The 144179-nt window shown below is 40.1% G+C and overlaps 1 protein-coding gene across 2 annotated transcripts; it reads left to right on the top strand.

The window, feature by feature from the left end:
• Nucleotides 1-79730: 79730 nt before the first annotated feature.
• On the top strand, nt 79731-143185 carry ICA1 (islet cell autoantigen 1). 2 transcript variants are annotated; one of them, XM_088533480.1, is made up of 15 exons: nt 79731-79844; nt 92313-92351; nt 94896-95064; nt 96744-96816; nt 98398-98521; nt 100674-100872; nt 120591-120716; nt 120910-121008; nt 126426-126520; nt 128256-128305; nt 131560-131622; nt 131726-131767; nt 135720-136001; nt 139778-139873; nt 142265-143185. In XM_088533480.1, the coding sequence occupies exons 2-15, from the start codon at nt 92335-92337 to the stop codon at nt 142384-142386; spliced, it is 1557 nt and encodes a 518-aa protein (XP_088389606.1). In that variant the 5' UTR covers nt 79731-79844; nt 92313-92334; the 3' UTR covers nt 142387-143185. The 2 variants fall into 2 exon arrangements, with proteins under 2 accessions (XP_088389606.1, XP_088389605.1); XM_088533479.1 differs by having other exon boundaries at nt 94893-95064.
• The last annotated feature ends 994 nt before the right edge of the window (nt 143186-144179 follow it).

Genomic DNA, 144179 nt, shown 5'->3' with positions numbered 1-144179 from the left:
TTAGTATCATGTATAGCAACATGGCCATCATGTACACTGTGTACGTGGACGGTTTCTGCAACAAATAAAAAGCTGACACAGGTGACTGGCCCTCATCGGCTGTTCCATCTGGACTTGTTCCAGCTGCTTGCCTGTCTCATTTCTCTGGGAAAAGTCAGAGTGTTTTTGCCAGCTATTATGGCTAAGCATCCATCAGAAGGCTAGAAAGCCAACTCTGGAAGTGGAAGGAGAATGCAAAGAATCCTCCAGTTTTGTCTGTACAGCAGCACTTTGCTCAACTTCTTCATTTCTAAAACAACCTTTTCAGAGATCTTCACATTTTTCAGTCCCAGCTGCACCTAAAGCAAGAGAAAATGGCAGCACGAGCCACAGCATATGTGAGATGGAAGTGTTCTACAAGACAAGAATGGAATTACAAAGTGTACAAACAATGAGTCTGCTATTTTTGCATAAGCTATTAACATAAATCCATCGTAACTGGCCTTTTATAAACATATCTAAGAGAAAACTACTTCAGTATTTCCACAGTCTCTGAGAGCCAGACAAAACATAAGGTCACTGCTGTAGCTACTGAAATTCCTAAAAAACAGGGACTGATCCTCAATAAATCATGCAAGGCAGAGCTTATTCTGAGAGGACTACCTGAAAGTCTTTATCCTAGACTCTATCTAATTTCCTCAGTAACCCACAGAGCTGGAATAAAATTTAAAAAAAAAAAAATCATGCTGGGTTACAGAACCACCACATTCCTATAAATGAACACCTTTTCCTGATGAGCATGTGAGCATGTATGTTTCTCGTTACCTGAAGGGTTTGCTACAAGTCAGGAGGATAAAGAATTTTCATGAGCAATGGAAATAGAGGTGCAAATTTGGGGAATATATGATATGTGAGCAAAAATGTGATGGGACTCTAGTTGTATTTTAACCTGGATCCACAGGCTGGCAAAGTCACAGCTCCACCTGTTGAGCTAAAACAAACCTTCTCCCTATTACAAGCTGTAGCACAGATTTTTTTTTTTCTCCCTGACATAGATCACTAACATGGGACCACTTGAGTAAAGCAAAACATAAAAATGTGGACAAATTATGCAGTCATACTTTAGGATAAGGGAAAACATTGAGATTTTACCAGAAGGACTACAGAACTTAGATGGAAAGAAAGGACCAAAGACTCATTCTTCTTGATGTATTTACTAATGCATATAACAACTATGGGAAAAATATAAGAAATGAGAGAACGGAAACTGTTTAGCTCTTGATAATTTCACAGGAGAGCAAACTGCTCAGGCCTGTGAAATATTTAATATTTTTATAGTCATTCCTTTACATGTATTAGAAATGTTTTCTTCTTTCTTCCTGTGCCAAAAAAGTCACTTCACACTAAGCAACTCAAGCTAAAATTGAATGAAATATCATTTCCCACAATTTTATAAAAATAAAAATATATATCAAGCTAAGCAGATGTTTTGTGACCAGAGAAATCCATGACAAATTCCTCAAGGGTATGGATGCACTTAAATCAACATACAATTTTCTTGTGGAAATATAAGATAGCACTTTTGTCTTATATCATCATCATTCAAGGACATATTTTTTGAAAAAAAAAAAATGCTGTGTTCTGCAAAAACTCAGCATCAATAGCAATTGGACTTCAAATCTAGAACATAGATACAATATTGGATAAGGGCCATGCATGACTTCCTCAGATATTCAATGATTTCTATCTCTGTATTTTTAGAAAGAAAAAAGTGATAGTGCCTGAACACTTCAAGAAGAATTTTAGCAAAATAACCACATAAGTAACCTAGTTGAAATGCACAGTTTATATTTAATTTCAAAGATAAAGATATTTTGCAAAATATTTCTTAGTAGACAAAATAAATCTCAGTTCATGACTTCAAAAACTCATAATTAAGCAAAGAATTAATTATTATGTGTATCTAATGAAAATAATAAGTAAAATATGTTTAGAATACGGGATTGTATGCAGTGTAATCCTTGCTTCCAAATATAAGAACAGCAATAGATCCTAACTACCTTCAGGTACAAATCAGCAACTTCTTGGCAAATATATTACTTTGTAACATATGAATGTTATATGAACACATGAAAATCATAGATTCATGACCTTTTTTGATATGAAAGAAGAAAATATTATATCCTAAAAACAGAAATACAAAACTCATACTGCATTTGCTTTCTGTGTTCCCAGGTCAGTAAAGAACAGAAGTACATGTGAGTAATTCTCCTATCTTCAGTTAAGCTTGTGTATAAATTCAAAAAAATATTTACAATCCATTGGCATCTATTTTGAAGTTTGTGTTTTGATTCTTTGTTGGGTTAGAACCTCTAACACTTACAATTTGTAGTGTGTCACATCCTTTCACACTATTAAAACATTTACACACAGTCAAATATACGCATTTATAGTTGTATAGTTATATGATCCGGCTTTTAGTGGAGGTATAAAACCCAGAAAAAAGTCATGCTATAACCCCATAATTTCAGAATATTCCATAAACTGTGGAAAAGAAAAGCACCTTCCTTTAATCCAGTTAGTCACACATTTCCATATTCGTTTGGATTACATTACAATCAAGGGCTGAAACGTATCATTACAATCTGTAACAGACTTGAACCCAACCAATATCTGTTTCAAGACTCCCACTCTGCTCTAGCTAGTGTTAAAGATACAAACACAGCCTACACTTATGCACACACACATAAATATAGTATATGTATATAATATGCATATATACACATAAACATATATACATTTATGTCCATACATACACATTATATACATTTATAATTCTGTAGAATAATATCTTATTCCATTTACTAGTGTTAGTCGAGTCAGCAGAGAAGTTTACAGAATAAGGAAGCAAATAGCAAGAGCTGAGTACTACTAGCTGATCCCATATAAAGAAGACAAAGATCCAGGAGCTGATTCCAATGCTTTTATCAAGAGTCCGAAAATGTCACCCATAACTCACGCCATGTGGCCAGCTGAAGTGGCCAGCCACCAGGGGCTCCACTGAAGGTAAGAAAGTATTTGGCGCGAGTAAATAGTCAAAATCACTTAGTTCCATAATGTTGGCAGGTGGGTTACTAAAGGGCCATACTCTTATATCTCTGTTGTATCTCTGAATACTACCATCCAGTCCAATGATGCAAATGAGGTTGCTTGCGGAAGCAGAGATCAGAAAGAAGTATGAATATAAGACTGTATGAATGTAAGACTGTATGATTTACAGATAAAGGCAGCAAGATGGAATCCTTATTTTCTAATGGTGAAGACACTGATGTACTATTTATTATGCATACGTTTTATGTCACATATCTGTATTTGCACTCCTTATTCCCCTGCTCTTTAAATATCTGTTCAGTCAGCAACTGAGTCTTTCATAAAGATACAATATTATTGCTATGTTTTACCTAGCAATATTGCTTACACAATTTTCTAAATGTGCAAAGCACTCCCCACGTAAACATTTAGAACTCCGTGTATGAGCAACAGAGTAGCTGCAGTAAGTGACAAGAAAAATCGCTCCCAATTAGAGCCAAATAACAAATGAACACTCTGATTTTAAAAAGCCCGATATTTTACGGTACTGCTATTGACTGTGCAACAACCGTGAAGATACAACTTTACTCTAATTTCCATTTTAAACCCACGCCTTCTTTTGCAAAGATTTCAAATGCTATGGATGAGATTGTAAATATATAAAGCAGTCCATTAATTTTACATAAGCAGTTTTATATACCTGAAGGTCTATGGCAACATTTCTTGACAAAATAGCTTAGCAGAATTGTTTTTCTAAAGTTCAGTCAAGAATGGCTTGTAAAAATGAGTGTGCAGATAAATATTACAGTACTAGTGGTTTGAACTCTCCATAACAGAAATGCCATCAGTTAAAATTTTTGAGGAGCTGCCAATTATACTTTCAATTTAAGCTAGCCCCTGAATAATAAGCAATCCTTGATGATAAAAAAATGATCTAGGCCATCAACAGGAGACTGAATCTGTAGTTTTCACACATGTGTGCTACTGATTTACATAGGAATCCAATCCTGTATAATACTGAAGAATCAGTTAATGGAATTTGCTTTACACTAGTGCTTGTTTTTTAACACCTTTCTGAAAATATTTCTAGTGTACCTGACTTTTTTTTTTAATCCAGACTCTCTATGTATCTTCAAGAAAAAAGCAGGAAATAAATAGACAGATGAAAATTCACTCCCTGATAATTCCTGGCTGACTTGGGAGGTGAGGTTTATTCCCGCAAGATATGATACCAAGTCATTATTTGTAATGTTATTTATGTTACCGCTCCCACAGGTATGCAATATCAGGGAGAATCACCATACTCAGAGAACCAGATCAAAAGCCAGCAGAACTGTCAGAAAACACTACAGACTTCAGTGATTTCTGGGTCAGGGTCACATGTTTTAATTAACAAGATAAATAGCATCTTTTGATTTCCAACCAAGGACATTATCTTGCTTGGATTAAGTGTCTCCTTACTTTTCTTCATAAATGAATACATAAACATAGCTTTAAAAAGACATTCTGTCAATAAATTTTGAATGTATGTATCAGATTTTAATTACAAAATATTAAGGGGCTTTGTCACTCCAAGAACAGAGGCTATTAGATCATTTCTCCACTGGTATTATTTTGGCTGCCCATTCTGAATCTGCTGAGTCCAAGGATACTGTCACAGCAATCATCAAAGTTTAAGAAAATATACAAAGAAATAATGTATTTTGCCTATGAGACTTTCAAAATTTCAGGGAAAAAGAAAAAGGTAGAAAAAAATTACACACATCTACACAAAGAAACGACCAGTCTTACTTCTTTGGACACATTTGCAGCAACCGAGCCTGGATTAGAAAATTATATTTGAGGAAAATAGGGCACTAGTATCATTATCATTTGCTAGACACCCAGAAAGTAGGAAGGCCTCATTGTTCCCCTTTCAGCAATCCACAGACATGGAAAGTGCAGCCTCTCTTTCTATGCAGGGGCCAAATTATCCTTTAAGTGATGGAGCAGATACTGGGAGAAGAGACACCCCAGAGGGCTCCGGAGAAGCTGGACAGTCCAGTGTGTGAACAGACCAGAGAGAGACGACTAGTGGACAAATCATTTCACAGCAGACACAGGGGGCGAGGGAGAAGAGATAACTAAACTACCCCTTAGGGAGGAAAATATAGGGTGCCTGGAGAGATGGATGCAGCGTGCAAAGCAGATGAATGTCCCTGAGACATTCATCACTGGCTGGACTGCGAGAAACTGACATTAATGAGGGTGGCATTTGGAAGATAAAAGCAATGTCTCCAAAGCAGACAATGCAGTTTCCAGGCACTGGGCAAGGGGACATGGTGTAATCAGAAGAGCCTGGAAAAGGTTCACGTCTACTGAACAGCTGGTGCTCATGGGAGAACACGGATCAGAAATAAACTGCTCTATGGTTTTGTCTGGAGGGTAGATAAGGATGCAGGGGCCAGGAGGGGAGGGGGAGAGAGAAGGGAAGGGGAGAAGGTTCCCTCACAGTCTGGTCATTCTCATCAGATTCCTTTATTGAAGGGGTCTCCCTCGGTCCTCCACTTACACCTTCTTTGTAAACTGCTGGTGTTTCACCAGCAAATGCTTTTCAGGCAGCAGAGCTGCCTGTTCTCTGGAGTGCTTGTTCTCTAGAGGAGACGGGGATTCACAGAGGTGAAGGATCTCCACAGTGATTGTCTGCTCTTGAAGCCAGGGATAGGGTTGGGAGATACCCTGAGCCCTGCCTGCCAGAACATGGGCTTGGTGGGGAAACAAACAGATCTGGCTGTTCCTCACAGAGGTCACAGATAGACACTGCATTACCTGGAAAATAACATCAAGCCTTGACTGTGTTTGAGAGCCACTGCTCCCACAACCTAGAGGACTGGAAGACACACCGTTATTTAATCATTCCCTGCTCTTACTCTCATCTCATGTGCTTCAGTGTCAGCTATGAGTCTCTACTCGTTTGGACTATGATTCTCCCAGAGGTATCTGAACTCTCCCACAAAGGGAGAAGATGCTGTGGCCCTGATACAGAAAGAGAGAAGCCTGAGCACCTCAGGACAGTCTGCCAAGCATCTTACAATGATTATTCAAAACTCCTGTCCCTGCTTCCCTCTTTATCTACATATTGTCCCTCTGGGCAGTCTTCCCCCCAGAAAACAGAAGCTATTTCACCATGAAAAGAGCAAGTCAGTAGCAACACTGAATAGAGGGATCCCTTACAAAAACTAATCAAGGCAACCAAACCTCAAACAAAGGCGAGTCTGGGGTCAGGTCTGTGCCACAGCGGCCTGAACTAGGGACTAGGCGGGGATCAGGGTGCCTGAGGAAGAGGAATTTCCGAAGGGCAGCCTCGGGACTCAGAAGGGCGCAGGAAACGGCGCTTCGGACGCGGGGCTGCGCCCGGGGAGGGCAGCGCTTCTGGCGCTGCCCGCGGCGCTGCCCGCGGTGCTGGCGCTGCCCGCGGTGCTGGCGCTGCCCGCGGTGCTGGCGCTGCCCGCGGTGCTGGCGCTGCCCGCGGTGCTGGCGCTGCCCGCGGTGCTGGCGCTGCCCGCGGTGCTGGCGCTGCCCGCGGCGCTGCCCGCGGTGCTGGCGCTGCCCGCGGTTCTGGCGCTGCCCGCGGTTCTGGCGCTGCCCGCGGTGCTGGCGCTGCCCGCGGTGCTGGCGCTGCCCGCGGTGCTGGCGCTGCCCGCGGTGCTGACGGCGCCGCCCCGGGGCTCTCCCCGGTGCTGACGGCGCCCGCCCGCGGCCGCCACATCCCGCAGCCAGGTCCGTCCCGCTCCGCTGCGGCTCTCCCGGCAGCGCTGGCACTGACCTTCCCCGGCCCTAAGCACCCCGCGTCTCCCAGAGAAGGAAATACGCCGCGTTTCTTCTTCTCTTAAACACCACCGAGTGCACTGCAGAAAGTTTTAGTCATGCATCCAGTAATACACAGAGAAAATGGGAACACAGGATAATCCGAACTGGGATAACAACAAGCTCTTTATGCTTTTTTTTCTGTGCGCTGCATGCATGGAATTCTACTCCGCATGTGCAGATGCCCGTACCCCTGTCCTGCAGCAGAGTATGCAGAGCCTCACAGTTTAAAGAGAGGGGGAAAGTGGTAGAAGAAAGCTAACTGAATCCCTCCTTTCATCAAGCCCAGCAAGATGGGTTCTGGGGAAAGAAAATGTATTTTTAAGCGGCGATCAGTGTCATAGTAGTTAAAACAGAGCAGAAAAGCCTCTCACAAAGTCAATTCTTATGTAGACGAGGCGACATAACAGCTTTTCCCTCTCTTCCTGGGCTTAGTGAATTTCTAATTTGTCCAAGGAAACCCTAGAGGGATGAGGAAGAAAGAGCGGGAACATTGGGATTGCTCATCATAACAAATATTGCCGTGCTCTGGATTGTCGCCTAGAAATGCCCTGATAATGAGGGGCTCTGATGACATTGAATAAGCGAAGTCACTTCTCTTGACCTTCGCCTTTGTCCATCCTGGCTGAACAAACTTCCCAAAATGAGCATCGCCCCTGCTCGACATGACTTGCATCGCTCTCATTTACAGAAGGGGAAGGAGTGTGAAAGGTGATTTCCCTTCCAAAGGAAGGGCAGTCGTAGAAATTTAAACAGCCACCAGAAAAACGTAGGGTTAAGTAACAAACTAGGAAATGTGCTGTCCTTTTGAACAGAGAGCAGTTTCCACAGCACTGAGAGCCCGCCAATATATATCATATCAATAAAAAGCAGCTCTTCGAAAGCTTGCATAGTAATTGAGATTGGAGATCTTTTTTGATATGGGTTGGCATTTCCTCATATCAATCTGACAGAGCCAACTCAGGAAATTGCTGGTAATATTCATCTGGGGAGCACTTTCATTAAACGTAATTCATTCGACTTTCACAATAAATTGAGTGACATCCTTACAGCAGAACCTTTTTATCCTTGATGAAGTGCTTGCCAGCCTTTGGTTTTCCACTTTATTGTCACATTCCTTAAAGCAGAATCGTCAACATGTCAATCTACTGCAAAAAAAAATGTTAAAGCTGTATTTACAAAGCACCCAGGAGGTGGTTTAATGCTGACTTACAAGAAGAGCGAGTTGGGAGTTAAACTATCTGATAAATCACAGCACTAACTTCACACAAGTCCAATCGGAAGAACAGAAGCCAATCCCAAGGAGGGAAGTTTGTCTCACAGACTCATTTCTCCAAGTATTGGCTATTCGGAGCAAATGGTGTCTTAACCACCCTCACCGCACTTTCCAGCACAACTGGGAAATTGACTTTTGGTTAATTAAAATGGCGATTTAGAGATGCAGGGAAATACTAAAGAGCTGAAAATGGATACCTCTAGGTACCGACTCGGAAGATTTGGCTAATCAAGCAAAGGAGGGAATATCGGATTACCTAAAAGATTAAACCTGTTCCAGGACGCTTTCTTCAGTGATTTAAAAAATGAAAAGAGTGTATATTAAGCATCAGGAAAAGGAACTTTCCGTTCATGGAAGCCCCTTCTTAAACCCCTGACGGATAGGGAGAAAGGAAGCCCGGGAGGGAATACACCATCCTCCGCTTGACAGAAACCTACAGCGCAGGTAAATTCGTTTCAGCAGCTGCAAGAAACCCGACTCGGATGGCTCTTCTCGCGCCTCACCTTCCAAACAACAATTCCCTCCGCACGCCGCGCGAAACTCCCTCAAACTCCTTCAAAAGGAGAAGGGGAGCGAGACCGTCTCCAGACTGTGTTAACTCAGTCGCATAGAAAGTCCCCCTGTCACCTCTCCCTCTCCCCCGTGCATCTCCCCCTCCCCCCAACCCCCCCGCCCTTCACCGCTTTCGCCGTCAAAGTGAAAATTGCACAAAATAGCTTATTTGGGGGGGGGGGGGGTGAAAAAAAGAGCAATACTCGAATGCTTTCAGCACCAATGCCTCTGCGAAAATACTGTGGGTGGTGATTATGATAGGACAATGCCGGCTTTCTTTTGTTTTTTTTTGTTTTCTTTTATCTTCGCTGCCTATAGAGGATTTTTTTTCCTCCCACGACAAAGTGGGACACAATCAGCACCTGTCTAAAAAGGAAAAAAAAAAAGAAGAAGAAGAAGAAAAAAAGAAAAAAAAAAGAGAGAGGAAAAGGAAAACTATCTCCGCTGGCACGTGATATCTCTTCACATTCTCCTTAGCTTTCATTAACCGGGCAGAAATGACCGCAGTGTGACATGAAGCGAAATTAAATGTACGCAAACTCTGGAGCCACTAACCTCCTGTTTACCCCCTCAGCAAATATCGCACCGAATGTGCCACCGCTGAGGACAATTTGAAAGAGCTGCTGTTCATGGCATCTTTGCAGGAAAAGGAAAGCTCTTTTTGGCTGTCAGGCCTCCAAACTGCAGTGAGGACGCGAAATAGCCCTTAAAAACGTGCGTTATAGAGAGGGGAGGCTTTTTCTCAGGGCCTTTCACAGGCCCTCGCCCTGTGAAAGAAGCCACCCCGAGCCCCGCCGTGCTCTTCCCTGGCAAAGCGCTGCGCTGAGCAGCGCGCCCGGGATATGTCTTTCTCGCAGACCCCTCCGGGAGGTGCAGGGCTCGCTCCTGTGCTACTTTCACACGGACCGGAGGGAAAAAAAAAAACACAGTGCACAGGTGCAAATCCTAATTTACAAACCCACCGGTGGAGCACCTCTTTGCTGGGGGAAGGGAGCAAAGCGCAGAAGAGAGTGGGCAGAGCAATCCTTACCCTAGCAGCCTGTAAAAGTCCGACTGGCTTCAGCTCTGTAGCCGATGCTCCCCAGAGCAAGCACCGGTAGCGAGCTGAAGCCTCTTTAATAAGAGTAAGCGCGGCGAAACCGGGTTATTCCTGTCTTGCAGCGCACGGGAAGTTCCCTCCGGAGCAGGCGGGGGCGGCGGGAGTGGGACAAAGCCCGATGTCTGCACGGGGCGAGCGGCCGCCGTCGGGCGCGGGGAACGGCCGTCGGGAGCCGGGAGCGGCCGCCGGGAGCCGGGAGCGGCCGTCGGGAGCCGGGAGCGGCCGCCGGGAGCCGGGAGCCGGGAGCGGCCGTGTCGGGCGGCGCGGTGAGGGGCTGCCTCGTCCTGCTGGCCCGTCCGCGACCTGAACCGCTGAGAACTGGCTGCGCCTAAAGCGCTCCCCGCTTTACCAGCCACCCGCGTGGTTTGCTCCTATGGCATGTTGCTTCTACCCGGGAAAAATAAAGAACTGAAAAGCAAAGGCCTGACAGTTTATTCTCCTCTGCGTCCGACTCGAGATTCACCGGGAAGCAGTCGGGAATTACAAGAGAATAAGGTTTCGATTAAGAGTGGTGTAAAACCCTAGTGCCCTTATAAACACAGAGAGCTAAAACCTTAAAGAGGCTACAGTCTCCGGGTGTCTTTTTCTTTCCTAATATTTACGTGTTTCCCTACTGAGGATTTTGAATTTGGCACAGCGATATTATGAAAGAAAACATTAACTCTTAAAACAGGACTAAGATGCTTTTGAAAGAAGAGCAGCGAAGTGGAGCCTCATGACTGAGTGCAGCATTTTGAATATTTCTGTGTCTCTCTAAATCTGAAGAAACAAAATAACTGCAAGCCTTTAAAGGTTAACTCCCAGTTATACCAAATAAGCACTAAGTTATTCGTTTAGGCCGAAGGAAGTGCATTTCCTCGGCAAATCAAATATAACGTTTTCAATACACTGCACAGCTAGAAACAAGGAGAAAATGCGTGTCTCTCTCCCAGGCTAACTAATGTTCTTATCAATAAACATAATACAGTGAACCTTCCCTACCCCGGCAAAATTCCCAGTCATTCTGCTCGGCCGTGACCTCTATAAATTTCAAGCAATAAGCTTGAATGGCTCTATTAAAAGAGGGGGAGAAAAGCGGAAGCACTTTTTTCTTCTTCTTCTTTTTCTTTTTCAGGATATCATTAGGAAAAGGAGAAAAAATCACTGGTCTGCTGAGTGAAGAGAAATGACAAGGCAGCCGAATGGCTGCAAATGAGAAACTTAAAGGCGACCTAGCCTTGCTTAGGCTTTCCCCGCCGCTGAATGCTGCCTGATCACACGGAGGGGAATAGAGAGGATAACATATATATTAACGCCTCTCGAAAAGTTAAAAAAAAAAAAAAGTGGAAAGCTGGTTACATTTCTGTTTCATTTACCCTTCCTAATACTTTGGCTACTGAAATTATAGTTCCTAGTTGAAGCTGCCCCATGTCCGCACACAGAGACGCACACTCGGATAGGCGCCACAACCCGCTGCTCGGTATCACGGTTCCAGCTCGGGTCACAACTTCACGCTTCGGCGCTAAACATCAGCCTGTCACCCCGCGGCGGCCTAGCGCGAATTCCAGAGTCTCTCCAGAAATGAGAGAACAGGCAGCGAGTTACTGGCACCAACGGGGAAGTGTCGCCTTGGAGGAGTCGTGGGAGAGAGGGAAATCCTCTGGATTTTCCCCCACCCCCCTTAGTGTCTTGGAAGACGACACAGCCCAGCTGAAGAAGGCGCCCACTCCCCCTAACTTGCCTCTTACTCTAGATTTTTTTTTTTGTATCGTATTTCGCATTGTTTCGAGGGAATTTGAATTTGGAAAACTCTCTCCTTTCCTCTGTAGTGTCAAGCCCTCGGGAAAAAAAAAAAAAAAAAAGAGCATTCAGGTAATGAAGTCTGTAACTAAACGGTAATTGAATCAGCATAATTTGCACACTGAATGGTTTTCAAATGCTCCCAGTTTACAATTAAAGGAGAATTAATGCGCTTGTTGTTCAGACTGCGGCGCATTAGAATAAATCCAGTGCTGTTGTTGTAATGAGTCGAGAGCAGTTTAACTGCCAGCAAACACATTTAAAATTTAACACGACGTATCGATCTCGCCCGGCTTTTCTGACGGATTATTTGCCGCGCACTTTTCTCCCCCCACTTCACACTCCCCCTATTCTCGCCCCCACCCGCGGCTATAAAATAGGTGCGCAGGAGAAACGCCCGCGGTAGACGGGGCTGTGCGAGCGCTCCGCGGCCGCGGGAGCCGCGCGCAACGCCCCCCCCCCCCCCCCCCCCCCCGCCCAACCCGCCGTCGGGATTGGCCGCCCCACGCCGCTCCGCGCCGCTCCGCGCTCCGGCTGCCGCGCAGCGCCCCCAGGCGGCGCTCTGCGCCGGCGCAGCGAGGCGCGCAGCGCAGCGCGGCGCAGGCAGCGGCCCTGCTGCGCGGAGCCTTTCGCGGCGCCCCGCGGCCGGGTTTGGGGCTGAGGTTTCTCCTCCCCGCCCCGACCCCAGGCCGACGGGCGCTGCCGCGGCGCGCTTGCCGTGTAGCGCATCGCGGGCGAGTAGGAAGCAGCAGCCCGCCCGGTTTTGTTCCTAGCGCTTGTAGAAGGAATAAAGTGTGTGTTACCGGAGATAACGGCAGTGTTTACTCGTGCTCCCCAGGTAATCTTAAGGGGATTTGCGGCGGGAGGCAATGACACTTCACACGGAAATCCCGGCTGCGACTGTCACTGCGTGCCCGTCCGCGTGGCTGCAAGGAGCCGGCGCCTCCGGAGCGGCGCATGGAGAGCGATTCCCCGCTGAAGCTCCCGCCCTCCGCCGGGCAGCGCGGACAAGAAGTTGTCTCCAGCGCGGAGCTGGGGCGGGGGAGCAGTCCCGGCTCTGCCCCCCGCCCTGCGGGGAGCCCCCGCGCCCCCGGCCCGGCCCCAGGCGGCCGCCGCCCCCGCGGAGCTGCGGGAGAACGAGGCGCGCGGAGTTATCGTGAGTTTGTCCGTTCTCCTCCCGGCTGGTGTCCCCATCACCTCCCCCGCCTGAGCTCTCCCTGCCCCGGCCACTGCGAGGGCCGGGGGGACTCACCAGGTAGAGGGTGGGCTGCAGCAGAAGGGACCGCGTACCAGTACACAGCCTGCACCTCGCCGCTCAAACTTCCCCCGCGCTGCCTTCGCTGCCTCTTTGTTCCTTCCAGAACATAGATCCACCTGACATCCACTTTACAGAACAAGCAGAGCTCTCACCAGCCTAGACAAAAATGAAATTATAGACCCCATGACCACAAGACAAGGTTAGGCTTGAGACAAGGGGGGATGAGAGGTGTGGAGGGAACGGGAGGGCGGGCGGGGTGGGGGGGGGCGGGAGAGAAGGAGGAGATGGGGTGCGTGGATGGGGGTGGGGGAAACAAAAAAACATAAACGATTAAATCGAGTTAATCCAGCGTCAGAGCAAAGTGATCGCACGGTCGGGCTGGCTGCCGAGCGCCTGTAGGCAGCGCTCCCCAGCGCTCTGTCCTTTCACCGGGCGGGAGAGCCCCGTGGTGCGGGCTGGGGTGGCGCCGGTGCCGGTCCCCCTTCTGGCCCGGCCGGGGTCCCCGCCGCCGCGGAGCGCGCTGGGGAGCGGAGCCAGGGCGGGCAGAGGGGGCGGGAGCGCCGGGGTCAGGGCTCCGGCCGCTCCCGGGAGCTTCACATGAGGGCCCCCGAGGCGGCTTCGCGCACCCCCCACAAGCGCCCCTCGCCCTCGGCCGCCTCCTACCCCGCGCCCCGGGGCGCCCCGACGGCCGCGGACCCCCCTGCCCGGCCCAGCCCTGCTCCGCGCCCGCGGCCGGGGGCGCCGCGCCGGGGATACGTACGGCGTGCGGGGTCCGACGGCGGCCGCGGCTCCGCGGGGCGCTCCATGGGCGAGCCGAGAGGCGCAGCCCGCCGGCCCTACGCGTCTCCTCGGGCCGTCCCGCGGCCGCTCGCATCCGGCGCAAGGCGGCGGGGCGGCGGGCGGGCTCTCCCCTCCCGCGCCTCCCCGTCTCCACACACAGCCACGCTCCGGGGCCGCCGAGAAGGGCACTTACGGGAGGCGGGAGCTGCCCGAGCTGCCGCTCGCCTTCGGCGCGGGGCGCGGGCAGGAGCGGCGGCAGCGGCGCTCCGGAGCGTCCAGGGCGATTTGTCTCTATTAAAAATGACTTATTGGCGAGGGAGCGGCAAGCGCTCGCTATTTAACTTCTGATAAAATCTATCTGCAAAGACCTTGGCCGATCATCCTAAAATAAAGCGCTGAGCCGAGCACTGTCCGAGCCTCACTGCTTGGGGAGAGAGAAAGAGCAGCGGAGGGGGGGGGGAGGAAAGGGGGGGCTTGCCTGGCGGAGGGGGGTGAAGGGAGGAGGCAGAAAGGGGAGTTTAGCGGCGTCCCATCCGTTCCTCTGAACGGGGTGATGAATCAGAGCCCTCCCAAGCGGCGTGAGGCGCCTTGAGCTGCTCCTTCTGCCCGTCCTGCCGCTGCTGCCCATCCTGCTGCTCCTGCTCGTCCTGCTGCCTGTCCTGGCCGTCCTGCCGCCCGCCCTGCCGCTCCTGCCCATCTCCCCGCACGCCTCCCTGCCCCTCTGCCAGCCCGCGGGAGCCGGCTGCCTGCCCAGCCCCTTGAAGAAGCCAGGGAGAGCATCTCTTTCTTGTCTTTTATTTATTCATTCATTCTTATCACCTCTTCAGGGTGTCCCATGCAACGAAGAGCTGCTTAGCCTGTCAGAGTAACGCGCCCGTAAACCGGGCACTGAGCGGACGGGATCTTGGAGCAGAGCTAGGTTACGGGTGAAGGAGCCAAGCTGTGGGATTAAAGGGCTGCTTCTCCCCTGCAAGCAGGACCTGTAGCTGGAGAGCCCCTCAGAGCGAAGCTGGAAAGCTCCTCTCTGCCCCGTGCAGCGGCTAATCCACCAGCTGTCATGCGGAGGGGAAGGTCTCGCTGACCTTGTTTCTGCTGTTCTTTACAAGGACCCCTTGTGAGCTTTTTCCGTGCCATCCTCCATCCCTGAACCATGTCATTGCCAAAGTGACATTGTGGCAGGGTGAAGAGGAGGGTACCAATGGCACAGGCTAACCTTACAACTCCCTACCTCGATGGCAAAGCTCTGATTTATCACCTCTCAAGAGGCAAGCTAGAGTGCTGTACAGAGCAAGAATGAGAGGGCTTCAGTTGTCCTGCCAAATCCCTGCTGCTCTCAGAGCACGTCCTCATAATTAATATTTGCAATCTGAGGTTTCAATACCCCGTAAAATACTGTTTTAATTTGGGGGGCTGAGTTTGGAACGAGCTGTATCAGAGCCTCCCTCATGGCTATTTCTGCTCCAAACACCTGGAAGATGGACACCTCCATATGTCCAGCACCATCCCTCTGCTAGACATGTGGGATACTCACGTCACAGCTTTGAACAGAAGCATTCAGCCTGCAAGGAATCATCTTGTCATCCTGCCCCTCCAGACAGCCTCTGCATCACAGTGCAAGCTAAACCTGACTAGGGGCTTCTTGTTTCAAATGGTTATCTTGTTTCAAATGGTTAACAAACAAAAAAACACCATTGATTTTTTCCTTCTTCCAGTTCCTATCTGTTCCAGCTTCCTATCTATTCCAGCTTCCTATCCATTGCAATATTATACCCCCATAAGTGAAGCACTTTGCCTGCACTTCATAATGTATAAATATCATATATACATATTATATATACATACATTGCTTTCTCAGCACAGAACAAAATTGCTCCAAGTCTACTGCTGATCTGGGCAGTGGGTCCTTGCAGGAAACTGCTATTATGTATTTGGATCTCGAATGGTTACTCTTACCTTAGGCTCATATGGAGCAGGAAAAGCAAATATAAAGTCTACTTGATTTCAGTGGATCGAGGCCCTGAGAAGATACCATTTCTTGAAGAAAGAATGACTCCCTGCTTTATGCATCTCTCAATGTTTATTTTACCCCACAGCTGAGACACAAATTCTTTTGCGAGTTGCAGGATCTGCAATATCCTAAAACATACTGAGCTCCTGAATGAGTATCCTGAGCCTGCCTGTGAGCCTTAATGCTACATCTTTCACTTAACTAAATGATAGAGTGGAGAGGTCAACATTTTTCCTGCTGAGACCCAAAGTAAGGGGCCAGTCAACTTCATGGTCTGTGTCTGTGTGACCTGATCCAGCTTCCCCAAAGCCTGTCTATCAATGTCTTCATTCATGGAGGAAACAAAGCAATGTTCCTCTGAAGTCTTCCATCAGCTAGCTCTTGCCAGTCTTTCTCACCTGGATCCATACATGTAATTTAGAAGAGTACTGAGAAGTAACAGCTGGCTCCATTGGAATCACAAGCACTCTTGACCTCAGCCCAGGCAAAATTTCCTTTCCCGTGCATTCCATAGAGTCTTCTATGAACAGTCCCACCTGTATGCTACCTACCTGACAGCAGGCTCTTATGGGAAAGGTATTAATGTTTTCTATAAGATTGAGGCTGATTCAAGGTTCAGTTGGCTCCACTGAGAGATTCTTTGCTCATAAACTCCTTTCTAAGGCCACTGGGACACAGTATTTAACTGAGCTTTCCTGTGGAAAAGCTGTTTGGACTGTTGTTTCTCACCTTCCCACAGTTGTCTCTCCAGAAAAAAGGAGCATGTGAGAACCTGATTTTTTTTTCTTTTTGGTCAAATAAGCAAGAAAAAAGAAGGAAAGCAAAACAAAAGATTATAATTATTATAATAATACTAATAAAAAGAAGCAAAGGATTCCAGCTGTGGACATGTAATAGGGAGTGCAATGCTTATAAAAATCTGACATTTAGGACTTTGGGATACAGTCGTTTGACTTTTACCTGATTCTGTAACATTAGTACAGCAGCTTAAGTGTAATATTGGATCTTTTTAAAGATAATTTTCAGTTCAACCATTTGGATGCTGTTTCATAAAGTGCATATTAGCAATAAGGTCCTTAGCACTTAGCAAGGTAGTGTCAGTTAGTGAGGCTTTAAAAACACACAATTTTATGTTTTACAAATGGACTTTTTAGAAGTCCAATTACACTTTAAAATGCCATTGGACTTTCTATAAATGTTTGAAATATATTCTAATTTTTAGACATCTTCCCTAACTTATGAAGACAGCTTTCTGGCCTCTGGAACTGAAAGGGTCACATACAGAAAATCCAAAAACTATGTAAGTGGTATATATATACTTGTCATATATCTATGTATGTCATAAACACATATGAAATGCAAACAGCAAAACAGATCTGAATCCTGTGCAGCCTAATTCATTCAAATAAAGTGTTTCCTTTTGGAAATATTGCTTAAAAAAAAAAGCAAGCAAAGAAGTCAAAGGTGGGTCATAATACCGAGGGCTTAGAAGGTGAAAATTTGATCCAGTCTAGCCATAAGATATAGCATGAGTCCATCCAGACATTTTCGTAGTGTTTCAGAGTTTCAGGGTTGCAATCAACGCTTGGGGTGGGAATTTTGGTCCTAATAAAATCAATGGAAGTTTTCTCTCATCTCTTGAATGGATATATTAAAATAGTAACAATGACTCCCTTGGAATAAAAAATCAGCCTGTGCTATGAGCAAATATCATCTCATCTATATGCATGTTGAAGTACTATTGAATTCAACTGCAGTTGCCTGTACACTACAATGACAGATTATGACCTCCACAGCTTTTCTGTATTTCTACTATACTGTGTATAGGCCAACTGCTTCATATCTGTCAAGTAAATAATCTCACTGAAATATTCCTTATAGCACCAACCATCAGGCCCCCTTTTCTCCTTATCTGTTCCTCTCTCCAGATTTTTAATAGATTTTTTTGTTTGTTTCAAGGAAATCTTCATGTTCAAGCAGAGTATTTTTATGGTTAGTATAAATACAACAGAGTCCCTTGTCACATTATATTTCCATTCTTTCAAGGTCAGAATATTACTGTATGTAGTATTCATATTTCTAAATATAAAAAACATCTGGAAGACTTTTCTTTTTATTACTTTGATTTCTGCCTACTTACAGTCAAAGACATACCATTAGGTAACATTAATCTGTATTCCATATTGGAAAATATGGGAATATTTCAACCATCTCAGGAGAAATGCCTTGTATTAAGATGGTCATATTTTTTCTTCTTGCAGCACAATGTTGGAGTGAGATATGACATTCAGGATCAAGAAGGACTAAAGGGTAATGTACATTTAGTAGTATATGGATCATTGAATGCTTCTGTGATATAAGCACAAGCAAGTCTACAGGCTTCACTGGACTTATTTCAGGTGACACTTGTGTGCGTATAGTCAGAATTTTTCCTCAAATCCTTGAGATGAGGTGAGACACAAATTATTGCCCATGAGAGTACAATTTACAGCAAGGCTTATATTCAGCTCACCAATAATGGCATTAAATTCAAGGGAAAAAGAAAAATCTGAAGATTCTAGTTATAATAAGTAATAAGTAATTCTACGTAGTACTACTATATAGTAGAATTCTATTCTATAGAATAAATAATTCTAATTTTATTTACATAGCAATCATTTTTTTTAGTGACATAATGTATATAATAAAGAAAGATTTCTGTTTGCATTACGTATTTTATCCATTAGATCTTGATTTTTTTCTGTAATAGCAATACAGGAAATACAAGAGTTTTAATACTTGTAAGGAAAAAAAAAAAGGAAAAAAAAAAAAAGAAAAATGAACTGAAAGAAAAGTAATGGAAGGAGCCCATACTAGCCAAAGAGTAATGCTGTCCAAAAATACCACAACTTGGGTCATTTTACTAAAGACATAATTAGCTTTCAAAAATAGTGTTGGACTAAGTGAATTTCTTAATTAAAATCCAATTACTGGACTAATTCATGATGGGAACTCTAGGGACTGCTGACAGTAACACTTGTTGAAATCATAAAGCTTGACAATGAAAGTTTTATTGAAGCCTTTGTGCATATACATGTTTTTAACTGCAATGTATGTGAAGTATATAATATATATCAATGTATATAACGTCACCTGGGAAGATTTTTAATACGAGAGCGAAAACACAACAGAGTTAAACTGTCTTAAAGTTCCAAAAGGGAAGGGATAGAGTTTGACAGACTTGTTGCCATTACTTCTTATGTGAAGATGGAGAGGTTTATGGGGAAGTGCCAGGAGGGTCCCCAGAGCACCTGGGCCAGCAAGGATGGCAACGCTGGAGAGAGGATGGAGACAGCTGCTCCAGGCCCCATGGAGCATCACGCATGTGCAATGGGTGGGGAAGGCCACCCCATGGAGGGTCTCTGAGCAGTGGAGAGCGCGGAGCCTGGTTTTGTGGCCTGAATGTCACCGTGTAACTGCATCTTTTGAAGAAGTGGAGCCAAGCACTCTCCATCCACAGCAATGCACATGGGAGCAAACTTCCTCCACAGCTCTACTGCCAGTGGAGGGGAATCTCACCTGTCTTTCTTTCATTCATACTGCATCAGTTGCTTACACCCCAAAACAACACCAAGTTGAACATCCACAGGACAGAATTTGCTTGTTTACTGACAGAGTGGGCTGCATCCCCATCCGGCCTCTCCACTGTGCTTCTGCAGTCAGGCCAAAGGGTCTGGAGTGGCTCATTCCTCCCACCTCCTCTACGCACAGGGTTTGGACTGAGCACATTAGAGCAAGGCCAGCAGCCAACAGGCAGAACGCTTGCTCAATGGGAGCAGGGCTGAGGCCGTGGGTTTCATCCAAGGCAATAAACAGTGTTTTCAGGTAAAACAGCCGATAGCAGACAGGGAAGTGAAGGTGGTAAATGAATAGCATCACTGCTGTCCACAAGAAGCTTGTTCTCCTCTAAGAAGGCATCTAATAAAGAGACAAATTAATCTGGTCAGCCTCTGAACAGAGCTTTTCTGGGCTCTTCGTGACAAACACCAGCGCTAGTGGCTGTAGTTAGGATGAAATAGGCTCCTCTGTGAGCTTTTTGTGGGGTACGTGGGGCTCGCTACCCCTTCTGATTATTTTACTTTATGGTGCATTTGTAAATTGACTCCTATCTACCACACCGATGTGCTAGAAACTCGAGTAGTGGGAGAACCTGTATTTTATCTCTCACAGTGAAAAAAAATGATATAGTTTTTCTTACAAGACAAAATGAGCTATTGAGAAACAACTCAGAAGTTTATCTGTTTTACATTTTGGACCCCTAAATTTAGGCACGAAACATGAAAGTTTTGAGACTTCCTTCAAATGAGGTGGAGTTGAGCCTTACTTTGGATTCTTCCTTGGACACCTGTTATAGTGACAGGAATTCTTACAAGATTGTGTTTGTCTAAGGATCTGATTCCAAATGGCCAGTTCCCAAATCTAGCTAGGAGTCCCAGTCAAGCCTGTCTGTGTTTCAGAATCAGTGTAGTTACACTGTAACTACAGCAATCAAGGTTAAAAAGGCCCCAAAAGAGCATTTGTTGTTGCTATTTTTGAGTACTTGTAAGAGTTTCTTTTAGTTATGTCCAACATGATCCTTCTTTTTTTTTATCCAGTTTATTTTCCTTTGCTGTACGCATAAGTGAAAACAGAATTCCCTCAAATATTTTCATTAACGTTTTCATTAAGTGCAAGGGATTTAATCTTCAGCCAGGCACCACTCCACTCAGGTGGGTGGTGTCTTCTTACTTTACTCAGCTGTGAACTACTTCCAATATTTTTAGCGCTTAGGGGATAAGAAAAATATACATGAGATTAGATTATAGGGGAAGACCATATGCTTTGTAAAATCATATGAAAATTGGCCAGTTTTAACCATTAATAGCACTTCAATAATCAACTGCTTTTGTATACCAAGCCAACATTCAGTATGAAAACAAAGCAAGATGCTTTGGACCAGAACATTGTGAAACATTTTTTAGAAAATGGACAAACCTTGGAAGAACTTTCACCTTTGATGAAAACCTGAAATAGGTTTTCATTTTTTCTTTGCAAGGGGAGAGAAAGCTTCAGGCAACATATCAAAGAAATTACAGAGGAAATGAAATTCCTGCTTTTGCATTTAGTTGCTGCTGAGCTAAAGCTACTTGGCTACAAGAGAGAGGCAGCTGTCAGGATCATCAGTATTAATGAATACATGTTTTAAAAACAAAGGAATGTTGATATGTTGAGCTGCTATGTTGCATGCTGTAATAGCTGCACTGTATACAGATGCGTTTCCGTTTTACTCTTGAGGAAACTTCACTAAAATTGTTGGCTAGTGAAGCTAATAATCAGAAGAGAAATAACCAATTCTCATAGTTTCTATCATTTAATGTAAAAATTCGTAGTTTATTTGACTTTGACAAAGATGGGGGGAGGGGAGGGGAGGGCTTAATTACAGGGGATTATTACAATCTTCCAGTGCCACCTTGTGGCTTAGCATAATACTGCAAAATGCAATAAACTGCACGTTCAAGCATAAACAGCCAGCTATGCATGTAGCAGTCCATAAAGTTAAGCTACCAAGCTAAGAGCCAGAAGATAGTATTTCATTCCATGCACTGAATAACATTCTACCGCTGAACAAAACAGAACTTTTCACCCATATAAAGTTGTATCTGTTGCACTTGGAGCTAATATCTGAGTGTTATCTAAGGGTCGTGCTCTAAAGCACAGTGTGGAGAGTCTCAGTGAGAGTCCAATAGCCTTTGCAACAGGCTACGCTGGGACAACATTACCAATGCTCCGTACACACCATGTAACAAGGATGCACTTTTGGGGTTAAACCATTGTTCTTCCTTCACCAGGTGACAGAATGTGTCACCGTATGGAGAGCCCACGTTTGAACACAAGCCAGCAATGTGCCCTTGCAGCAAAGGCAGCCAACAGCCTCCTGGGCTGCACTAGATAAGAGCGTTGCCAGCAGGTCGAGGGAGGTGGTCCTTCCCCTCTGCTCACCACTGATGAGGACACATCAGCACGGTGCCAGTGCTGGCTCCCCAGAACAAGAGAGACATAGATCTGTTGGGGTAAGTCCAGAAAGAATCCTTAAAATGATGAAGGGACTGGAGCATCTGACATACAAGGAGAAGCTGAGAGAGCTGGGGCTGTTAAGCCTGGAGAAGAGATAGCTTGGGGAGAGGGGAGGAATTTATCATTGTGTATAAATACTCAAGGCAGAAAGTATAGAAGACAGAGCTAGGCTTTTCTCTGGTTCCCAGTGGATACAGTGTGAAATACAGAAAATTCCATTTAAACATAAGCAAAACTTTTTCGTACTGTGAAGGTGATTGAACACAAGGACAGGTTGCCCAGGCAAGCTGTGGATTCTCCATCCTTGAATATATCCAAAACTGATATGACCCTGAGCAACCTACTGTGGTTGACCCAGCTTTGAGTGGGGTGGGTTTGGGCTAGAGAATCTCTGGAGTGGCTTCTGGCTTCAGCCATTCTGTGAATCAACCCCTTAATGTCAGTCTAGTAAGGCTTTATGTAAGATTAGAGTTGGCTTTTCTGATTTTTTTCTGAACATGTACCCCAAAGCCTTTTCACCGTGTCCTACAACACTAACACCTTGTCCATACATCTTGTGGTAGGGAAAATAGAGGGGCAAGCAACACTAATGGCTGTGAAGACGTTCAAAGAGAAATTGTTTCATGTCTTCTTCACTTTTCACCTCTGAACCATACATTGAGGCAGGTGAGCTACAGAAATATTTCAAGTCAGAGACAGAAATGAAATGTAACTGCTGATGTGTCCTTACTGAGTTCTCGAAAATTGCATTTATGAGACATAGGACCCCTTAAAGTAGCCCTTTGAGTAATGAGGCCAGCAGGGGCTTGTCAGAACCCCTGCTAGTCAAAGGCATCATCTTGAATGTCCCTATAGGATGGGTGACAGTTCAGTGCTATTGCTCCTTAGCCACAGGCAAAAGACACGAGCCCAATCAGTTTTTTCAATATATTCTCCAAAGTGCTATCTGTTAGATACACCCCAGGCCATCCTATCAATATCACTAAGGAATTATAGAAGAATTTTGGTCAGGGGGGATCTCTGGAGGTCCTATACTCAACTCTGTTCAAAGCAGGGCTTACTTCCAATCAAGTTGCTCAGCTCCATGCCTAGTTCAATTTGGATTATCTCCAGGGGTTGAGGTTTCTACGATCACTCCAGGCATCCGTCCCAGTGCTTGAGCACACTCACTGTGAGATGTTTTTTTTTTTTCCTTTGCTAACCAGAATTTCCCTTATTGCAATTTGAGATTGCATTATCATGTCGCACTTACAGCAATAGACCTGTGATTCCTGAGCAGAGGTTTTAGACATTGTTACAAGAATAACGCAAGCACACTGTGCATAGTACAATGCAAACATATCTATGTACTATGCATAGTACCTTGGGGATTTCCACCAACAGATAGGTGGGTTTCTTAGAGCTGGCAATGAGGAGACATGCATCATATGGAAAATAAATTGATCTGTTTAATATGCACATGACTGGGAGGACAAATTCTCTTTGAACAGGATAGGCATATCTTTGAGAAGGAAAGATGAACAAGAGAGAGGGTCCATCAGCAGCAACAGCAGTAGCAGCTGTAACAGCTGCAGACCAGCTCATACTCAGATTGACACTGTGAACTGTGTCTCACAAATGGGCAGTACAGGTTTCCCAGGATGGCTCACCGCACATCCTCCTGTGAAACTGCCTTTCTGTGTCATACAAAATTTGCAGGGATGACAATGACATTTGGAGGACATCAAAAATTAAGCCAAGTGGAATCAAGTTGCTTTCTCCATGAGTCTCAAAATTCATGCAACTCGCAAATGACAAGTCCATGAAAATAATCTCCAGGTTGCTAAAGCAGACAACTACTAAGATCAAAACCATTCCTGGATAATTATTTCTCATTCCTGGATAATTATTTCACGCAATGCCAGTCAAGCACATATATCAGGCCTTACGCTGGGATTCTTATTCTGGAGAATCAACCATTTACCCTACTGACAGATCTGTCTTTTACTTTTCAGCCTATACTCCATATAATTGTGTGCTGACAAATCTGTTGTTTCGTGTCATCTGTCGATAGTATATATTATACCTTTTCCAAAGGTGCTGAGCTTATGTAGTGCACCATTCATAAGATAATAGGATCATAAAACATAATTGCTAGGAGCACATTGTTGGAAGATTCATCTTCCTCTTCAGGATATAAGATGTATCCATGGTTCTATACCCACATACAGATTTAAGGAGACTATCAGATGCTGACAGAGCCCTGATTTAAACAGCGGTGTTAGAGAAAGGTGACCATGATTGCTCCAGCTCCGCAGGTAACTGAGGCTTGCATATCTCATTCTGTCTTTACAGATCTGGTAGATCTCTGTACAAATTAATATATTCATCTCAACAAAACATATGCTAACTAATTAGACATACATGTGCACATCATAACTTGGATGTACTCTTTTCTCAAGTTTATATATCTCTACATTCAGACATATAGTATAAAACTACCTTGCAGTGACAACAGACAGTTTAAAATAAAAATTGCATTTCTGAGCAGACTAATTTCAAGCCTTGCAGGAGTAAGTTTGGATTCTAGAGATCAGCTAGTCTTAGGGCATTACATTCAGATTTAAGGTGGGGATAGTTCAATTAGGTTTTAAGTTCAGCTATATTTGAAATACTATCAGGATAGTAGATTGTATATAGCTAAAATGTATTTACAGAGCTCGTTTTAAAATTTATTCAGTTTAAGACCTTGTTGACTATAATTTAGTAAATTCTCGAGCTTGATAGTTTAAATTCCTAGCCTGAATTAACTCCAGAGATTTAACAAGCTGTTTTTAACTGGTTCCAGTATAAATCTGGTCTGAGAAAATGATAAATAGGTAGCTATTTGTTTTCCATTTAAGTGATGGGCACTGCAATAATAGATTAATTACCTTTAATTAACTATCATCTCCTTTATAGATGCTTGGAGCAAACTATCTAATGAGACCAGAAGGAAAGTGGAAGCTACTTGATTCAGTTAATGCACAGGTATCTTCTGCACAATAAATTGCTCTTAGAATAGATGGAGGGTGCTCAAAGCAACCAAACTCTAGTAAATGTGCTGAATTGGAGGAACTTGGGGAGACGGAAGAGCACTACCAAAACTCTCAAGACATCACAGCACAGGCTCAGCTGCTGGCTAACTGTGCATGTGCTATCAAAGAGATAGAAATGTTTGTGGCAGGGCAACATCTGTATGAAGCAGACTTCAGTAAATGGTTTCCCCGCACTATAGGACCTCTTACAGTAAGGGTCTCAGTGTGAGGAAGAGGAGCCTAATTCATACTGAGTGAAAGAAAATACATAACAGGAGGATTCCTGTTGCACAAGCATGCAGATTATCAAGTTTCCAAAGCCGGGAAAAACTGGACAGTGATTTGCAAGTCATATGTAATAGTGTTGGACATCTGAAGGTATCTGGACAGTTTCTCATCAGAGAAGATAGAAAGATGTGGTGGCTGTTGCCTCTGATAACATCAATGTCAAAGGGAGGAGCAGAAAAGACAAAATGTAATCTGTTAAGCAGAGGGCTAAATGCCAAGACCACTACAGCTGCATACTCTGAAGTAGCCCCAGTACCATGCTCATAGCCAGAGGTTCAAAGAGAGGTTCAAAAATATGACTGAGGCATAGGAAAAATAGCATAGGAAAGGGTTTATTTTTGCAGCTCTCTAGAATTGCTGAAATCTGTCTAAGAAGGAAGGCAAAACCAGACTGGAACCAAGCTATTTGTTCACTTAAAAAGTTCACAGCTCTGAATGACAACTCTCTTAATGAGAGCTCACTTTCATTAAGGAAGGACTATATTTATTTCAACCCCCAGAGGTAAATGTGCAGGTTCATGAAGAACTGCCAGAGTGATTCACGTGATGAGGGTACCTGCATATCCCAGTCATTTCACAAATGGTGGATGCCCCTGTCCCCGACTTGAGGCCCAGCTCCAAAGTTGCCAGCTCGGAGCAAATTGCCAATGCCCTGTTTCAAAGTATCCTGGGATAGACTGGAAGCTGATGTGTCCAAAATTTTGGTACATTCTTGCTAAGGAAAAGGCATAAAAGCCCAGTGCTCTTGGGACTAACAGAGAGAGTCTGTTCTTTTCCATGGCCAAGTGGGCTGCGGTGGGGGAAGATGCTTTGTTTGTAAGGATTTGCAAGGAATAAAAGCATACCAGTAGATAACAATTCTGTAATCTTTGGATGCAATGCCCTGGAGGAAAAATTGTATTTCCTCAGACAGCCCCTCCTTTTGCTAAAAGGTACTGATGGATAAATCAAACAGGGCCCTTTTGATAGCAAGATGGAATGAGATCACGTAATGCGTGTGCTGAAGCCAGGTCAGGGACTTGGTAAGTGCTAGAAGAACCTTCTTAGAGGTGCTCAAAGGTCCTGAAGGATTGCTCCTGTGCAGGAGGGTGTCTGAAGTGCCTGCTGTGTTTTATCTTCAGAACTGCCTTGCAAAAAGAAAGAGACACTGGCCACTTATGATTGTGTAGTGTGACTGCTCAGAGAGCCCACAAGAGAAAAAGCCACTGTCGACTCCGCTCCAAGCAGTGGCCTGCTTCAAAGTAGCCTGCAAATGGGTCTAATATATTATTATAATATATGCACAGTAACTATGCTCATAAAAACAAAAAGGTTGAACAAGTTACCCTCAGCGGTATTTAACTTCAAAAAGATAACTGCATAAAAAAGGGAAATCTAGGTAAGAGGAAAATAAAAGCAAGAGGTAAAGGGTAAACATTTTTATATGGTGCAAGATTGCTTTAACATGTCATATTAGAGGCTCTCAGTAAGCGGTAACAGCTACCAGAAAACGTTTAAAAGGAACAAAATCACAAGCCAGTTACAGTAAACAAGAGGGAGCTTTAAAAATACACATTTATAAAGAAGATCATAAAATCTGGCAAGTTAAATGAAAAAAAAAACACAAGGAAGATCAAAATATTTTTAGGAGCAATTTGCTGAAGACATAAAAATGATTCATAAAAAAATCCTTTTAAGCACCTTCGAAGTGGGAAGGCTGCCAGCTAGTTAGTCAGGCAGATATATGATCAAGATGTAAAAGGAGAGCTCATGGAAGATAAGGCTGAAAAAGTTTAATGAATTTTTGCACCAGTGTTCATGGTAGAGGATCTGAGTGAGACTCAAAACCCAGATTATTTTATATGGGGAAAGAATATAATAAACTGCCTCCAACTTAAATGTCAGAAGAAAAGATTTCAGAACAAATTCTAAAATGACTTGTAACAAATCGAGTTCCAGGAATAAATAATGTTCACTCAAGAGTTCTAAAGGCACTTGAGTACAAGTGCTGAACAACTAACTCTGGTAACTAAAACTTGCACAGGTCTCAGAGGCAGAGATGTTAAATATGATGGCATTTTTAAAAAATAAATGTTGACATGAACCTGGAAAATCTGTTTTCTATCAGGGCAAATTGGTAGAAACCATATTAAAGGCAGAATTTATAGATTCAGGAATAAATACATGTTGGAGAAGGGTCAATATGACTTTTATGGAGAGAAGTCATGCCTGAGAAATTACTAGCTTTCTTTGAAGGAGTGAATGAATATGTAAACAAAGATACTGCAGTTTGCAAGGAATACAGGGATTTCCTAAAAGCTTTTGACAAACTCCCCCAGCAAAAGCTTTAAAAACACTATAATTCATTGGAATGAGGGTGAAGATCCTGTTATGAATTAAGAATTTTCACAGTGCAGAGAATTACCCCTGGGGTTCTCAGGGATCTGTGCTGGCATATTTGGAGTTTCACCTACTTGTAAATGATATGGAAGAAGATTACATAATGAGGTGCCAAAATTTGCTGGTGATACAGTTATTCAGGATAGGAAAAAAAATGAAGATGGCTGTGAAGATTTGCAACAGAGTCTTATTTCTAGAGTGGCTTCCAGGTAAAATGGTGATAAAATTCCAAATAAAATTCAATGTCAGTAAATTCAAAGGTAGAGTCTTATTTAAATATATGCTTTAAGTTAGCTATTTCCACTCAAGAAAGAGTTGCATGGAAAGTGCTATGAAGATACCAGCTTAGCAATCAGTGGAATACACATATACAAATAGGTATTAGACATTTTTTAAAGAGCAAAGAAGTCAGAAATTTCATTATATCACGCACAAATGGTCATATGTCCCAACTGCTAACTTTGTGCAGTCTGATCGCAAATGACCTTAACAGAATTATGATGGCTGCAGGGAATGATGATAAGAGAAATCACAGCTACGTTACAGCTTCTGTGTAAGGAAAGACTAAACAAACTAGACTCCTCAGCTTGTAAAACCAATGGCAAAGAAGAAAATGGTTTGGAGAGGGTACACGGGTCATGATTTTGCACTGCTTCTCTCAATTCCAGCTGAAATGCTAGCCCAGTGAACTGAGAAGATAGCATAAATTAAAAAAAGCAAAGATCAAGACGTAAGTGAATTCTGGAACTCATTATTACAGGATGTGCAGGTTGCACACATGGAAGAGTTTAAAAAGAGATAAATCCAGATAGTGGCAATAGCTCAGCTGCCTTCTCTAGGTCAATCAGTGTTTAAATTGCTGGTATTCTGAAACTGGGAAACTTTGTTCTTATACTCAGCATGGAAGTTAGACAAAGTTTTTATCTGTCCAGCCTCCCTTGTACAGTAGGCACACAGGAGCATAGAACATGACTGGAAAAAACATTTGAATTTCTGAGTCTAGTCCCCAGAATCACAGATCTCTAACAGGGACTGTCTAGCCCAGAACGGTCTGCAGAAACATCTGGGGCCACGAGAGCTTCCAATGCTGAAAATCTAAAATAAAAGATGAAAAGACACAGCTGCTATGAATTACCAGAAGAGACAAGAGAGATGAAGGGCACCACCATTCTCCTCTATCCCTTCTTGAGTAAAACAGAACTTCTCTGTGATAGCAGAAAGCAGTCGATAGCTGTGCAAGAGGGCCCAGTGATTTTTGCTGAAATACATCGGCTGAAAAAGTCCCCTTTGAATGCAAATGCATCAACGTGTTTGTTCTTATATTCCTACAAACACAGATGCTTAAGAGCTGTTGTTAAAAAGGTTGATGCTACTTTTTCCACTCTCTATTGCAATGTCTGTTTATGTGCATTTAAAAGACAGTGACTAAGGCTCACAGAAGGCAAGAGAGATGCCAATTTTTGTAAAAGGAAATGGAAGCGCTGTTATTCAGCTCTGCTATACGATCACTAAATCTTAAAGCTTGTCTCATAGTGGAGGAGCACTGAAGCAGGAAATTGCTAATGCAAAGTGTATAAGAGAAGATCCACTACAGCAGGAACCAGGCCTCATCCCAAAAGTCACTGTTGCAAAGAAAAAAAAAAAAAGGAGAAATATGTGGGCAGAGGAGAGCGCTATGAAAATACAACAGCTTTTCCAAAAAAAGCAACTCAACCATTTTACTACTGTATTCTAAGTTTAATTGTGTGTTTCCTGGGTTCTGTAATACTTTTGTGTGCAGTGATTAGCCTTCAGCAGTGCACAGAGCTGACACACAGCACAGCTCTACCAAACCAAAGTTTGGTCATTATACTTATGTAGAAGTGGAAGACCTGGGAAACTAATATAATTTATTTTAAAATGAGTGACTATTCAAGAAGACAGGCTGATAGCAGTACTTTATTTATCAGGTTTTGTGTCTAACAACGCACAGCCCCCATGGGGTTTTGTGTGACTTTGCGGACAATGCTGCTAGTTTGGGGATGTTTCTGTAACCTCATATTGAACATGTCATTCTTCTAACACAACTGTGCATGAAAAGAAAGGTTTCTTACCTCTCCATTTAAGTTAGGTTCTATCAGCATCTACATTAGCTCTGTTTACTTAAGTAGTACAATGCATCAGCAGCACTCATTAAACTATGCACACATTTAATTGTTTTCAGGGTTGCAGACTGTGTTCATGCAGACATGCGCAGAGGAATGTCTGACTGGTATAGGTTTGTACGCATATGATTGATAACTGAAACCCTTTGTCTGCATATGTCTCCACAGTTGAAAACCACAAAACAGTCCGCATGTAAACAAATTACACCGTCTTTTCCTGATGAGCTATAAAATATAATACTCCTAAACAAAATTGTTTTCAGGCTATTTGCTCTATTCAGCTGCTGGAACTTCCTTCTTCAAAGGAAGTGATATTTTTCTCTCTCAATTTTTTTTTTGCTCTCTTTAAGCCCTCAAAGGAATCTCTAATCCACATTCCCTGCAATGTCTTCTTACAAATGGAAGGAATCCTCCTAGAATCTTATTCATTGGCCATGGACTATGAAGAAAATTGTATCTACGCTTTGGATTAAGTATGACATAGTCTGGGGTTTTATTTATGTCCTTATTTACGGAAAACATAGAATCGTGTGTAGAAATAATCATCTGAAAAACTATAGCCTTCAGCATGCAACTGTTGCTATAATTAACAGAATTTTGAGTATATTTATGTTATAATACCTACATGGCAATATTTCAACAGATCTTAGATACAGAATTATATATGCACAGTGCTTCTCTGTCAACTGCGGAAAGTGTTCATGTGTTTTAATGTTCTGTGGGTATGGAGTTTTACAAAGATTAAACTCATTCTCACAAGAATAACTGATGCAGGGATGTTTGCTTTTATTTGAAAATTGTAAAATGGAAAAAGTAAGGGCCTGAATATATTCTAATCTCAATAGAAAAACAAACTCTTGTTATTCGATATAAACACATGACTAGCTCCTGCATCAAGGCTAAACTGTGATTTGTATACATTGTGAGCAAATAAGGTCGTGCATCGCTGTGCCAATAGATGTTCCCACGGATCCAGTGTGAAAACTCCTTCCTGACCCTTTGATATAAACCAAAAATTTTCATATTCCATTTCCCATCTGCTGTTCAACACAAAACAGTAGATGTGACTGAGGACTATATTTGTCTTCCTACAAAGCTTCCTTCATACAGCAAAAAATGATCTAGAAGTCTTGGACTTCTGGATTTCTTTCATGGGTTGTTAACTACTCTCTTAAACCACGATGCCATAGTAGGCTCCCAAATGAATGGGTACCACGATAAAAAGTCTGAATATGATAAAAGCAGTGTAGTAAAGCACAAGGCAAATTTATGCTCAGTTTTTAGCCTCCTCTAGAGAGGATTAATAGATTAACATTCTCTGTGTAGCACCATTGGCAATGTTCTTTCCCAGTTTAGCTGCTGCCAATAAGCAAATCTATAAATAAAAGACCAGTACACCATTTAGCTGAGTTATATGTTGCGCACTTCATTCACCCATTGTCCTCATTAGCAAAGGCCTGAAGAAAAATGTCTCTGCTTATATCTATTTCTTATCCCAATTTCCCACCGGATACCCAGTTTTCAGAATGTCCCTGTGTTTAAAGGCATTCAAGCATTTCTGAATCAAGAGTTGATTTTTCTCCTATGTTAATTACAGTAAAAACATGCTGAGCTGCTCTTCAAACAAAAATCTCCTTTTTGTCACCCGAGAATATGTGACATGCAGCTTACAACTGAAACAAGGACAAGTGAAAAGTCACACCTGCATTTAGCACTTGCACAAGATTAATCTCGTGTGTTTGGGAGGGCATTGCTAAAGATCTTGCAAAGAATCTCAGTGGACTGAACACTGTAAGAATAAACTGCAGTAGTAGCATGGCTTTCTCCTAACTTTGTGCTTTCTTCTTTAGGAAGGAGGAGTGCCAAAATTCTGAAACTCCCTGAGATCTTCCTGTAGGTACCCCTGTGTAAGGGTGAAAGGAAGATAAAAAACAAGATACAAGATCAGTTTTGAATAGAAGGGTGACAACTCAGCAATGAGATGTGACATGACACAGTCCTCGCCAAGGAAGAGATTGGAAATGGAAGAGGCAAGTGAGATGAAAGCAAGAAATGGCCTGTGATTGTAAACAGGCTAATTTTAAAGGGAAGTGAAAAGGTCATTGGACTGGAATCAGTATCTGACAAAGACGTAAAAGAATACTCTGTGATGAAAGGATGAAAGGATTCCTATTATGTACAGCAGCAGGTTCTTGAAAATGGAAGTGCTGTACTACTGTCTATCAGCTGATGCTAGATGAGCTGCTAGCAAAAGACTATATGAAAATGACATTACTCAAGGAGAAGCAGGTGGAAAAAAATGAATGAAAAGACTAAGTCATGTATGGAATTGCTGCCAAAATTGCTCAAAGAAATAGTGAGTGATAGGGAAGTATCCACTGCTGTATGCCCTTATGAAAAAGGAATCTGTTCATTGGAGCACACTGAGAAAGCAGACATAAAGAAAGAGCTGCAAGAAATCAAGGGACAAGAGTTTGTTAACTGTTTCCAAGAAAGCGAGTTATTCAATCAACTGTTACTTGTGGGCACGCTGTGAGAGAGTGTTTGTTGCTTAGCAGAAGATGTGGGTGTGCACAACATCTCCACTGGAAGCTTGTAGTGAGGAGAGCTCAGTGGTGTAGATGTAAGAGGCTCTAGTAGGAGAGATCAACCAGATATCTGGGCTTTAATAGTGGGATGAGTGAGGAAGAGAAAAGGAAGTTCTATTAGGCTAAATGTTGACTGGGGCGAAAGGATATAAAGACCATCTATACATGGCTGCAGAATACCCTCTTCTCTTGCTTCTCTTTCCTCCTACTACAGAGCTGCAGTCTGAAACCACATCCTCACCTTTTTCTTCCCTTTCAAGGCCTTGCCAGGACAGCAGGTGCTTTGGTGTGTGCAGATACTGTCACTTACTCGTTACTTCATGAAACTAAGTTTGCTGAGATGTTCCTATCCACATAAAACGGAGGAGCCAGGCTTCAAGCAGACTTTTGGCTTAACTAATCTAAAAGAATAAGAGATACCAGCTAAAATGATGCCTGAAGATGCAGCAAGACTGAGCCTCAGCTGGATTCTCTGGAAAAGTCCTGCTGCTGTGTAGCTTGGTTCTCAGTAATAATAGAAAGAAAATGCAGAAATGTCACTGGTGTGTGCACCTTATACAGAATGGATTAACAGTGTCAGCTAGTTACTATAGTGCTGTACTGAAAGCATGGGGAGAACTCCTCTGTCCTTCACAAGACCAAAAGTTCTGTGCCTTTCTTTTCATTCCTCACAAATGACATTAGCTTCCTATGGTGTTTCTGAGCTCTGAAATGATGTGAAATCTCCTTTTTTTTTTTTTAACTTTGCATAGATGTACGGTGTTATTTCCTGATTAAATACAATTAATTTCATTAGCAACATCCCAGTATTAGGAACTTCTATACTGAAAAGGGCCTCCTGGATCACTGGCCTTATCTGTGAAAAGCTGAGCTGTTCAAATCACATTTCTTTAAAACAGGAGAACTCTACCTGAATGCAACCTCAGTCCCAAGCCTCTGTGCCCTTGTAGGAGACAATACAGGGCTTTGCTAGGGAGGGCTATTTCTCCAATGATCAGTGCTGGAGCCCATGCACACAGCAGGGAAGTCAGTGAATCCTTGTCTGCACTTTATAGTACAGTATGCATAACAAGTTCTCCTCCACATACCAATCATACAGCTCTGGGGCTACTTCAGTTAATAATATGGACAGGCAGAAAAATGCAAGAGGCAGCTTCTTGCACACTACTGAGGGTGCCTCTGCCAAGGCTTTTCCTCTCAGATATAGGCTGCTGAGTCACAGATTACCTTCTGTACTATACCTTCTGATGATGGCATTTTTTTGGCTTTCCTGAGTAAGCACGGGATTACCTGAAAACAATCAAGTAGTAACAAGTAATCTATGAAACTCCTTAATAACGAAATGTTAAGGCAAAATGCTTTGAAATAACTGTTTTAGAAAGGAAGCCTACTTATCCCAAGTGACACTTTCATGAAATGATGTTTCACATACCCACAAATTTATTTTAGCTTTCTGTATTTTTTATTGATCTTAATCAGAAATTTCATTTGTCTGCACTATACTTCTTTTTGTATTCTTTATAGAACATACCATAAAATGTGCAGCACTCTAAACTCTTAGTTTGCTAAGTATCACGATGATCTCGGGATGATTTGTTCTGACAAATGCAAGATGCTCTATGCTACAACTATCTTGGGAGGGCTGTGAGCATTAAATGGCATTCCCTGAGTGTATTTCTTGTTACTTCCCATCATTTTACTGTATTTCGACAATGATGTCCCTTCTTTTCATTGCAATGTTGCCTTGGGGATAAAGCAATGAGTCCTCAGACCATTTTCATCTCTCTAAAGAGAAGGCAAGCAAAGTACCGGACAGAGTGGGAAATAAAGTAGCTCACGCAGGAGAAAAGAAGAGAAGGAGATGGCATTATATATCAAAGAAACTGTGAGAAGATTTGATTCACGCTAGATCCTGGCATCACTTCACAAATCTGTAACCAGCTTGGTCTTCTTGATTTTCTTCAGAACCCCACTGAAATCATTTTTGGATTCTCATGCAGACTGACTCCTTTCTCATTTTCTGAGCTGAAAATTTCTAGTATCCCCGTCAAGCATTAGATCACAAACTTGAAATAAGAAATCTGTCTGAAGAGTAGCATAAGAGAATGCTACAATAGACTTTGGCATAAAACAAAATGCTTTTCTTCCCCTTTTCCTGGCACACTTAACTTCCTAAGTGTAGACCTTCACTTCTGAATGCTGAAAGATCAGTCGACCTCTGTTTCTCCCAGGTCTCCCTCACTGAAATGAGGTCTCCCTCATCTCTCTCTCTCTCTCTCTTTCTCTCTCTCTCTCTCTCTCTCTCTCTCCCTCTGTTGCTACAGGTATGACGTTGTTAAGAAAGCTGATAGTGTGGCAATATTTGAAATTTCCAGTTATCAGTTCTATTGTCTTCTTTAAACTGCAAAACATTTTCACAGCTCTGTGTCCTAACCTTATGAAACAAGGCCAGATATTCTGTTAAAAAGCATTTTCTCTCTCTGGGAAAGTGGAAAAGTCAAATGTGTGATACTTGTTCTCATAGTGGTCCCCCACAGCCCACCAGACTCCATACTGAAAGAACTTGGTCTTCAAAGATAAAGAAGCCACATGCACATACAGAGGAATAAAAGTATTCAAGTATACAAACAAGAATAAAATATCCCACCTCTTCATTTTTTTTTCTCTTGCAAAAATATATTTTTGAGTGAAATCCTGACTTTCTGAAAACAAAACGCCTATGAATTTAATAGGAGCATGATTTCATTCACTTTTCCTCTGCCCCATCTCATCTCCTTTATGACAGGCGCTCCTTTGTCACACAAGCTTTGCTTTGTGACCAGAGATGTTTTTCTCTTCAGCAGCACTGAGTTAGTTACTACACTGTGGCCTCACTTTCATGCCATAGCAAGACTGTCCCCAACACCATCACCATAACAGGGCCTGCCATTTAGGGATGGAAAGATGAATAAAAGGAGTGGATTTGCTTCCAGGATAACAACTTCCTAAAGAAGACAAAAACATCCTGAGTGCAACAAGTATTTACTTTTACCCTCATCTTCCCTCCTTCCCCTTTTTTCAACTTCAATTACACATGATCAAACCGCATATTTTTGTCCTCATTTGTGCTTACACATTTGGACCTGCTCAGAGATTTAAGGTATAATTTCCCATTCCTTCATCCTCATCTGGTGGCATGAGTGAAAAGGCCCTTTGCCACACTGGGAGAACTCTCTGAGAGATCCTAAGACACCTAATTATTTCTAGTCTCTGTAGAAACATGGATAAACAGGCACATATTGGTTGGGACACTGTAGGGAAGAGGAATAAGCATTTTTGGCAGATAACCTTTCCTCTGGCAAATTTCTGCAGAGGCACTTTTAAACATCTGCTGCATCCCACCACCTTGTATTGTGATACTGTCATAACTCATCAGCGATGTTGGGCACTGTTTGTATAGGAAAACTCTAAGGAATAACTTGATTTCTCAGGAAGGGAAAATGGTGATTCACTAGCTTGCATTTTTGCCTCTAGTCCTAATTCTCGGTCTGAGATCTCAGAGTGATGTGCAGAGTAACAGATTGCAGAGGGTTCTGTCTTCTAGATAAGATGTAAAACTGAGAGCCTTGCTACTTACAGGCACTAAAGATACTACGCCACTTTTCTGCAAGGTCTATTATTTCCTCTTCTTTGGTCAAATTCCATCTGTGAAGCTTGCATTCTGCCTATCTGTTTTCTCCCTCAAATGAAATTGGTTAGGATGGTTTTCATTTCCTGTCCCCACACTTCTTGTGTTGTGTGGCTACAGGCAGTTAAACAACCACAGTGCTTCACCCTTGAGGTGCCTGTATCTCAGTAACAGCTGAAATAATCCTTTTATGAAAAGATTTACCTGCCTCACAGGAATGTTGTGAAGTTTAAGCCTTTATTTGAAAGGCATTGAGATAAAAAGTACCATGGGTATACAGATGAGCTGTGTATTTACAAGAAATTCACATTTTTTCCTATGCAATTAACACACAGCATTATTTTTAGAGATTTCAGTTTCCTTCATCATTTTTGGGAGGAGGAAGCTGTTTCCGATTATGCAAAATAAAAGCTGAAAGCAATCCAGACAGGAAAGAAAAAACAACCAGTGTTTTTCCTTTAAGGAAATAGCTCTCTCCGACAGGCAGAATCTCAAAAGGATGCATAAAAGCTGTTGTTAGGAATAGCCATCATATTAATGCACTTTCAGGTCTTTTCCTGCAGCCACTTTGAAGACAAGTGACTCAGCTGTGTTTCTTTCTATTCAGCAGAACTGGTGCTTGCTTTGAGTACCAAACTTAGAAAACAAACGAAAACAGAGATATCTGTCAGATATCACACAGTTCTGGTGAAAATGCTGTCAGGTTCCTAATTTCATTGATAGCTTGTATTTTCACTCCTATCTCCTTATTTTTTTCAAATCTGGTGACTTGCCATCTGGAAAAAATAACGTCTTGAAAGAAAACAAGGCAATGCGTTTAAAATGAGGTGTTAACGTTGATTAACCTGATAAAGACTGGACGTGGTTAGATGTTATTCCCTGCAGTCCTGGCAGAGGGAGACAGCAGAAACATATTTTGTTGTTATATTAGAGGATCATCTGCTTTGGAAGAATAGTGATTACCATTAGTCATTGTTTCAAAATGATCTAGAGACATTAAAGTAGCAGTAAAAAGCGGTTCCTAGCTTTAGAGTACAAAATTAAATATACAGACAGAGGCAGAGGGAAATAATACAATGTACAGAATGGTCCTTAGGCTGGTTTGAACTAGGCAACGTAAATCAAACCAGGCAGTTTCTCAAGTAATGTTAGGAATTACCCTGAGAATCTTCCAGTCTATTTTAGTCATATAGTGTTCGTAGCAACTGAATGCTTTATGCTTGATGGGTTTTGTCAAGTACTTCCTGTAAAAGTAGGCACACACATGTAGGGATAAAATTAAGCACAGTCTATTCCTTCGTTTTCAGGAGAATTTCCCAACTTGCACTTTAATGAGTTTTCACAGAAAAAGAAAACAAAGTCTTCTGTTTAAACTTTCCTTGCAAAATCTATTTTTTTTTCTTTCAAAAGGAAATACACTGACTATGGGCTGGCTTTGAACCATAATTTACGAATCTTACATATTAACCAGGTGTTGATATTACTTATGTTATCTCACCCTCTTCTTCCTTGTACATTTGAGGATTATTGTATGTTAGGGACAAGATCAAAGAGATCAATTTACAGTTTGTGAGATTTATTAGGGCATTAGTTGATTTTTGAAAACACAATGCAGCTGTCCATGTATGCAAAAATCTTCTCAACTAATGATATATAAAGAAAATACTTCTATGAACTCTTTAGTTTGACAGAATTCACTCCTCCATCTCACACAAAAATCAATTAAGAGGAAAATGCAACTGGACTGTGTATGTGTATTTTTTTTAATCAGTAGAGCCCCATGCCTTCAGATTCTATTGAAGTAGGTTTACAAAGCTCTTTTGTTCTCACCTGTCTCTACAAAAAATCATTCATGGCATCCTGGATCTCAGCTCATAGAGACTGCCTGAATCCAAAAGGTAAAGCACTCCATCCCCAGGGAGGGCGCCAGCTGTCTCATTGATTCAGCACGGCTCTTGGCTGATTTTGAAGTAGCCCTGGCATAATTTGCAGAGAGAGGTGTATAATGAGGTAGCACCGTATTAACCATTACCAGAGAGAAGCAGAACATCTGGTCTGGAACAAAGAGGAGTCCAGACCTAAGATATCAGCATCAAAGAATGAATCTGTGGGGCAGCATATGCCAGGATTCACTGCCTAGAAGCAACAGATTTAGGGATGACGTGAATTGTAAAAGTAAGAGTAAAAACAATAGGGAGAAAACTTTTATTATGTGTTTCTTTATCAAAAGTTACATTTTTGCTAACTTAAAAGGCACCGCCAAACTTCCTGCATTCTGATGAAAGCAAGGATATTCAAAATATTCAGAATAAGACTCACTTTATCTTAACTGTCACTCTGACTTAATCTCACCAAAACCCCAGCTGAGTGCAATATTTTCTACCCTTTTCACGTTCAGATTCTATGGCCAGCATATACAAACCCAAGGAGCACCCATCCTGCACCCAGGCACTTTGTGCACCTCTCCCATAGTTTGCATCACTGAGCGCGTAAAAGATGAAAATTCTTCAGCAACAGTTGGTGGAGATGGCAGGGAGTGTTTCAGAAACAGGGGCAGAGGGAGAGAAAAGGAAGGAAGTCACAGTGGGCAGCCCTTGCTAGCAGGTGCATTCACATCAGGTTCTGGCTCTGTTCTCCACTGACTCAGTGAAATCCCTGTCCATATCAGCAAGATGCTGGCAGTTCTTGTAATGGTATAAAAATGCTGGAATATATTTCTGATTTATATTATTGGGTTGATATTTCTAGGAAATGTTGGGTGTAGATTCGCGAAAGAAAAGGGGAGGAGGAAAAGTGTCTTCCTATCATTTAGAAGATACAAAATAGTCTCTACCTCAGGCTCCAGAGCATGATTTTCTCACTGTCTGCACAATCGGGTAATCGAGTGAGCATATGGTGTCTTCTCAGCTCTGTCATCATCATTCTGGACCCCTTCCCTGTCAGGCTGAGTTGCCTCCTAGAGAACTAACCCTAGGGGATCTGGTCAAGCACCATTGGCACTGTGTCCATGCGGCAGGCAGCTCACGGTGAAGTTCTTCTTTCCCCCTTGCATTCACAGTGGGGGTGACTCTCTGCCCAAGAGTTTCTCTGTTTGTTGGGGAGAAAGGGGAGCGGGTCGGGCCTCCTAGCATAGCTGACTCACAACTACTTTAACTGTCTTTGATTATCAAAACTTATTTGTTGTCATCAAGCCTTTTGTCCTTTTTGCTGCTCATCTCTGAACTGGGATCCTTGAAAGAATTATAAGGCTCATTGCAACTTTCTTGTGCTCAATATGGACCAGGTAAATTTGTCAGGGAGTTTTTATCAATGTCTACTGATATTCCTACTTTTTCCGTTAGGCTGCTCATTTTATGAATTTGGTATGATGTGCTTTAACTGATGAAGCAAAGAAAAAAATTGTTGGTACTCCCATGACTCCTCTCAACCCTAATCAGGACTCCCAGAACTCCCATATTCCACCTTGCAAGGAGTCAGAAACACACAACAGTGTGTTATTACCTCCTAAAGCAGAATGCTAATCCTCACCCTCTTCATCCTTTTCCGGTCACAAATTACTCCAGGCAGTATTCTACTCTGAACCCCCTGCTGCTCTTTCTCTAGTTCCCCATCTGCTTCCTCACAGTATCCTTGCCTCCTCATCTTCTTATGTCATACTTTTGAATCCAAAATATTCTGTGAGGGAAGGAGTGTGTAGGGAGGGAGATATTTCACCTGATCTTATCTCTGCTGGGACCTGGGACATTGCTGGGGTTTGCCTCCATGGCCAGGAGCTGCAAAATATTCCCAAATATGAAGGTATAGATACAGCTATGAAAAAAAATGAAGCTACTGCATCACAGCAGACTGTATGTACTGTATCTTTACAAACTCATTTGTATGAATGTAAGAGGTTCATCCATTTCTCTATAACACTTCTGAAATCAGTCACCTGACAAGTTACTGTGAGGGGAGAAATAACATGCCATCGAAATGAGCTCTTTGAGTATTTCCATTTTAGTACAAAGAACATTTGATAAAAGGAGGCGTTTGTCACCTCTTCCTTAAACATAGTCTTCTGGCTCTTTTATTCAAGTCCCTAAGAGCTAGCTAGAATATGTACAGGGAGTAAATTCTTCACAAGCAGGCATCTGAATCAGTATATTGAAATTGAGTCTATTTTTAGGCAACTGATGCCAGCTTCCCTATGAAACTGCATATTTGTAGTTTGCAGGCTTTCTGAAGTGGATTCTTGCCATAAATTGATTGTAAGTCATTTTGAGTGCATGGGAGAAAGGGCCTGCTCCAGAATCTATTGAAAATATATTAGAATTTTTCTATTGATTTGAAAAGCTGAAGATCAAGCTAGCAAGAATTCATTCTGACCATGTAAAATAAGGGCATTTTTCATTAGAATTGCAATATAAATGTATTTCTTATGCAAAACTCAGATGAACAACACACTTCACTGCCTGTCTAGCAAATAACATAGCTGGAAATACTGTTCTCTCTTTTATATCTTTACACTTTTTATTCAAGTAGTTAACCACATATTTGGGGTTTTCTTGATTGTTTTGTTAAGGGGTAAATTGATGACAGAGTCTGTGATTATTGTGCTACAGCCCTCTTTCTTCACAGGGAATGGACATAAATTCCTGATGCAGCAAGAACAAGAAACAGAATGAAATTTTGTTTTCAGAATCCTAATCTGCCTTTACAACTATCATTCTGCTACTAAAACTATTTCTTTTCCCTTCAGTTTTCATTCAGAGCCATGCCATAGATATTTCTCTGTCTCTTGTTTTTACTGTTCCTTTCACCTTGCTGTTCTCATAACACAGTAGCTATGAGAATATATATTTACAACCCAAAATGGGGAAAATAATTAATTAATTAATAGCTACTATCACTTAATTGCTCTCATTTATGTTAGGAAACAGTGATAGCTGTGCCCAGTAATTTCAGTGAGATCTGTGACTGTCTTCAAATCAAAAAGTTCAGGTCTATGAATGAGTTACAATATATAAAGTGTTACGCTGCACTAGCTGATCCACAGCAAGTGTCCAAATGTTCAAGCTCTTAGACCATATCAAATATATAGGAAATTCATCTATTTATGTCAGAGAAGACATTTACATAAATGAATATATTTACATAGGTAAATGTTCCTGAAAAGTATCATCCAAATCAGATAAATTTCATATCAACTGATTTGATGTTCTCAGTCCATACAGATGGTTACAGATCTGTAGGTTCACACAGGTTCAAATGAGAAGAAGATATAATTTTTAAAATTCCTCAGGAAAGAAAATCAGCTATGAACTAAGTCCCTTCTCATTTTACAAACTTTTATTATTTTGTATGATCATACATTGCAGAAAAACGGATATATATCATCACCTTTTATTAACAGTCACAAATCCATATGACAGGAGAAACTCAGTATAATGCTGTTATATCATTTTTTCTCCATCAACCTCAAATATTTTTATTTCTTAAAGTTTTCGAATATGTGTGAAGTCATCTTATATTCCTAGAAAACATTTTTTAAAAATAGGTGTGGCATATGACCTTGAAGGGAAAATGGGAGTAGAGATTCCTGGGTTTTATTTCAGAGTCATCCACCAACTTACTGAAAGTTTGAAAACTATTTGAGTTCTACCTTTTCGTCATCAATCATGACCTGGAAAATATTATTCAGTAGAATTATGAATTCTCATTAATTTATGAACGCTGTGTCTCACTGCAACTTTCAAAGAAGACTATATTTATGCAAAAGACAGATCCTGTCAGATAAAGAATCTGGTCTTCAGGGCCTTGTGTTATTTCTCTCCAGCAAGGGAAGCCACTACCTGAGCCATTAACTCTTAGCAAATTCAAGTAACAAGTTAAAAAAGAGATAGAGAATGCAAACACTGCAGAGGAAAGGCATGAGGGCAAGAGTTGTTCAAAACTGGGTTTTAGAAGCAACACTAACAGAAGCAGCAAAAAATCCTAATATAGGAAAAAGGTCTTGCAGAGAAAAAAAAAAAGTCCTGAGAAACAAGAAGATTAAGGACCCTTGAGAGGGACCCTTCAGAAGTTCCTAAAAGGTAGAATTTGTGTCAGTTGTTCATCAGTTCTTTTATACATCTACGAATCCTCTTTGTTTTCCATTTATTTCATTATTGGTATGCTTAAGCTTCTTTGCAAAGGCTGAGTGTGTTTAGCTTCAGCTGTCACTGAGCTCTGCAGAGTTAAAGAGGCTGTCAGAGCAACCACAGGAGAGCTGCTCTTCTGGGCCTTGATGAAACTGAAAATATTTCAACAGGAGGTGTGTGAGCACAGCCACATTCAAATGTCTTCTGAATCGTATTGGCACAGAAAGCAACAGTGCTCTACGCAAGTTTTCTGTCTCACTCACACCTCCCCATTTTTTTTAAAAAAAGCTATTTACATCAAAAATAATGAACTGTGACATTGTGGTCATAGGAAAAGCTATTGACATTAATGAAAGCAGACCCACACTGTGTTCAGTTTTCTGCATGAATTTTACTTTTGTTATTTGATGCGTATGTCATACTTTATCAAGATAAACAGTTATAAACATGTACAAAATCTATTTCCTCAGGTCTTCTACTCCCTGATAAAAGGCTTTCACGTTTAAACCACTATGCTCTCCCCATATTTTCTCTGTAGCAAGATACAAGAAATTGATTTAATTACCTGTTCTAGTATGTTGACATGGAAGCGTAAACAACAGGAAGAACTTTCTGAAGGGCTTATTTTTTCCCAGGCATATGGCCATTAAGTTTGTGAACTCCACTCCCAGCACCACATCTGGATCTAAGAGCAAAAAATGTTATGTGAAAAGTTAGGTATAACCAAGGTCATGCAGAAGTCTTGGATATGGCAAGGGACTGACTCCTTTTTTCAAATGGCTCATTCCCTTCTAGCGCACCTGGGAAGGCCCCGAGCTCCCAAACACTAGCTATTGGTATAATGAATAACCCTTCTGCTAAGAATTGCTACAGGCACACGCAGCAGCAGTACCAAGGAGAAGTGGGAGGACTATGGTAGCTGATAACACTTGGTGAACTATTAACCAGCCCACACATTGGCCTGAAAGGTTTGTATGTGTATATTAATCTTTTCTGTACACATACAGAGGACAATTATGAACATGGTAGCTGAAACTGCCAGTGTTAATAGACTGGTGACCCAACAACATTACTACAGCAGAGCTCCCACAGAAATGCGTCCTTTCTGATGAGAAGGACATACTAGTTGGGTCGTCAGATCCTGCAGAAACTGGAAGGAAGAGATGAAAATCAGCTGTGCAGCTGTGCATACTTTAACTGGTGTTTCCTTCCTGCTGAGAAATATCATCTGTATCCAAGAAAAGGGATAATCCAGGGGATTATTGGGGAGACCATGGGCCCTGCCCTGACACAAGACCAGTGACTCCAGCAGGTTGCATGCATGAAGGCTACCATTGGTTGGAGACCATTGCAATAGCAGCTTCTCAATCCTAGTCAGTGGCCCCAGATTAAAAAAGATTTCATCTCCACAAACCATCCATATTCTATCTACCCAAAGCCCAGCTTCACTTTCTATGGGTATTCTGTCTTAAAGGGTTGCATGATATTTCTGGTGGCTGCAAAAAAAGTCTCTGTTCCACCCAAGAAACATACACATTTCAATTCTGAGAAATGCATTCCCCTTTACATCAAAGAGTTTGGCTTCTTTTTGCAATAAAAGGTTCTATATAGGGCAAGATATGATAATCTGAGCAGTAAAACAAGAAATCATAGTCTCTCCATTCTGAGCACAGAGAGAAGTTTATTGAGGTACTGGTTTACTGTAGCACGTTATCAAATTGTGATAAAGCAGATAAAAAGGGAATGGAAATGGCAATGTTATTAAACTAACTGTATCTGCAAGGATATTAATTTAATTTATCTCACTTGATTATTATTGCCATCAAGCTCAAATGCAAATTCTGAAGTGCACGTTAAATAGATGATTGAATTTAGTTTGGGGGAAAATAAAGGATTAAAAATGATAAATGCAGCTTCATTACATGAATTTGAAAAACAAAATCTTTCTCGTAGCTGATCTTCTGATATTCTTCTTATTCTCTAGCCTTCTTCAGATGAATTTTTAAAGCTCCCACTTAGGTATAAAGAGAACTAATGTGCACTATTTTGCTTTACTGGACACGAACATGCTTGCTTGATGTTAAAACTTAATTCTTTGGTGTTTCAGCAGATGCTTAAAAGTATAGTGAAATCTGAAGACATAGTGACCTCAAAGAGAAATGTAAGTGGTTGTTCTTCAGCCTACAAAGACATAATATGCTCTAGCTGGTTTTCTAAATTGTATTATATTACTGTGGAACTTACATACCAGAAAAATTTGAAAATTTGAAAATGCATGGTTGTTGTTCCGTATTTCCATTACAGTGTAAGGGACTCTTTTTTTTAAATATCAACTTTCTTTGGAGAAAAATATAAGACTTGTTAGATCTATTATGATGTACATGTTTAAAAAACCTATATCCAGAAACCAGTACAATAAGCCACATATTCTAATGGGTTAAAAGTTGGTTGCATAGGTTGAAATTTGGTCCTGTTTTAAAGAAATGGCAAAATTCCAGGATGTCACCTAAGGTGTAAGTACTGGAATCAGAGATTGCTACCCTCATCCTGACTGAGGATACATCTACAATACGTACTACTCTTTCAAGACACATGTTCAGGGTAATTTCATCTTAAAAGATCATTTAGTCAGTTAGAATGACTGTGGTGTCCCCCGGTATCCAAGGAAGTTCATTCAGAGAATAGTGCTCTGGAAATGTAGGGACATGCAGTACAGCCTTCAGTCATCTATCTGCTTAATCTCCCCAGACCTCCATTTCCTCACTGACAGAAGCAAGGATAGAAGTGAGAATTGGGCCCTAAAATATAAGACATAATTAACCTTTGTGAGGTATTATGAAATTCTTAAATAAAGAGAACTGACATCCTCACATAGCAAGCACTTTATTCTGTGAATGCACTTTACTAGTTAACATCATCTCTAACAAAGTTGTTCCACAAATTAGAATACCATTAGAATATCAGTCCACTAATATATTTTCTCACATTGTACTAAAATATCCTATTTTTGTTAGGAAACTTGAAATGGAAAACACCTGCCTACACCAATGTCATCCAAATGAAACTGTAGTCATGCTTGGAGCCAACTGCATAAAAGAAGCAAGCAACAGAATGGATGGCTTCCTGTGGATTTGTGTTCCATCACTGGGTTCTCCCATATCTAATCAGGACAAGGCTCACACTGCTGCCTTTATTTGAGGTGAGAAGAGGACACTTCTTTCTGTCTCAGTTGGCAACTGCCCGTTGTATAAAGCGTATGGAACTTTATCTTTAACATTATTGCTTTTATTCTCTGTCTGGTTGGGAATAGGCCACAAAAGTCAGTGTTTATAATGAGAAAAAGGAAGCAATCAATATACACGAATACACACATACGTTAACTCAGTAATGATTTCATTAGGAGACTGAGCGGAAACAGTTTTGAAAAGCTTCAATAATACAAGGAAAAGAGTAACAAACATTCAGAATTGCCAGCATGTTGATTCAATTTTGATAAAATTCAGTCTACAAAGCACTGGGTCAACTCTTAAAACACCCGCCCTGCAAAGCATTTAACATTCATTTTTAAACTAGTATACTAGTGGACTATATGTTTAAGAGATTTGTTAAGCTACAGCCATACTTTGCCACGAGAACTAGGATTCAGATCTTATGAATTTAAGATAATAGATAAGCTGAGAGTAGTCAAGGTTTGTTATTATATCTGTGAGCAGCTATCAAATATATCAAATATCAAAACTGTGGAAATGTCTGCAGCTGTACCCATAACAACCCCCCTGAACTGCTTCCTTCACTATTCTAAGCTGAATTGTTGAACTAAGCGGATTGTTGCCTACCATGCAACATACACAGAAATAACAGAGCACAGAAAGCAAAATACCATTTTTGCTACAATATTCCCAAGTCAAAAATCATTGTAGGAGCACATGTTGTGTTTTCGTATTAAAACGAAGGTTTTCATATTATAGGTTATTATACAGAGACTCAAGTGAACAATGTGGCAGATATAGACAATCAAAGTGTCTATTGAGGCATGGAGCTGCAATACAAAAGCAATCAGTGCAGAAAGCGAGGCAGTGACAATACAATTTGAAATCCATTTGATAGGCAAACTGTATCAGGTGAAACTTCTCAGGGTGAATGAGTACAAAACTCATTATCAGGATTTCAGCATATCCCATGACGCCACTTTATTTATTTAAATCAAGACAGGAGAATGTGAGTAAACACAGCATCCCTGCACTGAAAAATTTCTTTTCAGATAAATCCTTTGCCTGTATTTGTACTTTGTGCACTTTCCATGAGGCTTTCATGTGATGTTCCTGCCCACTGTAGGAAAACGAGCCTTCTATAAAGTACAGAGCATATGCCTGTGAAGCATATTTACCATTTAGGATGGTCACTGAACACATTCATCATAATGATACTGGCAAATGCTAAATCCTTAATCTTGGCTTTTATCATTTAATATTCTTGGTTGAGGGTTTCAGGTGTCTGTGAAGCATCACAGAGTACTCAGTCATGCTTTTAAATGGGGAGAGTTATTTGGCAGAAGACTATTCAGGCACAGTGTGCAGCAAGGTACTTTGCATCATGACACAATTGAATATTTTTTTCAAGTACTTTTCACATTCCCTTTTTCCCCCGGGGTCTATGGTGTTTTCCCTTGCAGTTTTCAGCCCATTTCAAACCATATTTCTGGCCAGCACCTTCGATCCTAATGCAGACAGATCTGCTTTCCTCCCCTCCATTTGAATGCAAAGGAGTCTTATAAATTATAATTCCTGAAACATTTCAGATGCACATGATCAGTCACATGTGTACATTTTTCAAGACTGTAGACATCACAGCGTCAGTGATTACCAGCATTTTGGATGCAGCGCTTAGGTTTTTGATACCAGCTGACACAAAATCCAAGAACTCCTGATCTGACATTGACTGAATCAATTCTTTACCATTGATCCATGATTTCCAGTGAGCTTTGCATCAAATGCGTGTACAGTAATTACTACGGCTTGCTCTGCTTCACAGTGAAGTGCTAGTGAAGGATTGAGAATGTGCCTTTTCTCTGATCCTTGCTATAATCTGTGTAATTGCAATAATAGCAATCTAAGCTATCTTGCCCTTTTCATTGTTGAGTAATTTGATTTGAAAGCAATGCCTATTCTCAGGAACAGTAACCTTAGGGAAGAGGTGAAACAGAGAGCTCATTCAGAATACAGAGACTATCAGAAAGGTTTAAAAAACTGAATCATTAAGATTCTACAACCTCCTCTCCATGACAAAGATGGTAATGAGAAGAGGAAATAGTGTACTATGCAATGTATTCATTGGGAAAATTACTGTAATGAAACTTAAGCACAGGAAATAATACAAATGTAGCCTGTTCTCGTTATATCCTAAAGATTGACGTTTTTGTTTCCTTTTCTTCCTGTCATTGTTACTCTTGTATGAACATCAAACCATGTTTTCATTTTAAAAGACACATTTGCTCAGTATACAATATAAATTTATCTATAGAGAAAATTATAAGAACAAATATGCCACCAAGTGATCAGAGTATTTGTTTCCAAGTTTGTTTAAAGGGTAAATAAATCTTCAAAATAAATGCAGTACTTATCATTCATTAAAGCTACATTCATTAAGGTTTATTAGCTGTAGGTCAGTCTTCGGAAATCCCCAAAATAACTTTGTATGAACAACCTCTTCTTGGACCATTAAGAAAGTCTTTTTCTGTGTTATCAGATATTATTCTTCGAAGACTGTAATAGATTCATCAAGAAAAACATCTTACAGATTAATTTATAATTTCCATACAAGAGAATCAACAAAGAAACCTGTAACAAACTGCCCAGGGAATGAGGCTAGAACTGTCACAGATTTGCCTATTTCAATGGCTAACACTTAAGAGGTAGAGTGCCTGACATTTTCTCTTTACAGAGGAGGAATCGTTCTTGGTTATTGCACTCTACCTTATGTTAAGGAGTAAGAAGTGATTTCTCTTTTCAGATATGCCAAAGATGATTCATGTCCAAAAAGTCAATCAAAATTTAGTCTCCAGAACTTTATCTCAAAAAGTGAAAATTTGAAAATGTTCAGCTTCAAAAAAAAAATAAAGATTTCCGGCCTTTACTAAAGGAAATACACCAACAATCTTAAAGGTAGTTATCAAAAGAAATAAAGTCACATTAATCCAGTTTATTATGTGCGATCACAAAACACTTTAAATACTATATGTAGTGTTCCTCTAAATAATGAAAGTATATTCAAGTATATCCAGTTGCAGGAAAGGTGGAAAATTCAAGAGGAATCTTACTGATAGGTAAATGAATACTTCAGAACATCTAAGATGCTGAGCCTAGTATTGTGATTGCTTTATAACAACAGGAAATAACAAATCCGCAGTTATAAGATTTTTTTTCCAATTTATTCTGATGAACCTCTATAAAATTCAGTCAAACTGGATTTTGAAGCCATGAAATTCAAAAAGGGGATTTGTCTGGGGCAACCTTCTTTTTAATAAGTCTAATTAGAAATGAACAATAAGTAGCACCCAGGTAAGTTGAACTGCCTGAGCTTCTCTGATGATAAGAAACTGGTCCTTTTTATTGACAAAAGTACAAAGATCATTATCATTAATCTATCTTGAACTCCTCTCTGATCCAAACCAAGGCCAGTTAGTACACTACCATGAATCAGCTGCATCCTGTGAAGACACTAATTAAAAACATGAGTTTCCTTCTACACAAATAATGACTACTTCAGCCACTTATAATATTCATGGACTTGTGGTCAGCAATAATAAAAAGTAAAGTGGTACTGGTAATTCCACAGCTCTCCCCTCTTTGGCATTGATTTAAACTCTTTAAACTTAAACTCTTAAACTCTGAATTAAACTAAAGTCTCTTATGATCATGAGATAGAAGAGAGAACAGTGTAAGGGTGCCTCCTTGCCTCATAAAATCTGATGTGAACTCTATGTAGAGAGGCAATCTGCTTGTAACTTTTCTTCTAATCTTCATCTGAAAAGATGCAAAATATATTAAATGAACCACAAGCATATGTCATCAAAGGATTCCTAGCGCGGAGGCACTAATGGATGGGAAGGCTCAGAGATGCCACTTCTTATTCTTTAGACTCACCCATAATGATGTGACACTTGACAGCTGGGGATTTCTTTTCTCTTCCCATCTGGCTTGGTTCCTTTGAGCAGAATTCCAGCACTCAGTGTCTGGTGGCCTCTGCATCAATAAGCATCCTTATGTTTCTAGTGTTACATCCTCACTTGACATAACAACAAATGAAAGTGTTCTTCTGTGTATCCATTTCTGTTTCATGGAGCTTTAGCAACTGCCAGCTGGAATAGGAAAAGACATTCTGATTGCAATAGTTGACAGACTAATGTGCACAGAGAGCCAACTAGTGCCAACAGGAAAGAACCATTACAGAAAACCTGTATGTTAACACCAAAGTCCAAGGCCAACCAGATTACTAAATAAGATTCAAACCTCACCATTTCCCTGGCCCCACTGTCACCAGGCACAATTACTTAGTATGATGCTTTTTATCATTTTAATCAGTGCTTTTGTTTCCTAGATGTGGTTAATATGGTAGTTCTCAAGTAAAAGTCACAATGAAAATACTCCAGAAAGAGGAGAGGGGACAAAGTGAGCAACATCTGGATAATTCAGTACCCACCTACTTTATGGAAAGCAATCTATAGAAAACTTAGGGAACCGCTCCTCCGCAAGCTGGGACACCTAACATACATACCCCAGATCTGAGATGTGGGATCCTTAGTCTCAGCTGTCAGCCAGCTTTGCATATCAGCACTCCCAGACATTGAAATTCTCCAAAGGGCCTCAGGAGAGGGGGCAGAATGATCTGCCTTCATGATGATGATCATGAAGAATGATCTGTCTTCATGGCTTCATGTCCTCCTTTTCTTCTACCCCAGTGATGAGGTCTGTGAAATAAGGAGAAAAGGGAAAGAGCAATGCAAGGAAAACTTTGAGAACTACTAGTATAGTGTATATAAGGCAAGCAGTACAATATTTCCCCCATTTAAAGTCTTGTTTTATATTGGAATAATGCTTCTTTCCAGTTGAATTCATGGTCATGACTATAGACATGCATCTATAGAATGTAGAAGGTGCAGGTGACACCTTATAGGTATAGCTAGTGAGTCTGGGAGTGGAGGGTAGGGAAAGAGAAGTTTTCATGAAAAGTTTTGTACCAATGTCACACATTTTGATTTGAGTGGCAAGACATGTGGAGCTTGCTGTTGATCTCACTTATATTAATTTCTCACTTCTAAAACTTCAATATAGCAAATTTCCGTGAAAGCTGGTCTGGAGAAATATTCTAATGTATACAGAAACTTCTATCCAACACTTCACATGATATTACAAAGCATGTGACAAATCCTGGATGGAGCATTTATGACACCTGACATCTAGAGCATTCACATGCCTTTTCAATGACAGCTGCTGAGAAGAAATAGCATCCTCCAGCTGCACAACTTTATCCTTCTCTCACTTGTGAATTGAGACATTTGGCTTTAAAGTGGCACTCTGTACTGTACTCTTAAAACTGCAATTGTCACTTGATGAAAGGAAGCCAAATGTTCCATCAGTGACATCTGATGGCAAATAAAAACCTACTTCCTAAGGGCAAAATGGGTAGGATGCAGCCATATCATTCTTTCCTCTTATTAAATCAGACTATCAGTGGGATTAGCTATCAGGCAGTAGGCACATGGACTCCATGGAAATATACAGAATAGAGGCACGGTACAAAAGGCATGCTCTTTCTCTCAACTGAGCACCGTGGCATCCATTAATAAATTAATGTGATTAGTCTTCCAAAGAAAGTCTAAGGAAAACAGTTGGCACTAATGCAAGGTCAGGTACCCTATCACCTTAAGCTCAGCCTTCACAGTGGCCTGAAACCACAGGGGAGGGGAAGAAACAGCAGTTCGTTACTTACTGGATTCACCTGCAGGATAAATTTTAAAGAACACAAATGTATGCACAATAATTGCCAGATTACAGTCAAACAAAGATGAAAAGCATGACCAGATGAACAAAAAGTCTGAGTTTGTTCATTCTTTCCTCCCACAGCTGCTGTCTGGCCACCGTCTCCTTCTCTAGTCTAATTAGCAGGCCAAATTAAACCCTCATGTTACTCAGTAGAGTCTGCATGTGGCATACATTTGCACTAATGTGCTACGGTAGAGATTTTCTCAAGTGGCTTTTAGTTGGTATTTAGATATTGAAGGAGTTTTTTTCAGAAAATACCAAGTGCCCCTACATCCAGACAGTTTCTTTAAATAAGAACTGGGATGTCAAATACAATCCAGAGTGAAGGGGAAATTGTGCTTAAGCAACCTGATATGATGAGATGTTGGCTTGGTGGATTAGGGGGAGCAGTGAATTTTGTTTACTTTGGCTTAGGGAGGCTTTAGACACTCTCTCCCTTAATATTCTCGGAGACAAGCTGATGAAGTTAGGGCTAAAGAAGTAGACAGTATGGTGGAGGGTGGAGGGTAGTGATCAATGGCACAAAGACCAGCCAGTTTCTAGTGCGTCCCCCAGAAGTCAACACTGGGGTCAACACTGTTTAACCTCTATTAGCAACCTGGACAATAGGACAAAATGCACCTTCAGCAAGTTTGCAGATGAAAGGGAACTGATATAGCTGATATAACAGATGGTTACATTGCTATTCAGAGGAACTTCACAGGCTGGGGAAATGGGCTGAGAGAAACCTCATTAAATTCAACAGAGTCCTGCACCTAGAGAGGAATAGCCCCATGCACCAGTACAGGCAGGGGGTGACCTTCTGGAAGACAGCTCTGTGGCGGAAACCTAGAAGTGCTGGTAGGCAAGCTGAACATGAGCCAGCAATATGGCCCTGTGGCAAAGGTGGGCGGAGCTATCTTGGGTTGTGTTAAAAGAGCAAGCCCGGAATATTGAGGGAAATGTTTCTGCCCCTATATTTGGCACAAGTGAGACCACATCTGGAGGGTTCTGTTCTGGACGTCCGAGTATAAGTAAGAGTAAGTCCAACAAAGGGCCACAGAGACGATTAAGGGACTGCAGCATGTGTGATACAAGGAAAGGCTGAGAGAGCTGAGGTAATTCAGCCTGGCAAAGAAAAGGCTCAAGGGGCCTTAACAATGTATATAAATATCTGAAGGGAGGGTATAGGGAGGTATAGGCCAATGGATTCTCATCCAGTGACAGGACAAGAGGCAGGGGGCACAACCTAAAACCCAGGAAAATCCACTTACGAACATAGGACAACACTTCTCTGTGAGCTGAACATTGTGGTTCAGTGTGGTCGAACATTGGAACAGGTGGCCCATAGAGATTGTGGAGTCTCCATTCCTGGAGATAATCAAAACCCAACTACACAATGTCCATGGCAACCTGCCATAGCTGAACCTGCTTGAGTAGGGGGATTGGATACCTTACCTTACATACCTTATAGCTTCTCCAATGACACTAGGCACCTATGTTTAGGGCCTTTAATTGTTCACTGTAGGTTAAACTAGGACATTTTTGGGTTTTTTATACTGTTTCTAGAGAGAATAACCTTGAGTTATTTATTTCTTTTAGTTGATCTTAAAACAAAAAATGTCCCTAATAAAAAAATGAAATATTAATAGCAGCTTTTTATCATTCCTTAATCTTCCCTTTATCTTTCTTTGATACTGTTTTCAAAATCTAGATAAATTCCAAAGGGAGTCAAGCAAAAAGATTCCTTTTTGAATGTAAGTGACTGCAAGGTCACAGAAGTTTGGGCTTTCCCAGGCAGCTGTCTCGCAAAGACCTCAAACCAGAAGTGTCTCACATAAAAAGGACCTATGTGGGATCGGAGAAAGGAGAGGTCACACGTGAGAGCAGTACCTCTCACTGCACAGTGAGCCTGGGCTTCCCTGGCGCTCTAGTCAAAAGCACCATGCAATTTACCTTAACTGACCCCAGTTTACTCACAGAGCATTTTATTCTAGAACATACATCCTGTGAATTCCCCTAGCAACTAGCTAACCAGCAAAATATTCTCTGGCAAATGCCCATTAAACTTCACAAAATGTTCCTCTGCCAAAGAGGCTTTATCTCTAGTTTGTAGTCTCATTTTTTTTAAGCATCCTGCAGTACCAGATAAGCTCTACAAAAGCTGTTCATTATTTGATGTTTCCTTTGTTCAGAAAAAAAAATGACAACAAATACATTTTGGGAAAAAATAGGCACCACTTTGATATTTTCAGTGGTGCTATTCACAAGACAAGGAAAGATACATCTTTAACATCCTTGCCCAGAATATTAAAGTTCTGGGATTTGCCAGATTTGGATATAGAGAGCTTCATTATCAAAGGTCTCAGCAGTTCTTCTTGTCTGTACCCTCCTGAATAGCATCCTATATGTCACAATCAGTTTTTGGGAAACCATTTTTTATCGTCCAGATAAAGCTATTAAAAGTAATCTGGATCTTCCTGATATAGCTCTATAACCTGAGAACTTTAAAAAGCCAGTAGCCATTCTTAATTATTTAATGAAGATTTAGCACAGGGTATTAGGTCTTGGGTAGAGCTGTATATCAAGAATATGTGATATAATTTGTTACCAAAGGATGAACACCAGTCTGTTGCCACCTGAGGAGACACGCTCGACCTGGGCAATACTGTGCTAATAGTTTGTGGGGTGGGAGGATTTTGAATTTCCATCATTTTTAATGATTCATTTGTGTTTTAATGGGGATCCAGGCTGCATTTCACATCCTTGGGCCATTGAAGACATTTTACCCCTGTGAGTTAATCCTGTGTTCATTCCCCAAAATGAATATTCATACCATTCAAATGCAATTTTTAATTAACTGCACCAGCAGCATTACCATTATTGCACCTGAAAGATCCAAAGCCAGATCAAAGAAATGTTGCCACAATAGAATTCACTGAATTCTGCTCACATTCCCTTCTAAGGCTGATCACCTTTAAAGTAATGAGAATAAACTGTGGGATAATATAAGACAGATCTAATTAAGATAATGAACTGGAGATTATGAACATTGCTACTCTGTGTCTGAAGAATTTTAATATACTGGTCTATCATAAGGTTAAGGATTTACAAAAGGAAAGATATAGAAATACACAGAGTATTTTGTTGGACAAAGCTTGAGATTCAGCATCTTGAAAATGTATAAATAAAAGGAGGGAAAAAAAGTGAAATAGAGAGGCATATTTTAGGAAACACACATCATCATTTCTTGTAATTAATTTGCCTAAGACTCGCATAGAACACAGGATGAGCAAATTCTCCCTGAAAAGTGAGGAATAAAAGGAAAGCAGGCAGAGAAACGTTATTACAAGCTGAGAGGCACTTACAAGGCTATGCTGCAGAGAGTTTTATCCTAGCTTCCATCTGATATGGCTATTATGGCCTTGGATGAATTTTTCTTGAGGGAGCAGCCTAATTAGTTTACCAGCAGTAGCAAGAAAAGGGGAGGGAGGGAGGCAAAGAGAGAGGAAGGGGGTAAATGAGCTGTTAGGTAAAATAGAGTTGATATCAATAAGACCTACTGTTCAGTTTCTCTGAAGCTTCATCTTCCAAAACAAGGCAGCAGAGACAAATATTTGAAGGTAAAACTAGAACTCAACAATTTTCTGTAATCAAGAGCAGATTGACAGAAGTGGTCCTTTTCACATTTGCAGAGGTACATTCTTCAAAGCAAGGGCCTGGGAACTGCTGCCTTGGAAAGGTACCCCAGCTAATTCACTGTAATTATTCTGTCATGGATGAAGTTTCACTCCAGATAGAGTCATTATTACTCTTCTAGAATAGAAAAGACAGCTTGCCTGCATATTTGTTTTGAAGTAAAACCAGGCCAGGCTGTGCTGGCCTGCATGACCAAGTGCCAGATCCTGCACTTCAGTCACAACAACCCCATGCAGCGCTACAGGCTTGGGGCAGAGTGGCTGGAGAGCTGCGACAAAAGAGGGACCTGGGGGTGTTGGTCAACAGCTGGCTGAATGTGAGCCAGCAGTGTGCTCAGGTGGCCAAGAAGGCCAATGGCATCCTGGCTGATATCAGGAACAGCGTAGCCAGCAGGACTAGGCAAGTGACACTCGCCCTGGTCTCAGCGCTGGTGAGGCCGCATCTCAAATACTATGTTTAGTTTTGGGCCCTTCACTACAAGAAAGACATGGAGATGCTGAAGCATGTCCAGAGAAGGGCAATATGAAGGGGCTGGAGGCTGAGGGAGCTGGGAGAAGGTCTGGAGAAGAGGAGGCTCAGGAGGCTCTTGAAAGGAGGTTGTAGTGAGGCGGCGGTCAATCTCTTCTCCAAAATAAGCAGTGGTATTCATACAAGAGGAAATGGCCTCAAGTTGTGCCAGGGGAGGTTCAGGTTAGATATTTGGAAAAATATCTACATGGAAAGAGTGGTCAAGCAGTGGAACAGGCTGCCCAGGAAATTGGTGGAATTACTGTCCTTGGCAGTGCCCAAGAACAGTGTAGATGAGGCACTTTGGGACATGGTTTAGTAGGTGTGGTGTTGAGGGTTTATGGTAGAATTTAATGATCTTCTCAACCATAGTGATTCTATGATTCTGTGATTGAGTGCACACCAACCAGGTAAAATTCATCACCAAGGCATCACTACTGCTCAAGTAGGCATAATCTGCCTGTATCTGGAAAGGAGAGCAACATGCCTACAGCAACGCAGCTTCTCTCAGCCTGTATTGCCTTACCTCCACCATAGGTACATTCTGAGCTCTGAAGCCACTGCTACCAGAGATGCACCTGCATCCTGTACCTGAGCCAGCTAGTCTCAAACTAAGTCTACAGAGCATCTGTGAACCACGCGATTCGAGAGTGTAAAGACGGACATAGCTCCTGGAGATCATTTGCTCCATGCTGCACACAGTTATTGTAGACAAACAGGTTCTCTGCTGTGCTATAAACTTGTCAGAACATGCATGTGATTATTCTGGCTCATCACAGACTCCTTTGCAGTTAGCTCCTGCGAGCGAACTGGCAATGCTATAGTCATCAGGAGGAACCGGTCCCTGTTTTTGGGGGAGCGTAGACAAGACCACCGTGCCAGGGAGCCTGGTCACACTGGGGGCGAAGGGGGAAGCAGCTGGCGACAGCCAGCCCAATACACCATTTCATGTTGTGTTGCTATAGCGATACAGCATAAGGACAATGGAATCAAATTTTGCCTGATTAAAGACTATGAGGTTTAGCTTAGAAAATATCCTTTGATAGAAAGAGGTATCCAAGAATGAAATGGCAGTAATCTCGTTCTGTTCTATTTCTCCTGCTCTGCACAGGATGCCATGCGCAATACGTAATGGCTCCAAAGTTCATTTCCAAAAGAACAATTCCCGCTGCCACTTCCTGTCCAATTTTCATCTTGTTCCAGACACAGAGATTCTACTATAGATAACTGTAATTGTCATTGGCTTCACTGAAATAGCCATGCTATTTTTCTGTATTTAGGAGCATACTCTTTCTTTGGAAAAATAGCCATTTATGGATCTGGAGACAGAGAATTTTTTTTTTTGGACTTTCCCTTAGATTGTTCTACTAAAAAAAAAACAGAAAATGATCAGCTTTATCTCCCTAGAGCAGCTAAAGGGTGGTATCCATAACACAATCTCTACAAAGAGAAAAGCCTGTCTGTGAAACAGACAGATATTTCCTGGAGGCTTGCTCAATGCTTGGGGTAAGCAAGAAATTAAGGATATAGCCACTCTCACTGCTCATACTCGGAACGCCAAACACATTGCTTCTACCTTCCCTTATTAGCACAGTATTAAAAATAATTCCAAATGAAAACATTCGGCTGCACACACTTGTCCCCCTGAGGAGAGGATGAGAGAACAAACACAACCAGCTGTTCATCATGCAGCTCCGTGCTCTGCTGCATGCCGCTGTCTTGCTTTGGTCATGAGCTCAGAATAAAACCCCCAAAGAATAAACTGAAAACCAAGACTCCTCTAATATCTCCGTGAAAAGCCTGAAAAAAATCAGAACAAGAGCACTGAAGCAATATCTCATAGGTCTGTCAGCTATGTACTACACACTAGCTCACATGGGAGAGGACAAACTAAATACAAAGGAGCCATTTTTACTCATTAAATTTTAAAATAGAGTGTTAAGGCTTGACTTGAAAAAAATAGTAGGCTTCAGCAGTGGATATGCCTGATCTTACAGGAAAATCCCTTTTTTTTCTGAATGACTTGTAGAGATCAAATTGGAATGTATTGCAATTAATTGTTAATATGGGTATTATCCTGATTCTTACACATTTGATGGAGGGATTAAGCATCAGATGCTTCCAGCTGCAGTTGGAAGCAACAGAGTTTGCAGTTGAAACAATATGGTGTTTGAGCAATGGGCAAGGTGGAGAACCAGTGAGAGGAAAGGACATCTCTTGGCAAATGCTTGGGTGACGGGAGATTCACTAGCCCTAGGGGAGCCACCTCAGCTTGCCAGTGAGCCCACCTGACTGTCCTCCCAGAACAGGAGCGATAAACCATTCTGGCTGCATAAAAAGTTAATATTCTTTATCAGAAAAAGGCACCTGGAAATGTCTAAGCATGTCTAAACAGATGTTGGCTGGAGGCAGTTGAAAAAAAGGTAGATCTGCTTGTCTTTATAAAAAAGAAGACACTATTTCAAGGGTATATTAAGATTGTTGTTTTAAAATCGTATTTTTTTCTAAGTGCTGTATTCTTACTGCTGCTGCAGATTAGGAGCTGTCTAACCACTAAACTCAGTTTGGGCTGCTTACGGCAGAACAGGACTTAGTCAAAGTGCGGGGGGGTCACTTGATTTCATCCCAAGAAGAGTCAGAGGCACAAAAGTTAGAACATGAGGTCTGAAAAAGAGAGAGTGAACACAAATAAAGCTGGCTTTCCAAATTGCTACAGTGAAAAATCTTTGCTAGTGAAAAATCTTTGCAAGGAATAATGCAAGAGAATCTTATTCACCTGTATACTAATTCTGACATTTTTTAAGACAGGTAATATAATTATAGTTTGATCTTTTTGTTCAGTGCAGCTCATAATAATGGAAAGATGGGACAGCACTTGTTATCTCTGATTTACAGAGAAGTATTTACCAGGTTTTGAAAATCTGATTAATTTTGCAGGCTTCTGCAGATTTCAGAAGAAAAGAACTAAAAAAAATACAAACAGGTTTATGTTCAATATAGATACTAACTTATTTCTTGAATTTTACCTCCAATATTAGGGAAGAGAGAAAATTTCATAGATGGAAGACAAAGACCTTGCAATCTCTTGTGATTAAGCTGGAAACAAATGAAATTAATATCTCTAAGACCACAATCTTACCTTAAAAATGACTGCTTGTGTCACCAAATATTTCTCTTCTGCTGTCACTGTTTATTTTCATTTCAACATCGTTAGATTTCAAGGACACCTTCATTTACAAATATTTTCATTCTCCAATATTTAAATAAATAGTTTCAAATAATCATTTACATTATCTTTCCAACTTTGTGGCCTCAAGACCATATTTTTATTCCATGCATATGCATAGAGATAAAAAGAATCAAGAAATACGAGCTCATTCAAATCTCATCATCTGTCTTATATCCAGCGTACCATACATTAATGGAGCATTAAAGTTTTTCAGTTAAATCAAAGTAAAAAAAAATCAGTTATGATGATAAAGACTGCTATAATCCAGCAATCACAGCTTCAACTGCTGCCTGAATACAAGAGCAGGACATGTGATTCGAATAACAATGGGAATATTGACAAATACAGAATAACCATATGAAAGTGTAACATTTAACTTGGCATCTGTATTATTGTTAAAGAGTAAAGGGAAACATGCCACCGGACCACAAGCAAATCCTGATTTTTGCTCTTTTTATATACTGATCTTCAATTAATTCTTATTCAAGCAGTTTGAGGTGGGCTACCTTGCAAACAGTTGAAAGGCTTTTGTTGTTGTTTTGTTTTGTTTAATATAAACTTTCTTAAGGAATAGTTATTTGGCAAAAGGACCAAAAAATATCCTGACTAGAGAACGATTTAAAGACTATATAACTCTCTTAACATCCTGTTAATTCGGCAACTGTCAAGATGACCTGCATCAAATTTACCAGGACAATGAGATGAAATTGCAGCTTGACATGAGGTGCATGGGGAGGAAATCATTATCACTTCAGCACGGCAGCCCCTGAAGAGAGAGCTCCTAAAGAAACGTTTCTGAGTTTCGATTTATGTTGCTACTCTGGTGGCACTCGTGGATGCTACCCTCACAGCCAGAAGGCACTGTGGGGAAAATGAGTGATTTTCTGCCGCATTCCTCCTCCTCTCCCACCCCTGCCAAAGCTAAAATGAACTAATACAAAGTCAGGTGTTGCAGATATGAATCAACTGTCCTAATTATTTCCTTTCCAACACTGTTAGGAATCCCCAGAGAAAACTGTAATAAAACAGTCCTCAATCAAAAAAACTTACAATGTAGAGACAAGAAAAAATAAATGCATTTTAGACCTGAAATCGATAAATATTAGGAAGAAAAGTTTCATCCTCACTTTTATTCATGCAAAAAGAATTCAGTGGCAGCAGGGGTACCTAAAAATCTCTCACACGAAGAAAAGTTTCTTTAGTAGAGGCATTATGAAAGGAACCATAAGCCTTGTTCCTAATATCCTTTCTCAAGGTCTAGTGTAAGGAGCATGCTAGAGTTTGGAGTGGGAACAAGAAGAAAAACACCACAACTATTTCAGCCATGACATTTCTATTTCATGCTATCCTATTTCACGTCCCCTTAGGACAGCGCAGAGGAGCCATGATTTGAGCTGAATAGATTACACTTGAGCTTCCACCGGGCCCCAGGGTAATCAAAGGTTAAAGGAGCACAAAAGTGTCTTGAAGTTACTTTAATCTATCTTCCTTCTGGGTCAAGACTTCCAAGCTTCTACTCTAGAGACACAGCGTAGTATTTCACTGATTTGCTCAAGGTTGTCAGTTTCAGCACTGGTTTGAGTTATCCAGAGTTCCCAGTCAGGAAGAGCTGGCACTGTTTAATTTGAAGAAGAGACTGGCTGGAGAAGGAGGGAATGGAAGGTATCTTATTAGGGTGTATAAATGGGAGGGGAAGTGGAAAGAAGTAAAGAAAATGGAGCCCGACCATTTTAATGGTGCCCAGTGAAAAGACAAGACGCAATGGTCACTAATTGAAACATGGGAAAATTGCTTTTAAACATAAGAAAACACTTTTTTTATGGTGAGAATGGTCAACCACTTGAACAAACTATCCGTAGAGGCTACAGAGTCTCCACCTTTAAAAACCTGACTGCACAGTGTCCTCAGCATCCCACTGTAAATGATCCTGCTTTGAGCAGGAGGTTGGACGAGACAATCTCCAGAGGTCCTCCAACCTCAGCTGTGATTCTGCGAATTCACCAACCCTGCAGACTATAACTTTATTGTGACTATATAGGGAGTAACTGACAGATATTAGCATCTGGACTGTTTGCTTCAAAATGTATGCTTCTCTGACAGAACACATGCTAACAGGAGGGTGAAAACTGAAAAATGCAAATATGAATTACAGAAGTAATTAAAAAATATTGATAATGAAGAGTTCAGTGATGGCTAAATTTCCTCAAAGTTACTATTTGCTCTAGGTTAATTCTCAAGGGTCCTGAGTGGCTGCTAAACCTTGGAATTAGAGAACTCTCATAAACTTCAGCGTGTCTTTAATGAACCTTCAGATTTATGCTTAGTTGCGTGCAAGCTTTTTTTCAGGAAATTACTCTCAAAAGACATTCTTCTTATGGACACTCCTATGCCAGAAGCAGGGAGGATGGGGGTCTACGGCAGTTGAGGGATTTAGAAGACCAGTTTTCACTAGAAGTGGAGTTGGGATATCCTAGTCCTTAGCTGGTGGTAAAAATGCAGCCTACTATATGTATTCCTTGCTGTATATAACTCCTTGCAACCAGAACTACAGTTTCAGCGACTTCAGACCATGTCAACCCATTACATTCTCATGTATCCACACTCCTGCAACAAAAATAACTTACTGTAGTCCACTTTATCCCAGGTGCTCCACTATAGGAGCCATGAACACCCAGGTTAGCAGAATGTGAGATGAAGAACAGAAAATCTTTTTCTGGAAGATTATAAACATTACAATGAGGCTGTCAAATGTCCTAAATCTGTTCAGTTCTGCAAGTGATGAGCAGAAATGTGGAAGATGGCACGAGAAGTACATGCGCTTTGTCTAGGTAAGTACAGACTATGAGATAAGAGGAGAAGGAATTTTTTCAGGGCCATCTCCCACTTATCAGGAAAGTGAAGAGAGGTGAGGGAGGAGAGGTGTTACTTTATTCTCTCCACTAGCACCACGTAATGAGACCTGCAGTCATATACAAATGATGGACTGTTTTTTCCCATTCACATCAGAGTTGCTTCTGCCCCTGGCTCACCCTACGGAAAATGCTGAAAAGGCTTTAAGAAGTATGATCTGTTCTTTGAATGCTTCTGCAGCAGCCTTCATGAAAAGACTTCCCCTTGCCTTTCCCCCTTTTGCTTTTTACACAGCATCAGCAAGATCGACTTTTTTCTTACTTTCTTTTTCCACAGGCTCGATAGCTTTTATACCACTATACCACTACTGCTCCCTCACCTCAGAAAGCTGACACAGAAAAAATGCACATTAGAAACTCTATGCAGGTCACACACTCTATATGTAGAAATAGGCCCAAATCTTTGCAGTAGCTAGTCTCCATGCTAACAAAGTATGCTAACCTTTTGTTTTCATCTAAGAGTCATTTTTCCATGGTAGCAAAATGTGAAATATATCTAATACCCACATCATGAACTCCCATGTCCTGGAAGAGCAGGATCAATGAGACCATTTACTTAGGCCTACCTTATCTTCACACTGGAATCTGTAGACTTCCAATTGAAGACAAGGCAGAAGTAAAAACAGAAAACAAAATGTTTTCTGTCTGGTCTGACTGTCAGAGATAGGAGTTTCACTGACACCACACCACAGGAGAGCTAACGAACAGAAAAGACATTCATGATCCTCATGTACTTTTCAGGGCGCCCCCACCCTCCTATCTTCAAGAAAGCTGAAGTTATTTGGTCTTTACTGTGCACATAGCTTTAACGATGCTTCATTACTTCCATTTTGATATTAGGTAGGCTTGTAATAATCATTTAAATAAACAACACATGCTAAACACATGCTAAAAAAAGAGCATGATGTTAGCTCAAAGAGCAGGAGGCAAAGCTCTACAAAGAAGCACAAAAACTGCCAAAATACTCCAGTGTCTATCACATGGGCAGGTGAAAATGTACTTGAGGACAGAGTAATAACAAAGCCATATTCACATGCAAGCTCATCCAAGCCTATGTAGCTCATAATAATTCCTGTTTAAGCAAGTGAGCACAGTGCCTCTGCAGAAAATGCTGTGAAGGGATTAAGCCAGAAGAGTCATGTGACTCAATAAGGGAGAGAAAGAACAGCCGTTTAGACCCCACTTTTCCCCAAAACCTTAGATTCAGCTGCTCAGGCTTCATTTACATGAGCACATCTTGTGCTGCAGCTCTTAACAGCGCACTGCATTGTGAGGGGCCTTTTGTGGGGACACAAAAAGAACGAGTGGTCACAAGGAAACCTTTGTGTCTCTTCCCTGGCCGCGCAGAAGACGCAGTCCTTGCAGGCCACAGCTGTACAGGGAGCTGCAGAGTTAATAATGCCAGGAGCCCAGCGCTTTTCTAAGGAAAGTGGAGCAGGAGGGAGGGCAGCTAAAGCTCCGCTCTTTCTCTCACATTAGCTACCAAACTAAACAGAGGGAGTTTATGCTATGCCCCCACAAAGGAAACGGGCAAACTCCTTGTCATTGGAGAAGTCCTTTCCATGACACTGAGGCTCTCCATCTGTCCTTGGAGCTGACAGGCACAACGCTCCCAGGAATTAGCAGTGCTGCAGCGCACCTGCAGCTCCCGCCGGTTTTGCTGTGTCCTTGCGAGTGCCTGGAGAATAGATATCCTGCAGGATTTATGCGTGTCCCATCGCTGCATTTCATGGCAGTTTTAAGCACTGGCCATTTGCATGGTGCTTAATAAGACATAAGCTTCAGCTAGGCTCTGCCTGGTGGAGGTTATTTGTTACATATTCACCCATTTTCCGTCTCAAAAATTTGCAAAGGGTATTTAAAAAGGAATCAAAAAGCCTTGTCCTCCCCCAGGTCAGTCCATCATCACACCTATCCAGCCCATTTGTGCTACCGAATCTTTCTTAAAGCTTAAATGCCACGAAGAAGCAATCTGGGAAGTTAGTACCGAAAGCCCAAATTCTGAGTATGTTTTTTTCCTGAGGATATGCTTACGTCACCTTACAAGAGCCATGAGCCCTACACAACTGTTCCAAGTATACAGGGGAAAATAAGAAATAAAGGATATTATTTTAGAAAACTAAAACTGTCCTGATGGAGAGGGAATTAAAAGGATTATTTTAAATAAAGCAGCCTGTGTATAGAAAATGCACCTGTGTGGGACAGCAAGAGCCGCCAGAGGTCAGTCTTGCTTTGCACAGTGGCAGGTCCCCGCGCCGGAGTGAATCCTGGCAAATTGCTTGGATTTGATTATGAATATTGACAAGAATTTCCTTGCAAGGAGTAACAGTTACACTAGTTAGCTGGGTTATCAAAGAAGTTTATACCCAGCGATATTTCGATAGGTTTTAATGTGGAAAAAGCTGTTCCCATGGCAACTGCAACATCCGATGGATTGTAACTAGGTGATTGAGGAGATCGGGATAACTTCCTGATGAGAAATTCAATTAATATGGCAGTGTTTGTAGGCAGAGGCTAAACAGCAATCCCTCTGTGTCTGCAGTCACATTTTACATGCAATATTTTCCTCCAAAAGGGAAATGCTTCCCGTATTACTTTTATGCTTCCTTCATGTTTATATAATAATAAATTTCTGTTTTCAAGGTATTCACTTGAGAACCCCATTTATTCTGCTCATATTAAATTCTCAACAGTGAAGTGGTGTGTGGGCTTTCGTTCAGCATATCTATATCATAAATGAAGTGTTTTCTGCTGCAGGATATGCATCCTTCTGCTCTATCACAATACACAAGCCATTTTTTTCCAAAGTTGTGCTTTCTCTGTTAAAAATGCACAAAACATACCTTTCTTTTCTTAAATACATCTTCAACAAGGCAATGTGCTGTAACCCACTTGGTATGCCAAAGGTAGAAAATGCCCTGTCCTTCTGCAATTTTCTGCAATTTGTATTCGGAAAGGCTCCTTATTCCCCGTTGCTGTATAATCCACACAGCACTCTGAATTCTCAGGGCTGCTGTTACTTACTCCGACGGGTGCAGCACCCAACCCTGCTTATTTCTGACATGATCTTTAAGTTCCCCTTGTACAGTTTATCCCACAGTGATTACCTGATCATAAATTGATCATAAATGCCATAAATTGATGTTTGGTTTCCTAGTCTTTCCTTCCAAGATTCCCAAATCTTTTATGGCCTTTCCTCATATGAAAGTGCCTTTTTTGGTCCCATACTTGAAAACCCTTTAATCCTCTTCAAAATGTTAGCTAATATCCAAGCCAGTTGGCTTCCATTTGAAAGACAAATGTAATGCATGACTCAGGTTATTTCTATGCCATCATCCTGTCCATTCGAAAGACGCAAGAAGAACAAAGTTCTCAGAAGCCAGTAGGAAAGGCATTGGAAAATTTCCTGCTTCTAAGCTTCCAAATTTGGTGCTCCAGCAAATTCTCTGCTCAAAATAAGTTTCTCATTATTAGGTCTTTCTCTCTCCGAGGATTCCATTTGCACTGTTTCCCTTGCTCTCTGGCCACTCTTCCTTCCCATTTCTACCCATCTTCATGTAGATAACTGCACCAGATAGATGCATCAATCTCTGCATTTGCAGTCAATTTTGAGGCAAGGCACTTTGGCTGTCCAGGTAAAAATCTACTTGGACCTTGTACAGCCAAATACTTGCTTCTATTGCTTTATTTATCACTACAAAAGTGACATTCAGTGGTTTCCTAATGTAGTGTAAAGCAGAAGTAACTGTAGTAATACAGAACCAACGGCATCTTTGAGGTCAGCCAGCAACCACCAACATCAGGCAGAACATCACCTGCCTGCGGCACACAGGACACGGTCTAAGTAGATGTTCTTAGTGAGCGTAAACTTAACTTGAAGTTTGACAGTATCACAAGCAAATCTGTCAGCACATACTTATGTGATCTGTAAAAAAAATGTTTTTTTTGAGACTCTGTATTAGTGTTTCCTTATTACTGAAGTTCTGTGAATTTGGAAGGTTTTCTGTGCAACCATAAAGAATAAAAATAACCTCTAAAACTGATCTCCTACATTTGGTTTGGTGCAGATTGCTTCCAGATTAATAGTTGTTAGGGCAGGACCAAGAAGTAAGTCTAAAATGCATCTCAGGCAGAATGGTCTAATGAATAGCCACTGACTTGAGACTCATTTTGTACAAGACTTGAGAGATTTGCCTTCTTTTTTCAGCTTTCCCCCTTATGTATGATGGGACCACAGATAAGCCACCTCCTTGCTCTATAATTCTGTTTAAGTTGCTATCTATTGTCTATCTTGCCTGTTCAGATTATTTAGAGACAGATTTTCAGGGACCTTTTTTTATATCAACACCTGTTTACGCAGTGGAGACCACATATAGTCAGGATCTCTTGGTGCTTAAGCAATGCAGTCATTTCACTAACCATCACAACAACATTATTAATAAATCATAGATACAATGGCAAATGTCAAGTCTGGATAAAAATAGCTGTAGAGTTTTAGTCATAAAAGCAAGGCCATTCAACTCCTGCTTTATTGATTTTTAACTTTTTTATAACATTGCATTAAACATTTCCAGAAATAACACAATTTTATCCATGTTTCCTTTTCACTTCCATTAATATAACACAAGAAACTACACAAGAATATGTTTAATTATTAAAGAACTCATTTCAAAATTTATCCATATTTTTAAGGAGAGATTTCATGCAGGGAATTGCTGTTTGCATATACAACGCAATAAAACAGTTAATTAACTCTGTTACATGTCAATGCAATTTCACTCCATCTAAATTTACAGGTTCCAGAAGTGAAAGGAAGTTGATTTTGATGGCACTAAAACATATGCGAGTTTCATATTATGCAAGTTATTATGAACACATGCAATTTGATACGGATTTGAACGTGATATGAGACCAGAAAAAAAAAAAAAAAGACTCAATGCAAATGAAGGATTTTTGGTAATAATATCTACATATATTTGTCATGCAGAAAATCATACTAATAGAGGATAAGTGTATAAATCCTAACTACTCTTTCAGCATATTCACATTACGCGGTGGGAAAACTGAGAACGGGGAGGGGAGTAGCAGAGCTAAGGTGCACTGCAAGCAAAGTAGTACCGTGATGCTATTGCAGGGCTGCCTGTCTGCTAATTGGTTTTATTCTATTAGCTTGGAAGCAAGGCTACGTCTATGTGATTATATCGCAGCTGGACATCAACCAACAGCTCTCAGTGTTTTGCACTGTACTGAGTTGCACACGAGCACAGGCCAGCCCAAGATGGAGCATCTCTAAAAAGCTCCATTAAGACAGAGCCAGAGAAACCAGCTTTGCTAGCCTGATGCTATGGAGTACAAGCTAAATAAATACAAACATACAATTACTAGCAATTTGTCATATTTATAAAAAGAAAAATCAAAGTTGCTGTCTTTCACTAGCTGGTTCTCTTCAGCTGCAAGTGCTCTGCGTACAATGACACAGAAGGTCTGTAGAAATTCAGGCGCTTGCTTGTTAATATGTTTCTTTAACCAGCTCGTGAGAAACGTTTACTACATCATTTAAAGCCAAAAATCTTTTATAATCTGCTGTCATTTCCTGTGCTGTAATTACGAATCTTACTTCTTGACAAAATCTACTTTTGCAGCTCCCTCCCCTCTCTATTTTTTATTAGATGTTTTTCAAAATTTAGGCTTCAGAAATATGCCACTATCTGTGGACGTTATTTTTCAGCCTATGTAAAGTGATGCAACTCTACTACAAAAAGAAATTTTCAATGGCACAAGCAGCAGTGAGGCTTAGATTTGCCCAGGGAGTTGGTTCCCTAACTGTCCTTTGTGCCTTTGAGAATATCCCATGGGGCCCCATATTTACTTTTCTAATTATTTAAAACAGATTGGGACTGAGCCAAAAGGGTTCTTTAAGAGGCACTCAACCAGTTTGCTCATGCAAATTTCAAATGTCTTTATAAACTTGGTGATAGCAAAAGCAAAAAAAATGTTAGGAAAACAGGTCTCCACTGGACCAGTGACAGTTCTTTTGGAATTAAAAAATTCCAACCAGAAACACTACACAACAGTATTAACACTGCTATAACACTATAATTTTGCGTTTTTTCTATATTCTGCCTTGTATATGATAATGCAATTCTCTACTAAAGACCAATATTATGACTCAGTGATCAATCTAAAAATGATATGGGTTTTACCTTTGGGAAACAGACTTTAAATTAATTAGGTCCAGAATATATGATGAGAAAGGTTGAGGAATTCTGATAAAAGTAGATGAATAGCTACTGCAATAGTACACTATTAAGAAAGTTAATAAAGGCAAAAACGAGTTTTATGGTAAAAGGAAAAAAAAAGCTAGGCTTTGTTTCATGTGCATTTCTTTACACAAAACTAAGCAAGCTGGTAGGCAGCACAAGAAAGGGCTAGAGAGAGTCACCAAGTGCCTTAGAAGGGTGTTTTGTGAAGCCACAGGAAAGGTCCTCCTCCTGCATGGGGCATGCGTCTGAGCACATCATCTCAAGATGACTCCTGCAGCATTACAAGGGGCTCGCAGAAGAGTGATAGAAATAAAGTGTTCTTACAAAGGGAGTCTGAAAATACTGTTTTTTTTTTTTTAAGAATGGAAATGAGTAGAAGATTTACAATAAAAGGAGTTTCCATTCTTCCTGCTTCTAATCCTAAACCTGTCTACATAAGAGTGATAGAAGGGAGGTAAGATCAATGCTAATAACAAGTATGTAGAAATAAGAAAGCTTTATGGATGTGGTCTTAGGTTGAAGGAGCAGGAATTAGGTTGAAATCTAATAGGTGCAACTAGCATCTTTCTTTCATCTTCTTCTAGTATTGACTATGGTTAGATACAGGATAGCCTACAGGTCCAGTACACTCCCTTAGCTATTGCACAAATTCTCTAAAAAATGTAAAAAAAAAAGAGCAATATTCCCAGACCCCTGAGCTAGAGTCATTAAAATGAGGAAATTGCACTTACAACACTACTGAAGTCTGACTTTCATTCTTGAAAACTGAACTTAGAGGTCTCTTATAATGCATTCTGCTTCCATGTGCAGTCATTCATTCTTGCTCTTTATTTCCACGATGCCTGGGATAAAACTTGCAGGTACTAAAAATAACAGCATTAGCTCATCAACACACTCTGGTCAATGAGTTGAGTAATGCAGACCTTATGAGAATGCACATTTACAGCTCTTTCAGATGAGCTGAATAACACAATCCATTAAACATAACTGTATGGATCTAATTTCATTATTTTCAGCAGACTGGAATTTTGAAATTATGAGCTCCACTAATGAATACCAACCACAGGAAAACATGGCTATAATTTATTAAATTTCAATTGAAAACAGCTATGATGTTTGCCATTACAGATAAAGGTTTACTATAATGTAAGCCTATGCTAAAGCAAAATACTCATAGCCCACATTTTTCAAAAAGTCAATATCCAGAAAATTGGATAACTCTTTTACATTGATATACTATTTATTTCTAATGATAGATTTAGAAAGTGATATCTTCCTGGAAATATATACAAGGTAACATCACAGTGATGAGAATACCATGTCACACCCATATGCTGAAATAGAAAGGAGGGCATTTATATGTTGCAATTAAATAAGCCATTTTTCAGATGAGATGGATAGTACTGTCCATACATAGTAATCATTTCCTTACCACGAAACAGCATTATTTCTTGGCAAAGAGGGCCTGATGGAGTTCAGTCATAGGAGTTGATGTGCATTACATAAAAATGCCTGCAATGCCACAGCAGACCACACCACCTTATCTTTGATAGAATCATAGAATGCTTAGGGTTGGAAAGGACCTCTAGAGGTCATCTAGTCCAACCCCCCTGAACACACAGGGTCACCTAGAGCACGTGGCACAGGACTGCGTCCAAGTGGGCTTTGCAGATCTCCAGAGAAGGAGACTCCACAACTTCTTTGGGCAGCCTGTTCCAGGGCTCTGTCACCCTCACCATTAAAAAATCTTTCCTTAAGTTCCTGTGGAACTTTTGATGCTTCAGTTTGTGGCCATTACCTCTAGTTCTGTCAGTGGCCACCACTGAAAAGAGACCATCACCGTCCTCTGCACTCCCTCCCTTGAGGTACTTATAGACACTGATTAGATCCCCTCTCAGCCTTCTCTTCTCCAGGCTGAACAGGCCCAGCTCCCTCAGCCTCTCCTCATAGGGCAGATGTTCCAGGCCCCTGATCATCCTTGTAGCCCTGCGCTGGACTCTCTCCAGCAGCTCCACATCCCTCTTGTACTGTGGGGCCCAGAACTGGACACAATACTCCAGGTGAGGCCTCATCAGGGCTGAGTAGAGGGGCAGGATCACATTTCCTCACATCCCAGGAAAATTTCACAACTTCGTTCAGTGAATTCCCACTGAACTCGAGTAAAAGTTTTATAAAATTAAACCTACCGTCCCCCTAATCATCTTCAAAGGACAGTCATACTTGCATGACATGTTAAAGGTCTCTGAATGCCTTTTGATTATTTTAGCTTTAGTCAAATTCTGGCTTCAGTTGGACAACATATACTAAAAACTCTATTCATTCCATGTTTAAAGCACTGAAACAGAGTGGTTCGGCTTGATGAATGAGAGAGAAAACAGCAGTGTTTATGCATTTCTACAGCACTGAAGTGTATATATATATATATATACTTCACTGAATATATATATATATATAACATTATAAAATTTTTGTCTCTGTGTTGTGCTTTTGAGCAACCTAATATGAGGTGATTTCATGCTATTTTCTCCTAAGGTTGTACCAAGTTGTCATGATGTACCACTAAGAGTAAAATCCTGGAGTCACTGGAAATACATTTACATCAGTGCTCTTTGGAAACCTGTTAATCAAACCTGACTCTATCTGGATGCAGCACGGCCATTTTAGGGTACATTATATGGTAGGTGTTCTGCTTCATATCTTGAGTGCCAGGCAGGGCATACCAGTGTCCAGAGATTTGAACCATGTCACTGATTAACAGTTCTTTTGAACAGGATTGCTGTTCCTACACTTAAAGCACTTATCATAATTAAATCACATTGCAGAAGAGATAATAGACATTTCCTATATAAGATCTGTTCTGAGTTAGTCTTTATCTACATGAGTCCACTAGTTAAGATACCTCCATAGTAAGCAGGAAATCAGCCCTAAACTCCATGGCAAGGTTTGGCAGTGAATATTGCAAATTTACTTCATATTTTGAACTGAGGAGAGACTAATTTGCCGCAGCCCTTTTCTTCCAAAGAAGAAGCTAGGACAATTCCGGCATGTTAGAACCATTTCTAAAGTGCGCCCTAGTGCATCCTAGTGCATTCCTCTGTAGCTCTCAAAGTATTACAAATGTAGATATAAAATGATTATACTTTTTAATTGGCTGTATTTCATAGTTTATGTTTGGTATGGCTAAATATTTCAGCCTTACTCAAATATTTGATTCTATGTATTTTTTATTGCTTCAAAACAGAAACATTAATCTGAGAGAGCAGCTGAGAAGCATCTCTTGGTTTAGTTTGAGTTAGAGCACTATTTTTAGGCCTGTTTAGAATACTATTCCTTACAGTTTTAAGTTGCTCATGAAAAAAAAAAAATCTAAATGCCTGAACTGACCCAATATGCCTGAAATTCTGAAATTACATAGACACTAGGACTACAGGAACCAGACTCAGCAGCCACTGAAGTCATTGAAACTTTGGATTGGGCCTGGAGTTCCTGAAAGCAACATTTGCTCTAAAGTGGCTCCAACTTTAGATTTTGACTTAACCACAGTGAACCCTTTTAGGAATTTTTGCAACATGAAGCATACCATCAATTGTCCATCCTTGTAGCATATTGTCCAATGCATATATATTATTACAAATACATTACATATATAGCTGAAAAAATGCTAGTTGCTTTTTCAAAAAAGGGTGATAGCTTTGGGGTTACTTTTCTCTATCAGCAATGAGTTGTGTAAAAGATTTGCTTTCGTACCAATGAGTAAGATGCGTACATCTTGCATCAAAGCAGACAGTAGTAGTAAATGTGATACTTACTCTTTCACTGCTCAGATTGATTAGGAAAGAGGATAGAACTCTCAGATCTTTACACTTCACAGGAACTAGTTATAGGGAAGGTTAAAATGAACTGTTGATATAGGGCAGAGGCAGGTGAGAAGGTAATGCACCGTGGAGAGTGTCTCAAAGGCAGAACGGCTTCTGAGTTGAGCAGATTACGCCTCGTTTATGGATCATCCCGTGCTGAAAACAATAGTCTAGCCCTGAATATTTTATTTTCCAGAATTTGGTCTAATTAATTATTTTTCTGTAGATGCAAAAGATTAGCAATAGAGCTGTGAGAATATGACATTTTGCATTTCTAAATGCAAAACAATATAATTCTACCAATAATATACATAACTAGCCAAGTTTTATCCTGGTGGGGACTGAATAACTTAGGAGTCTCTCCAAAAAGGACATGATAATGGAAAAGCTGACAGACCTTTCACTGCAGCAGCTCATCAAACTAAACTACTGTGGTACGTATCACTGAGCCGATCATGAGAAAACAGCAAATTCTAGCATGATACATCTCTAAAAGCATAAGATGATCCATGTGATTGGTAACTCAAAATAATAATCAATATAGTGTGCTTTCACGATAAATAAAATAGTGTGATTTCAACAAAATTCTATGAACACTTTAAATCTTCCTATTGGCCGTATTTGAAAAGTATAAGAATCATTTTCAAAGCCTGCATTATGGAAGAAGCTGAATCTTAAGGTAAAATTTCTATGTATATTCCAAGTAAATGTTGATCTCTCAAAAAGAAATGAGCTGAGCTACAGCACATCAACTGAGTGAGCAAAACTGGTTATTTGACCATGACATTTTCATCTTTGTAAAACGTTAAGAGGATACTGAAACTCTTCTCATAAAAGCAAACTGAATATATATTTTTAAGATCAACATGTAGGAAATCCTCTTATATTCAGTTATGGGGAATACAGATATACATGGTTGAAAAGAAAACAAAACATAAAAACAGCACAAACAGAAAATAATGAAACACAGAGAGAATGCGGTTTTTCTCCTGGGGCAAATGATCCACTTTGTTCCCAAAAGAGGAGGTAAAAAAAAATCATTGCTGAATGAGAGCTACAGCAGTATTTTGCAGAACAAGTACCCTATCTGCTTAAATGAACACTCAGCCTTTTCTTCTCAGTGCAACTCAATAATATTCCCATGGTGAGGTGAAGTGCTTTTCAAAAGCATAGTATGAAATAAGCTGGAAAATAGAATTTTCAATGATAATTGATATTTCTTATCACTTCACAAATATATCTGACTCGCGCTTCGGAAAATTAACTGCTTGATTTTCAAATGCAAAGACATATAGGAGTTGACCTAAGCAGTATTTTTAGAAGAGCAACCTCCATGACTCCAGTCAGGTAAGGAAAAGAAAAAAAAAAAAAAAGTATTTTCGTCAGGCAGGAGATCTCAGGACATTTGGCGATGACACTGCTGGGGTGCACTGATCTCCAGCGTGTTCAGAATTTCAGCTTCAGTCATCTCGGGGATCTCCAACGTAAGGCTTTAATTCTAAAAAACACTATATTTCTGGAATTATCAGGAGTCTCTGTAAGTTATTACATGCTCCAGATATTGTGAACAGAAGTCACAAACATTTATTCTGACTTGAGAGGTACAGTAGCATGTGGGAAGATGCAGCATAGGCCTATTCAACAGGCAGCCACCTCAAGGACACTGTAACTACAGCTGGCACTAACTTAAAATATATCATGCTTCGTGCTTATTAGGTCAGTTTCTTTAAAATAAGCTGTTTTGTCTTGTTCTGATAAAAAAAATAAGTTGTCTGGGGCAATGTAATTTAAAGAACATGCTTGTGGTTACCAAAAATAAAATAAATATACAAAAAAAACCCCAGATTTTGTTCATCATCTTGATGAATAAGATCAAACTAATGTGAGGATTTGCTTCAAGGATCATCCAAACGTGTACAGCAAGTGGAGGTGACATGAAAACAGTACCTTTTCATTAAGTTTATAGAGCACTGTGACAAAGCCAAGGTCATAAGTAAAAGGGAGATTATACATGTTAAATACAGGAATCACTTCAGCAATACATGAGTTAAGTGATCTAGATTTGTCAATCTGTATTTTTAATACAATTTACTACCTAGCATATAATAACATACAGGATAAGAGCACACATAGGCCCAGAACATGATGTCCAGATGTGCAGATCAGCTCAGCTCAACAAGCAGATGCCACTGCCACCATGGTGCAGCCCAGGTGCCGTCCACAGGACCCAATCTAGAGACTTCCAAGAAAACTATTACAGAGCTGAAACCGCAGCTCTGAAGGACCACTTCAGCCATGTTTCTCAATTTCAAGCAAAGGCACTTTTTTTTTTCCCTATTAGACTGTAAAAATAACATAGCATTGCTATATCATCTATCTTAAAGGACCCCAGAAATATCTTCTGTCTCAATGTGGTTATCTCTGGATAGCCAGAGATCAGTTTGCCTTGGAGGGCAAAGAGATTATAGTGCTGGAGGATCTGATTCAAGCTGTCAAAATCTCCCAGATAAATCCAAACATTATGGTTTATGTAACTTCAACTATATCACTAAGAATTCTTTGTCACATGAGGCAACGTTTTATCAACCACAATCACAACACATTTTAATTTACTTTCAAGCATATATTACAATACTTTACAAAATACAACATGTTTTGGGAAAAACAAAATGTTTTAAAAGATCTGCAGTTGTGATTGCTGAGGGTGCTCCTTAGATACCTTAGATATCAAGACAGAACATTAATTGTGTATTTTATTATAGAAGTGCTTATATGATTGATGAGTAATTGAAAATAAATCAGTCTTGGCTTCTGCTTGCAATAGTACTTGTGCTTTGGGATTTATTTTTAACATGCTAAAATTATTCTCATACTTCTGAGAATATGCAGTATCTACTGTTCACAGCGTAACAGCTGCTAGAATTTTTAACAGACTTTCATCTTCCTAACATAGAAAACATATCCAGGAGATCTTCAAAATGAGGTGACTCATATTCTTAATGGATAAAATATTTCAATAGTTAATACTATTGTTCCAAGAGCTTTAAACTGAACAATTCTCATCAATGCATCAAAGAACACAGCACCATTCAGTTCTTTATTGTAGCACTGCCTACTAAAAATCATTTTTAATAGAATATTTTTAATGTAGTTTGTATTATCACCATACAAATGTACTGGATGTTTTGTTGTTACAAGGTCCCAAGAATTGTTAATTACTAAATATATTCTGCTCCTTTCTCAACCCCTGTCTAGCAGGGAAGTTTTCAAGAAGACCTTATGCATTTCTAGCCTGTGGTAACATTTGAAATATGATTGGATGGTTAAAGGCAATACAAAACTAATGTGAGAATCTCTTGACAACTCTGCCATAGACTTTGATGAATCATTATATCCACTTTTGTCTTACAGTTCCCTCTGCGATATCCTCACTGTCTCTTTTCCATCTTCTTTTTCAGACTATTAATCTCACTAGGAAAGAAGTTATTATTTGCAACATGTATACACAGTGGCTAAAACTATAGGGCTTTAATCTTTACTGCAATTACTAAATAACGCTACATAATAGACTATAATTTAAAAAACTCACAACATACAGCAGGGACTGGATTGCTTACCCAAGTCCATAGTAGATGAAGATAACTTTAGCTCAAGTATATGTTGTCTGGTTGTGTCAGGTTGTGTTTGTATTTAAATTAGTATTTTCAAGTAAATGTTTACAAAGGAGATGTTACTGTTCACAGAGGGAAATCAGTGCAAATCCACCCCCACACCAGCTCCCTTCTTCCTACTGCGTACTTGTTTTTTATTAAGGATAAGCCTGGCTCTTCAATGCCTCGCTGACTCTCTAGAGAATTTCCACAAACACTAACTCCATCTAAACAATGAATTAATTAACACAGTTCCTTTCATTCAAAATGTCAAATATGACAAGTGAATGGTCACCCCATATGCTCCACCTATGTTATTCAAATGAAAGATATTTGATAGAAAATAATCATTTTTTACTCTTTGCATGGTTAAAGTATCCAAGGAGTTTGAAAATGATGACAATTAGGGAGAGAATCGGTGTTGCACAGTGGAAGAAATTACAATAACAACAACAACGTACAGTGTTGTTCCATGCAAAAGTAAACAGGAGCGTTGCACACCTCACTGGTAATGAATTGTGCAAAAACCTAAACAAACAAAAATATTAAACACCACTTGGAAAGCAACATTAAAAATTAAGGTTTTTTTCATTTACAGCATAACATGGTATATACAGTGAAACTAATCCTCCATTCAGGCAAGTCCTTATACTTGCATATGTTTAAATGGGCCAAACATCATTAAAAACACTGCTCTGCTATTGGAAAGTTCCTTGATGGTTAGAGCAGCTAGAATCACTCCAACCCACAGCCTTCTAATTCTAAAGCTAGATGTCATTCTGGAAACACTATCCTCGTATATATTTTCCACTATTCCTTGTATGTATTTTCACAGAAATAATGCAAAATGGCAGAAGGAGAATTGAAGAATTAAAAAGCATTAAACTAGATAGACACATTTTACCAAAAAAAAAGAAAGCAGATAAAAGATCAACAAGTCATTTACAGACAGCAATAGAGGCAGATACTGGGAGCAGTGCAGGAAGAAAAATAAAAGACCAACAGGCAGATCAAAGAGAATATGAAAGCGCAAAAATATTCACATAAAGGACAGAAGGGAGTTTAAGGTTAACAGTTTAAGGACTTTGGAAAGTCCTTTCCCTACTTTCCAAATTTTAAGCAGAAAACTGATACAGGCAGTGAACACATCCATAGACCACACCATGAAATGTTCGTATTTCCTTATGTGGATGAGAAGCAGAAAGAGAGAGAAGAGTTCTGGAAAGATTAAAAACATTATTAATGTGTGTGGAAGTTCAGCCATGAACAAATAATAATGTTATAGTCCAAAGAAGATGAGAAAAACCTGAGTGTCATTTCTGGGATAACTGAGGGTACATACATCTCAAAAGTAATCAATTTACAAATACATCTGAAAAGGAGAATAGAATTAGATTATACACAAAATTAAAAAGGAAAAATCTTAAGAAAACAATATGTAGAGGGGAAGTTTTTCATCTGCATTGCTGTACTGACAAGCAGCGCGCTGCCACTGAACTCCTGAAATATTTGAATTTCTAATACACTCCTCCTCCTGAAGATTTCCATTTCCTTATTTGAAGTTCTGTCTTATTACCTACAGAAATGCAATATCCTGCATTTGCAGAAAAAAAAAGACACATTCATTGAAATTATATTACATAGAAAGCACAGAATGAGGGAGAATGTATCAAATTAAGTGACAAGGAGAGCATAACCCACAGTGTGTTTCTTTAGCAGTGCAATATAGTAAACATGACTGGAAGCTCAGTCCCATAGAAGGAACATGTGATTTCAATCTTCCTCTTTTTACAGATTAAATGCAGCTGAGGCAAAGTGTAGCATAAGGTTCGGGTGCAGAAAAGATCTTAAAAGAAGATCTTAATTGCTGGCTCACTTTTTCTGAAACTTTATGTTTGCAGAATTAAGGGTTTGGAAAGTCCATTCTCTCCTGATAACATGTGTTACAATTTCTAACCGTGGCCAGTTTACTAGTTATACCTCAGGGGACTGCATTCTTTGTGTGAATCTTATGGCAATTTTGATGAGGTCATTCAGGGAATCTCAGTTTGGGATGGGAAATGGTGTTTACAGACTGGTGAGTCTAGGCTTCTTGAAGTCAGTGGACCAACTGATTGGATGTGAATAGTACTCTGATGCCCAAATGGGGAAAAAATATTAGAGTCAGAATTGATTCAGCCCAATACTCCACAGTGTTTTGTGCATCCAGTGAGCTCTGCCACAGAATTTGGACTGCAAAAAACTATTAAGTATTGCTTATTTCATGCATCATTTGTGGTACTGTTTTCTATGGTTACAGTTCTGTGTTTCTACTGCACTAAAAATATCCCATGGGAGATAGAAGAGGTGCTAGAACAACCAGATGGCACTTGCCTGTATTTATAACATTCTTGTCTGGTGATTCAATTACATGAAACATGATAAAAGATTAAGAAATGCTTGCAGTGTAGTAAGAAATAAAGGTTTGGTTTGTTTTTTTTAAGGTCATATAGTAACCTTAGCCAAAAGCTTAACTGATACTTCAACTAAGACATTAAGCTGGTCAGTACTAGATGCTGTTGCCTGCAGTTTGCTGAAGGTCATCTTGGTAAAAATGAGAAATGAGCTCGACTAAGATCCTGATTCTAGGTCAGTTCACCCCCATGCATAGCTCCTAGTATATACAGATTCCTTAATTAAAAAAGTATAATAGTTTTCAGAATCAAGGTTTACTCAGGACTATTTTCTCTACTACTTTACCCTGGCACAACTAAGAAAAACAATGCATTTAAATTTAACATACAAAATTTATTCCGTATCTCGTTTCTGCTTCTGCAATGATTAAAGTAGATACGACAAACTCTTTGAGACTTCTTCTTTCTATAATCTAGGAGATTTGCGCACATACGTCTCATTAAAAGCCACAATCTGCTCTTCCGTTTCACTTACGAATAAAAACTAATACCAATGCCAGGGCTGGCTGAAGGGATTCCAGATCCTGGTGTAGTGCGGGTAGACCTTCTGTTCCCAATTAGCATCACTTGCCTTTGGGGCAGAAAGAAGCAGCTTCAGGAAAAGTTTTCTCTCAAAACTGTAACGATACCTAGGATTTATTTGAGGGAATGGGTAACACCTGTAATGTAGGTATTTACATTCAAACTGGTTACGCTTTCAGAGTCGAGGCGGCTATAGTCAGAAGTCCAGGGAATGATTCAAATCATTCAAAGCAAAAACAACCATACCCTAAAAGTGTCGTCTTCTATTTGCTCTAAAAAGAGCTCTCAAGTATCTAAAATATTTTTAGGTGAACAATATGTCAAAAATCAAGTTTCCTATGCAATGTGCTAAATCTCTAGCTGCTGAAATACATTGTGCCTTTTCCCCCATCAAGAAATCTGCTTCCCAAGAAAACATTAGTTTATTGTTGCTGCATTTAAACAAAGCACACTAGGCTATTTAGATCGCCGCAATTCCTGACAGCAACCCCATTTTTCCTACCATAAATCCTCTCCTGTTGGGCAACAGACTGTCTGCATCATATGCATCACACCTGGGTAAAACCTTCTATCAGGGGCCAGTGCAGCGTCAAACAGGGCAATTATGCAACCTGCTGGCTCCTACCTGAATTCCTCAGGTTATACATTTATTAACCAGGTTTTCCCTTTTGGTCTTTTCACCAACCTGGGAATGCAGGCTCTTAATGCAGAACTTAATCTGTATCCCCAAGCTGGGTCTCACAGTAGAGTCTCCACTCACGTAAACACATCCTGCATTTTTGTGTTGCATGTGTATATGTACACATATGTATAATAGCTTTCAATGAAGTTGTTCTGCTGTGCCTTACAGAAGCACCACAAGACGGTGACAGCCATGCTTCAGACCACTCCAATGCTCAGCAAAAACTGTACCACTACCCTCCTCATCTCCGCATGCTTTGCTGTCCTTTCCACCTCCTGTAACCTTCTCCAACCCAGGACATGGGCACTTTCCACCTGCTCCTTCTCTCCAACCCTTTCCTTAGCCCCTACCCACCCTGCCTCACCTCCCGTGCTCCTACTTTCCACCCAACCTGTTGCTGTTCTCCTGTACAACACAGGAAACCTGGATGCCCCCCATTTGAAGCTATCGGCCTCAATTCCGCATTGGGTTAGTCCCCCACTTCCTTCTTCATCTCCAGGTACCACCTGCGACCTCCCTGCCCTCAATCCCAGGGCTCAGTTTGAACCCAGCTCTGCGAGAGCTCCAAACAGCAGCTCTCACCAAACCCCCCATGACCTGCACCTGCCCAACACTCTCATGATCCTGTTTTTTTATTATTTTCGCTTTGCTTCCTTGTCTGGCTACCAAGTGGTGGGCAACCACGAGGACGCATGTGCCTGGTTTATGGTGCCACGTACGTCCCCGCGGCTGCCCGCCACTCCTCACACCTGCCGCTCCCTCCACCCCAACGTGGAGGCATTACCCAAACGCGGCCGAGCCCCGAAGAAACACCCGGCGCCGCCGCCACGGCGGCAGCAGCAACCGCCGCTGCTCGGGGGCGCGGGGCGGCGGCAGGAGGCGGCCGCGGAGCCGCGCGGGGCGGCGGCAGGAGGCGGCAGGAGGCGGCGGCGGCGGCTCCGCCCCGCGCGGCGCTGCGGGGCCGGCGGAGGCGGCTCCGTTGGCCGCTGTGACGCCGGCGGCGCTGGAACACCTGGCGGGGCGGCGGCGCGGCCTCCTCGGGCGCGGGCAAGGTGAGTGCGGGCAGCGGGCGCCGCCGCCGGGCGGCCGGGGCCGGGAGGGCGCCGCTTCCCCCCGCTCCGAGCGGGCAGGGAGGGAGGGAGGAGGCGGCCGGGCCTGCGGCGCCGGTGCCCGCGGGGGCCGCGCGGCGGGGAGGCGGGCCGCGCTCCCGCCGAGGCACAAGATGGCACCTGTCCCCGCGTCGCTGCCGGCCTTCCTGCCGCCGCCGGGCGGTCACCTCGCCATGATGACCGCACGCAGCCGCCCTGGCCCGCGGGAAGCGGCCGCTTCTCCCGGCGCTTCCTGCCCGGATGCTGGTGGCGAGAAAATGCGGGTCGAGGAGCTGGCAGCCCCAGCCGGGATTCAAAAATCTTCCTTCTAAAGCTTGTATTTTCTGCAAGGATGATCTCTATAATCAGATTTCACTTGCATCTGAATTTTTTTTTGATGTATGGATTTAAATAAAAGAAAAAAAATATTAATTTCATGGCCAAGCTATTTTTTCAGTAAGTGTGAAGAACACTGTGCAGTTTAGTTAGGGCCAATAGCCCTGAGCTTCCGTGGGGAACCTCTTCCAGGGTAGTGCACTCACTCTTGCCTTAGTGGATCTAGTTCTAACCTATGAATGTGAAAATCAGGTAATCTCTGGGGTCTGTGGACAAACTTGAGTCTTGTCAAGATTTTGGGTGCTTGATACCAGAGTACTTCTTACTATTGGGTTGCTCATCGTACCTCCTCTTCCTGCAAGCCTTGTTTTCAGCCAGGCTGACAGTTCATTACAAAAGAGCACTTGCTGTTCACCCCTTGTTTCCCTCCTCTTCTTCCCCTTTCCTTCAATTTCTGGACAGGGAAAGGATTTTATTGAATTTAGGTCTCAGAAGGCCACGCTGGTTCTTGTTCCGAGTTCGTTTCTTGGAAGTAGACCCTTTTTTTTTTTTTTTTTTTTTTTTTTGGCTTTTGCCTGGCAGGGCTGAGACTGTCAGGAAAAAGACTTTCCTGTGTTTGTTTGGTCGCTTTTCCAACACGCTGCGTTGGTAGGTTGGGTTTGGGAGTCGATAGTGCGGCCTGTGCTTTGCTGTGGCCTTTCTTTCGATTTCTCTGTTAATTTACTCTTTCTCAACTTTGCCAATCCAAGGAGTGGAAGGATCGCTCCACGGTGGGGCTGCCTCTCAGTGATCTAGGACTTGCAATTCTTAGCGTTATTTAGCATGAAGCCCATGTCTCATGTAGACATTAGCATTTTTATACTGCCGTTTGAGTGAGGTAGCCTTTAACAGAGTTACGGGGACTGCCCCTTCGTGTGATGTAAGTAACTTGGAAAGCTTTCCCTTAAGGCAAATGAGTTTAACTTAAGGCCACAGAAATCGCTTGTATAGTAAACTGCTATAACTGGTACGACCAGTCAGGTTTTTCCCATGACAAGCGCTTTGAAAGATGATGTGGCAGTTAAAACCTGCCAGACCTTGGTCAAAATGAGTGTCCAATTTTTCCTTTTTTTTTTTTTTCCTCAGACTGTTCAAGCTTTATGGGTGAAATACTGCTATTTCCAGAAGTGTTAAAACAATGATATTGCCATGAGTCAGGTGCTGGTCATTGGAATTCATCTGCTCCTTAATGGAGAAATAAATAATTTAGTGCTTTTCAGGTACAGGTAATTCACCGTTGTCATCTTGAGAGATGAGGTTCATGCACTGAAATTGTGCAGGTTTAAGAAGATCAATTTTGACTATATGGAAGGGAAGGTTTCTTGAATATCTTTCCTTTACAATTCCCAAGTAAACTTTTTGGGAAGAGATAATAATAGCCTCTTTTCACTCTGAAACTGGTATTGGAAGCTGCTAATACAAGTTGACAGAAAAACATACACTGGTATGTTTTTCACACTGGTATCTTAGATAAAACTAAAAGTTAGGAAATAGACTCAAAGACTCTTTCTTCATGTATCTTCTGTAACAGGGTTGCTCTGAAGTGGTTGGTTGTATTTTGCATAATTCTCAACCTTAAAGTCCTGTCACGGTTAAAATGATGCCACGTGTTGCAGAAGCAGTATAAATACAGCAGCCTGGCGAGTGAAGAATGCCAAAGACCCAGGCCGCCAAGAACAGCAGAAACATTTGACCTTTTGCATGCTGCTAATAAGAATAGCCTCCCGGTAGTTTTTCCCGTGGCTGTTGTTAGCCGTGGCAGAACGAGGGGCATTTTGACCCGTTATGTAACCACTTATGTCAACCTTGGGAACTGTCTGTTCAGAGTCGTTCAAACGGCGCCCAGATCCATCTTGCAGGTAGTTTCCTAGGGGCCACTGCAGCTGTGGGACCAGTGGGCCGGTGAGCGGGGGTCTGAGAGCAGTAATTCAGAGGCTGAGCAGAAGATGCACCTATGCAGAACGTACAGCCTGAGGACACGTGTCCTCAAAGAGCGACACGTGAAAGAAGATCATCCTGAAGTGTTGCCAGGCGTGCCAAAACTGTGGTGTTAATCACATCTCTTATTTATGAGTGTAAAATGATCTCCTGAGGGGCTTCAGAGAAAGTTGTTTTCCCTTGTCCCCTCCCCCTGCATTATTGCCCCGCAGGTGACTAGTGTTGCTGCTTGGCATCTGCGAGGATGGGTAGGGGAGGAGGGACACGGAATACTGGGAGTGTTGGCTGTGCTGGCAAATAGGGTATCGGACAAGGCAGCCATGAGTTTGAATTCATATAACTATACTTACCCATATTTATAACTCTAGAAATGTGAAAAGGGGGATTCCATATTTTTGTACATCGCCTTCTTTTCTCATAGGTTCTACAAAACTGGAGACTTCCTAAGATTAAGGCTCTAGAGTTATGGGTAGCATGTGTCACAAAATCTTCTTACTATCTTTTATAATTTGTGCACAGCAGGTATTCCATATGGCATTTTCTTTAATAGTGTTTGACTAGTAAGATTAAAAATAGAAGTTTAAATTATAACAAATGTGTATTACAAAGCAACGATAGTCATTTCAGAGAAATGAAGTAGTTCTGCATGTATAATGATGCTCATTTGAAGAGTGGGGTTAGACCTGCCACTTGAATTATCTCCAGACTTTTTAAAAACACTTAAAATATTTATCCTATCAATGGACATTAGCTTAGTGTTCATCACAAATATAAATGGAAAACTATTAGTCAAGTGAAGGCTTTTAGATGAAGACAGGCTCATACCATGTGCTGCTGTTACGTTATTTCACAATAAGCAGAAGCTGAAGTCAGTGTAACCTGAAAAAGCAATTTTAAACTAATTTTATATGTGCTAATATATGTGTCTTTCTGTATATATGGTGAGGTTCTCCATGCAAAGTAACTTAGCTAGAAAGGACTATTGTTTGCTGGTTAAATTGGCAACTATGAATCCACCAGCATTTATTTGACATATTTTGTTCTGAGACTACATGTACTATACTGTGACTGCATGTACCATTCTTATCAATGCTTTTGACATAAACTGCTATTTGTAGAAATTTGACATTCTGCTATTTAAAATGACTAAAACACAGCTCCCCTTTTCATCTCGGTACATGCTGTGTCCTGGAAACAAACAAATCGGCTAAGCCTAGGAGTTGATACTCTTCCTCAGTCTTGTAATGAAAAACTTAGAGCCTTTTTGTGTGCGTGTGTAGGGGAATACTACAAGTATACTATGTGAGGAATAGGGGAGTACTATGGGTTTTTGTGCTTGTATAGGAGAAGAAATAGACTTTCAAATGTTGATATAGTACCAAAATTCCACTTTAAAAGTTTCAGATATAAGAAAGAAATAACCTTATGATGTGCAAACTTGCCCTGTGCTATCTGCAGCTGCTTAACTTGTACCTGTTGGAACTGGGAGTAAAAAAATGGAAGATACTGAATGGCAGCATAAGAAACAGGGCCCTAGATATCCCCGGTTTAGCCGACAGGAGGAATTAACCAGGATAAGTTTCTGATGTTAGTTGTGTATTCTAAAATAATTATTTCACATAAAAGGTATAGCAATTATTTTTGGAATAAAATAACTCTTTGCAGTAGCTACTGATCATCTTTCACAAGTTGACTATATTAACTTTGAGTTTAAAACTTAATGAAACGCTGGTTCTTGTGTCCTGAATGCCACCAGTACTGCCCTTTTTGCTGAGTGTATGGTTTGCAGAAGGGTGCTCAGCTAATGCTGCAAAATGACAGAAAGAAGCCCCAAAGCATCCATGCCCTGTGCATGATTTCTCTTGCTGCAAGTTCTTAATCATACAGTCCCAGTCGTTTAATGCATCCACTTGTATTCCTTGTGTGGTTTGTTCTCCACACAATTTACTAGCCTGAAAAAAGAAGGCAAAGGGAGTGTTATATTGGCTCAAACTACTTCCCTGTAAACAGACTCCAGTTTCACTCAGAATCTTCTGTTGTTTTGAATTATTCATGCTTACACTTTTTTTGTACATCTAATTTTGATATTAATACTTTTCTTTTGATCTTTAAAGAACACGAACAAATTGTCTAGAATAAATGAAATTTTGCCAGTAGATCTCATAAATCTTGATAAAGAAAAGGAAAAAATGAAGGAAATCATATGTAAAAAGATGTTTGTTCTAGAAGTACTTAACAGCAAAAGAGACATTTGGTTCCAGTGGCCTTCATGGGATACATGATGTGCCAAGTGTAATGTTTCTCAACATACTGTGGATTATTTTTTTTTCCCTAATGATTTGACAGATGACCATGGTATTTCTGATCTGAGAGAACTGCTGTAGGAAAGTGGTCATACCACCTGATATAACCGTAAAGGGCTTGATTCAGAAACTTGGATTTCTGGGCACGCAAAGAAAAGTGGTATGGTTTTAATTTAAGTGCTCTTAGTTGCTCCTCTGAGGCACTCTTGACTATCCATATAGGTGTAATGCAAGGTTCCTGCTGTAACTTAGGCACCACAATTAGCTGGTCTGAGTCAAAGAGCCTGAGTTTCTTCCCTCCCCTGCTGAATGGATATAGCAGGAGGAGTTGTGCTATATAGTGGATGTTGTTTCTCCTGTGCTGCTTATGAGTCTGTGTGAAACTTCTTTCTAGTTGTCAGCTTCCGAAGTCAGTTGAAAGAGCAATTCTGTAAAACGGTCTCCCTTACAGGATTGCAACATTTCCTAAAAAGCTGTGGCTAAGCTCTTAGATAAATGTTTCTTGGGGATAGGGCGGGGGAGAAAGCAGAGTGAAGGAACCGTCTGTGGTTAAGGAAGAGACAAGAAGTTGTAGTGGCTGGAACTAACTGTGCTAATGTAACTTGCACACCAGCTCTGCAGCCTTCTTGAACGATAAACAAGTGCATCGGTAAGTAGTCCAGCAGAATGAAATACTCGCGGATTTAAAGCTGAGCATGGATGAGTCTGCAGGATTAGAACATCAGTGATGCCTTTTAAGAGCTTTAGTGGGAAGATTAAATCTCGTCCTTTGTCACAGTGATATAACTTTAGATACGCGTTAGCTGATTTGCAGTGGTAGCTATCCATGCAGTTAGTCTAGGCATCTTGCATACTCAAGTGCTTATACGGGCCCAGAGGTCAGTTTTCACTCTTCTTGTGCTCGTAATATAATTTGGACCATAAATTTAGATCAATAGGCTGCTCTATTCCCCTTTGCTCACAAACGACAAAATGAAGTATAACTCACTGGCTCTGCACATCTGTGGGCAGATCAGAGAAAAAAACACTCTGCTGTGGCTGGCCTTGGCCTTGAAGGGAGACTGCATCTTGCTCCATCAGTACATTTACATGATCCAGTTGGATCACAACTTTGAGGGAATAGAAGGGGGTGGTAGGTTGCTAGCAAAGAGCTGTTACAGAGGCACAGATGGCACCGGTTCCCTAAACCAAGCAGATGTGCTTTTCTTCATAGTACTTTATGTAAATGTAGCTATGACTCTTACAGATAGAACTCTTTGAAGTTCTCCCTATGTTTTATTACCTGGAACCAATCTATTATTCCTGTTAGAAGTTTCTTGTAAGGCTGTTGGCTTTAATAAAGCCAGTATAAATTGAAGCAACTGCAGTGCAAGATTCTGTCACATTTTAGCTCTAAGTTGTTCTTTTTTAAGGTGCAGAGAACTTGATGGGATTTGAGGATCCTCAGAACATAACAGCTGCCTTGAAAGGATAGGTAACTGAGAGATGATCAGTGAAAGTACAAACTCATCTCCTGTCCCTGTTTTCATGAACACATTAACTTAGTCTTGTTGGATTACGCTCTTGTTTTCACTGTTCCGTTGTTTCTGGATGCTTCCCACAAGAATGTGTTGTTTCCTCTACAGCCTTCCTGTGTAACTATGGTAGGTCATTGGATGTTAAACTTGGTCAGTTGATCACACGCTTGCTCTGTAGATAAGCTTGGAGGGGGTTTCAGCTCATCTCTTGGTTCTAGGGAGTTGTAGCTGTGTCAATAGTTTGTTTTAGAGATGGTTGCAGAACTGTCTGTTTGCAGTCTGTGGTTGCTTCCTATTTTCTTCTACAGGATCTGTTGTCTGAGCAGTTAGACTAAGTGCTATATAATCCATACTCAACCAAGGACAGATAACCTGAATGAGAGGAAAAGAGTTTTGTTTTGTTTTTGATTTATATCCCTGTAGCCTTAAGATTAAGATCTGATTTTGCCTTACCATATCTGTCATATATGCCAGAAAATAAAAAATAATCTGAATTATGCTAATACACAGCATTATTTGTTATCAAGTTGGCTATTGTAAACAAAGCAATCATGTTGACATTTTCCTATGAATAATCTCCAGATGCTAACTGGATTAGGTTGTTCAGCTGTTGGGGAACCAGACAGGTTGTGCTGCAACAAACTATAATATAATAAGGCTAAATAAAGGTAAACAAGCAAGTACAAATGGAAGGTAAGCACAGGGAATGCTAGACTCCAAGTCTCTCAAATCACCAAGATAGCATTTGTGGTAATTTTTTTGCAGAGAACAACCGTGATGTACTCATCATCATTCATATGTTCTCGGATGGTGTAAAGAATCAGAGGTTTTTACACAGTCATGTGATATAGACATGCCATTCCCCTAAGAAGGGAAATGCGAATTCATCGCATTTTCTTCCAGCAGCATGGTTACTATATGTTCAACTGGACTTGCAATGTGGTAAAGTATTATGAAGTTCTGTGTGCACTGCAGATATTTTGGCTATCCATGGAAATAACTTGTTGGATAAATAGTCTACACCTCAGCTAAATTGGAAGCGATGCACAGGCGCCATAGCTGCCTACTTGCAGATCCATCTTGGTTCGAGCACGTCGTGTTGGGATGGGTCCTGTTAGCTCTGGCACAGTCCTGCCTGAATTCAGCTGTGCTGTTTTTAACGGGGCGAACCTCTCCAGCAAGGCTCAGATTCACTGCTTGGTTTGCAGCAATCAACATGGATCTGCATACAGCTAACAAGTTTAGTACTGTTTTTCCCTACTTGCTTCGTAGCACCTATTAACTCCTGTCTCCCTTATCCAGAGTATCCCTACTTTTTGTTAGCCAAGTAAAGGTGGCCTGACACAGAGAGGGGTTGTGATTTTCAGAGCAAGTGAACTGTAGTTAGCATCATGTGCCTGCATTGTAGTCAGGCTTGGCAAAGGAAAACTGTGGTTATTTCTGTTCAGTATATTCATCCTCATTCTTCGAAAGCGTAACGAAGTCCGATAGCTAAAATGGTCAAAACTTATATACTCACTCTTTGCCTTCTTTCTGCAGCCTCAAGACCTGCATTTACTTACTGTAGGGATTTTTTTTTTTATGTTGTATGGTTTTGAAGCCTTGCTTATAATTCCTTGTTACTTGCCTGGACTGTTTCCAATCCCTATTTATTAGCGCATCTCATATGTAACTTGAATTCTGTGACTCTGGCATTTCTTGAAAATACTTGGTGCTTTCAGCTATCCCAGCTGTTTTTAATAATTTCCTTTTTCACAGCTGTACCAATATCTTTATGCTCTCTGGTTTCTGGACTTGGACTAGACAGTAATAATACATGAAATTAGGAGTCACCAAAAACGTAGATGAATTCCAGCCCCACCAAAAGTTTAAGATGACTGCAGAAACAATTTTCCATAGTGATGCTTGTAGCAGCACCTGAAGAACAAAAGCTCTCTTAAGGTTGAAAGGTGTTTTCAGATACAAATGAAAATGAACAACATGACTAAAAGCTGGAAAAAAATTAAATAACATTTGGAAAGAAAACACTGTATTCTTCTGTGTAATGACCGTGATTATGGTGCTGTATGTCACATTGCTGTCCGTTTATACCATTGTTGCGGGAAGTTTTCTGCAGCAGAGCAATGGTGTCAGCAAACTCGCATCTTTCCAGTATCATCATCCCTTAACGTGTGCAACCTTTCATAATCATGTAGGTTGGAGGGGACCCATGGAGGTCACTTATCTGACCTCCTGCTCAGAGCAGGCCCAGTTCGAGCAAGCTGCTCAAGGTTGTATCCAGCCGAATCCTGAGTATCTCCAAGGACAGAGATTCCACAGTTTTGCTGGGCAGTTTGTTCCAGTGTTTGACCACCTTCATGGTGAAACTTTTTCCTTATTTTAAGTTAGAATTCGGTGTGTTCTGTCTTGTGTCTGTGGCCTCTCGCCCCTTCCTATGTGTGCCTTTGAAGGTAGTTTGACTCTGTCTTCTCTACATCCTTGCATTAGATAGTTGTAAACAGCCAAAAGATGGGGCTTATTAAGCTGGTTTTCTCACAAACCCAGTTCACTCAGGCTCTCTTTCTATGTTACAGTCTCCACATGCTGACTGCTGATCCCACCCCAGCGTGCCAGTGTTTTCGTTGTACAAGGAGCCTAAAACTGGACACCATTCCAGCCATGGTCCTAGAGGGGCTTGAAAAGATACACTGGGAAACTCCGACTCCTTGCTAAAGTCAAGGCACGTGACATCCACCACTCTCCCCTCCTCCACCAGAGCCAGTCATCTCATTGTAGAGGTTAACCAGGTTAGGCAGGCATGACAATGCATGGTAAATCCCTTGGTAAATCCATGCTGCCTGTTCCCGTTCAACATCTTGTCTTTCATGGCATCTAGGAGGACTTTCTCTGTGATCCATCCAGGTACTGAGGCAAGGCCAGTAAGTCCTCAGCCCTTTTTCTTGCCATTTTGAAAATGGATATGATGTTCAATTTGCTTTCCAGGCATCTCCCCAAATTGCCATGACAATCAGAAGTATGCCCAGATGGTTTAAATACTTCCCAATTTAATCATTCTTTACTGTAAGTAGTACTATATACCCCCAGACGACCGGTGGTGCTTAAGCTTCTGCACATTGAAATGGGCTATTCATGTGTTTCAAAGAGGTACATGTCCTTAAGATCAGTCAGCTATTCTGAACATCTTCTGAAAATTGTGTTAGGAATATGACACGTGCAGTGAAATAATATGTTCTTTAGAAAGAAAATCTTAACATTAAATCCTAAAAATGGATACATTTGCAGTTGAACTCAAGTACAGGCATTAGAATTCTTGTAGCACACATCAGCTACATCCAGTTCAAATAAATATTCCTACAGTAGATTTTCTTCTACCGGTTTCTTACTTTAATATCTACATGGTATTACATCATTTCCATTTCAGTAGACTTTAACTGTAATTCTTAAACATGAAATATAAATTAGTATGTAGTACTGCAAGCATTGCACAAGAGTATCTACCTTGAAGCAAGTACTATGTGAATGGATTTGACATCGGGTACCAGTGAGACCTGAGTCTGAACATACATTTGTGGCTTAATTTATCACCAAAAAAAAAAAAAAAAAGAATGATTTTAATGGAAATTTGGACTTTTCAGAGTGTTCTCAGCCACTGAAAAATATGAAACTCAGTCACAGACTTTTCTGGCACAATTGGTTTCTTTATGAAACTTCCAGTTCCTTAAGCAGCAACTGAAGTGAACGGCATCCAGGGAATTGTTTGAATGGAAATTAGAGAGGAAATGCCACAAGACCTGTCAGTCACCAGCCCCTCTGATTCTTTTTGAGCAGCCACTGTTCTGTTTACTCACTCCCAGTCCTTACCAAGCTGAGAGTCTTTGTAGACACTCAGTTCTCACTAGGAACCAAAATCTAGGTTGTATTGCTAAGTAAAAGTGGGCCAGGGCTGAGTTTGAGAACTGGACTGCTTTTGTTCATGCACTTCAATTGCTCTAAACTCTCTGGCATGTTTTTTGTGTATAACACCAGGAGTTCTCTGGGACCAGCCTCTCTTCTGGTCTGTTTTGGGTGATACCAAATGCCAGGAACTGCTTGCAGTAGATGGTGTAGGCAATCTTGGTCCTCCTTATTTTGGAGGTACCTGTCTCCTGAGTGGAGTTTAAAGCCACCAGCCACATACTGAAGCAAGAGGCCAAAAGAGCTGCTTACGGCCTCTGTCCCTTCTGTGCCTGACACGGGGTGCTGCAACATACAGCACCTTGGTTTCCTCCCAACCTCTTCAGCCTTCGTGTCCCACAGCAAGGCAGGGAAAGGAAACCTTCATTTTCATACTGTGAAAATACTGCTCTAGTAGCTGTGGTATTATCCTCACAGGCAGTTAGGACTGGGAAAAAAAAAGCAAGCACAAACAACACAAAGAACATCTTATGGACACAGAGATACTATGGAGAACATAGAGCTGGGTATAGCCAAGGGGATCCTACAGCCAAATATAAATTTTGTTGTCTGGGAAGAAAGATTGTGAGCTATATTTGCAAAATGAGAATGCCTCTTCACCGTGACTCTGACTTTTTTTTTTTTTAATGTATTTTATTTTAGGAGACACTAGTTTGCAGGAGAGTCTGGGGAACATGTACTGTAAGGTCAGTGCCTTAGGTACCTGTCTCCTGAGTTGGTGATTACACTTTGTCCATGTAAATAGGCCTGTTGTTTCATATAGATAGGCTGTTATTTGCTTCTTGTCAAACCACTGAATAATTGAGTCATAGATGTGTATACAGGCCAAATCCTGTGTTCTTATCTCTTTCACACACACCCACAACTGAATTAAGGAGGACCAGTGTTAAAACAGTGAAGTCAAGCATAGAAGCATAGAAAATTCTGGAGCGAAGGCTGCCTGAGCCTTATGGCTCTGGAAACTACAGCAAAGCAATGACCGGTGCTGTATGTTGCAGCACCCCGTGTCAGGCGCAGAAGGGACAGAGGCCGTAAGCAGCTCTTTTGGCCTCTTGCTTCAGTATGTGGCTGGTGGCTTTAAACTCCACTCAGGAGACAGGTACCAGTTTCCTCTTGGTCTCTCCTGCAGAGCTTATCAGAGCAGAAAATTTTTGTGAATGAGCTGTTTTGTGGAGTGCTCTGCTCATCTTCCAGCACAGAGTTACGTTCTCTTGCAACTTGGCCAGGAAATTTCACAGGTGCTTGATAGCGAAGAGGTTAGAATCAGAAATCTGGGCCCCAGCCTCCAAGTGTGTGTTTTGTGGTTGGGATTCTCCGTAGAAGTGCTTGGGTTTGATTCCCTTGTCCCAATTTCTCCAGTCTGTCCCGGTCCCTTTACCACTCTGGTCCCCTGTCTCAAAGCGGCTCCTCGGACATGTTCCCAGAGTTGTCTCCCCACTGCAGCCCCTCTCCCTCTGCCCCAGGCTAGTGCCAAAATTCACTTCTGGCACCAGTAGCTTCCTAGCTGCTCATTCAATCCGTGTTTCCTCAGTCAGCTTTCTGCGTTGCTTCTGCTCCTGGTCTTACCCAAGGCCGTTTCCAGGAGCATGACCTGAACAGCTCCTTTTTTTTGTCTTCTGTGGTTGTGTTGGAGCCCCTCTGTCTGTACGCTGGAGAAGAGGCCTCTCTGAAAGCAGCAAAAGAGAAGCCACTTGCTCTTTTTTTCATAAGGCGAGTCTGGCTTCGTTTGTAAACTTGGCCTGGGAAGGAACGTGCTCAGTTGCCTGTGGAAAAGTGGCGTGCCTGCCATCTGGTCAGCAGTGACTGTAGAGACTTAGCCATCCAACTTAGAGGGAGATACGGCCTTAAAAACTTAAAGTTCAAAGGCTTATAAGCCTTAATCTATCCTTGTAGACTCAAATATTCCTCTTAGAAAAATCCCCTGGTGGTTAAATTTCCTATCTGGGCATTTCACTTTCTTTGTGATTGAGCTATGCTGTGGCTGAAGTTTTGGGAAAAGATCTGCTGAGGAAGACATGTATCACTGAAATTTTTGCCTTTCCTAATCAAAAGTTACTGAGAAGTTACTGAAAAAATGTTACTGAAAAATGTATTTTTTAGTTTAAAAAGCTTGAGCAGATACAATGATAGGAAACACTGGAATGTGTTTGCCATGGGTTTAAATGAGAATTCTGTGTTACGTGACGAAAGGTCTTCAGGTTGGTAAACTTTGCCATAATGTGGTATGGAAGATGTTACAATATAGTAATTTTATGTGTGACAAGAGAGGGGTATTCTAGTATCTAACTGCAGATTTGTATTTTAAAGATGCTTGTTTTAACTGATTTTTTTTAATTTTATTTAAGTGCCTGAAGAAAATAAAAAAGCATGGATGGTCATAAGTAGTAAGTATCTTGATCATTTCTCATTCTAAAGACCGAACAGTGTTAGGTGTTTTGATTTATACAAATCCCATAGCCTGGGTCTATCGTACATTATGTCCTGGCATCAGATATTTTTATGAAGTCACTGGTAGCCATGCTGTTTAGAAAGTATAAAAAAAAAAAAGTGTAAACCTGCCAAGTTATCATCGAAGAATGGAAAAACAAGTGAATTCACTAGATGGGAAAATAGCATATGTTATCAGTTTCCTGTTTAATAAAAAGAACTGGGTGGACAATGCCTTATTTAAAAGTATATATATATGGTCTTCAACATTAGAGTAAAGCAAATTCTTCTTTTAGTTATGCTTTATTATATTTTTGATTGTTTAACAACACTTACATGTATCCATGGCTGCTTGACCAAATACCCATTTTAAAAGCTATTGACTAGTGTCTAGCAGTAAAAATTGTTCCCTGCACATTTTAACAACATGACGATTAAATTATTCATCATCTTGCTCATAAACAGGAACCAGGAATTTCCCCAAATTAGAAGCTGAATTTGTCTACTGTGATAAAGGATTATATTCCTCTTATACTTCCAATTGGTTTATTAGTCTCCAATTCAAGAATCTATATTAATCCAAGGACAGTTTTGTAACATCATATTAATAACTCTTTTTTTTTATTATTTACTTTCACCAAGCGCTCAGAATTTTTAGTGACCTCTACTGAGGTAGATTTTAAGGATGGTTGACAGCAAATGAATTAAGGTGTTTTCTTCATTTGACCACTGAACTGCGATACCGGTTATTTGCACAGCTGTATCACAAGCTGGAAAGCACACAGCTAGCTAATAAGCTACAGTCTTGACTCCACCTTGTGCTGCTTCATTCTGACTTTTTTTAGAGTAATGCTGGTCTTATTGGAGTTAAACACTGATATGTTCTGTTTTCTCATAACACCAGGGGGATCTGACAGGGATGTAAATCTTATAATAAGAAGTGGTAGATTCTGTTTTACAGAGGCAACAGTGTATGTTCAGTTCAGTATGTGCCTCACCTGACTTGAGCAGCCATCCATTGCCAGAGGATGTGTAATGGTTTGTGCAGAATGGCACGTTAAATGGGATGCGTTCTGCATGTTACGCATTTTGTGTTGTAGTATAAACAACCCCCCTCTATTTCAATGTTGATGAAGTTTGTAAAATTAAAACTTTAATAATGATTTGTAACATAAATTTAAATGGGTGCATATCTTGGCTTTTGAAGCTTGAGGAGAAGCCAAGAAGTGCTTTAGATGATGCGTAAGTTCTAGATCATTTGTCCTTGCTGATGTCCATTTCAATATCTTATCTCTGTGGGGATTCAGCCACTGTCTCTAATTTAAAAATAACAAACACAAATAACAGATCACTGTCCAACACATTTCCCGTGAGGTTAAACCCTGTCACAACTAAGTCTGTAGAGCAGAGGTGCCACCTCACCAATGGCTTCTTTCAGAAGGGGCACAGCCTTTCATGGCTTCACATGAGGACTTCACGGAGGAAGCCTCTCCTTTATCACTCTGCTTTATGAACAGGGCATCTAGGCACTGAGGCACCCTAGTTTGTTACCCCACAGATAGGTTTTATTTTTTCTTACATAAAATTTTAAAAGATTGAGTTTATTTATTACAGTAGGTTTCAGGAAGCTTTTGCTTTAAACACCTGTAGAATCACTGCAGCTTTTAAAGTGTGTATATACAGGAAAGGTCATCGTCTTTAACAGAAATTGGTAATGGAATAAATAATTCTTCCTAGAAGAATTTTACGTATTTACCTTGTAGAACTGTATTTCCTATGTTTCATATGGTTTAAATATTGTGGAATATGTAGATTGTGTTTAGATTACACTGTGTATTAATTTTATTAGAGGGATGCTTGTCATCTCTCTTAATAGAAAGTAATTGCTGAAGAAAATGCTTTTTATGCACGCATGATCATTTACTCTTGCACATTTACACAGCGGAAAGAGAAAGTGAGCTATTAATCTATCTTGTACATTGCATGCTCAAAAGAGAGGGCTATTCCTTGCTTTTATCCAATTGTAAAAAAGAAAGGGTAAGTAGTAGTTCATTAAATGAACTTTGAAATCCTGACACTGCTGACATTGCATGGAAATTCAGCTGAGTGTTTGAAGAAGTCTGTTAGTCCCTGTTAGTCTCTCATTCTATTAGTTAGATCTATTTGTTCTTAATATTTTTTAATGTATTTTAATTGCATGAGCTATAAATTATTCTATCATGTATTGGGAAGAATTACTTATAGTTGATTATTTGGCAGTACTACACAGCAATAGCTGTAAAAGAAGTTTATTTAATTCCCAAAGTGAGGTAGGGAATGCTCATTAGATATCACTAATTTTAATAGTTTTATTATTAATATATTAAGAGAAAAACATGTTAGAATACATGGGTCTATACAAATGTTATATTCTTGAGGGAAGCGTATTAATGTAGCTTGTTAGACTTTTCTTTCAAGCATCCTGTTGAAGTATTGTAATTTTTCTCTTAATGTTTTAGCAGTTATTCAAGGGAATTTTATGATCAATATGCTCAAAGCCAAGAAAAATCTGTGGTCAATAAAATGCAACAGAAATATTGGAAAACAAAACAAACGCTTATAAAAGTCACAGGAAAAAAGGAAGATGAACATGTTGTGGCTTCAGATGCAGACCTAGATGCAAAACTTGAGGTTTGTAATGTCTATGTAATCCGTGTTCTGCAACTGCTAATCTTATCAGTGTTTTCATTTCTGTCAAGCATCAATGATTTGTGTATATATATATATATATACACACATATATATATATACACATACATATATATATATACACACACATATGTATATGTTATTTAGTAATTCTGACTTACCATCTTTTGAGCATCTATCAGTTTAAAAACATTATTTTATTAAAAATAAACTCGAAATCTATGTTATATACAGATGAGATTCTTTTATAAAATACCACTATGCAAAGCTTTTCGAAGCCTGTGTGCAGATCCGTTTTCAACATGTTGTCCAAAGGCAGCTTCTGAAAACATATAAAAGGGTAACCCATAGAAGAATCTTACTGTGTGATTAATCCAGTTCTACTGTCAATCGCCAACCTCACTGTAAAAATAGTGTCAAGTTTTATCAGTACATGAAGATATATATTTTAAATTACTGTATATTTTTGCAGTCATGGATGGTTGTTGACTTACTTTTCTCAAATTTATACATGTTTTAGCTGATATCCAAGTAGCTGTTAAACCACAAGATTTTTTTTTTCTTTAATCTCTGATAGTGATTAATTGCAACAGGATGGTTCCAGCTTTGTGGTCTTTATGATTAGGTATGTCATGTGTGTTGATGTAAAACAAGTTGGAGGAACAGAAACAGTACTTTAAAAGCATATCCTTGAGTTCCTTCCATGCTGTTTGTATTGCAGATTCATCAGTAAGGATGCTTTGTTAGCTCAGGTGGGATTGAAAAGGGAAATGTGTTTACCAGCTAGAAAAGGACAAATGGTTTCACTTGGACAACTTCATCACTGCAAGTCATGCTCTCAATTTAAAAGACAAGGCCCATGTAAATGTGAAGGAGGTCAAGCAGATGCAAAGGATGACAGGTTCTGTGCCAGCAGCCCATTTTTGCTTATATTCGTGTAGTTCTTGAAGTAGCGGAGTTCAGGTTTAAGTTACAGATAGGAGATTTTAGAGGAATTTCTCTGAGTCTCTGACTCTCTGACTATCTCTGGAAAAAATCTCCAAAGATAGTCAAGACTGTTTTTTTGTTTTTTTTTGACTTTGAAAACAACTACTTTATAAATTTGATCACAGAACATCAGGGTAGAATTGTGCCAGTAAAAAGTCCGGTTAAAATCAATTAACTTTCTCTGTTGACATACCCATCTGTAAAGCTATTACACACTACTTCGTGGACTTAAAAATCTAGTATGCGTAATGCCGTTTAACACGTTTCAGTGAAATTCTTCATAGACATTTTGAAAGCTTTTTTTCTGGTGGATGTTGCTTTGAAACAGTTTTGTAAATATATACATATATATATTCCGAAGATATCAGTAAAAATAGGAAAAAAATACTATCTGATCAACTGTCTGCTGTTTGGAATAAATATTTCTGTCTTTACCTTTTGTAGATTTTAGTTGTTCTGTCTGTAGTCTTGATAGAGAAGCACAATTGATAAGGAAAAAAAGCCTTTTTTTTTCCCAAGCTGGAAAGAATGTTCATTGTTCGAGAAAGAAATAGAGCTCTCTAGTCATTTTTTCCAAAAAACTTAAGCTCTTTCTTGTATTTTAGTATTCAGTGTTTCTTGCCTACACTTACAGGATCTTTTTTTTTTGTGCCTATATTGTGTTTCACTTTTAGCTGTTCCACTCAATTCAGAGAACGTGTATGGAGTTGCTGAAAGCAATTGAACTCTATCAAAAGAGGATTTGTTGTAAGTATAATCAACTGTAGTACCTACGAGGAGGTCTATAGTATGGAATCATTTAGTTGGTAAAAAAATAAAAGGAATAATGGGGCACTGCTGCTGCTTCATCCTAGTTAAACTTAATGATAACCTTCATTGCAAACAGTTTTAGAGACAAACCTGCTTATGTGATTCAAGGCCTCCTAGTTCTTCAAAGTTATGTTTGATATTGCACAGTGATAGACAGATAGAATAATGGAGGAAAAAAAAGTTTGCTAAGCATTGCTAAGGTTTGTTTGTTTGGCTGGTTGTTTTTCTCTTTTTGTGTCTGTGGTTTTGTGGGGATTTTTGTTTGTTTGTTTGTTTGTTTTTTCTTTTTCCCCTCATTACTTGTTTAGCCTGTCTAAATTCGCAAGTGCTTTGGCTTAGAAATTCTACTGTTGTTTTTCATCAGGTTTGACTGAAGAATACAGGGCTTGTTACTGGTTTGACAATTAAGTAATCCACACTATTGCAATGAATTTGATGAATGGCTGTAACAAATGGACAGTCATTAGTGAGAAACAGAAATCTAATTTAGGAAATTTCCAACAGGAGGCTGTATTAAATGAACTCCAGAGGTCGTTTCCAGTCAGTATTTTTGAATTCTCTGTTGCTGTGCTCTGAGGCCAGGAAAAGAAGATCAACTTTGCTGGAGACATCTTATTCATTTTATTTTCTCTTGTTTAATGTTATACCTGTTTTCTCTATTCTTCTTGTCCAAAGAAGCAAATCAGAGATAATGTTTCTGTAAGAGACAGACAATTTGGAAGACTAATATATGAGGTCAAAATGAGGATTTATGTGAGGATGCAAGGTCTTGATGAGCCAGGGTTCCCATTTGGAAGTATCCAACATCTCATCCAACATGTCATCCTTTTCTTGTTTAGAAAACCCTTGGTTATAAGTAGGAATATTTCAAATATTTCAAGTAAAAATTAGAAAATGTTTTTTGAAATGTGTAAATATTATGATTATGTAATGATCCTGCAAGCTAATTTAAAATAAATGTTTTAATAATAAATGTTAAAAATAAATGTATTTAACATGAAGAATTAGATTCTTCGTATTAAAAATCACTTTTGTAGTTGAGCATGAAAAAAAAGGAGAGCAAGAGATAAGCAAGTGAATGAGTTTTATGTAGCTTAACTCAAAATTGGCTTCCGTGGAAGTGTGCTGAGTTAGGTCAGTTGAGGCAGTCCAGGTGCTACACAAAGAATAAAAATAAATAAATAAATAAATAAGAATATTCTAATCAGGCCACTCTTTCGCCGCTCTTTACATAATCAAACCAAGCTTATTCTTTTCTTCAGCTAAGAAATAGCATGTTTCTCTAGTTACCTTTCAGCCCTGACGTAACTGTGGTTCTTGTTACAGTATAGCAAATCTATCCACAGATGTCTCAAGTGAATCTGATCCTGTCTCATAAATGCAGGAATTCATTGAAATTACTTAATTTTTGCTGTGCTACTTGGATTTGGAGTTGCTTATCATATTTGATGTTAGGCTAGTGTTAAAGTGTTTGAGGCCTGTTAAATCACATGTTGACCACTCATTTATTTTTATTAGTCCTGTCTCAGGAAGAAAATGAATTGGGAAAATTTCTTCGATCACAGGGTTCTCAGGATAAAACAAGAGCAGGAAAAATGATGCAAGCCACTGGGAAGGCCCTCTGCTTTTCTTCTCAGCAAAGGTACATATGTCCCATTCACAAACTACGGGGGATAACGGTGGTTGATTCTCTGTCACCATGTTTCATATTGCCATTCTAAGTGTATGAAGAACCAAATGATACAAAAATTGTCATTGACCAAAACTGCTGTCGTGCTGGCAAGGCTGCTGGCTTGCTCTTTGCCTTTCGGCACACAGCCCTGCTATGCTGTGCCCAGCAGGTCCCCCCCGCACGCTTCTGCAGCTCTGAAATTGCAGAGCTGCACATGTGTCATCTGCATGGCTGCTCTAGCAGTGAGATTGTAAAGAAGCCGATATCAACTCCCTATTTTCTGCTTGGTGACCTTCTCACTCTGCAGAGAAATACTAGAACAGGCCTTCTGTGGAGGTGTCTGTGCCCTGGGAGGCCAGGGAGGTGGGTAAAAGAAAGCTGCCTTCGCTGTAATGTCATATCCCAAAGGGACAGTGGCCATTTTTTGCTTTACCTTACTCCATGAAGTCCCCCAGAAAAATAGCCTAGATTCCCACTTTGCTCGGGTATATTGGGTAGTAGCAGCTCAGTAAAAGGTAAGAGGTAAGGGATGGAGGGAGGCAGGCATGTACATAAACATTGCTTTTGCCCAGAACCATTGAGATCTCACTGAACCTCTGTTTGAGGCGTTCGAAAGAATGGTACTTGGAGGTATTGTCAAATGTTGTTATGCTGCCCCACCCCCCACCTCTTGGTACTTTGAAAGTCTGAAATTCTTTATCATTCACAAGGCAAAATACTGTTCCATCACATGAGAAATTGTGGATAAAATTCTGTGCTCTTGCTGGATTTTTTGGTGCTTTTAATTATTGCAGTGAAATGTTCCAGCTTTAGCTTAACAGTGCAGCTGTTTGGCTCAAAATAAAACATCACACACTGAGCACTGTGCCTTTCATATGTTTATTTTGGGCTAGAGTTTGGTCATTAGCACACCCTGTAAGAGCCCTGAGTGGGATCTTTGAAACACACATAAGGCACCTTGGAGCAAAAGCCTTAACGATTTGCCTCTTAAAAAGCTTAACTGTTTATAGAAATCCCACTATAAGACATGTCCACATAAACTTAAATTTCCTTTGAATGACTGACTAGCCGCTTGTAGAATGCAGGGGAAAAAAATGTGTACTGCACCCCAGAAAGCCACAATAAAAACTGCATGTTTAAATATTACTTGATGCATGTTTTTTTTTCCAGGCATCTTTTGAAGTAGACTTCCATCTCTTTGAGCCATCCTCATCTTACATTCAAGACTGTTCTTATTTGTGGTGTTTGCCAGTAGGTTGCTTAGTAGCTGGAGGTCAAAAAGACTTAATTTGCTGGCTATTTGGAGCTGAAATTAGAAATTCTGTTATGCTTCAGAAGTCCTGAATTAGCAAATTAAACTAGCTTTACACCAGTGTTGAGCTAACTGAAACCATCCCAGTGCCGACAGGGAAGCAAAAGCGGCCTGAGGAAACAGCGAAAGTTGAAGTAATCCTGTCTCATTCGGATGTCGGGAAGACAACAGTGTCCCCTACTGCTTCTCCAAAGTGCACTGCCTGGAGCAAGCACACAAGAAAAAGGCTAAAACCTTCCAAAAGATAAATGGCTTTCTAAAAAATTGTTAGGATTCCTTTAAAATATATATATACATATATATCTGCTTGACAGATGACTTGAAAATTTATATGTACATTTGAAGATTAAAAGGCTAATGGAAGTGCATTTTTGGAGGCTTAGCATGGCAATCCTGATGCATATGTGCTATGTATCCAGTAATAAGTTCTTAGGTACATTTTTAGAGTTAAATGAAACTTGCAAAAAGAGCTTTTAATAGCATGTGTATAAGCACTTTAGCTAACTACAATATGCATGCATATATTTTTCACTCAAATATGTGAAAGGAATAGTGAAAAATCACTGCTAAAATATGCAGGTTGTGTACACAATATGCATGCAAAAATTAACATGTTCTTAGGTGCCTCCAGTGAAGTTGTAGGATTGTGTAGAAAATATAGTAGTAATGGAAGTAATTCTTTTGAGTATGTGCTGCTGCTGATTCTGCTTGCTAGCAGAGTGGCGGTAATTGTGTTATTTGTCTGCCTTTGTGGATTATATTTTTAACTCGTTCTTCTCCTTCCTTTCATTCCCTCATGCCTTCCCCTAGATTAGCACTGCGTACTCCTTTGAGTAGATTGTATCAGGAAGTGGAGACTTTCAGATATAGGGCCATCTCGGACACGTGGCTGACTGTAAACCGAATGGAACAGTATCGGACTGAGTACAGAGGAGCACTGCTTTGGATGAAGGATGTGTCTCAGGAGCTGGATCCCGATCTCTTTAAGCAGATGGAAAAGTTCAGGAAGGTATGAAGTATCCATAGTTTGCTAGAAAGGATGCCTGATGAATGTCAGTGGAGCATGATTTTGATTCTTCTGAGCAAGACATAATTCAGCAGCACTAATGATGCTATTTATCATAAATAATCTTTTCCATGTGACAAAACTCCAGTTAATCTGATATTGAATACAATGTTCTTCACAGAAGAGGGGTCTGTAAGGATGTGGTAGGAAGAAATAGCATTTTTCAGTAGTTGATTCAGCTTCAATTTACATTTTGATAATTCAAATAATACATATTTTTAAAGAAGGTTATCAAATTCTAAATACTTGTCTGTGGTGACTGAATGACTAATGGAGGAAGGTATATCCACTCCCAGCAGGGGAAGAGAAAATGGATTTTTAACTAAAGTAAATCCACACAGACTAACAGAAGTCTCCTGCTAAATCTCTGGTTGGACTACTGCTTCTTTAAACTGACTGCTGTAGGTTTTGGCGGGGGGGAGTTGTAGAGTTAGAATTTGCTTTAACATCCTTGTGCTTTTCAGCATGACTCTTGTGCGACTAGCAACAGCAAAACTGTTAAGCATGCACTCTCCATAAATCACATTCATTTAGTGGAACTCAAGTTTGCTACACTCCTCCCCTCCCCACGGGCTTGCAAAAAATCCCGTGCTGTAGTAGTGTGCAGGTTTGCTACCAGGTGTGAGCACAGGGGTTGGCTGGCTGCCCCTGTCCTGGTTCGGGAATGCTGAGGAGGCTGTCGCGGTTGTTAGTGCAGCTCCATAGCTGATTTTGTCAAACACTGAAATGGTCATAGTTTGCTGTTTATACATCTAGGCTGCCGTGAGTTAGAATTGTAGGCATAACATGGTGGCTTGTGCTTGGAGTAAATGCAGTAAGAGCTTTTACAGAAGCTATGTGATAACCTGAAGATAACCAGAAGGTGTGTTAGGGAGTGTGCACACACATTCCTGCGTATATGCATGGCCTTAATATGGGGGCAGTGCAAAACAGAATCCTCTTCACTGGTGGCCTAAGCACTTTTCTTTTCTGTGACTAAAAGTATTTGGAGATGAGAGATACTTAAACTGTGATTTTAAAAACTTGAATAAACCATCCTGGTCAGGAGGAGCTGGCATGTATCTACACTATGTTATTATTTGTAAACTGAAACTGGGACAATAGCAATTAAGAAAGGGGTGGGACAGATAAAAACTCAAGCTAGTCATCTAATCTTTATTTAATGCTTGCTTCACTACAGGATATTCGTATACATCTTGTGGCACCAGACTTGTATTTTATTGTGCCTTGTGGGAAATGTTTATAGTGGCAAGTTCTTGCAGGTAAAATAATTGGTATGGCCTTGGCCTCAGCCAGTTGCTAATGTGAAATGTTTGATTTATTAGAAAAACACTTAAAATGGAATGTTTGAACGAATAAAGCAGTACTGGTAATGGTTTTGAAAAACTGATTTATAGCTTTCTTGCAAAACAAATGCTATGGAAGATATAAATTGTCTAAATGGCAAAGTAATTAAAGTAATGTATGTTTTGTGTGGTGAGCTGCTGTAGTTAAGAAGTTACTTGTGAAATTTCAGCCATCTTAGGCTGCTGTACTTCAAGGTCTGCAAAAGGAAGACTTTTCAAAAGCTCTCAGAACACTTTTAGCAGTATTTAAGAGAATTTTCCCTTTTTTATCATGTAAGCATTTTGAAATACTTCTAATATAAAGTGAGCTAAGTTCTGAGGTAAAGAAACAATGAGTGTGTTAGATGCAAGGGGATTGTGAAATTGTGTAGCATTGCCTCAAGTAGCTTTAGAAAAAGCCATACAGGGGGAAGGTCTTTGAACCTTTTCTTTCCTTTGACTAGTTGTCAACCAAAAACCTTTTAGATCCATTGTAATGCAAAAAGCAAATGCAAAATGCAAAAAGCTCTAGATATTGCAGCCAACAAAGTAAAGAAATGGTTTGGGGATCAACTGTCCTACACATCCCTGCTGTGCAACAGGTATGTCAAACTAGTGTGAAGGTGTTAACAGTAGCAGAAAACAAATTAATTCTTTTTTCATTTTAGAAAAAAACCTTGCAAAAATAAAATCCTAAAGCATAAGGTATTTGGATAGATGCTATGAACCAAAACATAGTAGCTAGTTTGTAGTCCTTTGTGAATGTAGTAGACAAACATGACTAGTGGTGGATACTTCATTTCCAAATAATTAAGGGAGATGAGTTATTTGTGTTGTCTTTTTGTTCTACTCTTGCTTGCAGATCTTAATTCTGCCATAGTGTGGCAGTGTTATGCTGGGCTTTCAAGGCTAATTTTGTATCTATAACACAGTCATGTTAGTTTTGTTTTGAGAAAGATACAATTACAGATGTTGAGTTTTTCTTTCTAAAACACTCCATCACCAAAAAAAGAGTGTGTTTGAGCTATGCATCTAGCCATACACCAGCAAGCATTTAATGCAGCTAAGAGAAAGCCTGACAGCACTTGGGGGGAAAATTGCTCTCTTCAGACTTCTAATTGTAAAAATCTGAAGTATTTACCTTACTTTACTAGACATCTTTTTACTTCTCAAGTAAACAGTTCTGTTTTACTGATCTTTAATGCAACTTATGCATTAGCAGTATTTATTTCACGTGGTTATAGGAATGTTTTTCAAGTGTGTAGCCTTTTATAATCCTAAGTATATCATTATGTATACAGATACAGAACTTGCTTTTGGAGACCAAAGTTAAATCAATCCAGATGGCTTTTTCATGCCTTCCCTCGAAGTAGCTCAGGGTAAAAGATCAATAGTTGGGTCTGTATTTCCAGAGCTGATAAAATCTGAGTTAAAACATAGGCATTTTTGTAGTTCTGTTTCAAAACAATGAGGTACTTGAGACAAGTTTCTACTGCTGCTTTCAAAGCATCAGTGAAAATATGCTAGATCTAACAGTATTGACACTTCCAAAGTGTTACAGTGCTTTTTAGCAATAATTGCAGAACAACTTTTTTTCTTGTGTTTTCAAGATATGCATAGGATTGTAATTACTTGAGTCAAACCAAGCAAGGTTTGATTCTTCACTACTGATCATGTTTTTAAGGCTCTTAAATCCAGGCTATTTTATCTTCTGGTGACTGTATACTATAGCACAAGCTCTGCTGTGGTGTAATAAAAATTCAGACCAAATGGCACAATTTCTGATGGCCCCTGCCATGTCCTTCCCACAGTTTTGAAGAAAAGAGGTAAGTTTTTCCATATGTTTTCTGGTAAGGGACATGCCAGTGTGTTATGCCACCAAGGCAACAGCCTCCCTTGAGCACCAACAGCAACACAAAAGAGCTCTACTCTTCAATTTTACATAATTAAGATGTCTCTAATTCGAATACAGTGAATTTAGACATTCTCATTGAACTTGGATGTTACAGTTTCTCCCATAATTTGAGTTTTTTAGCTAATTTTTTGCCTGTTATGCTGACCTTTAGGCAAACAGTAAGAAAAATTATATCTGTTGCAGGATCATACTACACATATAGAGCAAATTAATCCTTTCTGTATTTGTTTTTTGCCTCCCTTTTCCTTTTGCTCCTCTGCTTCCCCTTCATTTGAGAAACTTAGAGGCTTGACAATGAGTTGTCTGGGAGCAGTTTATCTCGGTTTTTCCTACGTGTAGTACTCTTTGTACTGGAATGCACTCACAGGACATTTTAAAGGTAAGTCTGGGACGAGAAAGGAAAAAGCAGGGAAAAAAATCAACAGGAAATTCATAACAAGAGCTAAAGCTTGTTTTTGTAAATATACTAGTGTAGGGAGTAGCTGATCCATGCAAGTTCTCTGTTAAATGTCTTTTAAGAAAAAGTTAAGAGCTTGTGTGTACTGTTGGGGAATAATGAGGTGCTAAATACATCAGTTGATTAAAAGGTCAGCAGAGGAACCTTGAAGTAAAGATATTTAGTATGAAGAACTTGGCAAGCAGGGATAAGTTACATCTGCCACAGGTTTTCAGAGAAGGCTGAGGAGGCTGCGGTCCCCCCTGTCTCATGGGATGGTGGAGAGGCTGCACCGCGTTATCCGTCGCCTGCTACTCTCCTCCCACCCACAACTCCGTGGTGGCCACCGCAACAGCCCCACAGAGCTGAAGGTGCTGTTCAAACACGCTGGTGGGTTTCTTCGTTAAGTCTGAAAACTCATGGATCCGAGGAAATGCAAAAACACTAAAGAGAGAGAAGAAACAAAGACAATACTGATCTCTGTAGTCAGAACAGGCATGGCAGTTACTCTTCAACCTAATTTCAGTTCCTGGTAAAATAGTGAAGAAATCTATTTGAAAGAGAGAAAAATTTGAAGAGAATACTCTTCAAAATGTAGAGTAGTAGATAGCATAGGTTTATAAATAACAATATAGAATAGCATTGCTTTTTAAAATTTATTAAATTAGTAGGAAAAATGCACAAAACACAGTAAATCTGGATTGTACAGAAGTGTTTGTTGCAGTTCCTAATGAAAGATTACTGGAAAAACAATTTTATATTGGCTAGAATAATAAGTGCTCTCAGGAATTTAGAGAACTGGCTGTGGAACTCTAAACAAAGTTTCAGAGAATCATAGAAAATAAGGATGGAAAATACCTTCAAGATCAACTAAACTGTTTTTGTGCCAGGACAAAAATGTGCATTTTTAATATCTTTTCCAAGTGTTTTGGTGCATCAAATAAATGGAATTCTATTGAGAATGACACTTGTGGAAGTTTTGTGAAGTTTGGTGTTGTCCTAGTTTTATTAAAAAGCTTAACCAAAAAAAAGATACTGATGCTAATTACATCTGCAGATGGTATAGAGCAGGGAAGTTTGGGGTTTTTCTTTTTTGGTTTTCCAACATCTTAAAGAAAAATGTCTGTGGCCTTTGCAGTCACAGTGGTGTAATCAATATGCTTCTAGCTGCCATAGTTACAAATAGCCTTGTATGTGATTCATGTGTACAGCCAGCTGTGTTATTCACCGATTACCAGCTTTGGTTTAAAAAAAAAAATGTGGACATCAGTCATCTCCATTTCTCTTTAGGTAGTACTTTCACATTAACTTTCAAGGTTTCATCTGGAAAATTTAAAGCTCCTTTGCCTTTAGGTGACAAATATGTAAGCCTTGGTATGTGTGAGAGCCGCCTAACACCAGAAGATAGTTGTTGCTCTCTGGGGACATCAGGAAGACCTATGAGCAGCATTAGTAGACCACACATTAGATATGAGCTTTTGGGGGCACTATAGTGTGAAAAATAATGCTGGCTTTCATAATACCTATCAGGTGTGTGAGATGGCAAAATATATCACTTTACAGTCTGTCACAATCTATCATTCTTGGTTCAAAATCTTCCCTTGAAACAAAAAGAACATCAACAAAACGAGAACCCAATCTGTTTGCTGAATTGCACTGCTGCTTCTCATTACATTAATAGCTAAGATTGCAGGGTGCAGGGAACACAATAATATTTGCTGCAAGTAGCTGTGTACTTTAAAATTAGTAAGACAGTGCCTCTCTGTGCTCAGAGGTCCACATCCTCATGTAGCAATGTGACAGTAGAGATAACAGGAAGCTGCTATAATGTGATGATAAGCAATATTTACATCTATCACTTGTGACAGGCCTGTGCTGCCAAGAGTATGTTGGGTTTCATCCTGATAGGGAACATCACTTAGTTCTCAGATGTTTCTTTTTAAAACATCATTATCTTTTAATCTGAAAATGTATGATTCTGAAGGTGTTAAATCTGTGAGTCTATATATAAGAATGATGTACTTGGAAACCATGGTATTGAAAAACAAAATACGTGCTCTTTGTAAGAAGTCATAGTTTTTTGCTTTGTTATTACTGTGTCTCCGTGTAAAGGCAGATGAAGTCCCGGTGCAGAGAATATTGCCTCTGTGCAGTTCTCTCCAGATTCTCCAGAGTCAAATTCAGTAACATTAAGTGGAAAAACCAAACAGTTCAAGACAGTTGGCATACAAAATACTCAAGCATTTTAAGATAAAATTATAAAAGGTAGGCCTTTTTTGACAGGACCTCAAGCAAAAATGTTTTCCACAATGTAAGTATTTTATAGTTGTACAACCTTAAATTGCCATTTTAAGTTCTATTTGTAAGAATCAATGTAGACAGTAACATAAAATCAATAGTTTTCTGAAGCCGTTTTATGTGTATTAAGTACCACTGGTTGTTACTGGATTAAAAGCAAAGAAACAATGTGTGATAGAGATGCCCTTTTAAAAGCATAATAAAAGGATGCTACTTAAAAATAGAATCGAGCTTCATGGAACAGATTACATCATCGTAGGATGTACTGCCTGTAGATTATACTTGCTTCCAGAGATTGTTGCTTGCCCTTGAGAGGTTCCTCATCATCTGTTCAATTCTTTTTAAGGTAGAAGACTCTGAAATGATATCCAGAAAAAGATGGCTGTAAAATAGAATAAAACTAAGTGCTAGGCTACAGATACATTATAGTTTTGAATGACCTTCTTTCTCATAACCTAGCTGGGAGAAAGCAAAAAAAAAAAAAAGGACTAGGTTGAATTGTTTTGTAATTTCAGACCTAGGTTTATCTCAAGAAGAGGCAAATACATAATTAATAGGACTTTTCCTGTTTCAGCAGGATACAGCACACAATCTAAAAGTACGTAAGAAATTGAATAGTAGTGCTGATAATTATTGCATCAGATTTGGACTTGATAGCCCTAGTATTAAAAAGACTCTCTCATATATTTTGCGACAGACTTTAGGTTCCAGCAATTTTTGAGGTCTAGTTAGAGAAACCATTAAATGTAATCTTTCCATTTAAAAATGATTCAGCTAAACATTGTTTTCCCTTGATTATTCTGTTGTATTCAGATCTTAAAATCAGAAAGAAACGATGATTGCCTGATCAGTCTCCAGTGCTCACATGGAGACTCGGGTTCTGCAAACAGGTCTGTGAGGGCAAGGCCGCTAGCCCACGTGTATCGTTTTGTCAATTCGGAGCCTAAATGAAGTGTAAAAACGTAAACATAATAAGTTACAAAAGGACAGATGAGATTTGGAAAATTTTCTCAGCCTTAACAATCTGTAAAGGCTAGGAGGATAGCTAAAGAAATATTCTTAAAAAATAAATGAAATACAGATGTGACCAAACCAAGAGAATTCTGCAGGAGAGAAGAATAAACAGGAAGGGGAATACAGCTGTTGGGGAAAACATTGTTTACACAAGAGAACCAAATTTTTCTATGGTCGCCACTGCCCGGGAATTCTTTCTTAGGCTTTCCTAAAATGCCTGGGCACAGTCATAATGCAGTCCATCTGCTTTTGCTTCACAAGGCCTTTGCTGTTCAGTTGTATGCTATACAGGATTGGAATAATTATGAGGGTTCTATATTTGTTGTTTCTCTTTCACCTAGTAAAATCAAATTAAATATACATTAAAAAAGTACCATTCCGACAAGAAAAAATATGTGAGGTAACATGCCCTTTCATCTCTGTTTTAGGGATATTTTGTCAGAACCCTGTTCAGATTTCAAATGTCTTCTTGTTATTTATTCTATGATAGCACAATGTGAAGTCTGAAGAATGCTACAGAAAGATTTTTTTTTGTTTATGTAATATGTAAATATTACATATGTATCTTCCTCACTTTTTTCTAGAAAAAATATATATATAAATTATTTTGAGGGAAATAGTAAAGATTGGTGTTCTGGTGTGTGGCACCTTTCTCTACATGGTCCCTGTGTTGTGCTGTGAGGGCTTTACTGCCTAACTGCTTTCTCCTTGCCAGCAATCCCCTCATGTGCCCACCACGCAAATTGTCTGCTCTCAAATTGTCTGACATGATTAACACACTAAAAAACTCTGATAAACTCAGAGCAATTCTCAGCTAGCTCACTTAACATTACGTACAGTCTAGAGCCCCAGAAAATCACCCATACCGGAAAGCTTATTTCTTTGCTTTTCCATCTATTTTGGTTGTCCTTGCTTAAATTTTGGTACATACATGAACATTTGCAGCTGTTTTTGGCATCTCCTAGACTTCATCCTATTAATAAAATGTGGCTCTTGATTTCAGACAGTATCGAATTATGAGCATCTGTGAAAATAATTGTTGGATTTTATCAACTTGCTTATAGGCATTTGAGGTGATGTTCTGAGTTATCAGTTATCTTACCTAAGAGTATATATGTTCATGTACAATAATGAGCCCCTGTTTGCAGTTTAGAAGGGTAAGGGTCAAAGCAAGCTGTCGTGGTAATCGCTCCCAAAAGCAGTGGGGCAAACGTGTGCTCACCATTAGAGCCTCATTCAGGGCTCTTAATAAAAATCTGTCCCCAAACTTTGAAACAATATTATATATGAATGTTGTCTTACTATTTGCAATTTAGCAGTCTCCTCCTGGACAAAAGGACAGAAGAATCATCAGTTCTTTTGTTTGGATGCCATTGCTTCAAGGTTTGTCTTAGTGTCAATTTTTTTCTTTCTAATTAGTACAGCTCATATCCTGAATTGGAGTAAACCTTTTGCAAACAGAAATTTGAGACATATATCAAGGCTTCATAAGGCAGAAAGAGCTGAGCTTCTGTTAACAGAGTTTGAAGCTATCTAAATGTTGCCTTCCCTTTGTTTAAATTTTTGTTTCATGATTGTTCTCTTTTAAAAATTATTTGCATATTGATCAGAGCTGTAAAAATAAATACATTCACTGTGAGAAACCTTTCCTTGTATTTGGTTGAGGAAGTTATGTTCTGTATTGGAAATTATGTTCTGTATTAGCTGATGATCAAAGACTATTCAGAAGATAAAAGCTTTGAGGGGTAAAGCTGATTTTATATACAGTCCATTCCTGTAATGACTTGTCTTCCTCTGGAAATTATTCCTGTCACAGGTTTGATGGGGACTTGGCCTGGTAAAGTGAGACAGTTGAGTGAGGTCACTTTTGCCAAATGAATTAAAACCCAAGTCCATCTTCCCTATGCAGCAAACAAAAGACTTGACGGAAGGACGTGGGTGTACAAAATTGTAGAGCAGGCCAAGAATTACAATAATGCAAAAGCTAAAGGCCCTCTACCAGTCATGTCAAAATGGGAATGTTCTGCCCAGTTTAGGCTTGCAAGTAGGTTTGGCTGCCTTGTGTAGTTACCCTGGATGTCTGCCTCTCTCTTAGCCTATGCACAGTGCTGCTTTTCTGTTTTCTTTTCTGTTCTGAAGCCTTTTTGTGCCACAAATACCAGATCGCCAGGGCGAGTTGCGTTCACCCGCTGTGAAGGAGCTTCGGGGAGACCCTGCTCGTGTTCTAGCTCTCCGCTTCGGCCTGTGTGACTTTTGATCCAGTTCAAAGCCAGGAGAAACTGTAACCCATTTCCCTGGAGTCACATATGTCTGTGTGGATATGTTACTCTTCTGAAAGGTGGGGCCTATAGATAGTTTAATTGGTGCGAAGTTCTCTGTTAACATTTGCCATGCTTTGCAAATAGCATGTATGGGTTGAGCTTAAAAATGTATTTTTCCCAGCTTAAATTCAAGTAAACAACTCTTAATTTGAAATAAATCATGTGTAAACAAGCTTAGCATCTGTTTAGCTCACAATCATTTTTGGAACAGTTTAGTTGAGCTGTAGAAAGCTAACATACCTCCTCCTTTCCCATAACAGAGGCCTGAAGGCTTTTGAATCTTTTAAGGTGGGGTGACTCAGTAACCTTTATTATTTTGCCTGGTTTCTAGTGTGTGACTATGCTATGATCTTATTTTTAATGAGTATGCTATGATTTTAATTTCAATAATGACCTGCAGCTTCTCATTAACAAACTGAAGAATGATACTGTTGTTCCTTCCAGCTTCTTAAAGACAACAAAATGTCCCTTATTTTATAGTAAAAAGAGATTAGAGCTATAGAAGGGAGCAACATCTCAGAATTGAGTTTTGTTTGCATCCTGTATTTGATGTAATTCCATTTTTTCCTTTTAAGAAAAAAATGTTCTCTGTGCAAAAATATTCTGTGCATTTTCCTGTTCATGTTTCATTACAGCTAGCTTGTCTGCAAATAGAGCAATAGAATTCATTTTTCAGAATTGCACTATGCTGCTCTGTTTGTGAAAGCTGTTGTGAGGCTTAAGGCTCGCAGATTTTGTCTGTTCTTTGGCTGGTTGAACTTGCTGGATTGTGCTCAGAAACGTAACTTTGATTGGGGCTGCATCCAGCTGCTGCATAAATGGAAAGGATTCTGCAGAGTCTGCGCTCTCACCAAAAGACGTGCTGTGTCTGCCTGCGCTGGGCCACGCTGGAGGGGAGAAGGAATGTGTCCTCTTAATTCCCCAAAATTCCTTAAATCCAAAGAATTTGAGACCTTTTCATCTTTTTATTTCTTCCTGTGAAGGAATTAGATTATTTTTTAATAATGGAGGAGAAAGTATACTCATATTGCTGCAGAGCAATTGTTCAGAAAGCTGGAAGTTAGCACAGGGACAGACAGATTAAATGTCTCCGAGAAATTTGGTTTGGCTAGAACAAAATTTTGCTGCTGTGTCATTTTCACAATACACTTGAATCCAGATCTCAGTACTACTGCAGTGGTAGGGAGGAAAAGCTGTCAAATTCAAGTTGAGGTATTAAATGGCAAAGAGACAGAGATGCTTTCAGCTAGAAGGCCATGTTGACTGAATAGCAGGAAGACTTTTGCCATCTGAATTATTGTAGAGTACCTGTATTTGATGGACATGGTAATCCATAGCCCCATAGCAGAGCTATTCTAGCAATATTTATTTTTAGCAGACTACTATTTCCACCCCTCTTCTTTATTTAGCTGTAATTTAGTTGTGTGCGTTTTTCCCAGAGGATTCATGTAGACAATAACATGGTTCAGTGTACCACTCCCCTCTTAAATACCACAAGTAGAAATTTCCCTCAGCAGATAACCCTCGAGGACTTGAAGAGGATGTGAGGAGAGCTGCCTGCATGCTTGGGCAGTGCATGCTGGAAGCTAAACTAGGCTTGTTCAGGTAAATTCAGTAGATCTGGCAATTGATTTTCAAACTTCAAACCACAATCTTAGTACATAAATAGGCCTGTGAGGGTTCAGGATGTTGTGAAATACCAAGGTGTGGGATTCTGTGCACTACAGTTACAGTTTGTAGGAGTGTTGTAGCATCTGAAAATTGTACATACACGCCTTCCTATGAACAAATTGTGTGAATGCAAAACTTGCATGCTCTCATACTGTTAAGGTATATGGAGGCATTTCTACAGGCCTTCTATTATTTAGGCATGTTTGGACATAGGCAGTGCTTGAATACATCCTGATAATTGAAAATAAATCCTCTTAAAAGTTCTAAAATTCTATAATTCAACTTGGATTTTTTTTTTAATTTTGATAATGGAAAGTCTGCTATTACACAAATAGTATAGCAGTAAAAGAGAATGTGTTAGCTTTTTGAAAAAGCTTATTTATTGAGTCTGTGCTGCCTTACATCACAGAACAGCTTTCAGCTGCACCATGAGAAGACACAGAGCCAGCCTGTGTCCAGCACTGCACCTTGCGCCCAAAACCTCCTGCACCTGTGAACGTACCATAGGGTTACCCTATCCTTAACAGTGAATATGGTAGGTCAAATAAAAGTCTGTCAAATAAAGTCCACCTCTCCTTGCTGGTGACGAGTGGTAGATAGCCAGGGAGTTGCATGGGGCAAATACAGGGTGAGATTTTCTTGCAATATTCTGAGCAGTGGAGGCATCGTAACCCGTGGGGTATTTTTCTTTTCCATAAAATTGTCCAGTTGTTTCTTGAACCAGTGTAAATTCTGGCCCTTACAACAGATCACTGTGTGATCAGAGAGCATCCCTGCTAACACAGGTGTTCTGTGAGGATCCACTGTCTTATTACATTGAGTTCAAACTCTTAGGGCTGTATGATGCCCTTTAGTTCTTGTTTTGGATGAGATCTGGTCCTTTCCTACTTTGGAAATGCTGTGATCTGATAGACTTCTATTGTGCTCCTCAGTCTTTCTTTCTACTTTCTTTCTACTCTGAGCAATCCTATCCCATTCTTTTTATAAAAGCTATTTTACATCTGTTATCATATAATTTGTGCTCTCCTGCCTATTTTTTTTCTTCCAGAGTAATACAGCTTTTCCCCCCCGGTGCTAAGCCTGAGCTGATAGGCTCTTGAAATCCAAGCTGGCTATGGCTAGAGGAAACATACATACATATGTGTGTATATATATATATATAAAATCTTCAAGCCGCTGTATAGTATTCATGGCATCGCCAGGCATGCGAGGAGGTTGTAGTTTTTCCCTCGTCTCAAAGCAGACACAAGAGAGTTGGAATAGGGTACAGAGTGAAACAGCAGGAGTCAACACAGGGCCAGGAAGGAAGTTAGGAGGTGGAAAAAGGAACAGAGAAACACAAGCAGGATAGATGGGTATGTGCTTGCAGAATGGAGGGAGGGAGAGCTACTTGGCCGGATTCTGTTTCTGTGATAGCCATCATTGATGGTATCAAGAACATGGTACAAGCTCCTTTGCTTTTGAAGAAAAGGAAGAATATTTAAACCAGCCATAATCTCACATCCTCACAGAGGTCAGAAAATTGCTCATGTCTGCTGACTGTCAGTGGTTATGAAGTAAGCAGTAATGACCATGGCTTAGTCATTACTGCCAGGCCGAAGTTACATGGCGTGTGAGCCAACAGACTCAAGGCAATAAAAATTTTACAAGCTGAATACTGAAAAACTTAAGAGGGAAGTTTGACACAAATGTAACACAAAGAGCAAATTTCGTATCCCACTGAATAAAATCTACAAAGAAGGGATGGCACATAACTATCTGAGAATGTACTTAGTAATATCTTCTGTTATCTTGAACTTTTATGTTACTGTTTGAGGAAAAATATAATAAAGCAATCCTCACTGAGCATTTTGTTTTTTAATATAACTTTGTTTTTGCTCCGGGTGGCCTACCACAAAAGAAAATAGTGACAGCTGACCAGGTGGCATGGATTTAAAAATAGGAAGGAAAAGGGTTGTATCTGACCAAGAATACTGACTGGTTAAGGACGGGGATATCAACTGGGACAAAGTTATATAGGCAGGAAAAAAGAAAAGTTCTTCAGTTCAAAAAATGGAACAGAGAATGGAAGCAATCTGAGGTATGTTTGTATCCCCATCACAAGGGCATTATGTGCAGTGATCTTAATCACGACATCATGCTGGAGTTTTGCATTTGGGAGAAATTCCTCTCTCCTATGTATTCAGTTCTCTTTTCCTCTCAGTTGGCAAATTGCTAATTGCAGCTCTGCTCTGCTGCTCTACATGCAAGATTTTTTGCAATAGTTTTTGTCAGGGCTTTCTGCAAAGAGGTATCTTCACTGTCAGTTTGCTGTCACTTCTCCAGGAAATTGATACAGGCTGCCTATCAGTATAGATAGCGATCCGCATCTCCGGTTTGAAAACTGGGGAGTGTAGAGGAGGACAAGAAGTAATTTGAGGGCAATGAGAAATTACATGAGCTGTTTCTAGGCTGATCTACCTTATTTATCAAAGAGAAGATGGAGAGTTGACTTGACCACAGTATGTGAGTTGCTGCAGAGAGAGAAAACGCCAGATACTGAAAGGTGCTGTGGCCTAGTCATAAGAAGTTCATGAAGTTGTTGCTCGGAAGCTCTTTTTAGATGAATTCAAATGAAAAAAAAAGTGCATATTTCTATAGTTGAGGTTATTTTTAGCAATGAATAAAGTTGGTTGTTTTATGGACATCACACTGCTCAGGATTCATCACACCTAACTTCAGGCATCAGTGGTTGTAGATGCCTGCACTGAATCTCATCAGCAAAGGTTCTCTATATAGTCAGCAGAGAGAAACAGGCAGTTTTATGGTGAGATGAATCAAACTATAAAGTTGATTGTTTATGTTTGTCAGTTCTGTATCAATTAAAAGTGATCTCGGGGTAAGAATGTAGATGTCAACATCCGAGCTAGGCAGATGGATCCTACCTGTGAGGTCTTTCTGGAAGTCATTATGGGAGTCATATTTTACGATGCAAATTCAGTGATCCGTTCTGAACTTAAACTGTCTGTCCAAGTACATGGCCTCTACCTAGGAAGACTTTTCTAGAAAACCTACAGAGGTCTCCAAAGCTGGATCATGTATGAATGACCAAAGGGATAGGAATTCTGTAGTGTATAAGGAAAACATTCTGACAAAAATTGAGCCAAAATAGAGACTGCAATTTTAAAGGCAACTTTGAGCCCTGCAATTTAGCAGGACTTCTTACGAAAATCTCAGAATCACAGAAAATAATTGCTCTTTTTTGGTGGTTGCTGGATTTTTAGAGTTTATTACCCATAAATATCTGTATGCTTTAAATGAAGTGCTTTTAACATACCAAAAAAAAGATAAATGAAGTATAAATATGTTTTGCTTGAAATAGTATCATAAAATTGCAATATTCCTTAAAAGTATTGAGTTTAGAAGTAATGTCAAATCTAATGTATATCAAAAGTGTGAAAACTTATTCCAACACAAATATGTTAAGCTTTTCTTATTATATCATTACTTTGTTTTCCAGATGTAGAGGTTATTTAAAGTTGTGATTACTAATGGATTTATCATCAACCTTAAGAGCTGTTCAGGTTGTTCTTTTCCATTCTGGGAGATGACACACTAATGAAAAAAAAAATAAACACTGTTTTTGTATAGTTTAGGTTCTGAGTGATGTAATTTTGCAAAGAGAAGTTCCTTATATATAGCTTCCCCAAAAGCTCCTGAAAATTATTTTCAAATTAAAATTTACTCAATGCCACAAGGCTGTGTGGTATGTTACAAGGAGAGGTGAGAGCTACCACAACATGATCAGTTCCTTGATTAAAATAATAATAATAATTTAAAAACAGTTATTCTATAACATAGTGTGAGCTGTGGAGACACAGAGGGACCAGAACACAAAAAGGCTTTTATTTCTATTCATTTCATGGACCTTACAAACTCTATTGCAATATTAGCTGCATGCTGCATGCTATTTCAGAGCTATTTGTTGCATCAAGACTATCATGCGTCGGTATAAAATGTCCATATGAAACTTAGTTCTGTCATATAATCCTTGCATGGTACACAAATATTCTTATGTTTATAGCATCTTTATTATTGCTTGCTGAGAAGGACAAGAGGATGGAGGAGGGAGTTTGAAGTTTCATGGCCTTGCCCATTAGCCCTGATGTACAGTGTGCAAGAGCACCCTCAAAATGTGGAATTTAAGTAGAAGAATTCAGTCTTCACACCAGCCTGTACACTAGGTGTGTTTATATTTTTATCATAAATTAACATAACCAGAAAAATGAAACCTTCAAACTTCTCACATCCTAATGTTCCTATTAGGAGCCCCATTGTAGACTGAAGCTCACGTGACCACGCTGCATCGACACCGAGTGGCAACTCTGGTTCTGGAAAAGTTTGCAGCAGACTTGGTGCGCGCTGCCCTTGTGTGCAGCGCGCGGGGGCTCTCGGAACAATGCTCTGCAAGTCGGGCACAGCGGTGCTGGACCCGAGCTCACATGGGTGCCACCCACCCTTGTGCTTGAGGAAAAAACGCCAAGGTCTCCACTTTACATATTCCGTAACTACAGGACGTGTCGGTGATTTATTTGGTGCTTTTGACTGCCTAGTAGAATGGGACCCAGTATCACTGAAGCCTTGGGTAACTGCCTCAATGCAAATGTTAAATAGTAATAATGAGCAGTACCATTGAAATCAATGGGGATATTCACGTATTCAGATGAAAATATGAATTATCATCAGAGGCTATTGTTCACATTATGCAGGAATTAAAATTATTACAGCTGTTATGTTTCACATTTTGATGAGTGGTGGGTAAAAATCCTGGTTTTGAATAAATAATCTCATTTTGTGAGAAGGAGGACCAAGTGTAAGAACCTTCTATCTCATATGGTTGAAATACGGTATTTGGGGGAGTAGCATTGCAGTTACAGTGTGATGTTTCACCAATTTGTTTATCTGTAGCCAGTTTTGTCATAGTATGAGCATAGTAAAACACATGTTAAAATCATGAGGAAATCACTGTTCCAATTAGAAAAAAATATTATGAACTAAAGGAAAGCTAACACTTTTACCAGCGTATAATGAAGACTTTGTGCTCATTTGTAGAAAGTTAATGTTTAAGATATAGTAATATATATATATATATATAGTATAGTTTGCCATAGAAACATGATTTTTCCAATGTCTAATCTGACCCAGCAAATACGGTGAAATTCTGCTACTGTTACACTAATCTTTATTAAGCTGCATTTTTCATGATATTATAGAATGTCAAAGTGCAGCTTTTTTTCTTTTTCTTTTTTTTTTCCACCCTGCCGTAGTGACTGGGATTTTCATTCGCGGGTAACAATCCCACAAGTTCTGCGTAGGAATAGGAGGAAGGCGGCTGTCCATACAGCAAACATATCTGGAGCTTTTCTTCTTCAAACAGCAAAACATTGATTTCAGATTTGTCGTCTCTGATGCCTTTGTGTCAAAAAGACAGAACTTACTTTTGTTGCTTTCAAGAGTAAGAAAGGCAGACATGAAATGTTAATTAAGTCTTTAGCATGAATTGCAGCACGAGTGCAAATTTGCCTAATCAATTTTGATAGGATAAGGTGCAAGGGGATGCATGCGCAAGCACAGACGGTCTTAATGGTGACTTGAGAAAATGTATCATTGGCCCTTGCTAAGCACTCCCTTCTGGGTCATTTAAATTCATGTTGTCCCATTCAAGAATAGAGTTTCATTTCTTGAACAAATCTGATCTTCTATTTTGAAGCTGCCGATGTTTGAAGCTGAACTGAGAAATTTTATTTGGAAATATTGTACTATTCAAATAGCTTTCCTTTTTATCTAGATGTTTCTCACATTATAAATTTTTCCTCCTAAAATGAGTTTTTATCAATATTTCTTAACAGATCATAGTAAAATATTTTAATAACAAGGCCTAATGTATGCAAACAAAAGTGTCTGACCTCTTCCTTAATCATTGTTCTTATATATTATTCCTACAGCTTCGTGGAGCAGAGCTTCATAGATAAAATAAATCCTATTTCAAGTGAAGGGAACGGTTGAGTTGAAGTGTAGCTGGCAAAATGCAGAATATACCAAACCGTGCAGGAATCAAGATTAGTAGTGTGCAGGACTCTGGGAGACCTTACATTGCACAGGGAACAATTTAATTTCAGGCATTGTTTTGTATAAAACCCACTGCCTTTTCTGTTCTTAGATTAGCAGGCTTCGATCTCAAATTTAAAAAAAAGGAAACAGTGTATGAATAGTTGTGTATGTCAGTGTAAAAGTGTAGTGGGTGCTCCTTGTTATAACTCCGTAGGCTAAACACTTGGTCCTTCAAGTTCAAACTATTCAGTAGGCATCTAAGTTTCATGTGGTCTTTCCAGTGATCTTCCTGGCCAGCAGAGTACTATATTTATTTAATGCAGAGATTTGCGCTGTTTTCTTCTGCTGGTAGAGTTTACCCAGAGCCCCCACGAGGAAGGTTTGCTATATTCCAGGCATTTTTCCCCTCATGATTTACTTACCCGCCTCTGCACACACTGTGCATGCTTTTGGGATCGAGTAAGTGAGAAGCTGGGTGACAGTCTAAAGGGGAAGCATCTGTTTCTGCTTCTGGGTTGGAAATGCTGAGACAGAGATGTACTGTCTGTAAAATGAGTTGGTGCCATTGATCCCGTCTAAGTTCATTTTGGAGGTGATGCTTCGCTAGCTGAATCGTCCCTGGAGTTGAGCTACTACTGAAAATATGCATTTTATTTTACTGCTAAAAAGCAGTAATAACACAGAAATATTAGGACATAAAAGTTCCTTGAAAATACATAATGCATCTGTATTTTAGTTTACTAAGATTTAGTTGCTAAATGCACTGAACAGCTTTTTTAATGGAATCTGGACTCCACTTTTTTGATGCTAGCACCCTTGAAGAATGGGACTTTGCTATTTGCATGTGGTTTGAGGAATCTGTGTTTGCAAATACTGGCCTTTTCAATCAAGCATACCAGAGTTTGTCTTTCAAGCCCACAAGACTTAGGATATTTGCATTATTTTTTCTCTTTTAAAGCAATTTCAGTTTTATCTGGGCTTTGTCCATTTTTTCGAGCTATTGGTTTGATAAGATAATGCTTTCCAAATTTCTTTTTTTACCCTGGGCTCTGTTTAAAGAGTTCTGTCCCTTAAATATAGTATTTTGATATTTGCATTTGAGGAATTAAAAGTAGATTCTCCAGGTAGCCCTAGGAGAAAGGAAAGGACTGAGAGCAGTAGCCTCGTGGTTGAGTTTTTTTTTTTTTTTTTTTTTTTGGTCAGCGGTACCATAATGAAATTTTCTTGTCAGCATAGAATTCAAAGCTGTGGAGCACAACAAGCAACGGCGTTGCCCAGATGTTTAGGAGCTGCTGCTTTCACTGTCAAATGCTCGCGTCACGTTTGGGTTGGGGCAGTTCCCTAACAGCCCATTAGAAATCTCAGTGCTCTTTTCAGAGCAGGACTTTGATCAAGTGTTGTGTTTTCAGCTTTAATGAAGTTAAATATATGCATAAGAATTTGCAGGACTGAAGCCACAATGAGGTCCTTTTGTCTGTGATGTCCTAAAAAGCAATGGCAGAGAAAATAAAAGATTAGTATGTATTGCATCAGCTTTCCCTTGAGGAGAAAACCAAAGGTTCAGCCTGATAACTTGTGTGTTATTAAGTAGATTATGATTTGTAAGCATAACGGGTTTTGACTTAATTCCTGAAGCTACAAGTAATCTTAAAAAGAGGTTTAATAATAATTTGGATTGAAAATGCATTTATACGCCCACGTAAACGGCAAGAGATCATGCTGATGTATTGCAGTGTTCTTTCTTGGCTGTCCTGCCCTGCTGCTGTGAGATAGCACATGTTCAGTATAGCAAAATGTGGAATAGCATCATTAATTTAATAGTTCTCATACTATTGCTTCTTCCACAGTTGGTGAGAAAACTGTGAAGCATTTAGTAACACAGCACTGCATTAAGTATTTTAATCATGTGTACTGATGTATCAGACATAAGCTTGTATTCCGCATTGGGTCGAGTGGATCACTCTGTTTCTCTTCATAAATGTTCTAATTTTTAAAAGACACTACTTTGCTAAGATAAATGATATATTGTTTTTTCATGCTCAATCTGCCTAAAGGCTGTTGTGTTAAATCTTTCTTTAGCAGTTTAAAGTTACTGCAGTTACTGCAAACAGGAGCTGCTGATCAATAACGTAGGTTATCAGTGTTATTTCTTTCTTACTATAGGTGCATGCAGATGTCTCCGTGTGCATGTATATTATGTAGTAAGCACATAGTTCCAAATTTGTTGATCAGGCTTTAAATTGATATTTCCATAAAAAGACACCAGGATTGTCTAATTATTATCTTCTCAGTATATATTTAATACTTTCTCCATCTTACATATGGGGATAGAAAACAAGCTCATTCACTGAATATATTATAATAGTTATGTAGAATGTAGACAATATGAAGAATTAGTATATTCTAGCCTGCCACTTCTTGAGGTGGATACTCAGTACTCAGTAAGTAATAAACTTTTGTATAATTTTAAAGTGAGTCCGTTCAGTTCCTAATTTTCTCAAAAGTTGCATTAGTTTTCCTTTTTGATTAAGTTGTGATAAAAAAAATGAAAAAAAGTCTTACTACATGAACAATTGTCCCTTTGTTTGAAGGTTCAAGCTCAAGTGCGACATGCAAAACTCAACTTTGACAAGCTGAAGACTGATGTCTGCCAAAAAGTGGATCTTTTGGGAGCAAGCAGATGCAACCTCCTTTCTCATGTGTTAACAACATATCAGGTATCCAAAGAAAATACTGACCTTCAAAACAAAGATTTCCTGTTAATATACATTCTCAGAAGACGTTACTATGACAGTATGCAGATATGGCACAACTATTAATATAACTATTAATGAAGGAGTGGCACAAAGTTTGCAAAAGCAGGTTGGTATTTAAGCTAATATTGTATTGAAATTTTACCTTCCATTACAGACAACACTTCTTCATTTTTGGGAAAAAACATCACACACCATGGCAGCTATCCACGAAAGTTTTAAAGGTTATCAGCCATATGAATTCACCATGTTAAAGGTAAGGAATATTTAGTTATGTTTATTTCTTCGGTGATAAAAATAAGCGACCATACAACTAACTGTGTAGAAAGTAAACATTCATATTTTGCATGCTTGTCCAACAGTTGCTATTTTATCTCTGTTGTTTTTTTTTTTGCCTTGAAAAGAAAAGATTGATAGGTTGTCTGTCAAATGCACTTTCATCCTTTGGGATTAAAGGGTGCATGTAGAGTGCAATGATTAAGGGCCTATTTCAGAAGAAATCATTATTCCTTTAAGTATATGTTTTCAGTGCTCACTAGAATTTTGCTTGATTTGTCCTAAAGAATTGTAAAATCCAGCAGAATTTGGGATGTCTATTGCCCTCCAAGACCCCACAAACAAACTCATAATATTTTGATTTTGCATCTCTTTCTAAAATCTGCCACTCTTTAAGAAGACTTTATCAGATTGAATACGGATAAATAAATGCTCAGAGGTACCACAGTTGTACTCAGTACTTTTTACCCCTTAACTGCTCTAGAAAACATTGTTTTGCTTGACTAGTAATATTTGGTGAATCTTTTATAAACTTTGAATATGGAATAATGCAATATCTGACGGCAATCTATGAATTCAGAGCTTAGCCAAGTATCTGAAAATACGTACTCAGCACTGTGCCTGCATAAGAATTTCCTTTCTACTTGGAGATTCATTAAAGAAATGGGAAAACAGTGGAAAAGTTCATTAACTTTCTAGTTACTTCTTGTTGTATTTGTCCTGTAGTGATTCTGATTCTATTTATTTGCATGGAAGGAAAATAGCATCTGGAGAAGGTCTTAGGGCAGGATTACCACCAGAAGAGAAGTGAGGAATGAACAGCTTGCAGCAAAGTGCAGCTTGCTCTGAGAGAGACAATCCAGTTTTAAAATAATTATAAGTCATGGCCTCAGTCCGTGAGAGGTTTGCGTGTATTATATGCAGAAGTTGGGTTGCTCTGTGTTGTGTAGCCTGTGGCTGTGCCTTAGCTCCTGGAAAATAAGCACCTGAAGATATAGAATTAAATTCGCTCCAGACTACCAGACCTGTCTGAACATGACTATGCTATATTTAAAGTTGTTTTCTAGAGTGTGGATGGAAAGGGAGCGGTTGCTGAGCTTTGTAGTGCACAAAAGCTTGCAGGGACTGTTATTCCTGCAGCTTGAAGCATCAAAACAAAAAAACAAAGAAATGTCAAGCTTCAATCTCTCCTGACCAGAGGAAAAAATAGCAGCTCGGCTCTGGGCAGCATTAAAGCCTCATGAACTCTCCCAGCTTAACCCTGAAGAGTTTTGTCTTGCTGAAAAAGTCCTCATTAGGGTGAAGTTAATGTAGTCCTTCCCTTCTAGTCCATATCACAGACAGGGGTCCAGGGGTACTCTGGAGAGTGTAGCTCCAGATTTCTGCAGCATTCGAGTTTGGGCATATTCCATTATCCTGATGTCACCAGTAGTTGCTTACAGACTCCCCAGTTAATCTCCAAACCAGAAAGGCAAGTTTATTTCTCCACCATCACCTCCCATCACAACCATGTTTAGGTCATGGTCCATGTTTAGAATAGCCAGAGTTCTCTCCAGGAGGATGGCACCACACAACTCGCTGTTCTGCTCAGAACTTCTTAATGTGTCACATCTCAAAGTCCTTTTTCTCTGTGCTTTGAGAGAACCAATTTCAGTCTAATTTGTGAGGACATATTTTTTGCTGGCTATATATTCTTCAATTTCTTGTATACCCAACAGGTTATTTATTTGCGTAAGACAAATGATCTTTCAAAATGTATTGCAAGATTTAGACTCTTGGAGGAAAAAATCTGAGGCAAATGCATCCGTTCTGGAGCATAAAGCACCCAATTTTACCCCCAAAAGATGAGATATCTGCTGGTCATTTTATATATTAAGAATGTGCAATCAGAATATAAAATTGCTTAAAACATGCATGAAATCCTTCAATGTGCCTATTTCTACCTGTTTAATCATGTGTCATCTATTCTAAAATTTCCCTTGCTTTATATCTTAAAAGGGATCTTTTCTAAAAGAAAAGAGGCACAGGTAATTTTCTGTAGCTTTGACTGTGGTGCCTGCTAATCATCCTTGTCTTTGTTACGATTCCAGCTGTGATATTAAGGCTTACCTTCACTCACACAAATGATCCTTCCAACTTAAACTGTGTAACATCAGACTTCTTTAAAACAAGAATTTAAGGGAACAGTGTTAATATTTCACTTAGATGTTGATTGTCATACTGGAAAATTAGAAGGTGTTATGCACTGGAAAATTACTGTTTGTGTTTTGAAGCTAGAATGTGTTCATGTTTACCTCAGAAAAGAGACTCTGAAATGCCTCTCATGATTGCTTCTGAAGAGAAAACATTGTCTTTGGAGATGTTTGCCTAGCTCCCTTAATGAAAAGCAGCCCTTTTTTTTTTTTTTTTTTGCTTCAGGGTATATGCTGAAAGTAGTGTAATTGTGCTATTGCAGCTGTATTTCCTAACTGCTAGTTTTATGCTTGATGAAAGATGGTTATTAATGAGCTAACAACTCCATGTATTGTGATGCAGAAGTGTCCTTTGCTATAATATTAAAGATGATGGGTTACTGTTCTGGTAAAACTCATAAGGTTTAATTTTCTTGAAATTGTGGTATACTGAATGTATTCAAATTTATTTCAAGAGCTACTTTCCAAGAATGATGCCTCTTTCTAATTTCTGTAACTATTTATTTGCCATTGTTACTTAATAATTTTTTAGTTACATTTTCTGTACATTCTCTATTTCATTACTGTAATACCAGACTTACTGAATAGTTCATATGGGCTTAGAAACAACAATAGTTCTGGGTTAGGAAGTCAGGAGGCTGCACAGGATCTCTGTGCATCCACGGATCTGCCTGCAAAATGGGACACTGTTGCTTAAACAGTTCTGAGAACCGTGTTTGAATAGGTCCCACAATATTAGTGTGTTCTGCTGACCTGGTACCCGTTCTCACTCCTGACTTTATTGACTTTATTCACCATGCAAGATTGCATAGAATTTTGTATCTCTGGGTTCCCTTCTTCTCCATAAATCTCCATGATGAAATTCCAAGGCTACCTGCTTTTCCTCTTCTCTTTCAGACTCCCCTATACCCCAAACTAAAGTGTTCTTGCTTGTGTCAGAATTCAGTCTATGTGTTTATAGCATTTTTTAAAAAAAATTATTTACATTCTCTAGATAATGAGAGCTCTTCCCTTCTTCTGGGATATAGCTGGAAACGATTGCAGCGTGTCAGTGGGTTGAATTTTTATGCAGATTGTCAATAGTGATCACGTTGCTATGTGTTCATGTTGAGAAAAAGAGTTGGTGGTTATTTCCTAACATTCAGTTTTATTTCATACCATTCTTTAGCCTTCGTATCTTTTAAAAATGACCTATCAGTTTGTAGTGCACGTGGGGATGTGGGAGGGAGGAAGGGAGAGGGGCAGGAGTTAGGAAAATGATTTCATTATTTGCTAGCTGAATTTGAGGGTACAAATGTCAAAATAATTAAACAATTATTGCATTAAAATATGACTCCAATTTTTAACCATTTTCATCATAATCTGTGCCTCTCTCTGCTATCTTTTAGGTGTGTATTTATTTTTCTATTACAGGAAATACTGACTCCTATTATTATCATGCTGTTTCCTTCCAGAAAACACTTGTGAACTCCATTTCTGTATGCTGTTTCCATGATTTGATCCAAGTCCTTTAAAAGTGTATTTCCTGAAATACTCTGAACAATAAAGGAAGCATCATAATATAGGAGGAGGTTGATTTCTTTTTTTCTTTTTTTTTTTTTTTGCTTGTGAAGATGCTGGAGATTTTTGCTTTTGATTATTTTCTTATGCTTTTATAATGAGGCAGGTGGTTAAAGTAGCTCTGTTCTGTTTTGTAGTTCTGTTATTCAGAACCATTATAAGCATTTTCTTGGAGTGGGCTCTGGGACCATGAATTATCCATTTCCACAATTCAAGAAGTTCACTAAAAGCAGTTCTGCTCGTGCTGGGACAGTGTTTTGTTTTGTTTTGTTTTGAGAAAGAAATGCCAATGACACAGTAAGAAAATTTTCCTTGAGGCCTCGGTTTATTTTTGCTGCTTAAGCCACGCTGCATCCGTTGAGGCTTGGTGTCTGCAATGCTTCAGGTGCTTGTGACAAATTAATTTGTGGAATAGAACAAAGAAATAACTTACTGAGAGGGAAAAATCCATCTCTAGCACATGAGAAATCCGTTGCCTTGATTTCTAATATATTGACGTTTACATTCGCTCATAGAGACAAATACTAGCTTGAGCAGAAATTGGAATGTCCCTTCCTGTGCTGATGTCCTGCTCAAAGTGCAAATTTGCACTGCTAGATGAGTGGGAATATTTTTGCCATAACAGATGGTTGGAGGGCTCTAACCTTTATTCAACAGATTAGACAGACATAGTGGTGATTTTTTTTTATTGTTGTTTTGCTATTCTGATGGCAGATACTGGCATTTCATTAAAACTCCAGGCACATTTTTTTTCAATTCTATGTGTTTTGCATAGAAGATGGTTTATATCATCCGTAACTACTTCTTTTTTGGGGAGGGAGAAATGAGACCGTAAGACTTATAAGTCATAAATAAAAGTGATTACAACTGCTTGGGACTACTCAAATGGAACATGTTTCATTTTTCAGAAAGCTGAATCAGACCTTGAAAAGGGGAAAAAAAATTATCTGTGTAGAAAAACCCTTGGATAGACCCAAATGTTCATACGTAATTAATTTCTGCAATTATTTAATTCTAGCTTCTAACTAAATAAAAGTTATTTAGCTTTTCATGTAGAAATGCTAATTAATGCATAGAGACATAACGCAGGGACAACCAGTGGTGCATTTATCTGTTATGTATTCCCAAAGAGTCAACATGTAATAAGCGTGCCTTATGGCACACTTGCTAGGGTGTCAAATGCAGGATATGGGTAGCAAAATCCCATCACGCTTCAAGCTACCAGTTTGGTAAGTAGTGTCAGAAAAAAATAAAGATGCGGAGTAAGAAAAGTATAGATTTTAAAAACAACTCTTTCTCATCTTAAGGAGAAGCCCCAAAAGTGGCAAAGTGCCTGTGTTGCACATGGTTTAGATGTTTTTTCTTAAAAACATGGGGAACAGAGCGTGTGTTTAGATTAGCGAAGATTGGTGTTCTTATATAAAGCCTGTGAGCTTTGTGACTCAGCTGGAATGAGTGTCTTCTCGTGTCTCCTCACATTTCTTGTTATTTTGTTTGTTTGATACACACGTGGCTTTGACACGGCTCAGAAACATATTCTTGCTTTATTTACATAGGCTCTGTAGAGTTTCACCTTATATGACCCAATTCTGCTTCCCTGATTGTGTTGGCTTGTTTTCTTGTTTTTGTATTGACTGTGATCTAGAGCTTACAAGATCCTGTGAATAAACTAACAGCAAGAGCGGAAAAGGAGGACCTGCAGATTGCAAGCACTAAATCAGTACAAGATCAGCAGAGCCAGTAAGTCACATGTCCTGCGTCTCCAAATATATGTGTATTTTCATCTGCAGTCTGCCTTCTGGTAGCTAGGATTATTGAGCATTTGTGACCAGAAATATAGGCCCAGCAGGTCTGAGCTCCGTAGCAAATAGTAAGATTATATGAAAATTCCTAAAAATGCTGTAATGTGTATGCGAGAACTACCAACCTTTTTGGTGAAATTGAGTTTGAAACGGTGCCATTAAACCCTCATTTTAACTCTTTTCATCTTTCCTAGCCTTCTCTTTATTTTGAAGCTTTTTTTTTTTTTTTTTTTTTGCGTTAGTAAAAGAAGTGGTGAACAGCTTCACAAGGGAGCAGATATGGGAGCATTGTATTTCTCCCTTCTGCAGCGTCCCCTTACACCTGGGAATCGGATATGGATTCCTGATTGCTTTGGGCAGCGATTAGTTTTTGTAATGTATACAGCCTTGGTTGGTAACCCAATGAAGCGGCCGCTACTTAGGAAAAAGCACATCTGAGCGCGCTGATGCTATCGAGGGTTGAGTTACCTGCAGCTCCGAGGTGAGGGACTCTCATGAATGGGCTGCTGGAGGGAGAGGCGAAGCGGAGCCCGAGATGTGATCCTTCCCCTTCGGGAGCGCCGGGATTCGGTTGCGAGGAGATGCGACGTGGATATAATCCTGCTGCCACCTGTTGTTTTGACTGTCCGTGGTTAAGTGCAGCACCCAGCTAAGGATCGGTTGTCTAAAAGCAGGGAAGAGCGAACAGCTTGGCTGATAATTAGTGAATTTTGCTTGGCTATTATTTATAATAGTGTTTTTAGGAGTGCTGTTTGCAGTTCTTCTCTTTCTTTTTAGGTGCACATCCACTGACCAAAAACAGGTTATAAACTGGGCATGTTTTGGTGCTAAGCAGATTAGAAAAGTACTCAGCCAAGTACCATTTGGCAGGTGGTTGCCTTCACAGCAGCTGCGTGAATCTGCTGCTCCTCATGTGATGATAATAGAGAATTTCATGAATAATTTTTTTTTCTCCAGCGTTGAAAAATAAAATTCTAGAATAGGTGCATGATTTGTGCAATATGTGTGTGCTGGCAACTACCAACAAATTCTGGGGTCACTATGACAGAATTGTGCTTGTTTTTTTTTTTTTTTTTTAACAGATTAACGTTTTCTTTTTTTTGTGTGTGTGACATTTCCTTATCCTATTTCTTCCTAAAACAAGCTAAATTTAAAATTCCAGAAGAATTACAGAAAGTAAAATAAAGCTTTTAAAGCCTTCATGTATTTTGCAGCAGCTCTAGACATTGCACTAGAACGTGGCCTCAGTCTAATGATGTGGGACAAAATTCACCTAGCTGATTTTCAGTTACTTGCTATTACTGAGGTAAAAAAAAATGAGTAGAACCTTTTCTTGTCTTTAACAGTTATTTATACTGTTCATGATATTTATACAAAGAAAATCTAGAAAAATCTGCACTTTTTATTACAGATATTTAGTCAGATTAAAAAATGGGAGGTTGGTAGATTTTGACAGTTGGTCTTCAATCTAAATCATCTTTAACAGATTTTGCCAATGAAAGAATAAACATTATCAAGTAACCAGCATATGTGACAAGGTCATAAATCCGTATGAATTACTGTTTGTTTGTTATTCATACATTTTTCTATGATGTGATTTAGCAAAAAATATATATTATACCATAGCATTAAATTGCATTCTCTCTTTTTTTTCCTCACGCTATCAAATTAAGATTGATTTCCTTAGATGAGGAGAGCCATGCCAAGGAGTCGAACTATTCAGGTATTAGTTTATGTTATCATAACTTCATAAATCTTATCATATCTGTTTTTTCAATTTTTGATTATTTAATGTATGTTTGGTTTCTACAAACAAAGCCCAAATAAATGTGTAAAACCTAAGGGCAGAAAAGTCATCATCCACTCTGATCTCTTATATGTTATATCTCACATTTCATCCAGTTACCCTCAGGTGAATCACATGTCTTGTCTGTCCAAGGTGTAATTCTTAAGTTGAGCACATCTTCAAGAAAGGTCTTGTGATTATAGGTAGCAGGACATGGAAAGTTTGCAGCTGAGCTTGCTAGTTTATTCCAGTGATTAAACCTGTATTCTGGTAAAGCCTGACGGATTCAGTGAAAGTTCTGACTAAAAGCTAGGCAAGTTCATATTCAGCTGCCTTCAACTGCCTCAACGGGTAGTTATGACACAGTGACAGAGACAGGCTCTACTTGCAGGTAAAAGAAAAGGAGCAATGGATACAAGTTGCAGGAAGGGAAGTTCTGCTGAGATATTGGGGAAAAAAGAATGCTCATGGTGAAGGTGAGAAAGCAGTGGAACAAGTGCTCCAAAAGTCTGTGGAATCTCCTTTCCTAAAGATTTTGAAGAGCCTCTGGTGCCATGGCCAGGCATGTCCCTGAGCAGCCTGACCTGCTTTCATAGCTGGCTCTACTTTGAGAAGGGGCTCGGGCCACATGACCTGCAGAGGTCCTTCCAACCTAAACCGTGACGTGCTTCTGTAGGGTGTATTTCTGTACCAAGTAAATGGAGAATACATTTATCCCCCATGGAAGTACTTGCAGTTTAAAGTTAAGATTCCTCAGAGTCTTCATTACAATAGACTAAGTACATGGATGGTTAGTCTGCAGAGCATCTTCTCTAGTCCTTCACTTTTAAATATTTTCTTCCTTTTTCCAACATTCCTTTTAAAATATGAAAAATGAATGTAACTACATGAAACATTTTGGATGTTGGTCTCACCGGTAGTGTTACTAGAAGGTAAAACCACATTCCTGTTTCTGCTTATCATCTACCCATTTATGTATCCAAGAATGACATCTCATCTTAGAGCAGCATCAGGTTAGAAGCTCCTTTTTGAACTTGTTGTTTACAAATACTCAGGTTCTTTTGGTTACTGCTTTCCAGAACTCATTCATCCATTCCAGGGCAGGGCCTCTCTTTGTTCCTGAAGATATAACTTAGGACTTGTAGGATGGAAATTCTTCCATCTGTGACTATAAAACCTGAACGACCAGCCTGCACGACCACCTCTGACAGTCTGTCAGTTGTTTGCACGTTCTTTCAGCAGGGATTCTGTTTGCTTCCAGGTGACTGCTAAAACCATTGAGTAGTGACAACTATAACACTGAACCTTGTAGGTCTGAACTAAACACTTCCACTCTGCAGCTATTTCTGCTAACAACTATTTTTTTTGACATCTGTTAGTTGTCATGTTCCTAATCTATTCAGCATGTTCATTATAAATATTATGCATGCTAACTTTTTAGTTGGAACACCATGCAATGTGAAGTCAGTTATTTCTAAATGGATATATTTATCAATAAAGCTCATAGTTTATCAAAGGGTGAAATTAGTTTTTTTAGCTAGGCTTACTTCCATAAAAAACATTTTATTATAGGAGCATCTGTTATGCTTCTATTTTTCACCAAATCCCAATATGGGATTCAGTTAATGTTTAGCTGGGGGTAATGGTCAGCTGCCAGCCTGTAGTTATCTGTAATTACTTGTGTCATTCTGTTAATTGTTGTTTTTTGAGTCTTTTTCCTTTTTTGTAAGGAAACATTAAGACTTTCCTGATGTTTTGAAGTTTCATTCTTTTGGAAAATTAATATCAGATCAGATGTCCATTTGACCAGATCTCTTAGTAGATCTTGATAGAAAATTAGACATATAAATACTTTCTTAGCAGATATTTTCTAGAATCTTTCTCAGATACTTACAGACTGTAAAATATTTCAGCATGGTCCATAATAAAAAAAACACATTCTGTCTTTCTCCTTCACTTCTGAAAAGAATTGGAGTATTTTGGAATACTTCTGCCTGCCTTGCTAAATGTTTCCATCTCCATATATTAGTGGGTCTGTGCCATTGCTAAAATATTTTATTTTCTTAAAGTGTTTGGTGCCATAGTGCTGGTAGTGATGTAATTGTGTTCCTTCTTAGTTTTCCTCGCAAACTGCTGTTTCATAACTTTCAGTTGTATCATTTTCTCAGTATTCTCCTCTGATATATATGTGTTTTTAATTGGCTTCATTATGTTTACCACTGAACTGAGGAAGATTTTCAGCAAAAGTTGTGGCGCATATCGATTGACATCAACTTTTTGTTCTATTTTTTTTTCTTGCCAGACCATTTAGGTTTCCCTCTCTGCCTTTCACACTGTCCTTTTGGAGAAGCATCTTCATATGTGTCCATCTGTGTATATATGTCTCTCTTATGTGTATAGGCTGTAATCAGAGTGTGATCATGGGTCCTTAAAAGAGCAGCTGAGTCCAGTGCTGACTGTGCCATCATCCTAATCAAAAGTCTGGTTAAAATAATAGGATTCAAACAGCAGACTGTTCTGTTTCACTTAGTTCTGAACACAGATTGAAGTTTTGCCTTAAACAATTTGACTTTCATTTTTTTTATTTCTCTCCGGGAATTTTTTTTCCCCTTTCCAACCTCAAGCTTCAGACTTGTACTAAATCTGCATTCTGGCAATACTGTGAAAGCCTCCTCTTTAGTGCTTAGAGCTCCTGGTTGGGTTGGGGAGAAGCTATGTTCCCTCAATATTCAATAGGGATAGAAGGGCATGTTCAGCAACCAACTCATCCCTCGTGTTTTACTGCATATCTTAAAAGGGATTAATCAAGTGTAGGAGGTGTCTCTCTGTCTGCAGAGGGAATCTAGAGGTTTATTTGGATTACATGTCCAACTTAAGAATCTTCCTGAGCACTTGAACTAGTTACATTTGAGAGGATGTATTTTTACTTCTCGAAGCTTAGATCTGGAGCTGCTTCAGCCTGGAGATGAGCTAGTGTGTCAGGCCGTGATTGAGAGGACGATACCCCTGGTTATTTTACAGAAATTTGACTCACTTAGAAACACTGGTATCTTGGGACTTTCATGCGTTGTGACGAGGTGCACTTTAAACTTGAATGCCAAAAACTATTGCATGTTGAGCTCACAGTGACATTGCTTGAACGTGTTTCTTTGCTGAGTGCCATATGACGTGTGTGTGCATCTTCCTTACAGCTGATGACAGCAAGGATGTCTTAGCCACGTTGCAAGGACATTTTAACCACAAGCAGAACTCAGGTGAAGAGACTTAAAGAAACTACCTTTAAATGTGTACGTGCTGGTTATCTAAAAAAGTGGTATGCTACTAATCTTCCTTTGGTGCTTTTCTTTTTGCCATTAGGTGCTGTAGATGACTTACTAGACCTGCAACCTGAAGAAAATGGTATGAGGCATTTGTGCATATTTATTTCAGCCTCTTTTTCAGTTACAGGCACCAAATATAATTTTAATCTTTGGTGTTAATTATCTTCCTAATCTGAAAAGTTTTTGTGTTTCTGAGGTTATTTAGTTGCTGTACACAACCAGTGTTCAAGGAAACTCAGCTTCATATACATACACAGGCACTATACCTAGTCTGGGAATACGAAGTAAATCTTACTGGAGATAAAACATCTCACAACAGGTGATTCAAGATATTTGCTCCACTGAAGTGTGCACCGTAACCATTGTAAAGATTTCACAGTGTTTTTGTTGTTGTTGTTCTTTTCATGTTGTATCAAAATCCTTCACTTGGCTACATGCCAGTGACCACAAGATTCTGTATCAGTAACATAAATATCAGAAACAAATTTAGTCCTCTTAAAAACCTATATGAACGGGTGACTTCTTTCAGCCACATAGTTAATTAAATGTACTATGCTGTTTTTCAATTACACCTTAGAAAGCAATATTTAATTCCAGACTCTTCTCCTATCCTTTAGCTTTTTCTAGAAAAGCTGCAGATCAAGGGATTTGCTGTTCTTTTCCAAAGTACTCCTTTACAATGTAACATCTACCATTCACTGCACCTGCTTCTGAAGGGTCCAGCCGAAAATTTATAGTGATGTCTTATATGGAGTAAGAATATTGCCTATAGTTTTTTCATTTGCTCTTCACTCATTTAACTCAGAAGATTGGGTGTTTCTTTTCTTTTTTTTTTTTCCCTGAGGCAACTCATAAAGCAAGCAAAAAACCATCAAAAAAATCCCTTTATGCAGTTTACTCAGTCAGACTGGGAGTATTAGTTGGGGGTAATGAAGGCACTGCCTTCATGGTAGATAAGGAACAGAGTGTTTGCAAACACCTTGACTTTGGATAGGCCGGGGGCAGTCTCTTGCGCTCTGCGAAAATTAGAACTTCACTCATGAAGGCAGAAAGAGGGAAGGTTCCTCAGCTACATATGCAGAAGACAGCCCTAGTCTGCAAATATATAATGTAAGGATGAATTTATTTTTCCTGTGGTACAATAGAAGAGGTTAATTTGAGTCTGATAGAAGCCCTTTTTTCCTGTTTTTCCCCTCATTCAGATGCATTCTTTGACCTTTTTATTGCAGATCATGCATAACATTTTTAGACTTAACTTAGCCATTTCAAGTCTAATTTTTATTTATTTAGTGAAACAGTTAAAGCAGCAGAAACTGCATCAGATAAAGATTCTTATGTTGATGTTCCATCAACCCTTTACCCTAATTTTACACTAGCTTTAGGCTAATAAAGATAGTCTGATTTTAGCTGTACCTGCATAGTTAGAGGTATGCTTTCATGTGTATTTCAGAAGGTAGTTCTTCTCCTGTGTTTCTGATCCTGTATTATTGTAAATGTTTTTAATTTGTTTATTTTTAATAAATAAACTTGTTTATTTTTTAATACCAGCAAAACAAAGCGTGGTTGCAAAGAAATATAATAAGCACTGTTAGAGGCCTGTTCAAGCAAATACAAAAGAGGTTATGGTGGCATGAATTCTTTTCAGTGCTATTTCGGGAGGTTGTTTTTTTGTGGATATTTATATAGCTAGTGGCAGAATGTGCAGGCAAATAAAAGTTTTTTTACTGTGAAAATGGGCAGTCAAAAAAAAAGAAAAACAGGAAAAGAACTGAGAGAGCATTTTTTGGTGAGATACAAAAGTCTACATCATTCTACTAATCTATCATAGATATCATGTGAGATGAGTAATACCCTGAAGAGCAGGACTGGTTTCAAGATAACTTTATTACAAACCAGAACTTACCAAAAAGGGGTAGAACTTGCTGCTGTTTGTGTGAGGTGCCACCTCCCACATGGGCAGTGTCTCTACAGGAAAACTAGAAAGGCTGTTCAGGCGAGGAGGGTGTCGCTCCCTTCTTTCTGATGATGATGCACGGCAGAGCAAGAGCTAAGGAACTAACTTAGGATAGAAATTTACAGGTTTTGTATTCTCTTTCAGTACAATTGAGACCACTGAAATGAGATACTCAGACAAAGCAGAGCTTTGCTCTGAACTCTGCTGCTTCAAAAACTGTTCCTCTATTATAGTAAATGTGGTTTATGGTTAGGTGTCGTATTTTAGTAGTGCGTTTTAACTGATCTGTTTCTAATGATGCCCCTTTTAATTCTCCCCTGCAATCCTTCTGATTTCATGAAGGGCCCTACTGAAAACAGTTTTGAGATGCTGTCACCCAGAGAGAATAGTTCAGTGCCTTTGAAATAGCAGATGTCCTTTCCTTACAGAACTATTTAGCCCTCTTCCCCACAGCTGGTGAGCAGTTACAGAGCAGGAAGAACTTGCAGATACTTGGAGAGTGTTAACAGTCTTTGCTGTTTGTCCAAAGTCAGGAAAGTGGACCGCAAATTCATGACAACAAACTGTTTTCTGTGGCATTTTGGTTACAGTCTGGTGGGAGTATCAGGAGAGTAGACTTGTGCGTAATGTTTCTATTTTTCAGCCCTCGCAGGGAATGCAGAGGTATATGGAAATATAAATTAGAAAGAAACTGAATCTCTGAGCTGACTTCAATAGTGAATAAAAATCCTTATTTTATGTGTCTTGGTTTTTCTCTTAGTACGTGGGTGTGTATGTTGACTCATCATCCTATTTTAAAACACAGTTTTACACTTTTTCCCCTTGACTCACTTTCAGAGGTTTTGTTATAAATTATTACAGCTAATAAGAGAACTTACCTGAGAAGGCAGTTGCATTTAAATAATATGACCAACTGCTGTGGTAGCAACCACTTTGCTACTATCCATCCTTTGTCCCTTCTAAAGAACTTTTCATGCCCAAAAGCATTAAAAGGATCACTGCAAGCTGTACTCAACCTGGAGAGCACAAGTGATCTATCAAAGGTTTGGAAAATAACGTTGCCTCTGTGCCTTGCCACATGAGTGATATTGAAAAATACTGCTCTGGGTTTCAGTAAGGTGACATTATCGACCGTGTTAACCACCATTTTGGTCACTGTATACTCCCACAGCAGAGCTCAAAATGTTTTACGTAAAGTAATACTGGAAACTTGGGTTTCCATGATATTTCATCTGAAAAATAGCTTATAAGCTAAATAAAAGGAGTATGATCTTGGTCTCAAGTTTCTTGTATTTTCTACAAATACTTAATTTTTCAAAAAAAAAAGGCAAATGCTTTGAGGAGCATTTCACCTGTTCAGGTGGTCTGGCTGTCCAGTGCTAGATGGGAAGCAGTGTATGACAGTCAAAAGGAAAGTGGTCCTCCCAGTATTGCTTCTCAGTAGCCTTCTAGTGCTCTGCTAAAGTTAATGGAAATTTTATACTGATTTAACTGAAAGAAAAGTTACTTCAGCATTGAACAATAGTCTCGCTTTGGGTAGCGTACTTATTCTTATGGGGAAATACCTGGGTAATTCAAGCCCTGAGCACAAAGTCATAAAGGTTGTCTTAATGGTGTTCTCAGGAAATTCTAGAGTCACCCCTGGCTCCCATTTATTTTCAAGTTTACCAATCTGATCTCTTTTTGAGAGGAAGTTTATACAGTCTTGAAAAAAAAAACACGACATAAAAGCAGTCCTCTGCCATGTTTTAAATGTTGTAATGTTTCTGTGTAATGTTACTGTGCGGTATTTAATAGATCTTCAAGTGTCCTTGCAGGGTTTTTTTTAGGGGAAAAATGAGTCTTGACAGAAGTAAGGTTATTTGAAGATAATTAGGGAATAACTTGTTGCATAAGTTACAGGCCCAGATGTCCAAGGGAACTGGATCTAAAATAGCAAACAAATATTCAGGCCAGTATATTTCAGTTGGTATTAACATACAAAAAATAGATTGGGTATTTAAAAATAGGAGTTTTATTCCTAGTTTGTTCGTTTTGAATGTTGCTTTATCTTTACTCTGCTTTTTTTCTGAGACAGCTTCAAAGGATCCGTTTGTGAGGTCCTCGGAGTGTGAACCCAGCGATAAGGACGACCTGGTCCTGCTGAACGAGATCCTCAACGCCTCCTCCTTGGACGAGGGGGAGTTCAGCAAGGAGTGGACGGCCGTGTTCGGGCACGGCGCGCTGGCCGACGCCGCCGGCAGCTCCGCGCCCGCCGAGGGGGACAGCGGCCCCGCGTCCGCGGCGGCGGCGCCGTCCGGCTACCTGCCCTCGCAGCTCCTGGACCAAAACATGAACGACTTGCAGTCATCCCTGCATGGTGAGAGCTCCCTTGCGCTGTCAGCAGGAGGCCAAGCGTGCGGCCTTGTTTCTGTTGTGTGCTTTGGAGGGTGGTTTTCTGCGACCTGGAAGTGTGCTGATGGCTTGTTAGGTGCCATAGCTGTGAAATCCCTCAAACACTTTATTGGCCAAGCAAGATGTGGCCTGGAGAAATATGTATAAAGTTGCATTTTTTTTTCTAGCCCTGATCTTTCAGCATTTGTGAATGGAGTGCCCTAAAACCTGAAGTCAAAATTATCTTGCATGTTTTTTTTCTTATCGTGCCTATTTCCACTGAGTCTGCTGAAATGTTCTGTAGGCCCTTGAGGCCCCTTTCTGCAACAGGAAATAGGTCTGACTGGGCTTTACTCCTGAAATCACAACTGCCGTGTCTTTTAAGGGAGCAAAGAACCACTCAACAGTTTTCATCACCCTCCTCTGCCCAAATGTATCTATCTGCTGTATTTTCTCTGGGAAGACAGTCGGAAGAAGCTGGAAGTTGAAGCAGCCGGAAGAAAATCAGTTGTGTTATTCATTGAGTGTTTCTTTTTGGAGGAGGTGACCTCCTGCTGCCTGCAGGCACACGGGAGGAGGACAGCGGGGGTCTCTCCTAGCAGCCCCGCAGCTGGGCTGGCCTTGTGAGCGGGTCACGTTCCACTGCAGGTGACAAGGGTTACCCTCCCTCCGGCACGGTTCATTTCCTCGGTCTTTCCAAGCTGCTGTGGGGAGGCAAAAGGCAAGACGGGGAGCGAGAGCAGAGCTTCCCTGCTGCTGCTTTCCCTGTGCTGAGCGAGGATGGGAGCCTGGCTTACATAAGGAATATGTAAGAAACTGGTCAACAGCGGCCACCTCCATCCTCCCACTGCCCCGCAGCAGCCAGGTGGGTATTTCCATAGGCACTGCAAGCTGGAGGAGGAGTTCACCTGCTGGGGACTTGCTGCCCCAGGCCTTTTCCTGCCATCTGAGGAAGGGTGGTGTGGGAGAGATGAGCAGAGCGGTTTCATCCCAACAACCACTGCTCGGATCCCATAGAGCTCCTGTAAACATGTGTGATGTGAAATGAGCTGTGCCTGTCTGGCAGGAGTAAGAAAAGGTAGTGTTACCTTGTGATTAATTCAGTCACCAGCCTCAGATATTCGGGTTCACTGGCATGAGCACTTAGCCGAAAGCCACGGAAGTGATGTTTGCCATTGCAGTCTATGCAATTTTAGAGATACTATTTGTGATGGTGTGCATGCATGTATAGATGTGATTGATAAAATGAAGAGAGACTGAAAAAGCACAGGATTTGACACACAGAATATGAACTAAAAATAAGATTTAGTCATTGCATTGTCAAATTAAAACAGTATATAACCAGAAACTGTGATAGTATCTTTTGAAATTAAGAAAGGTGGTTTTCGTTGTTTTTTTTTCCATCACACAGAGGCTTTAATAGATTTTAAGCAAAATACTAAATGTGGCAGAATAAATAGTGTGATGTTGACTTTTTGAGAGTTTTTACTTGTTTTTGAGTGTAAACATCTTTTTGAAAGAAAAATGTTTTTAAGATGCAAATGGCGTAGCCTCTCTGAGAATGTGATTATCCCTTTAATTTGCAGGAGATACTGGTACTAGTATCTCAAAGTAAAAACTCAAATACGTTGCATCAAAGGAGCACTAAAAATGAGAAAAACAGTTCTAGTCAGCAGGATATCCCAATTTCTTTTTGAATAAAATAGATAGTTCTGAAAGAGAAAAATGTGTTGAGGTTTTCAAAGAGGCTTGCAAAGCTCTGGTGAAAGATCATGATAAATTGATCTACTGACATCTGTAAAGTAACAGCTAATCAGCTGAGTGTATCTGATAATCAGCATGTGTCCCACTGACTCCAGCCCATTTAAGATAGCCTTCAAAAATATGCTGCTTTTTTAATTATTTGTTTCTTATTTAAGAATAGAAGGTAAAATTCTGTCCATCTTCAATCTTGTGAAATCTCAGTGTTAATCTTAGGCTGCATTGCATTTCGTAGGAAAGTTTTTATAATTTGAGCTTTGTCAATATATTCGGAAACAGAGATTGCTTTCTTGACAAAATACCCACTGCAAAATAAACATATCCACACATAAAAGCTGAAAATAATAGAAAATAATATGTGATTTATGGATGTTTTACTGAGGACTTGCAATGCATATTCTGCAGTAGACTGTATTTTTTTCCTAATTGCTGGAGTTGTTTTATAATTCCACAGAGTGAGGTGCTGTTCTGGAGCCTAGATGTTGCATGCCTCCTGTGCGAATTCAACCCTAAGACCATAAAGATTCTTAAAACTCACATGCTTAACTTTAAGCATATTAACTTTTCTATTAACTTCAGTGGGATTACTTACTTATTTTACATTAAGCACACTCATAAATCTTTGGGGCTTTGTTTTCTCTGTGCCTCAGATCTTAATCTGTAAAACAGGCGCAGTGCTGTGCAGGTTATAAACTGTTACAGTCAGGAATTCTCCACTCACAGTTTTCTCTGGCTATATTTATAGACAGGATCTAGCACAATAGCCTTTGAATTGCTGTGGGACTGCCAGGTGTTGTTTTAAAATGTATGTAGATGTATGTGTGCATGTATGTGTGCTTATATATATACTTGTATAAATATATACGTACACACACACACACCACACAAACATATGCATTAGAAGCAAAGCATGGTCTCAACAAATTCTGTATAATCAATTGCACTTACAGCCTTGCAGTTTGGTTGCTTTTCTTCGTTCTCAAGGAGAGCATTAGCTTTCTTTTTGTGATGTTTATGGCCCCATTTACATGTCCATACCGCAAAGGGCTCCTCTTTTATTTTATCTACACAACGGGTTATTTTAGTTGGTAAGAAAATGTGCAGCTTACTGATTCCATTTCTAAATGTACTTGTGGTGAGCGTGTGAAGATGTCAGCTGGAACGCGAGCTGCTTGGTTTCTCGCTGTCTCGCTGACGAGCCTTGGGCTAGTTGTGTAATGACCAGGCCAACCAGAGCAGGCAGCGAGTCCTTTCAGACTGAGAAGCTGCACCTTGTTTTTCAGTGAGTTGTCTGTAACTTGCTGCGAGAGGGCACCAAAAATGAGATACGCAAAACTATTTCATAAAAAAATCCATGGCAAACTTTGCTAAAGCCTTGCTAGAACCACGAGCACCACGAACACCAGCCTGTGTTTTGTGGAACTCTCTTTGGTTAGGTTCTTCTTTGCTTTTAAGTGGCACTTGAGCTGCCTGTGTTTTAATGAAGAGAGAACAAAGCAGAGCATCTCTCATGGAGATGCAGCTTATCAAATTTTAGCCTAGGGACTCAGAAGTTCCAAAAACAAAGAGTTAACGTCTCTGCAGGGTTTAGCTTTGTGGTCTGCCAGTCACATCAGTGTCAACTAACATCAGTGAATTCCCTAGGAGCCAATTCCTGATCTCACTGAAGTCAGTGGAAAGTTTCCGGGCAGCACTCCCGTTCGTTCCTAAGAAAGGAGGATTTGGCCTTGCTCACGTAGCCCACTCAGTTTATTCGTTGCCATCGGCTGACATACGTGGTCTTTTCTTTCAGTAGGCCTCCACACAAACGATGTTGCTTGTCTGTCTCCAGGATTCTCCTGCTCTTTCCTTGTATGAGAGGAAGGATGCAGGTGGCTGCGAGCGCCACGCAGGGCCTTGGGCGCCCCCCGCTGCGGGGAGCGTCGTCGCGGGGTGACGGGGTGTCGGGCTCGCCGAGTTACGGCCCCCTCGCACTAACGCTCCTCTGCTGCTGCATTTCAGGGTGGGCAGCCAACAGCGCGAGTCCTCCGCCTCCACCACAGCCTGCGCAGAAACCAAACAGCCTGAACGTGAACGCTAACAAGACGCCCCCGAAAGGTGACACGTTCGGGTGTTTCTTTTTCAGTTACTTTGCTTTTCCTATTCAGTTGTGAATCTTATATCTTTTCCATTCTTCTCAGTTAATCCATCGTAATAAAACATATTTTTACATCAGCTACACATCAGAAACTTTATGCTTACCAATGAATTGCTCTGTTTCAGTGTTGTTCACGTGCATGCTAAATGTATGTGTGCATGCAGCGGGGCCTTGTAAGCTTTAGCGCGGGCGCTGTGTCGGGAGGGCAGTTTACTGTGTGATGAGGGAGCTGAAACCACAGTTTCTTCTGCCACTTCAATGTTGAGTCACAGCATCTGCATGCATTTAGTCTAAACTAAAAACACTGTTTATTTTGAAGCCCTCGGAGGACACTGTAGCTTAAACACATGCTACTGATATGGTGGAAGAGCCCGAACTGCAAATGCCATTGACAAGATGCGTCATTTCAGTAGTTACCTCTTTGAAACTTGCTTCGCTTGTCATAGCTGAGCCAACAGTGCCTAGTCCTGCCATCTACTGAGGGAAAGCCCCACTGACTGACTACATTTCTGGGTAACTGAGGCCAAGAAATGTAGAATTGCCACTGCGTAGCCTGTTCTGTGCATTCAGTCAAACGGTGAAGATCTCCAGTGCACGGGAAATGAATGACCTTTCTCTGCCCAGGAGAAGAGAATAGTTGAGAGGTTCGGGGAACTGTTTGGGAACAGAGTGAGACATCCCAGCTACAATAAATGCACCAGAAAAAGCAGCAACATTCAGTTACTTTAAAATCTGTGCTTGTGAAAGTGGCAGATATTCTATTTTTCCAGATATGTGAAATGATAAAAGTCATGCCATGCAGGGCCTTTTTTTCCTCTGTCTGTAAATTCCGTGGTTCACAAGGAACACTTTTACTTGGTGTTGGAGTGTAATCCCTCTCAAGTAGAAGACCACGACTTTTTTCACTATCAATACAGTGCATGGTAGCAGAGCATTGCCAAAAGAAAAGAACAAGTGGCGATACACCATCTTATAGCAGCCAAAGTCACCTCCTCTGTAACTTGAACATCTGCCTTTTTGGAATGATAGGAGAAGGTAGGAACCCCTGTGATATCTGTATGTCATTACAGACATACAGATGCAAAAGTCCAGCTTCTGTAGTCAAGCTAGGCCTAAAGAAACCAATGCTGCTATTAGAAAACTTGCAGACTGTAGCACTGAGAGCCTGCACTGTGCAGCTAACAAAGATCCCTGAGGAAAACCATGTGGCTGCCAGTGCCACTGCCAGGAATCGGGATCCCCTTGCCAGCCTCCGGTCCTCATGGGATCAGGACTCTGCACTCCGGTGACTGCCTTCCTTCTGCTTTGTCAAAAGAAACATCTGTGCTTATTCACTGTCTGGCATTTTGGGGCCACTAGTACCAGAAATACTCTTCTAGCTCCTTCAAGAATGTTCATAGATGAGAGAAAACAGTTTTGATTTAGGCTTCTCCTTTCACACCAGCCTCTTTCAGACAGTACGGGTGCCTACTATTAAAGGAAAGGGAAGGTTCTTTTGGATGGTTCAGCACTACAGGGCATTCAAATAGCAATTACTGGCTCCTTGCCCCAGATCACAGACATGAAGTTGACCACAGATTCACATGTTTGTGAACTTCCATTGCGTTTATTGCTAATCATCCTGACAAGGAGTGAAACCACTATCCCTCAAAGGCTCCATCTGCCACAAAATGCAGCAGCTTGTTAGTGGCTGGCACATGCTCTGCGAATGCATCACTGTGATCCTTCTCTTTCTATGAATAAAAGTAGAAACAATCACAAAGTGCAGGGTAGTACTAGGAGCTGTACAGGGGCTGCACTGGCTGTCAAACATACCCTTTCTCTCCAGCCAAGGCCTTCCCATTAAAACTTCATTCCAGAGCAGTCATGGCAATGTATGGCAGTGCCGGAGGGTCACATACATGGGGACAACGTCGTCACATGGACTGGATTTAGGCTGAGGAATTTGGTCCTGCAAGAGACGATGTTGCTGAAACTACAGCTTGCTCCCATTACTGATAACGTTTTGCAGGCACACGGGTGCCTTTCCTGGAGCAACACCGTTTCAGCAAAAAGCTAGAAACAGAGAGGTTATTTCTATTTTTAAATAAGTATTCATGTACCTGTAGCAGAAGTCATATAAACTGCACAGGCAAACAGATGAGCAACATTCATTCTTACGAAGAAAATAATATTCAGTTTAATATATTTTTAATGTAATTACCCATTCTGGTTGTCTTGTTAGAAGTGCCTTAAACAATAAATGAAACAATAGCGTGGCGTTTGACCTCATTCAAATGGTCGGTTAGTTTGGTTTCAAAGTAGCTGACAAGTAAATGCTCCAAGTTTGTCCTTTTTTTTTTTTCCTCCAGATCCTACAAAGAATCCGAAAGACTTGACGGCTTGGTTCAGTCTCTTTGCTGACCTTGACCCATTATCCAATCCTGATGCTGTTGGGAAAACTGATAAAGAACACGAATTGCTTAATGCATGAGGCAGCTGCCTACGGTAACTCACATTCTTCCATTCATCAACACTATCTTGGGGTTTAAAAAACTAAATGAAAATCGGTATGCTGTTGTGAAACTATAAAGTATGTGCCATGGTAATAAAACTAAAGGAATGACTCCCCTTTTATATAGGTACAGTTATTTGCTCTTGTTTTGTATGAAGAATTCGCATTTATTTTCTACGTGGATTTACAAACATGAGGTTAAGAATTAAGGGTAGATTTCTTGCCAATTAGATTATCTTCTGAAACGTTATGTTTGCCTGAGGTGATGCGGAGCTAAAGCTGGAGCGAAATACAAATTGCAAACCTATTTTTTTATAATGTTTCTTGAGTAAATCAAAGAAAAAAATGTGACTGAGGAGGCTGCATGAGTCAAACATTTATCATGTATATAATACATATATATTGTTGTGTTAAGATGTCAGCTAAATTTGTTTTGTTAGTACTCAGTGAAAAATCTGTGCTGGGGCTAATTATTGAAGAAATACATTTCGGTCTATGCAGCCATGGAAATTATGCCCTTTCTGATTTAAATTATTAGACAAGCTGCAATACATGGCAGAAGAAATGGGCAGAAGGCTCCTTTACTGAGTTTTTCCATTGTACTGACAGAATTTTCACCTATTTGCGGAAGTGTCTTGCAACTGATGCTTTACCATGCCTTGAAAACATAAATATTTCTGTTTAGAGTATTTTTCATCAGATTTATTTCTGAAGCATGCATTATTTTGAACTTGTTGTGACATTAACTCTTTAATAAAATGATTTTGACAAAAGAAAAGGCCCTTTATCCCCACTGGAATGCTGGTGGGAGGTTGAACTGGTATGTGCCAAGCATCTGAAGATAAAAAGTATATGGCCAGTTTTTAAGCAATTCCAAATAATGCATCTCATCATTGCCTCACACTGTTTCTAAATAAGACAGTGAGAGAGCTTAAACTCACTCAGTGTCCCCTTGCTTTCCCACTTACAATAAAGGAAAACAAAAAAGACACAGCAGCCGCCCATTAACATCACAAGTTCTGCAGATTTGTTTTAATGCATTGAATAATTGCCAGTATTGTAAAATCTGGCCTTCTTAATTTAGCTGATTTCCTTTGATATAGGTGCATCTTTTTCAGCTTCAGCTCATTGTGTCCTTGGTTAATTCTTTTCTTGTGATCAGTTAGATAACTTAGTAAGTACCTGTCTTGGCAGCCTCAAAAATCACTGTATAAAAACAGACAGTGACTGAACTGATCTGCTTCTCAAGCACATCAGAATATATTTTGAAGGCTCTACTGAGCAGAGTTAATCTGCATTTGATGGCTTTTTGTCCAGCAAAGAACATATGTGCTATCTATCAGTAGACCGACGTGTTGGACTGACTGGTGTCCATATGGCTGGATCCTCAGCAAATCTCTTGCCAAAAGTGTAGTGTTCAAAACCCTGCTTAAGGTGCCACAGAGTCTGGAAATCTTAAGGTACCTCAATTTTTGCCAAAGAAGTTCTTGAGATGCTTACCAGCCTCTTTTGTATAGAGAGGAAAGTGCAGCCTGGTCTGTGCTGGGAGACCCAATCAGGTCGCCAGCACTGAGGCCATTTGAGCTTGTTCTAGCTGAGACATGGAAGCTCTTGTAGGTGTGGATCCCTCAGTACCTAAAGGCAAAAGTAATAATCCTTCCTCAGGATTCCCTGTTCTTTGGTACTCCCTGCTCAAGAAGCTCTCGTCTGTGAAGCCTTTCTGACACACATAACTTTGGGCATTCGGAGGGGACCCTGCACTTCTGCGATGG

The sequence above is a fragment of the Tinamus guttatus genome, unplaced genomic scaffold, assembly GCF_059628265.1.
Source record: "Tinamus guttatus ecotype Peru unplaced genomic scaffold, ASM5962826v1 Tinamus_guttatus_pri_ptg000503l, whole genome shotgun sequence".
Classification (NCBI taxonomy): domain Eukaryota; kingdom Metazoa; phylum Chordata; class Aves; order Tinamiformes; family Tinamidae; genus Tinamus; species Tinamus guttatus.
The sequence above is the reverse complement of the archived record's forward strand: the minus strand, read 5'-3'. Positions and strand labels throughout refer to the sequence as shown.

Coding starts and splice junctions, on each gene's coding strand:
- ICA1 (XM_088533479.1), top strand. Junction 95,065..96,743: donor ACCTAGATGCAAAACTTGAG/GTTTGTAATGTC, acceptor TTTCACTTTTAG/CTGTTCCACTCAATTCAGAG. Junction 128,306..131,559: donor CAAGGAGTCGAACTATTCAG/GTATTAGTTTAT, acceptor TCTTCCTTACAG/CTGATGACAGCAAGGATGTC.